The sequence below is a fragment of the Oncorhynchus gorbuscha genome, linkage group LG13, assembly GCF_021184085.1.
Source record: "Oncorhynchus gorbuscha isolate QuinsamMale2020 ecotype Even-year linkage group LG13, OgorEven_v1.0, whole genome shotgun sequence".
NCBI lineage: Eukaryota > Metazoa > Chordata > Actinopteri > Salmoniformes > Salmonidae > Oncorhynchus > Oncorhynchus gorbuscha.
In genome coordinates, this window is record NC_060185.1 from 61,140,906 (window position 1) to 61,274,889 (window position 133,984).

Here is a 133,984-nt window from a genome sequence, read left to right on the forward strand (position 1 = left end):
ACAGGGCTTTAGTACATCTAATTTGACAATATAGATAGACGTCTCTCCTTCCCCCTCTCTCTGCTCATCTCTTCTTTCTTCCCATCCTTCCCCTTTTTGTCTGTCGCCCCGTCTCTCTCCCAGTCTCACGAGAATATCTCTCTCTCTCTCTCTCTCTCTCTCTCTCTCTCTCTCTCTCTCTCTCTCTCTCTCTCTCCCTCTCTCTCTCCCACTCTCACGAGAATACCTCTCTCTCTCTCTCTCTCTCTCTCTCTCTCTCTCTCTCTCTCTCTCTCTCTCTCTCTCTCTCTCTCTCTCTCTCTCTCTCTCTCTCTCTCTCTCTCTCTCCCAGTCTCACGAGAATATATCTCTCTCTCTCTCTCTCTCTCTCTCTCTCTCTCTCTCTCTCTCTCTCTCTCTCTCTCTCTCTCTCTCTCTCTCTCTCTCTCTCTCTCTCTCTCTCTCTCTCTCTCTCTCTCTCTCCTCTCACGAGAATACTCTCTCTCTCTCTCTCTCTCTCTCTCTCTCTCTCTCTCTCTCTCTCTCTCTCTCTCTCTCTCTCTCTCTCTCTCTCTCTCGCTCACTCTCTCTGTCTCTCTCTCTCTCTCTCTCTCTCTCTCTCTCCCTCTCTGTCTCTCTCTCTCTCTCTCTCCCACTCTCACGAGAATACCTCTCTCTCTCTCGCTCACTCTCTGTCTCTCTCCCACTCTCACGAGAATACCTCTCTCTCTCTCTCTCTCTCTCTCTCTCTCTCCCTCCCTCAGACGCCCTCCATCTCTCAGAGTAAATCCCTTTAACAGAGTGGAAACCTTTTCCTCTCCTCCTTTCCTCCTCCAGGCATCCATTTGGTCAACTTAATGGAAAGATGAAAAATGACTTTGGGGCGGGGCGGGAGGAGGAGGGATGAGCAGGGAGCGACGGGAGAGGGGAGGTTCCATCGTTGGTTGTAAAATAAGATGAATTGTGAGACAGAGGAAATCAAATCAGAGTTATTTAGAAATGATGTGGCTCGCCACATTTTGATATTCTCACATATTCTCATGCTGGGATATGTGGTGGATGTATCCGTCTGAATATGGGTTAATCGGTGTATATGAAAGATATTAATCTAAATGTAAATATGACATCATAGTTAAGCCTGCTGCCTTACCCTTTGAGATAGCAAGGATGCAAATAACATAGCCTTCCCTAAAATGACAGGAACCTTTGGTGACAGATGTGGTCCAAATGCATGTACAGTCTCTCTCTCTCTCCCTCTCCCCCTCTCTCTCTCTCTCTCTCTCTCTCTCTCTCTCTCTCTCTCTCTCTCTCTCTCTCTCTCTCTCTCTCTCTCTCTCTCTCTCTCTCTCTCTCTCTCTGTCTCTCTCTCTGTCTCTCTGTCTGTCTGTCTCTCTCTCTCTCTCTCTCTCTCTCTCTCTCTCTCTCTCTCTCTCTCTCTCTCTGTCTCTGTCTCTGTCTCTGTCTCTGTCTGTCTCTCTCTCTCTCTCTGTGTGTGTGTCTCTGTGTGTGTGTCTGTGGATTGTAGTCTAATGGTTAGATAATGAATAATGACAACCCTGCTCCTTTAACTGCTGAGAGTCTCTTCTAATCTCTTCCAAGTCTCTTCTATTTGATTTCCTGGATACGGCGTAGCAACGCAGGCCTAAAAAGATCCGGGGGAATAGTCATTATGGGGCTTGGTTCACTTAAATGGGTGTTGCCTCACCCTCTTACAAGGGCCTCGATTAAAGGGGTGGAGGAGAGAGAGAGTGAGAGTGAGAGTGAGAGAGAGTGAGAGTGAGAGAGAGAGAGAGAATTACATTCAAGGAAACAAAAATACCTCCACCGATCGGTTAAAACAAGCCTCCCGACAGATGATGCTATCGTTGAAGTGAGGAGTGTATGGGGATTGAGACTGGATGAGTCCGAATGAGGAAAGGTTTATGTAGAGTAATACCCAAAGGGTTTGAAGAGAATTCACAGTTTGTGCCTTCACACGTTTCTAATGATTATGAGTTAGCCCCTGTGGAAACCAGAGAGCTTAAAGTCTATTAAAGGAAAGACGTGGTCGTGGCTTAGTAAAGTATTACAATGTGCTTTAAAGAAAGTGTTGTGAATGTGGCCCTACGGACACCCCCGTTGAATGAATCTCAGTGGAATGCGAGCAAAGGGTTGTCTTAGTATCGGTAGGTTATTCTAATGTGCAGAGCAAAATGTGAACGTAGAGTCGAAATCATTGTATAGAACAGATGTGAATTGGAACGCACTTTAAGTGTTCCATTTCTCCTGTCACTACACCATTTTATGGAACAATGCCTCTCAGGGAAAAAAAACGAGGACACACAAAACTAAAAATAGATTAAAGATGTCTATCAATCTCTGTTCAGTCTCTCCCTTATGACAGAGAAGGGTCACAAATCTGAGAGATTCTAATACGTTCCTCCAACTAATCTTGGAACTGGAACTTTCAACTGATCTTACTCGTATGTTCTTCTTCGTCGTATTCATGTAGAATTGATACTGCTTCATGTTTCAATTGTAATATCTGACAGATTCTCCAATGGAAATTAAATGTCTACAACTTCAAACAGCCCTCTCAGAGAATCAAAGGAAAGTGAAAAAAGAGGGGGAGAGAGAGAGAGATTTTTTTTAAGGGCGATATACAATTGAGCGGAAATACAGTATTAAATGTGTGTCTGTGTGTGTGTCTTACAGCCAATCTCCCTGTCTTTGTTTGAGTGAATAGAGCTGGTTCTCAGATCGTCAGAGGAAGATTCCTCTCAGCCACTACAGAGCCAGCTAGCGTGGGAAGAAAGGACACTGTCAAACACTTTTCAAATGGCTTCCTCTACTTGTCCCCTCTACTTTCGAACCACTAATGAGAGTAAGGACTGAATGGGTTTCCAGCATGTTGCTTCCACTTACCGAATCATGCCTGATCAGTTTGAATGAAAGGGGAAGGTGGAAAGGAGACCTTGGATGACGACTGGAACATGCAAATGATAAAATGGCAGATTGGAAATATCTTTAGATGTGCCTTGCTCCTATCTCTTTATCTTCCCCTATATTCTGTATATGCAAATGCCATCCTCCAGACTGGTCAGAGTAGGGTATCTCTGAGTTAGAAATCAACTGTGGATCTTTGCTTAGGCCCATGGATATAGTAGCTCTGGGCCTGCAGCTTAAATAAAAAGGTGTGGAATAATATTGAGGAGAGGTTCAGCATCTCATTGCCAAAAAGACGCGCGTAAGAGAGAGAGAGAGAGACTGAGACAGAGAGACTGAGAGAGAGAGAGAGAGAGAGAGAGAGAGAGAGAGAGAGAGAGAGAGAGAGAGAGAGAGAGAGAGAGAGAGAGAGAGAGAGAGAGAGAGAGAGAGAGAGAGAGAGAGAGAGAGAGAGAGAGAGAGAGAGAGAGAGACAGAGACAGAGACAGAGACAGAGACAGAGACAGAGACAGAGAGAGACAGAGAGAGAGAGAGAGAGAGAGAGAGAGAGAGACAGACAGACAGACAGAGAGAGACAGAGAGAGAGAGAGAGAGAGAGAGAGAGAGAGAGAGAGAGAGAGAGAGAGAGAGAGAGAGAGAGAGAGAGAGAGAGAGAGAGAGAGTTCATGTGTGTGTGAGTGTTAACTCACAGACACACAGCGAACTGCAGCCTCTGCTGCCTCGAGCCAGTCTTCCCTTTACCTTTCTATCCCCCATCTTTTCCCTCGTCTTTTTCTTGTTCTCGCCGTCTTTCAAAGTGAGTCAGCGTCAGTGGGAGGGCGAGATACAAACTGAACACATCCCACCAGGAATCACAACCGGCATTCAAAGCATACATGAATGCCACATTACGTAACGTGCCAGTGGAAGAAAACACATCTTATCTGGTGGTATGAAAGTAAACATTTGAATTTGCATTCAGAGGAGTTGAGATCCTTATGCACTGACACTAAATGCTTTGGCCACTCTGGGAAGAGATCTAGGTTGATTAGTATGCTTCTCAGGTTCTCAAAATCACCAAATTGAGGCTGCTTCCCCCTCCAGCTACAGTGCTGCAAACACGTTTGATAAAGTGGGTTCTGAGGCATAATAAGGATGGAAGCATTCTGCTATTTCTGGGCTCTGCTTGTGTGAAGAGAGGGGATGGGAGGAGAAGGGAGGCATAAGGTCTCACCGTTTGTTACCATCGACCTCCTGGGCGTAAAGTGTTGCTGTCTACAATGTGTTCACATCTCTGTGTATAACAGCAGTTTACATGGAAGCTGAGCTAAAGCCAGAGGCATCGCAGTGAGAAGCAACATCTACACTGCAGCAGACGTAACTCTACAGTGCAACAATATCCCACCTCTACCTTCAAAAGTACGGAACTCATTTACAATATATTGCACACACCAATGCCCGAAATACTGTAAACGGGTGTTAAACATTCTGTACTCTGTACTGGAAAGTGTGTAATCATTTAGTGAACCCGAGGGCTGTTTGACTTGTGTCATGGCCATGCAAACTATAGGTTAATCACACTGTAGGTGATCATTATTCTCAGCATATATTTTTTTCTGGCTGACAGTGGTGTTACCAAACCAACAAACTATAGAAAACGTTCAAATACTCTCCGGCTTGCACACTGACTCAGACACAGATAGCGGGATGGGCGCACAGTCAATCCCACCTACGGGTGTGGTGTGCACCACGCTCCTCTCTAGTGTGTGTGGGCAGGCCAAGCCCACATTGCCGCGATTGGAACAGGTACAGAGGCTAATCCCAAACAGCCCACAAAGCGTTGTTGTGATTTCTGTAAAAGGGAAGGGCATACCGTCAGGTGCTATTAGAACCTTGGCAGAGGCAACCCTCCTGCACATTTCAGGCAGCCTGACGGCCCACAGAGTAGGACCAGCTATCCAGTTAAATGTGGAGCTTTCTGCTGAAAACATAAGTAACTATTTCTTGACTTTACAACTAAATGGTTGCTATAGCCATTCGTGATAGCTATGTTACATTTGTGAATGTGTGTACTTTGTATACAGATTTCTAGACAAATGACTCCTGTTGCACCAAGAATAATTTGTTTTCCTATGTGTACTCCACAAGGCTAAGTCCATCTGAATGTATAGATGTGGGTGTGCTATGAGTAAAGTAATTGCCTCATTTCTTACAAAATGCCATTAGAGACTTCACCATTGGTCTGCTACTGTTGGGTGCTGTAAACTGGAATGTTAATACAACTCATTTTCAAATGGCTTGAAACCACTCTTAGCCTACATTGAGTAACTTTCACACAGAGGGTAGGAGTAGAAAATGTGTGGCTATTCAACGTGTTTCTTCAACATTTCTTTTGTAGCTTGAAACTTGCTTATGATTTATCTTCAAGCATTTTTCTTTTGATTATTTCAAAAATGTTTGTGTTTGTTTTTTGGAGGGGGGGGGTGAATCCATTGTCTCTCAAAGGGAGGAGAGCTTTATTTAAAATATACAGTACTGTATTTTATGACGCATTGATCTTTTCTGTATTCATCTGACCCACATAATAAAACCACATCTGTTGCTATTGACCAATCAGTTCAACAGATTATTTTGTGTTCAGTGAAATGTTGAAGTAATCTGTGATGTTGTCATTTCCTTCAATCTCTGTGTTTTGCTCTTACAAAGGAGAACGGAGCGTTCCTTTCTGTCTTGCTCGCAGAAAGGTGTTACCTAAGGACATTTGCATGTCTAAAGCAGAATTACAATGCTACCCCCCGAAAGGACGCTCCTGGAGGTGATGCTGCTGGGACCATGAACTGCTGGTCTGAAGATGCCGACAGTGTCGAGAGTGCTGGCTGTCCAGTCCGGTTTTGAACACTCCTGTCTAATACAGTTTGCATCATAAAAAGGGAGGATTATGTAGGCCGGCCCAAGCCCCAGTGTCACTTTTGTTAAATGCTCAATGCAAAAGGTTTTATTGTCTTCTCAGGAATGCAACCTTCTCTGTGTTGTTCTCACCACCCCCTTTCTGTCACATCTGTGACGCCGTAGCTGCTGTTGTGATGACATCCTGTAGGTATGATGATGTGATTAGAAGTTCATTTTTACACTATTCTATTGGTTAACAACTCAGATTTTGAATCCAAACAGTCAGATGTTAGACAAGGGTCTCCGAGTCATTTTGTCTTCCTCTTTTGGTCCTGCCCTGCTCTAGTTCGATACCGACACTCTCTCTGTCTCTTTCCCTCCACTCCCAAGAGTTTTGGGACATGGCTAGAAACGTCTCTCTCTCTCTCCCCCTCTGATCATGCCTAGATTATGAATGCTTTGTTAATAGAAGTATTGCCCTGTAATGTAAACCTTGTATGATGTGAAGCGTTCATTTTACAAAGAGATGGAATCTATTTGCTTTTAGTATTCCACTCGTTAGACCTTTCTTGTTTTGTTCCTGTAACTCAACAATAGTCCTGATTGCACACTGCTAAATCATCGTTATGGATTCAGATAAACATTTGAATAGATTTTATTCATGTTAATTGCATAGTCTTATTAACGGCCGCATGTGTGGTATTAAATGATAAATATGACCTCTCTCTCTGTCAAGCCCTGACCTTAGAGATCCTTTTTATTCTCTATGTTTGGTTAGGTCAGGGTGTGACTCGGGTGGGAAAGTCTATGTTTTCTATTTCTTTGTTTTTGCCGTGTGTGTGTGTGTGTGTGTGTGGTTCCCAATAAGAGGCAGCTGTCTATCGTGTCTCTGATTGGGGATCACATACAAGTTGTCATTTTCCTTTTGGGGTTCGTGGGATCTTATTTTCTGTTTAGTGTCTGTGCCTGATGGAACTGTTCGCGGTCGGATTTGTTATTTTTGTTAGAGTGTTTCTTGTAATAATATCATGAACACTTTCCACGCTGCGCTTTGGTCCACTCTTCCTTCCACCGAAGACGAGCGCTACACTCTCCCTCTCCCTCTCCCTCTCCCTCTCCCTCTCCCTCTCCCTCTCCCTCTCCTCTCCCTCTCCCTCTCCCTCTCCCTCTCCCTCTCCCTCTCCTTCTCCCTCTCCCCTCCCTCTCCCTCTCCCTCTCCCTCTCCCTCTCCCTCTGCCTCTCCCTCTCCCTCTCCCTCTGCCCTCCCTCCCTCTCCCTCTCCCTCTCCCTCTCCCTCTCCCTCTCCCTCTCCCTCTCCCTCTCCCTCTCCCTCTCCCTCTCCCTCTCCCTCTCCCTCTCCCTCTCCCTCTCCCTCTTTGCAGGTTTGTTTTGTGCTGACGTGGCCTTGCTCACCTCCCAGATAGTGGGCCTACACTATCTCTCTTACACACACACACGCACACACACACACACACGCCCCTCCCACTCTCACTCTTGTTCTCTCCCTCACTCATTTACTCTCTCTTTCACTTTCTTTCCTACTATCCACCTATTCCTCCTTCTCACATTCTCTAGCATATTTGTCTCTCTGTGAGAGAAGATTTGGGTCTGTGTGTTGGATGTGTGAGATCATCCGAGTTCTCTGTCCCTGTGTCAATACTGACATATAGATTGTGGTCTGGTTCTGTGTACAGTGTAAACACAGAGTAATGTCCTGACCTACTGTCTCTCACTGGGAGATGGGATTAGTCTACTCTGGGGACAATATATACACAACTGCACAATAGCACATTCAGCAGCACCACTCTCATTGTCCCCAAATCCCCCTTTATCCTCTTCCTGTCCAAGGCCTGAAATACAATGTAAATATATCATACACACAGTTCCATTATCACTCTGTGAGATACGCTAAAGTCTCTACCTTCCATAAAAACCCGCCATTTCCTCTTATCTCTCTTTATAATACACACACAAACAACCTTACATCCTCATCGATACACACATCTTAGTTTATTCCTTTAAAATGCATAGAGCCCAGTGTCTCAATGGATATCTACAGTATAAATAAATATGAGCTCCAGATTTCTCCTTGTCTATAATGTTCTACATACATATAATGACTCAATTATAAGTACAGTAGCTACACACACGCACACACACTGCTGTCGGCCAGGGACAGAGTTGGGGGAGGACATGACTACTTGCTGATGGTGTTTTCATTTATGCGTGTGTGTGTGGAGCTGTGGAGATTGGGGAAGGCGATACATCTCAGATATGTAATACACACAGCTGACCCCTAACCTGAGCAGTGGCCAATCGCATCGTTTATCACAGCACTGTGTTTACTTTCCCAGAGCCAATCAACAATCCCGGGTCTGTCTCGGTCGGCAACCACAGCTCAGAGAGTACAGTTATGGGCAAATAAAATTGGCCAGGTTTAAAATATGCTTAACCACACACACTGACAGTATGGGAGACTGAATTCAAAATACAGATCCAAAATACAGTTTCCTTCCTTCCATTTTCCTTCTTTGTTTATTGTTATTTCGTTCTTCTGTTTCATTCTTTTTTCCTTCCTTCCTTTTATCCGCCCAGAGTGATAGATCAGTGATAGCCCAAAGTAACTAGAGTTGATAGTGTCTTTGTGCTCTGGCTCTTACTGTTGAGTGCTGCCGAGTGTGCTGTGAAGTAAAGGGGAGTCTGTATGTCAGCTCCACTTCTCCTTCCCTTCAGATGGCAGAGCAGTGCAGATCAGAGCAAAACAGAGCAGAACAGAGAAGAACACAGAAGAACAGTGCAAAGTAGAGCAGACTAGAACAGACTAAACAGAGCAGACTAGAACAGAACAGAGCAGACTAGAACAGACTAAACAGAGCAGACTAGAACAGAACAGAGCAGGCTAGAACAGAGCAGACTAGAACAGAACAGAGCAGACTAGAACAGACTAAACAGAGCAGACTAGAACAGAACAGAGCAGGCTAGAACAGACTAAACAGAGCAGACTAGAACAGAACAGAGCAGGCTAGAACAGACTAAACAGAGCAGACTAGAACAGAACAGAGCAGGCTAGAACAGACTAAACAGAGCAGACTAGAACAGAACAGAGCAGGCTAGAACAGACTAAACAAAGCCGACTAGAACAGAGCCGACTAAAACAGACCAGACTAGAGCTGAGCAGATTAGAACAGAGCAGACTAGAAAATAACAGAGCAGTCAACTACAGACCAGTATCCCTTCTTTCTTTTCTCTCCAAAACTCTTGAACGTGCCGTCCTTGGCCAGCTCTCCCGCTATCTCTCTCAGAATGACCTTCTTGATCCAAATCAGTCAGGTTTCAAGACTAGTCATTCAACTGAGACAGCTCTTCTCTGTATCACGGAGGCGCTCCGCACTGAACAAAGCAGACTCTCCTCTGCTCTCATCCTTCTAGACCTAGGCAGACTAGATACTGTGAACCATCAGATCCTCCTCTCCACCCTCTCCGAGTTGGGCATCTCCGGCAGGCCCACGCTAAACAGATTGACTAGAACAGAGCAGACTACCAGGTGGCGTGGCGAGAATCTGTCTCCTCACCACAGCGTTCTCACCACTGATGTCCCCCAGGTCTCTGTTCTAGGCCCTCTCCTATTCAGCTATACACCAAGTCACTTGGCTCTGTCATAACCTCACATGGTCTCTCCTATCATTGCTATGCAGACGACACACAATTAATCTTCTCCTTTCCCCCTTCATGACCAGGACTAGAATCTCATCTCTGCATGTCTAGCAGACATATCAGTGTGGATGACGGATCACCACCTCAAGCTGAACCTCGGCAGACGGAGCTGCTCTTCCTCCCGGGGAAGGACTGCCCGTTCCATGATCTCGCCATCACGGTTGACAACTCCATTGTGTCCTCCTCCCAGAGCGCTAAGAACCTTGGCGTGATCCTGGACAACACCCTGTCGTTCTCAACTAACATCAAGGCAGACTGGCCCGTTCCTGTAGGTTCATGCTCTACAACAGCAGACTAGACCCAGCCTCACACAGGAAGCTAGCGCAGGTCCTAATCCAGGCACTTGTCATCTCCCGTCTGGATTACTGCAACTCGCTGTTGGCTGGGCTCCCTGCCAGTGCCATTAAACCCCTACAACTCATCCAGAACGCCTCAGCCGTCTGGTGTTCAACCTTCCCAAGTTCTCTAGAACACATCACCAGACTCCTCCGACTCTCCACTGGCTTCCACTTGAAGCTCGCATCCGCTACAAGATCATGGTGCTTGCCTACGGAGCTGTGAGGGGAACGAGCAGACAGTACCTCCAGGCTCTGATCAGGCCCTACACCCAAACAAGGGCACTGCGTTCATCCACCTCTGGCCTGCTCGCCTCCCTACCACTAAGGAAGACAGTTCAGAGCAGCCCAGTCAAAACTGTTTGCTGCTCTGGCCCCCAATGGTGGAACAAACTCCCTCACGACGCCAGGTCAGCGGAGTCAATCACCACCTTCCGGAGACACCTGAAACCCCACCTCTTTAGGAATACCTAGGATAGGATAAGTAGTCCTTCTCACCCCCCTTTAAGATTTAGATGCACTATTGTAAAGTGACTGTTCTACTGGATGTCATAAGGTGAATGCACCAATTTGTAAGTCGCTCTGGATAAGAGCGTCTGCTAAATGACTTAAATGTTAAATGTAGCAGACTAGAACGGAGCAGAACAGAGCCGACTAGAAAATACAGAGCAGATTGGAACAGAGCAGAGCAGCCTGGAGCAGATTAGAACAGAACAGAGTAGACTAGAACAGAGCAGAGCAGACTAGAACAGAGCAGTCTAGAGCAGAGCAGACTAGAACAGAGCAGTCTAGAGCAGAGCAGTCTAGAATAGAGCAGTCTAGAGCAGAGCAGTCTAGAATAGAGCAGTCTAGAGCAGAGCAGTCTAGAATAGAGCAGTCTAGAGCAGAGCAGACTAGAATAGAGCAGTCTAGAGCAGAGCAGTCTAGAATAGAGCAGTCTAGAGCAGAGCAGACTAGAATAGAGCAGTCTAGAGCAGAGCAGACTAGAACAGAGCAGAGCAGATTAGAACAGAACAGAGTAGACTAGAACAGAGCAGAGCAGAGCAGAGCAGAGCAGTCTAGAATAGAGCAGTCTAGAGCAGAGCAGACTAGAATAGAGCAGTCTAGAGCAGAGCAGACTAGAACAGAGCAGACTACATCAGAACAGAGCATACTACATCAGAACAGAGCAGACTACATCAGAACAGAGCATACTACATCAGAACAGAGCAGACTACATCAGAGCAGATCAGACTACATCAGAGCAGACTAGAAAAGAACAGAGCCGACTAGAAAAGAACAGAGCCGACTAGAAAAGAACAGAGCCGACTAGAACAGAGCAGAGCCGACTAGAGTAGAGCAGAGTTGACTAGAGCAGAGCAGAGTTGACTAGAGCAGAGCAGAGCCGACTAGAGCAGAGCAGAGCCGACTAGAGCAGAGCAGAGCAAACTAGAAAAGAATAGAGCAGACTAATAAAGAATAGAGCAAACTAGAATAGAGCAGACTAGAATAGAACAGAGAAGACTAGAATAGAACAGAGCAGACTAGAATATAGCAGAGCAGACTAGAATAGAGCAGACTAGAACAGAGCAGAACAGCAGACAGCACCTCGAATTCAAACACAGCCTGTTTCAAAGAGAGAACGGGAGAGAGAGCACTTGGCTTTTTACTTCGCTGGCTCGGTCCTTGTGCATCCCCACTTCCCACTTTCTCTATCTAATAATAATTCATAATCATTTGATGGGTGTTTATACAGTTGAAGTTGGAAGTTTACATACACCTTAGCCAAATACATTTAACCTCAGTTGTTCACAATTCACGATTCAACAACGGAGACATAAACTGAACAAGTTCCACAGACATGTGACTAACAGAAATTGAATAATGTGTCCCTGAACAAAGGGACGTCAAAATCAAAAGTAACAGTCAGTATCTGGTGTGGCCACCAGCTGCATTAAGTACTGCAGTGCATCTCCTCCTCATGGACTGCACCAGATTTGGCAGTTTTTGCTGTGAGATGTTACCCCACTCTTCCACCAAGGCACCTGCAAGTTTCCAGACATTTCTGGGGGGAATGACCCTAGCCCCCACCCTCTGATCCAACAGGTAACAGATGTGCTCAATGGGATTGAGATCCGGGCCCTTCGCTGGCCATGGCAGAACACTGACATTCCTCTCTTGCCAGAAATCACGCACAGAATGAGCAGTATAGCTGGTGGCATTGTCATGCTGGAGGGTCATGTCAGGATGAGCCTGCAGGAAGGGTACCACATGAGGGAGGAGGATGTCTTCCCTGTAACGCACAGTGTTGAGATTGCAGGCAATGACAACAAGCTCAGTCCGATATGATGCTGTGACACACTGCCCCAGACCATGACGGACCCTCAACCTCCAAATTGATCCCGCTCCAGAGTACAGGCCTCAGTGTAACGCTCATTCCTTCGACGATAAACGCGAATCCGACCATCACCCCTGGTGAGACAAAACCACAACTCGCCAGTGAAGAGCACTTTTTGCCAGTCCTGTCTGGTCCAGAGATGGTGGATTTCCACCAATAGGCAACGTTTCTGCCAGTGATGTCTGGTGAGGACCTGCCTTACAACAGGCCTACAAGCCCTCAGCCCAGCCTCTCTCAGCCTATTGTGGACAGTCTGAGCACTGATGGAAGGATTGTGCGTTCCTGGTGTAACTCGGGCAGTTGTGGTTGACGTCCGGTACCTGTCCCGCAGGTGTGATGTTCGGTAGTACTGATCCTGTGCAGGTGTTACACATGGTCTGCCACTGCGAGGACGATCAGCTGTCCGTCCTGTCCTAGCACTGTCTTAGGCATCTCGCTGTACGGACATTGCAATTTATTGCCCTGGCCACATCTGCAGTCCTAATGCCTCCTTGCAGCATGCCTAAGGCACGTTCGCTCAGATGAGCAGGGACCCTGGGCATCTTTCTTTTGGTTTCTTTCAGAGTCAGTAGAAATGCCTCTTTAGTGTTCTAGGTTTTCATAACTGTGACCTAAATTGCCCACCGTCTGTAAGCAGTTAGTGTCTTAATGACCGTTCCACATGTGCATGTTCATTAATTGTTTATGGTTCATAAACAAGTTTGGGAAACAATGTTTAAACCCTTTACAATGAAGATCTGTGAAGTCATTTGGATTCTTTCTAATTCTCTTAGAAAGACAGGGTCCTGAAAAAGGGACATTTCTTTTTATGCTGAGTTTATATATAATGGTTTCAACGGTGTTGTTATTCTCTCACATTTGTTTAAGAAATCTGTATTAAGAATATTGGTAGCAGTAATAGTTTATCATAAATTATTTATTGTGTCTGGATTTCCTGAATCACAAATGCCCTAAGCTAAACTGTCTTTCTGGTCTCTCCTCTCTCTATGGCGAAAGTGACCACAGATGGTGTCTAGATTCATGGAAGGGATAATTTGACCAAGAACAGTGTGAACTTCATCCCCACTAACTAGCTGAAGCAATAGTGTTCAGTTTGGTCCTTCACCACTTCTACCGTGAGACCGGAGTCCTAGCCAGCATGTACACAGCATCCAGTCGAAGCTATCAACTGCCTTTTACTCTCAGGAGTGAGACACGGGTCCACTTGGAGTGAGCATGGAGAAATATCTTGTCCAAACTTGCTGGTGTACTTGTAGGAAAATGGACAAAACATAATGGACTGTAAAGGACAGTGGCGGCTCAGGTGAGAGACATTATCAAGGGCCATCCACTTTGAACATGTGCCATTGGAAGGACAGTTATTTGGATTTTTAGGAATTATCTTTGAAAGACAGGGTCCTGAAAAAGGGACGTATCTTTTTTTTGCTGAGTTTGATACTTTTATACCTGTTACCTCCAGCATCTTCACCAGGTCCTTTGCTGTTGTTCTGGGATTGATTTGCACTTTTCGCACCAAAGTACGTTCATCTCTAGGAGACAGAACGCGTCTCCTTCCTGAGTGGTATAGTGGCTGCGTGGTCCCATGGTGTTCATACTTGCATACTATTGTTTGGACAGATGAACGTGGTAACTTCAGGCATTTGGAAATTGCTCCCAAGGATGACACGGGTCTACATTTTTTCCCGAGGTCTTGGCTGATTTCCCATGATGTCAAGCAAAGAGGCACTGAGTTTGAAGGTAGGCCTTGAAATACATCCATAGGTACAACTCCAAATGACTAAAATGTAAATTAGCATAACAGATGTTTCAAAATCCATGACATAATTTTCTGTAATCTGCCAAATACTAAAGGCACAGTCAACTTAGTGTAAGTTAACTTCTGACCCACTGGAAGTGTTATACAGTGAATTATAAGTGAAATAAACAATTGTTGGAAAAATGACTTGTGTCATGCACAAAGTAGATGTCCTAACTGGCTTGCCAAAACTATAGTTTGTTAATTAACAAGAAATTTGTGGAGTGGTTGAAAAACAAGTTTTAATGACTCCAGCCTAAGTGTATGTAAACTTCTGACTTCAACTGTATGTCCTATTTCACACATGTACAAGTGTGTATTGTACACATGAATTGGAAATGTGTTTTTTGCAAATCACAACTCTCCCCGAGGCACCCTCGGAAAGTGGGGCACGGCCAGGGTCTAACTCTTTCTCTCTCTCTCTCTTTTTCTATCTCTCTACCTTGTTGTTTCTCATGCTCCTTCTTTCAACCCTTCTCTCACTTCTCTCTGTCCAGGGTATGTGTTATAATTGGTAATTGTCTCCTAGAGTTCTTCATCTGGAACATTCCCTGGTCTCATTGGGAAGTTATTCTCCCGATTGCTGGACACACCAATAACAGAGGAAGTAGGGGCACATTTGGGTAACTGTGGGGGGCTGTCTTGTTTGGGTAATTGATTAATAAAAAATAAAAAATAAACTGCACAATAAATAAATGTGACTGGTCAATTGTGTGAGTCAGGTGCTCAGCCCTTTTTTATACACCCATAGGAGACAGATCTCAATGTTCAAAATACACCAGAAAGCATCATCTAGCCACAGATCAATCATTTCAAAAAAATAACTGTGGACGACATTTTATCACAAGTATACAGGTAACTGCCAAAATAAATGAATCCTTTCCTGCACTGGCAGTCAAATGCCCAAAGCACCCTCTAGTGGCCTCATGGGTGGAACGTTATGAATCTTTTTCACAATTTCATAATCCGTAAACATTATTATTTTAAAAAGCAGAAAATCTGGTGTTTCTCTGTCAATTGTTTTGTTTTATTTCCGTCTTCTGTGATGTATATAAAGTGTAAAATTGGAGTGCAAACTCAAAATTGAATATATTTCAACTCTATATCTGACATGGTACATGTCTTCTTTTTTTGTACGCTCATAACCATGTGCGTGAGGTGTATACTTTTTTTCAAAGTAGATTTGTTTAAGACTACCAATAAAACTGTAGTTTGACCCTGGTTTACCCAACTGCAGTAAAAGGTTTGAAAAGAGTGTTTGGCCACCACAAGCTGTCAGAACAGCTTCAATGCACCTTGGCATAGATTCTACAAGTGGACCATAACCAAGCCAGGAAAATGCACCCTACACCATAACCTTTTATTTGTTTCCCCATTTACTCAAGTGTTTCCTTTCATTTGCCGGGTGTTGGCAGTTGTTGAAAAAGTACCCAACTATCATACTTGAATAAGAGTAAAGGTACGTTAACAGAAAAGACACCCAGTAAAATTCTACTTGAGTAGAAGTCTAAAAGTATTTGGTTTAAAACTTAAGTATTAAAAGTTGAAAAAAAAAAAAAATCAAATTCCTCATATTAAGCAAACCAGATGGCACCATTTTCTAGTTATTTATTTATTTAGGGAAAGCCACAGACACACTCCAACATTCAGACATCATTTACAAACGAAGCATGTGTGTTTAGTGAGTCCGCCAGATCAGAGGCAGTGAATTGGACTATTTCCCTGTCCTGCTAAGCATTCAACATGTGACCAGTACTTTTGGGTGTCAAGGAAAATGTATGGAGTAAAAAAGTACAATATTTTCTTAAGGAATATAGTGAAGTAAAAGTAGTCAAAAATATAAATAGTAAAGTAAAGTACAGATACCCCAAAAAACGACTTAAGTGGTATTTTAAAGTATTTTTACTTAAGTACTTTAAACCACTGACAGTTGGTAAGGCCGAAATTTGGCCAACATGCACGCCAAACATACAGCTTGTTGAACTGTGGCCGTAGACATATCCATAGAAGGGTTATGAAACATCTTACCCCGACGACTCCCAATTTTTTGTGAACAGCAGCACTGTTTTTCAAAGGGGCTCATCTTGAGGTAGTCTATTGCCAAGACACGTGCATCAGCCAACACGGTGTGCCTTGCCCATGGATTCATCTTCATTATTAGGTGAGTCAGTGTGCCACTGGAAATATTATTTAGTAGTCTGCTGTTTCCTATAATACACAGTACCAGACAAACGTTGAGTGTTTTCAAGGGGTTTTCTTTATTTGTACTATTTTACTATTTTTACATCAAAACAATGAAATAACACAAATGGAAAACTTTAGTAACGCAAAAAGTGTTAAACAAATCTAAATATATCTTATATTTGAGCTTCTTCAAAGTAGCCACCCTTTGCCTTGATTACAGCTATGCACACTCTTGGCATTCTCTAAACCAGCTTCATGAGGCAGTCACTTGGAATGCATTTAAATTAACAGTGTGCCTTGTTAAAAGTTCATTTGTGGAATTTCTTTCTTTCTTAATGCATTTGAGCCAATCAGTTGTGTTGTGACAAGGTAGGGGTAGTACACAGAATATAGCCCTATTTGGTAAAAGACCAAGTCCATATTATGGCAAGAACAGCTCAAATAAGCAGAGAGAAATGGCCTTCATGGTCAATTTGATGTAAAGAAACCACTACTAAAAGGACACCATTTAGAAGAAGAGACTTGTTTGGGCCAAGAAACACGAGCAATGGACATTGGAAATCTGTCCTTTGGTCTGATGAGTCCAAATGTAGAGGGACACTTAGCCAGCATGGCTACCACAGCATTCTGCAGCGATACACAATCTAATCTGGTTTGTGCTTAGTGGGAGTATCATTTGTTTGTCAACAGGACAATGACCCAACACACCTCCAGGCTGTGTAAGGGCTATTTGACCAAGAAGGAGAGTGATGGAGTACTGCATCAGATGACCTGGCCTCCACAATCACCCAACCTCAACCCAATTGAGATGGTTTGGGATGAGTTGGACCGCAGAGTGAAGGAAAAGCAGCCAACAAGTGCTCAGCATATGTGGGAACTCCTTCAAGACAGTTGGAAAAGCAACAGTCTTGAGGTAAAGCTGGTTGAAAGAAGGCCAAGAGTGTGCAAAGCTGTCATCAAGGCAAAGGGTGACTACTACATATTTTGATTTGTTGAACACTTTTTTGGTGACTACATGATTCCGTATGTATTATTTCATAGTTTTAATCTCTTCACTATTATTGTACATTGTAGAAAATTCTAAAAAATAAAGACCCTCGAATGAGTAGGTGTGTCCAAACCTCTCTCACTGCATTGATCGCCTTCTTCTCACTCACTCTCTCTTTCTGCATTTCTCTCTCTCTATCCTGTGGAAGGAGCTGCAGCTGCGGTAAATCACTTCATATGGTTTTCCTAGCTACAGTATGGTTCTTCTCTATATGCTATTCAGTAGAAAGATGCCCAGACAGCTCTTACAGAATATGGAAACACGATGCACCTGAGCTCAATTTTGAGTTGTCAAGCAAAGGGTCTGAATGCTTATTTAAATAAGATAATTCTGTTATTATTTTCAAAAATCTTATGTAAATAAGTATTCAGACCCTTTGCTTTGAGACTCAAAATTGAGCTCAGGTGCATCCTGTTTCCACTGATCATCCTTGAGATGGACTCCAATTAAGTCCACCTGTGGTAAATTCAATTGATTGGACATGATTTGGAAAGGCACACACCTGTATATACAGTGGGGCAAAAAAGTATTTAGTCAGCCACCAATTGTGCAAGTTCTCCCACTTAAAAAGATGAAAGAGGCCTGTAATTTTCATCATAGGTACACTTAAACTATGACAGACAAAATGAGAAAAACAATCCAGAAAATCACATTGTAGGATTTTTAATTAATTTATTTGCAAATTATGGTGGAAAATAAGTATTTGGTCACCTACAAACAAGCAAGATTTCTGGCTCTCACAGACCTGTAAATTCTTCTTTAAGAGGCTCCTCTGTCCTTCACTCGTTACCCATATTAATGGCACCTGTTTGAACTTGTTATCAATATAAAAGACACCTGTTCACAACCTCAAACAGTCACACTCCAAACTCCACTATGGCCAAGACCAAAGAGCTGTCAAAGGACACCAGAAACAAAATTGTAGACCTGCACCAGGCTGGGAAGAATGAATCTGCAATAGGTAAGCAGCTTGGTTTGAAGAAATCAACTGTGGGAGCAATTATTAGGAAATGGAAGACATACAAGACCACTGATAATCTCCCTTGATCTGGGGCTCCACGCAAGATCTCACCCCGTGGGGTCAAAATTATCACAAGAACGGTGAGCAAAAATCCCAGAACCACACGGGGGGACCTAGTGAATGACCTGCAGAGAGCTGGGACCAAAGTAACAAAGCCTACCATCAGTAACACACTATGCCGCCAGGGACTCAAATCCTGCAGTGCCAGACGTGTCCCCCTGCTTAAGCAAGTACATGTCCAGGCCCATCTGAAGGTTGCTAGAGAGCATTTGGATGATCCAGAAGAAGATTGGGAGAATGTCATATGGTCAGATGAAACCAAAATATAACTTTTTGGTAAAAACGCAACTCGTCGTGTTTGGAGGACAAAGAATGCTGAGTTGCATCCAAAGAACACCATACCTACTGTGAAGCATGGGGGTGGAAACATCATGCTTTGGGGCTGTTTTTCTGCAAAGAGACCAGGACGACTGATCCGTGTAAAGGAAAGAATGAATGGGGCCATGTATCGTGAGATTTTGAGTGAAAACCTCCTTCCATCAGCAAGGGTATTGAAGATGAAACATGGCTGTGTCTTTCAGCATGACAATGATCCCAAACACACCGCCCGGGCAAACGAAGGAGTGGTTTCGTAAGAAGCATTTCAAGGTCCTGGAGTGGCCTAGCCAGTCTCCAGATCTCAACCCCATAGAAAATCTTTGGAGGGAGTTGAAAGTCTGTGTTGCCCAGCAACAGCCCCAAAACATCACTGCTCTAGAGGAGATCTGCATTGAGGAATGGGCCAAAATACCAGCAACAGTGTGTGAAAACCTTGTGAAGACTTACAGAAAACGTTTGACCTCTGTCATTGCCAACAAAGGGTATATAACAAAGTATTGAGATAAACTTTTGTTATTGACCAAATACTTATTTTCCACCATCATTTGCAAATAAATTAATAAAAAAATCCTACTATGTGATTTTCTGGATTTATTTCTCATTTTGTCTGTCATAGTTGAAGTGTACCTATGATGAAAATTACAGGCCCCTCTCATATTTTTAAGTGGGAGAACTTGCACAATTGGTGGCTGACTAAATACTTTTTTGCCCCACTGTATATGGTCCCCAAACATGTGTGTCAAGCTTATAGCGTCATACCCAGAAGACGAGGCTGTCATCACTTCCAAAGGTGTACTGAGTCAAGTACTGAGTCAATTTTCTGAATACTTATGTAAATGTGATATCTCAGTTGTTTATTTTTAATACATTTCCAAAAATGGCCAAAAACCTGTTTTTGCCTTTTCATTCTGTGATATTGTGTGTAGATTGGTGGGAGGAAAAAGGCTATTTAATCCATTTTAGAATAAGGCTGTAATGTAACAAAGTGTGGAAGAAGTAAAGAGGTCTGAATACATTCAGAATGAACTGTTCACAGGTGAAGTCGGAAGTTTACATACACTTAGGTTGGAGTCATTCAAACTCATTTTTCAACCACTCCACAAACTATAGTTTTTGTAAGTCATTTAGGGCATCTTCTTTGCACATGACACAAGTCATTTTTCCAACAATTGTTTACAGACAGATTAGTTCACTTATTATTCACTGTATCACAATTCCAGTGGGTCAGAAGTTTACATACACTATGTTGACTGTGCCTTTAAACAGCTTGGAAAATTCCAGAAAATTATGTCATGGCTTTAGAAGCTTCTGATAGGCTAATTGACATCATTTGAGTCAATTGGAGGTGCACCTGTGGATGTATTTCAAGGCCTACCTTCAAACTCAGTGCCTCTTTGCTTGACATCATGGGAAAATCAAAAGAAATCAGCCAAGACCTCAGAAAAACAATTGTAGACCTCCACAAGTCTGGTTCATCCTCGGGAGCGATTTCCAAACGCCGGAAGGTACCATGTTCATCTGTACAAACAAGAGTACGCAAGTATGAACACCATGGGACCACGTAGCCATCATACTGCTCAGGAAGGAGACGTGTTCTGTCTCCTAGAGATGAACGTACTTTGGTGTGAAAAGTGAAAATCAAATCACAGACACCTGAAACCCACCTCTTTAAGGAATACCTAGGATAGGATAAGTAATCCTTCTCACCCCCCTTTAAGATTTAGATGCACTATTGTAAAGTGACTGTTCCACTGGATGTCATAAGGTGAATGCACCAATTTGTAAGTCGCTCTGGATAAGAGCGTCTGCTAAATGACTTAAATGTAAATGTAAATGTAAACAACAGCAAAGGACCTTGTGAAGATGCTGGAGGAAACAGGTACAAAGGTATCTGTATCCACAGTAAAAACAAGTCCTATATCGATATAATCTGAAGGGCCGCTCAGCAAGGAAGAAGCCACTGCTCCAAAATCGCCATAAAAAGCCAGACTACGGTTTGCAACTGCACATGGGGACAAAGATCGTACTTTTTGGAGAAATGTTCTCTGGTCTGATGAAACAAACATAGAACAGTTTGGCCATAAATACCATTGTTATGTTTGGAGGAAAAAGGGGGATGCTTGCAAGCCAAAGAACACCATCCCAACCGTGAAGCACGGGGGTGGCAGCATTATGTTGTGGGGGTGCTTTGCTGCAGGAGGGACTGTTGCACTTCGAAAAATAGATCCAATCATGAGGGAGGAAAATTATGTGGATATATTGATGCAACATCTCAAGACATTAGTCAGGAATTTAAAGCTTGGTTGCAAATGGGTCTTCCAAATGGACAATGACCACAAGCATACTTCCAAAGTTGTAGCAAAAGGGCTTAAGGACAACAAAGTTAAGGTATTGGAGTGGCCATCACAAATCCCTGACCTCAATCCTATAGAAAATTTGTGGGCAGAACTGAAAGTGTTTGCGAGCAAGGAGGCCTACAAACCTAACTCAGTTACACCAGCTCTGTCAGGAGGAATGGGCCAAAATTCACTCAAGTTATTGTGGGAAGCTTGTGGAAGGATACCCAAAATATTTGACCCAAGTTAAACAATTTAAAGGCAATACACTCAACTAGTATTTGCTAGTATGTAAACTTCTGACCCACTGGGAATGTGATGAAAGAAACAAAAGCTGAAATAAATCCCTCTCTCTACCATTATTCTGACATTTCACATTCTTAAAATAAAGTGGTGATCCTAACTGACCTAAGACAAGGAATTATTACTAGGATTAAATGTCAGGAATTGTGAAAAAGTGAGTTTAAATGTATTTGGCTGAGGTGTATGTAAACTTCCAACTTCAACAGTATATATATTGCCTCCTAATATAATACATTCTGTGTGTCACTTCATTGGCCTGCGCTATTGTTTGTTTGAATTCAAGAGAACATTGATCTCAGTATGTCAGTGTCAGTAGCCACTCAATTCTGTCATTTGTGTGGTATTAAAAGAGATTCAGCTAATGCCTTCTATCATGTAAATTATGTAGAATTGCATGAAATGCATTTTTTATATAAAAAGAATAATAATAATAATCCGGCACTGGGAATTCCAGCTATAGGAATTCCATTTAATCCCCTCTCTTTCTTATATAAGATGAACGTCTCATTCAGTCATGTTCAGTGATGTGCTAATTTGAGTAAGATGTCAAACCTGTCAGGAATACATATTACATTCGCTTAAAGCACCAGGTCGGAATTTCTCTATTCCCCAGTCGCCAATCATATTCTTTCTAAAAGATGTTCCCATGGTAACACAGCCGGATCTGTCACTATACTGTCAGATGCATGTTTTATAACTTAAAACGTAACTAAAATATATTTTAAAAAAGACTATTTTTACATTAGGACAAAGGAACGCTATAATCTCAAGAGACAATAATGAAATACTGATCAAATCTAAATGCAAATCGACACAGAAATATGTGGTTTATTTATATCATACTGGAGAGACACCTACGGATGCATCTATAAGCAGTGTTGAATCTAGCTGCTAATCTAATTACGGCGTGATAATAAGCAGCTACCCACACATGGGGATGCATAACTCATATCTTCTACAATGTATATACCACATCCCGTGTGTGTGCGTGCCTGTTTGTGTGTATGTGTGTGCATTCATGCCAACGCTCTGACAGGGGATGTCTTGTTCTGAGGGATAATCCTGTGTGAAGAGTGAAGGATGATCTTTTTTTGTTTTCCGACAATAAACACTCTAGATAAGGTTTGGATGACAGTCAACAGAAACCCAGCAGATAAGGTTTGGCACAGCGGCATATGGCACAACAGTGACAACTAACACTTCCCATACTGTGGATGGTATTACCGGTTGACGCTTTATGTCTGACTGACATTGGTGATAGGCCTCTCTACCTAGAACTCTAAAAGCCTTGTGAATAGAAAGCCACATTTCTGACGTCAAAGGATGCAGCCTGAAAACCCCGTTGAGCTTTCATTTCCAGGATGAGAAGTATTCAGAGGAATCTTCAAACGGACAGAAAGGCTTAATAAAACATGAGTAAACAGAACTGGGGGGGGGGTGAATGAAATCTGCTGCTACAATACAGAACAGCACATCGGGGTACACAGGCTAAAGAGGAAACAGCAGAAGAGGTGTGGGGGGGGGGTGTATTCTCTCAGAAATGTAACCGTGCATAGACATACATATCATAATCACACACAAACCTCTCTCACTGCGTTTGATCGCCTTCTCTTCTCACTCACCCTCTCTTTCTGCCTTTCTCTCACTCTATCCTGTGGAAGGAGCTGCAGCTGCGGTAAATCACCTCATATGGTTCTTCTCTATATACTACTCAGTAGAAAGATGCACAAACAGCTCTTACAGAATACGTCTCCTCTCTCCCTCCAAGGCCTCTTGCGTTAACAGGGCCTGCTCCCATGCTAATAAGAGCCCTCCTCAATCACACTCCATCAAGCAACAGTCTGCACTAACCACTGAGCTCTCCCCTCATCCCCACCCTGACGCTTTATTATTTAAAACACAAGGATCCGAGTTGCCATAGAGGCCCCTTAGTCGTCATGGCTACAAACAACTGCGTAGATGTAAGGAGCAGGAGGACGGGTTGAGGAGGTGCTCGAGGGCCTCGGAGAGAGGTTAACCTCTGCAGGGCTGAACTTTCCATCTTCATAAAGACGTCACTGGCCTCTGAACAAGAGGTTAAAGAAGAGAGGTCAGCTTTAAATATTGTTTAAAAGACATGTCAGAAGCAGTGATAAGGGTTAAGATGAACATTTCTGTCATTCTATCTGCACGTTTCCTTCCAAAGTCGCTAGTCTCTAAGAGACAGGCCAGTTCAGAACCTTGGACAGGGCTATGTGCTTTGCTGGACTCAGCTGAGCCACCAAGACCAGAATGTATCCCCTCTGTTTTTCTACAGTAATTGAAGTGACTGAAGACTATGCTTCGAAGTGCAGGCCAAAGGGTAATTTACATAGGATAGATAAGTCTACAGTTCTACCAAGGAACAACACAAGTTGACTAAATTAATGTATGTACACATGACTGTAAGTCGCTTTGGATAAAAGCGTCTGCTAAATGGCATATATTATTATTATTATTATATTACTGAGGAGACTCCAAAGTAGATCCCATCTATCCCATAGCCACATCGATAGAATCTTGCAGATCTATTCCAAAGTCCTAATTCTATAAAGCATTCTAGTCAACCCATGATTCCTCTCACTACTGCACTGCACTGCAAATTATCTGATCATTACAGCTGACCTGACCTAAGTTGAGCTGAGGTGAGTTAAGGGAAAATATAGATCCATTATATGGCTGTTTCCTGTGATCTAGGATCAGTGTCCCCGATAAAGACTGGGTTGTTCCTGCCCTGCAGCTGAAGCAGAGGAGGATCTAACACTGGATCACTGATCAATACTGGATCGATAGCTGTGATCTGATGCTGGAAACCGTGTTTTAACCCTAAATCGGAGGGAAGGGAGAAGCTGGTGGTTAAAGAGAGAATGTGTCCTGATAGCTCTTTGTCCTTCATTGGACAAGTAGGGTCCTATCAACCATTCATGGATTTTAAACAAACCGAGCATCTACATTTCATGTACAGTGCTAGAAAAAGGATACTATGATTTAGATAAGGTTTGGAAGATGATGGAAGCAATTCCTGCCGGTTACATTTTTGCTGATGACAAGGTGCACCACCCATTGAAAACACACTTACCATATAAAATAGCTAATAGCCCCATCTGGTGGTCAAATGTTCCATAGCAACATCTGTGTGTGTGTGTGTGTGTGTGTGTGTGTGTGTGTGTGTGTGTGTGTGTGTGTGTGTGTGTGTGTGTGTGTGTGTGTGTGTGTGTGTGTGTGTGTGTGTGTGTGTGTGTGTGTGTGTGTGTGTGTGTGTGGCTATGGCTTACCTCCAGAACTCAGCTCTCTAGCCTGCAGTGTGTAAGGTGCATAAACACAAACTGTACTAAAAGCTTTCAGTTCTAATGAAATGTTTATCTTTGCCCATGTTTAAGTGACTCACAATAGGGAAGCTGTATCTCCCTGCCTCTGTCTCCAACCTCATCTCTCTCTGTGGTTAAACAAACTGTAAAATAAGAAGAGGTTATCACATTTTCACTATACAGTAAGCCAACCTCTCAGTCTAAATCCCCCCTCTCCCACTGTGTACTCAGGGTAAAAGCTATAGTCTAGGAGTTGTGAGACTATGATTTGTTTCCTGTAAGGTAGGTTGGTAGCTGCCCACTGGTTCTGAGTATGCTCTGTGTGAGTGTGCGTGCGTGCGTGCGTGCGAGTACTCTCCATAGATCAGCTGAATGGCCTGGGCTAAACTTTGGGGTGACTGACCACCATCACTCTTCTCACACTGTTAAATGCGACTGACACTTGGTTCACTACATCCCACAGCATTAGCATGGACAGGTGCCATAAACCAAGAGAGTGTGGGAGAGAGAAAGGGGGAGGGGAAAGAGATAAACAAACAGAAGTAGAAACAGATTGACTGAGATAGAGAAACTACCACATCTATTGGGTGAAATACCACAGTGTGCAACCACAGCAGCAAGATTTTTGACCTGTTGCCACATGAAAAGGGGAACTGAGTGTCAATTGACACGGTGGTCTAAGTCAGGCCAGAAGTTTGCCAGCATTTGTGCCATTGTACCCCGGTAAAGGGGAGTGTCTAACCCTGTATGCTCCAATCAGGAAGCATTGCCTGGCAACCACTTTCATTCCTCTCCGGTGTCGGGGGGTTTATTGCAGTGTGTGTGCCCGCATACAGTATCTATTTTTGTGGTTGTAGCTAGTTCTGAATGTGTGTGTCTTCAGGAATGAGCCAGGCTGAGTTACACTCTGGTCAGTCCCTCAGGAGCTGTTATGGTGCAACAGCTGAAGTCAGGGCTGCTTAAAGACACAAACATGCACGCTCACACACACACGCTCTCTCTCACACACACACACACACACACACACACACACACACACACACACACACACACACACACACACACACACACACACACACACACACAGCTGCTGAGTGAGAGTAGCAGTCCTTTCCTCAGACGGCCACAGTACTCCTGCTACCTGCCGCCCACCAGCCGCGTCAAGGACACCGAGGAGAACCAGGCAGGGGGTCCTACACACACTTCCCTCCCGAGGACTCGGCACTCCTTCCAGGGGACAGCCAGCAGGGACCCTCCCTTGCACCTCCAGACAGACTTACAACCAGACTTCAGACCTCTCCTTGACTAAACTGACAGCAGAGGAAGGTGTCACTACTGCACCCCTCGAACCCTCAGCACCCCCCGAGGGTGAGGTAGTGACATGGAGCTGCCCTGCCTGCCCCCCGAAACCCCCACCACAGCCAGCTCCTGCTCCACCGACCCCTTGTACGACAACTGTCTACCCCATGCCGGGAGAGGGAGGGATAGAGGGTTTAGGGAGATGGAGAAGGAGAGAAAAAGGGAAAGTGGGGGACTTTGCAACCCTGCTGTAACTGGAATCCTTCACCCCTCCTCCCCCCCTGGCCTGGTCCCAGCTGCAGCTGTGGTTCCCACACTGGGAAGGGGGAGAGATGGAAGAGGAGGGGAGAGAGGGGCTGGCGTGCAGCCAGCTCACAGTCACTGCAGCTGGGGAGGCCTGGGAAGGCAGGGCTGGGACATGGGGACAAACAGAGGAGAGAGAGGAGGAGGGAATACGGGAGTGCAGGAGGTGGAGAGCGTTCGGCATCAGCAGAGCCCCAGCCCGAGCGACGGAGACACACACGAGAGCGCTCTTTCCGTCTACGACAACCTCCACGCCGTGACCCCCACCGAGGACGCTGCCATGGAAACCACTGTGACCTTCCCCACGCCCCAGCGTTTCCTGAGAATCCCAGTGCCGGTCTCGGTGTTGATGGAGGATGGAGGGGTCAGCGGGGAGAGTAGCTCCTGGTCTTCCTGTGAAATCCTCCTTGCAGGGAGCAGTGCCAGCAATGGACCAGACCAGTACCAAGACCTGGACCCAGAACCGGACTTCAACCAGGACGAGCCCATGTTCCAACTCCAGCCATTGATCCAACCACAACCCCATCGACCAGATAACTTCTCCCATCTCCAGCCCCTTGTCCCACCTCTACAGACTTCTGCCACCCATCCAGTCGAGCCTCTCCAGCCTTCTGGTCCGATCCCTGTACCTGTCCGCCGGGTTCCCCCTCCCCTGCCCTTGGCAGACCCCTCAGCCAGCGCCCTCCGCAGCCTCCTCACCAGCCTCCAGCAGCAGATAGCCAGGCAGAGAGAGGAGTACGAGGAACGCATACACAGGTAAGAACTTCATATCATGATCTAATGTGCACACACATATAATGAAAAACATGGTGACATGGTTTCTCTGTGTACTTTCAGTGATAAGGAGTTGCAAAGGTTTTCTATCCAGATGTGTGTGTCCACTCTGCTGTTTCCCATGACCGCCCCTCCCCCCTACCCCCCACATCCTGTTTACTGACAGATATCAGTCATGGAATATTCCACAAACACTTTTCCTGCCTTTTCTTCTATATTTATTTGACATGTCATTAGTACGCACACAAGGAATGAATGCCACGAATGGCATATTAAAAAACACCGGAATTAAAAACCGACAATTACACACTTCATGAAATTGTTTTCTTCGGGTGGAGTAATATTATGCTTAAAAACCCAATGCTGCCATGACTGTCTTTTTGAAATAGAGGCTGTTTGTGGGGTGGATGGGAAAAAAGGAGCTATATCAAAGGGTATGTGCTAACCTAGACACTAACACATACCTCACTACTGCTGATATAGACAGACAGTGGATGCCTGGTCGGATTGAGACTAAACAGGCCATACAACTAAAATTAGGAGCATACAGCACACAGGGACGATGACGTCTGACTGTCACATAGGCTAATTCACCATCCTTAGCCCTAACCCCACTCAATCGAGGTGTTGGCTCAGGATCCCTCTCTCTTCCTTACCCTTTTCACTCTGTCCCCCTTACCCACTCTCTCCTTCGAACACTTAAGGAAATGCAATTGAGATTCTTCCATGATTCCTCACGTCTTCGCCTCGCCATTTTAAGAGGCGAGAGGATGCAATGAAACAAGGAAATGCAATTGAGATTCTCACCAAAAGTCTGGAACAGAGGAGCGAGGTGCTTCAGGGAGAGGTGTTTGACCTGATGGCTAACCTGGCTCAGCAGAGTTAATGTGCCACCCCCATTTTTCCTAATCTTCTCTCTCCACCCCCCACCCTTTGTCCCCCCCTTCCCAGTCTGGAAGAGAGGAACGAGGCTCTCCAGGTAGAGGTGTTTGACCTCAGGGCCAACCTGGCTCAGCAGAGGCGGTGGTACTCTGTGGTCCAGGCTAAGATCTTGGAGTCAGAGAGGGGCCGGGCTGAAGCAGACCTCCGAAACACAGCCCTGCAGAGGGAGATGGAACAGTTCTTTGACACCTTCGGAGAGCTCAACAACGAGGCCAAGAAGACGGAGAAAATCGTCAGGAGTTTCTGAGACTGACCTTTGGCTGAGGGGTGTGTGCTGTGTGTGCTGAGGAAGTGAAGTATGTATGATGAGATTGGAAGTGGTAAGACAACTGTCTTTAAACTAAGACTATTTACACAATCTTTAAGGCCAGCTGGAGATGAAACATTTGAGTATGAAGCGCTGCCTTCAGGAATTGTAATGGATTATGGAATGGTTCATGATCAGAAATGTGCATATTCATAAGCTACAGTATATTGTCCATGGATTCAGACCACGGGCTCATACACCTTTATCTTGCGTCATGTTTGGCTCATCTTTGATGATTATATCACACCTCTCTATTAGCATTTTCTAGTGCTGGGTCGGGATCTGGAAAAGCTGATTCGCCAGTTCGGTGGGGGAAAGCGCAAAAGGCGCTCGCACACATCTAGAAGGTTCTGAACTGGTATCGATGTACAGTACCTCTGCATTTACAGCAATTAAACAGCACATTCTTTGAGTTGTCCACTTTTAATTGATGGGGAAGGACAACATGAAGGCAAAGTGGTATTGTGAAACAGCATGTCATTGCAGACGGTACATTATGAAAATGAACAAAATAAAAGAAAATGAACAAGATAAAAACATGAGATGTACAGTTTGTACACAGTGAATAGTTTAAACATGGTACACACACACACACACACACACACACACACACACCTCAGTCCTTAACAAATAGGATGTAAAGAGTGAGACGGACACTCCTCTGGTCATTTAAGGCATGATGAATGAATAAGGCTGTCATGGAAAACAAATATGGGGCACAGTCCTCATCTGACTACATCATGTCTGTTTGTGCATATCCATCATCCAACAGAGTTACTTTTCGCCAAAAATCTGTTTAGTTCTATCTATGCCGAGTTCCGCTCCAGAACTTCAAGGTTCAGAATCACAACTAGGTATTGTACAGTTATGTGACATGTCCACATTCCAAACCAACAGCTGTGCTCCACCACTGTGTGACTGTCCTTCCGTCCATAGGCATTAATCTACTGATGGTGGTTGTCCTTGTCTTGAAGAAGCAAAATCCATTTGAGGAACGATGAGGGGACAGCATGGTACCGATATATAGCATACACACAAGAGAAGTACAGTGAATGGGACACCATGCAAGTTGAACAACAATTGTTAAGTTGCTACATCTCTAGATACTGACTTTCAATATAATGTTTTATGTCATGATTTCTCCCAATGGATTTCCAGTACTGATGGAATGGTTTAGAATAAGAGGCCCCATGCATTTGACCCCATGCATTTGATCATCAATAAGACGTTTCACAAGGGTCTTGTTGTGTATGGGTAAAACATCATCAGTGGTGTGCAACATTTAGCCAAGAACACAAACTAAATACAAAACACATGGACCTTTTTTTGTACTCTCAAAATGTACAGGATAATGATATTTCAATATACACATTGTACCTTACGGCATATGGGTTGATTGTACTATAGGAAGATGTTTCTATGGGTACATTGAATGTCTAACAAACAAATATGCCTAGCTATATATCTACGTGCATTATCAGAGCTTCAGCTGGATACGATGACATACATTACACTTATAAGGAACTAAAACCTTAACATTGCAACCACAGCCGCCCCTGGAGGTCAGGAGGAGTAACAGCTCCAAACCACATCACTCACGACAATTAAAACACTATACTCAACGCCGGCACCACTCTCACTTGTTCTCAACACTGCTACCTAACTAAAACAAATCTAAAAACGTGATTAGTGGTTGATAGGCAGATGAACATTTGATGGTTTGATAATGTGATCAATGCTTTGTTTGTGTATCTGTAGCATGCAGAAAGCAGCTGTTCAAATGTAATGATACTCCTGTCTTTAGGTTAAAATCTTTATAACCTTAATTGAAAACAAAAACAATAAAACATTTTTTTTAAAGGGTAGGCAAAGTAAATATCAAGTCCCTTGCCAAGAATTCTAAAGACAGATATTCAAAATGGAAGAATATATTACAGAAAACTTCAAATATTAATATTTTAACTTGCGCCTCTTACACACAGTCAGAAAAATAAGGCTTAGGATAGAAGTGAAACACTGCCCTGGGGTTACAGCTAAACTATACCTGTCCAAGGTCACACAATTTTTCCTTTAGAAAAATAGACCTATGCATGGAAGTTAGAGAGAGAGAAAAGGATACGGAAAGAAATATGAAGTAAGTGAGACAAAGCAAGCTAGAATAGAGAGAAAAATATACACTTCCTGGTGTGATCTCATTGGCTCTCGTCCAGGTGTCCAGTGAGTGTGTCAATGCTGCTGCTGTCAGTGTCGGAGGCCAGGGTTTGCTCTGTTGACATGGACGAGATGTCATTGGCCGAGGACGACTGGGAAGCCAACCCCCTCACTGCATCTATCACAAAGACAGACAGACAGCGAGAGAGAAAATATAATAGGGTTTATACTGTATGTCTAATATAGTTGTCACCAACCTTTTCCGAGTCAAGATCACTTTCGCAGTCAAAAAGGAAGCCGAGATCTAGTGTTCAGCTAAAATAAATGACTTAAATGGCTTACATTTGTTTTTAACTACCTAATAAAAACAATTCTGTAGGAAGAGTAGGCCTAATCACAACATATTGGCTAAATGCTTAGCAATATTGTTCTTCTCAGACCATATTATACACTGCTCAAAAAAATAAAAGGGAACACTTAAACACCACAATGTAACTTCAAGTCAATCACACTTCTGTGAAATCAAACTGTCCACTTAGGAAGCAACACTGATTGACAATACATTTCACATGCTGTTGTGCAAATGGAATAGATAACAGGTGGAAATTATAGGCAATTAGCAAGACCCCCCAATAAAGAAGTGGTTCTGCAGGTGGTGACCACAGACCACTTCTCAGTTCCTATGCTTCCTGGCTGATGTTTTGGTCACTTTTGAATGCTGGCGGTGCTTTCACTCTAGTGGTAGCATGAGACGGAGTCTACAACCCACACAAGTGGCTCAGGTAGTGCAGCTCATCCAGGATGGCACATCAATGCGAGCTGTGGCGAGAAGGTTTGCTGTGTCTGTCAGCGTATCCAGAGCATGGAGGCGCTACCAGGAGACAGGCCAGTACATCAGGAGACGTGGAGGAGGCCGTAGGAGGGCAACAACCCAGCAGCAGGACCGCAACCTCCACCTTTGTGCAAGGAGGAGCACAGCCAGAGCCCTGCAAAATGACCTCCAGCAGTCCACAAATGTGCATGTGTCTACTCAAACGGTCAGAAACAGACTCCATGAGTGTGGTATGAGGGCCCGACGTCCACAGGTGGGGGGGTTGTGCTTACACCCAAACATCGTGCAGGACGTTTGGCATTTGCCAGAGAACACCAAGATTGGCAAATTCGCCACTGGCGCCCTGTGCTCTTAACAGATGAAAGCAGGTTCACACTGAGCACGTGACAGAGTCTGGAGACGCCGTGGAGAACGTTCTGCTGCCTGCAACATCCTCCAGCATGACCGGTTTGGCAGTGGGTCAGTCATGGTGTGGGGTGGCATTTCTTTGGGGGGCCGCACAGCCCTCTATGTGCTCGCCAGAGGTAGCCTGACTGCCATTAGGTACCGAGATGAGCTCCTCAGACCCCTTGTGAGACCATATGCTGGTGCGGTTGGCCCTGGGTTCCTCCTAATGCAAGACAATGCTAGACCTCATGTGGCTGGAGTGTGTCAGCAGTTCCTGCAAGAGGAATACTACGAAATTGGGGAGGAAAAAAATAATAAGATAACTCAAACAAAATAATTTTATGCATCCTCAGAACTGTAGGCTACATTTACGGTTTGCAACTGTAAACAATTTACTTTCAAAACCGTCTGAAGCAGCAGTAGCTCAATGCATGTACGTACATAAATACTACATTTTAAAATGTGTGTTTATACTTAATGAAGAATTTCAAATGTCATTGTATATCCTTTTTCATTGTTAAAATAGGCCCAATTCTTTTGTTGTTTTGAATACTTACATCATTTTGGATATTAGAATATGAGAATAACCGTGTCCATCCCTAATACCTGGCAGGATCCACCAGGGGTCAATTCCATTTTAATTAGACATTTCAATTCATTTCTTGAAATGGAGAAGTTACGTTGAATTCAATTTGAATTTCAACAACCTTCAAGTTACGGAATTGGACTGCTAGAATTTTTTGATCTTGGAATTCAATATTTGTACATTTCCCAGTTGATGGAATCAATGCACTTAAGTATCAAAAATGGACAGCAGAATTGGTTTAAAAACATTTCTACTTTAATTTCCATTATAAGCTAGGCTGTCTGAACAGTGACATGATCAGTCTGAAAGCCTGAGGGATTTGAATTCTAATTTGGAATTATTGGGGATCATATTGAATTGGGAATGAATGACTTAAATGTAAATGTAAATTAGAACTGAGAGGAACTGAAGTCAAAGAACGAACTGGAAATTTAATTGAATTTGTGCAATTAACCCCAACCCTGGGGCCTGGTCCACTAACATTCACCACTGTGTCACAGACACAACAGACCTAGAGGACTTGTTATATAGTACAACCTGTACATTAAAGATGTGATCTTGTATCTCTGTATTGTGTAAACAATTACCTGACTCTTCTTTCGTCACGCCATTCTTGTTCCTCTCCTCCCAGTCTATCAATTCTTCATAAATGAGCTCTGAGGAGAAAGAGGGATTTGTTTCATCCCTGTACAGTCATCTACACTGTGCGTGCGTGAACGTAACATATCAGAACAGGTGAGAGAGTGCAGTCCCAAGAGGGAGCCACTACCTACCTTTCCACTGTTCGATGCTGTGTTCTCTCTCCTCTAGCTGCTTGTCACAGATCTGTGGGGGAGGCTATTAGATACAACATAGACAACACAGTGACACACATATCAGACCAAACAAATGTATTCCCCATATACAGTGCCTTGCGAAAGTATTCAGCCCCCTTGAACTTTGCGACCTTTTGCCACATTTCAGGCTTCAAACAAGGATATAAAACTGTATTTTTTGTGACGAATCAACAACAAGTGGGACACAATCATGAAGTGTAACGACATTTATTGGATATTTCAAACTTTAACCAATCAAAAACTGAAAAATTGGGCGTGCAAAATTATTCAGCCCCTTTTACTTTCAGTGCAGCAAACTCTCTCCAGAAGTTCAGTGAGGATCTCTGAATGATCCAATGTTGACCTAAATTACTAATGATGATAAATACAATCCACCTGTGTAATCAAGTCTCCGTATAAATGCACCTGCACTGTGATAGTCTCAGAGGTCCGTGAAAAGCGCAGAGAGCATCATGAAGAACAAGGAACACACCAGGCAGGTCCGAGATACTGTTGTGAAGAAGTTTAAAGCCGGATTTGGATACAAAAATATTTCCCAAGCTTTAAACATCCCAAGGAGCACTGTGCAAGCGATAATATTGAAATGGAAGGAGTATCAGACCACTGCAAATCTACCAAGACCTGGCCGTCCCTCTAAACTTTCAGCTCATACAAGACTGATCAGAGATGCAGCCAAGAGGCCCATGGTCACTCTGGATGAACTGCAGAGATCTACAGCTGAGGTGGGAGACTCTGTCCATAGGACAACAATCAGTTGTATATTGCACAAATCTGGCCTTTATGGAAGAGTGGCAAGAAGAAAGCCATTTCATAAAGATATCCATAAAAAGTGTCATTTAAAGTTTGCCACAAGCCACCTGGGAGACACACCAAACATGTGGAAGAAGGTGCTCTGGTCAGATGAAACCAAAATTGAACTTTTTGGCAACAATGCAAAACGTTATGTTTGGCGTAAAAGCAACACAGCTCATCAACCTGAACACACCATCCCCACTGTCAAACATGGTGGTGGCAGCATCATGGTTTGGGCCTGCTTTTCTTCAGCAGGGACAGGGAAGATGGTTAAAATTGATGGGAAGATGGATGGAGCCAAATACAGGACCATTCTGGAAGAAAACCTGATGGAGTCTGCAGAAGAGCTGAGACGGAGATTTGTCTTCCAACAAGACAATGATCCAAAACATAAAGCAAAATCTACAATGGAATGGTCAAAAAAATAAACATATCCAGGTGTTAGAATGGCCAAGTCAAAGTCCAGACCTGAATCCAATCGAGAATCTGTGGAAAGAACTGAAAACTGCTGTTCACAAATGCTCTCCATCCAACTTCACTGAGCTCGAGCTGTTTTGCAAGGAGGAATGTGAAAAAATGTCAGTCTCTCGATGTGCAAAACTGATAGAGACATACCCCAAGCGACTTACAGCTGTAATCGCAGCAAAAGGTGGCGCTACAAAGTATTAACTTAAGGGGGCTGAATAATTTTGCACGCCCAATTTCAGTTTTTGATTTGTTAAAAAAAGTATTAAAAAAGAAATATCCAATAAATGTCGTTCCACTTCATGATTGTGTCCCACATGTTTTCATTCTTCACAAAAAAATACAGTTTTATATCTTTATGTTTGAAGCCTGAAATGTGGCAAAAGGTTGCAAAGTTCAAGGGGGCCGAATACCTTCAGAAGGCACTGTATATATATATATATATATACACACACATACATACACAGTTGAAGGTGTGGTTTACATACACCATAGCCAAATACATTGAAAATCAGTTGATCACAACTCCAGACATTTAATCCTAGTAAACATTTCCTGTCTTAGGATCACCACTTTATTTTAAGAATGTGAAATGCCAGAATAGAGATAATTATTTATTTCAGCTTTTGTTTCTTTCATCACATTCCCAGTGGGTCAGAAGTTTACCCACACTCAATTAGTATTTGGAAGTATGCTTGGGGTCATTGTCCATTTGGAAGAACCATTTGCGACCAAGCTTTAACTTCCTGACTGATGTCTTGAGATGTTGCTTCAATGTATCCAAATAATTTTCCTCCCTCATGAAGCCATCTATTGTGTGAAGTGCACCAGTCCCTCCTGCAGCAAAGCACCACAAACAACATGATACTGCCACCCCCCGTGCTGCACGGTTGGGATGGTGTTATTCGGCTTGCAAGCCTCTCCCTTTTTCCTCCAAACATACTGGTCATTATGGCCAAACAGTTCTATTTTTGTTTCATCAGACCAGAGGACATTTCTCCCAAAATTACGATCTTCATCCCCATGTGCAGTTGCAAACCGTAGCCTGGCTTTTTTTTTGCCGGTTTTGGAGCAGTGGCCTCTTCCTTGCTGAGCGGCCTTTCAGGTTCTGTCGATATAGGACTCGTTTAACTGTGGATATAGATACTTTTGTACCCGTTTCCTCGAGCATCTTCACCAGGTCATTTGCTGTTGTTCTGGGATAGATTTGCACTTTTCACACCAAAGTACGTTCATCTCTGGGAGACCGAACACATCTCCTTCGTGAGCGGTATGACGGCTTTGTGGTCCCATGGGGTTTATACTTGCGTACTATTGTTTGTACAGATGAACGTGGTACCTTCAGGCATTTGGAAATTGCTCCACAGGACGAACCAGACTTGGAGGTCTACACATTTTTTTTCCTGAGGTCTTAGCAGATTTCTTTTGATTTTCCCACAATGTCAAGCAAAAAGGCACTGAGTTTGAAGGTAGGCCTTGAAATACAGCCACAGGTACACCCCCAATTAACTCAAATTATATAAATTAGCCTATCAGAAGCTTCTAAAGCCATGACATTGTTTTCGGGAATTTTCCGAACTGTTTAAAGGCACAGTCAACGTAGTGTATGTAAACTTCTGACCCACTGGAATTGTGATACCGTGAATTAAATCAGTCTGTAAACAATTGTTGGAAAAATTAATTGCGTCATGCACAAAGTAGATGTCCTAACCGACTTGCCAAAACTATTGTCTGTTAACAAGAAATTTGTGGAGTGGTTGAAAAACAAGTAAATGACTCCAACCTAAGTGTATGTAAATTTCCGACTTCGACTATATACATCCCCTCTCAAAAATGTGTGACAGTCCACTCACCGCATCTGCCTCTCCTGGATCGTACCACACGTGGATATACGGGTGATTCAGGGCCTCTTCCACTGAGATGCGGCTCTCGGGATCGATCACTAGCATTTTGGACAGCAGGTCCCGAGCTTGACCCGCTGTCATGGAAATGAGAGAATGGCACATTCACTGCACTGTTTCTACAGCAACCAAGGCTAACATAGACCCCGTGGTCTCTATGCGACCGCTTAAGCCCACACAAGGTGTTATCTAAGAATACTGATCCAGCAACACACATATTGCTGGATAGTGTTCTTCACTCCTGCTCTTGGAGGGCTACAATGTGAGCGAGATTTTGTTCCAGCCCATCAATAACACAACAGTTTCAGCTGATCTATTCATCACTAAGGCCTTGGTCAGCTGAATCTGGTGACGTAGTAATGGGCTGGAGCAAAAGCCTGCGATACTAGAGCCTTCCAGGACCAAGAACTAAAAGAAAAGTAAAAAATATATATTTTTTAAAGATACAAAAATCAGAGGGGAGATATCTTACTCTTGAGTCTGTCGTGTTCGGAATCAGAGGGGAAGGCCCAGTCAGGAAATAGTTCAGCGAAGTTGACCCCTGGGTATTGAGGCTTGTTCATCACATAGTTCCTCACAGTCTCCATCAGCCGGTTCATGAACTCCATGGAGGGAGTACCCAGCACCTCAATCACCTTGTTCCACTGGTCTATGTCTGGACAGGCACCACAGTTAAGGAGAACATGGGTGTATGTGTGTGTATTACATCAACTAAAAATGAGAGCGAGAGCCCATTCCCATTAGAAAAGGTGAAACAGGCAGCCAGTATAAAATGCTAAATCGGAGGCATCCCAGTTATTTTTTTCATTATCAATGGAGGTGACGTCTACTGGTTGAGGAAAAACACAATGGAAGTGGTCTCAATCATCCATGTGGATCTAACCAAGTATAAATACTTATGGAGACAATGGAAGAATCAAGTGCCAGAGAGGAGTGGAGACAGAGGGATGAGGAAAGGGATGAAGAGGAGTGAGATATTGAAAGAAAAAGGCAGTGGGAGAGAGGTGGATGAAGGATACGGTCGGTGCCCTGGAAGATAACGTTGCCCTTCACCATTTCACCCATGATGCACCCCACTGACCAGATGTCCACTGGGAACAGGAAGAAAATGAAAAACAAATCATGTTCAAACATATGGTTGGTTGTCTTTATAAACACAAATCACCAAAATCATAGGAAGACTTGCGGCAGTGGTTAAATGATTATATGTTAAATGGAAGAATAATGCTTTAGTTACGAAATGGTTCAAAAATGCAGGTTTAGGGACATAGTCCAGGCTATTTCCATTCAGAGAGCACTCTCATCAGGATGGGAAGGACAGACTAACTCACTTAACACACAGCCTTTCAGGCTCCTCTCGCATGCTTAGGAGCACTGCTCATCAGTTTACACAGCCGTTTCGCTTTCTCGATTTGCAAGTCGGGGATGAAATAACGTGCGTCCTTGCTGGACACTTTGAAGATGTCAGAAGAACTGTCCACGTGTACTTTTCCTCAGCCAACAAGACGAGTAACGAACAGCAAAATCGCCAGCCAATGCATAGGCGGCGTTTGAGTTTCACCACAGTTTTTACCATAAAAATGCACCTTTATAATAATGCATCATCCCATTTCCAGACTTATGTAAGATAGCCTACTATGCATAATGTGAGGAGTAGATTGGAAAATCATGATTTAGGCTAATAATATAACTATGTCACAGCTCGCAAAGAAAAAAAAGACCATGTGTATATTGGCGAGTCCTGGGTTACAGGCTATATCAGATACGTTTATTCTTTCTTTGCACGGGAGAAACACATTTCATGCAATTCTACTACACTTTATATGACTGGAGACATGAGCAGAATCTTTTTTTTATTTTTATTTTTTAAATACGACTAATTACAGGGTAGCCTACTCTGCTGACATTGAAACGGATAAATCAAAACAACGTTGTCCATTTAATAGGCCTATGAGAAGGGGAGACGCAAATAGAATATGACGTCTATCTAAACTGGAGGAAAATGTCCAAAAACAAACTTAAGTGGCACTGACTGAACAACGATAAAGAGTGAACATGCGCAGGTGCTAATAAGATAAGCTATAGGCCTACTGTTCAATTAGGTTGAGAATTTGGTTACTAAAAGACAGATTTTCATTGTCTTCTCTTTACAGCAAGAGCCTTTTGTTTTCCAAACTAATGTTTTATTTCTGTATAGGAGTAGGCTAATTAGGCTATATAATTTTGGCAATTTAATTTAAGTTACTTAGGGAAAGCTTAGATTCCCCTAGCCTTATGGATGCGTCACCTATGAGCCTATGGCAATCTACTATTCCCCATAGTAAAAAAAGTTTACTATTCTATTGGCCAGCTTGTTGAGAAATAAATAGCCCAAACAGTCTCTGGGACAGTTGTGGGAAGATGGATCCCAAATTCATACAACCACTAGGCCTAGGCAACAAAAATAATATTGAATAGCAATGAATAGATGGAACAGATCATAACATTAATTTAAAATGTAAAGTCTTATTTCTTAACATAATTAGCGCAGTAATGTGCACAAGGCATTTGGCTACCGGACAATGGAAGGAAATTGAAAACCAATAGAATATGAGATAAATAGGCTTTTGGTTTTAATGGCATATGCCCAGGCTACTTTGAAGCAAGGTAAAACATGCCTCATAATATGTAGCAAAATGTTCCGTTTTTAAACAATTAACTTCTCTAGGATAGGGGGCAGCATTTGGAATTCAACTGCCTGCTACTCATCCCCAGAAGACAAGATATGCATATTATTAGTAAAACACTGAAGTTTCTAAAACTGTTTGAATCATGACTGTGAGTATAACAGAACTTATGTAGCAGGCGAAACCCAGAGGACAAACCATTTAGATTTTTTGTTTCGTTTGAGGTCACTCTTTTCAATGGGTTTTCATTGGGAATCCAGATTTCTAAGGGACTTGGTGCAGTTCCTACCACTTCCACTGGATGTCACCAGTCTTTAGAAATTGGTTGAGGTTTTTCCTTTGTGTAATGAAGAAGTAGCCCTGTTCAAAACGAGGGTCACTTCATGTGTACTGTTTGATAGAGGCACGTGACCAGAAATATATATAAAGCTAGCATCAGTTTGTTTTCTTCCTGTATTGAACACAGATCATCCCATATTCAAGTTGATCTATTATTTACTTTAAAAAATACTAAAAGTTGTATTACAAAAGTAGTTTGAAATGTTTTGGCAAAGTTTACAGGTAACGTTTGAGATATTTTGGAGTCACGTTGCGCAAGTTGGAACCAGTGTTTTTCTGGATCAAACGCGACAAATAAATGGACATTTTGGATATATATGGACGGAATTAATCGAACAAAAGGAAAATTTGTGATGTTTGAGACATATTGGAGTGCCAACAGTAGAAGCTTGTGAAAGGCATGACTTATAATGGCATGATTTTATTTCTGCGTTTTGTGTCACGCCTGCAGGGTTGAAATATGTTCTCTCATTGTTTACGGAGGTGCTATCCTCAGATAATAGCATCGTTTGCTTTCGCCGAAAATCCTTTTTGAAATCTGACACGTTGGCTGGATTCACAACACGTGTAGCTTTAATTTGGTATCTTACGTGTGATTTCACGAAAGTTAGATTTTTATAGGAATTTATTTGAATTTGGCATTTTCTCTGGCTTTTGGCCAAGTGGGACGCTACCGTCCCACATATTCCAGAAAGGTTTTAAGTAGGTATACGTTTTCAAAAGGCATACTGCTTCCAGCTCATTGCTAAGTGGTGTGTGACGCGCTGATGAAGCCTGACTTCCGTTGCCAATGCATTTAAATAGTGAATGGGAAGCGCGCTTCAATTACCAGTTGAGAAATATAAAGTTATTTTTAAATCGTGGCCACAGAACTATTTAACACGTGATTGCATTTAGAATTGTTGGCAAAAAGTGGACTTATAAAAGCACTGTCTGACAGATTTTCCACTCAAAAGGCCCTGTAGTATCACGTGTGATAAATAAGTTGCATAACGAATATACACACGTACCAATTAAATTCCAATAGAATTATGCAAATTGCCCCATAGACCGATAAGCATGACTGGTCAAATGTATTTACATCAACAAACAGGCAGTGGCGTAAGTACTTAAGTAGTACTTTAAAGTATTTTTAGTTAAGTCGTTTTTGGGGGAGGGGGGTATCTGTACTTTACTATTTATATTTTTGACAACTTACATTATTTTTTTTAGTAATGTACTTTTCACTCCACATTTTCCCTGGCACCCAAAATTACTCTTTACATTATGAATACAGCAAAATGGTGCAATTCACACACATCAAGAGAACATCCCTGGTCATCCCTACTGCATCTTAGCTGGCATACTCACTAAACACAAATGCTTCGTTTGTAAATTATGTCTGAGTGTTGGAGTGTGCCCCTAGCTATCTGTAAATTAATATTTTTGGTTTGCTTAATATAAGGAATGTAAAATGATTTATACTTTTGATACTTAAGTATATTTAAAACCAAATACTTTTACTCAAGTACATTTTATATTAAGGCATCTTTACTTTTACTCAAGTATGACAATTGTGTACTTTGTCCACCACTGCGAATAGGCAACAAAAAAAGCATTATTTCGCAAATTGATTTTTTTTCTCCCAGCCTGGCGCCAATTGTGCTTACTAACTTTTAATTTTTTTACATTTTTATAAAAAGAAGGTCAAAAGCTGGATATTTCTGGCTAAAGCAAACCCTGAGTTCTGGCTAAAGCAAACCCTGAGTGTGTGTGTGTGTGTAGCTGGTACAATAGGATGTGATCAGGGCGTGGATAGTATTTGCTTTGGACTGTGCCCTTAACAAATGTTCATAAACCCCTCCCCTGTATTTCTGCCCTGATGAAGACTTAGAGGTATTTTCCTTTGATAAAAGGTCAATTGGAATCTAATGCACTGGAAAAATGTGCCTTAACTTCCTACATCGATAAAACAAAAACATAAATGGAATACCATTCACTATGCAACACTGCTACATACAAATTCTCATGTATATATATGTATATGCCATTTAGCAGACGCTTTTATCCAAAGCGACTTACAGTCATGTGTGCATACATTCTACGTATGGGTGGTCCCGGGGATCGAACCCACTACCCTGGCGTTACAAGCGCCATGCTCTACCAACTGAGCTACAGAAGGACCACATAATCAGAGTAATGTGTCAAAAGTGGAACGAACACGCACGCTCTCACACGCACAAAGGATACAGTCTTTTCCAGGGAAGAGGATTTTGTGTGCAATCATCTCAGCCATGATGCAGCCAACGGACCACAGGTCAACTGCAGAGCAGCACAGAACCATCATCAATGGAAACATGATCAAGCGGTATGATCAGAACAGCATGATCAGTCACTGTTCGTTCTCTAACCATGATCAGCCACCACAATAGTTTCGTAGAATCACTAACTATGATCAATAAAAAGATTTATCCAACCCTTCAAAGGTCCTTGGACACACCAAACATGACCATCAGCACTCCATTTTAAAACCAACCCACTGTGATGGACATTGTTTTTTTTTTACTAATAACCAATTTCTGTGTTCATGCAAGTGACTGATTGAACAAATCCTCACTATCAGTATCTGCAATTTGGCAGTACGCCCAGAACCTTGTTTAGAGAAAGGGATATATCAGTTTCAAGGTCTCAGCTTAGAGAAAAGAAGCCTTTTGAGGTATTGGTCTGTCACATGCATGATCCAGTATTGGTCGTCACATGAATGAAGCAAACATGAATTATGAATAAGCTAAATCATGCAAATATAACTTGTCAGTATATAAAGGGAACTAAACGGGACTGCCCAGTTAGAGCTCCTAATCGACATGTGTACTTGGTGCATTAAGTTTGTTGGAACCACTCCAGCGCGCTGATAATAAACAATGATTCATTTAAAGATTGACTTAGTGTCCCGGTGTAAGAATTTCGATTGGGGGTCTGCGAAGAAAACCTGTGGCACATGTTATGAAGCCCGAGGGTAAATTTCCATTTTGACCAAAAGATGAGACCCGCCCAGACCCTTACTGTGAGCTGCACAGGAGGAGACATCATCCGCAAACAAATGAGGCAACTGATTTCAGTAAGTCCATTTAAAGGAATCTGAATAAAAATATATGATGAAAAATAAAATCAAGGTGAGTAACGCATAAAAAGGTACCCATAGTCTTAGAGAGAGAAGGCTATTCACACGTTTTATGAGAAAACTAGCGCAAGGGCATAACGGTACCATGGAAAGCCCCACTGACAGCTGTCTAAGCATTTGTAAGAAATGTCTACGTGGTCTGCAGCCACTGATACTAAATATGTACAGAAGATACATATGGTGCAAAGCAAGTAAAAAGAGAATATATATATGTTGGTAATGGTTGACAGTTAAATCCAAATGGATTGAGGTTTCCCCACATCAAGTGATGTGTATTGCGGTTGTCTTCTCATTGTTCTTGTCTTGCTTCAATAACACATATCACCAGACTGGGTCTGTTGGATGGTTGGGATTTCTCCCTTAGCCCTGTGCTGCCATCGTGTTAGAAGGTAACAGATGGGGCCTCCCGGGTGGCGCAGTGGTCTAGGGCACTGCATCGCAGCGCTAGCTGTGCCTCCAGAGACTCTGGGTTCGCGCCCAGGGCCTGTCGTGCCGGCCACGACCGGGAGGTCCGTGGTGCGACGCACAATTGGCCTAGCGTTGTCCGGGTTAGGGAGGGTTTGGCCGGTAGGGATATCCTTGTCTCCGACAAGGGATATCTTTGTCTCCGTGTTTTCGCCGACACATTGGTGCGGCTGGCTTCTGGGTTGGAGGCGTGCTGTGTTAAGAAGCAGTGCGGCTTGGTTGGGTTGTGTTTCGGAGGACGCATGGCTTTTGACCTTCGTCTCTCCCGTGCCCGTATGGGAGTTGTAGCGATGAGACAAGATAGTAATTACTAACAATTGGATACCACAAAATTGGGGAGAAAAGGGGGTGAAACATTTTTTTTTTTAAGAAAAAAAAAAGGTAAATATTTTTAATACAATAGTTAAGATGGATTTTCATTGTATTCCATGGTGTTATTCACCCCTAGTGGAGCTTTCTGGTACTTAGAAAGACTGTACGCAAACAGGAAGTAGAGAATTCGTTCTGCACGCATAGAAGCAGCTAAAAACAACGATACGGTGCAGGTCTTTCAGTGTAGTTATTCTTGTCACGCTTCAGCCTCTGAAAATATTTGTTTGTAAATTCAATTCAAGCATTTAGCTAGTGATGACAGTCTTGTTATTGATAGAGTTGCTTACATATCAATGTTGGTTGGTTGCATTTACTCACACAAATTGCCTTGCCTTTCACGTATGTCGTCAGCTGTATTACTTAGCTCGTGCGTCATGCAAACTAATTGTAAAATAGACAATACTGTAGTTTTGTTACTGTTTCTAGCGTAATATGCTTTGTTATTAGGGTAATGAAAGGAGTTAGTCAATTACCATATGAGTAACAATTAGCTATATGGTTTGGCGTCATGCCAGATGCATGGTACCTTGGCACGTGCTTTGTATTTTCATGCAACTTCAACTTGAAAGGTATAATGTACAGCTACAATATGTCGATTTGAATTGAATACAAAAATATATTATTTTCTGTATTCTGCAGTTTCACATCATAAACGTTTTCAAAAATTTAATTCAAGAAAAGTCACGCCTTGGGAGTTTTATTGACGATTTAGTTGTTAGCTATCTGTCTAGTTTTGCATGGGAAGGCAATTCAAGGGCAGAACAAGCCCTCTGACTCCCTGACCTGTAACTCTGTAGTGAGTTCGCCAAGATGATAGGGGAGTATAAGCCAATTTGAAATATATATATCTAACTCAGCAAAAAAAGAAAACGTTCTCTCACTGTGAACTGCGTTTATTTTCAGCAAACAAAAAACATATTTGTATGAACACAACATTCAAGAACTGAGACAAACTGCACAAGTTCCACAGATATGCGACTAACAGAATTGGAATAATGTGGGGGGGTCAAAATCAAAAGTAACAGTCAGTATCTGGTGTGGCCACCAGCTGCATTAAGTGCATCTCCTCCTCATGGACTGCACCAGATTTGCTGTGAGATGTTACCGCGCTCTTCCACCAAGGCACCTGCAAGGTCCCGGACATTTCTGGGGGGGGGGGGGGGCCTGATCCAACAGGTCCCAGACGTGCTAAATGGGATTGAGATCCGGGCTCTTCGTTGGCCATGGCAGAACACTGACACATTCAGCGTCTTGCAGGAAATCAGCCATACGGCTCGTTCTGTGCGTGGTGGCATTGTCATGCTGGAGGGTCATGTCGGGATGAGCCTGCAGGAAGGGTAACACATGAGGGAGGTCGTCTTCCCTGTAAAGCATAGCAGTGAGATTGCAGGCAATGGCAACCAGCTCAGTCAGATGATGCTGTGGCACACCGCCCCAGACCATGACGGACCCACCACCTCCAAATCGATCCCACTCCAGAGTACAGGCCTTGGTGTAACGCTCATTCCACGAGACAAAACCGCAACTAGTCAGTGAAGAGCACTTTTTGCCAGTCCTGTCTGATCCAGCGACGGTGGGTTTGTGCCCATAGACGATGTTGTTGCCGGTGATGTCGGGTGAGGACCTGCCTTACAACAGGCCTACAAGCCCTTAGTCCAGCCTATTGCGGACAGTCTGAGCACTGATGGAGGGATTGTGCATTCCTAGTGTAACTCGGACAGTTGTTGTTGCCATCCTGTACCTGTCCCTCAGGTGTGATGTTCGGATGTACCGATCCTGTGCAGGTGTTGTCAACTGTGTTCTGCCACTGTGAGGACGATCAGCTGTCCGCCCTGTAGCACTGTCTTAGGCGTCTCATAGTACGGACATTGCAATTTATTGACAGTCCTCATGCCTCCTTGCAGCATGCCTAAGGCATGTTCACGCAGATGAGCAGGAACCATAGGCATCTTTCTTTTGGTGTTTTTCAGAGTCAGTAGAAAGGTATCTTTAGTGTCCTAAGTTTTCATAGCCGTGACCTTAATTGCCTACCGTCTTTAAGCTGTTAGTGTCTTAATGAACATGCACATGTGGAACGGTCGTTAATTATGGTTCATTGAACAAGCGTGGGAAACAGTGCTTAAACCCTTTACAATGAAGATCTGTGAAGTTGTTTGGATTTTTAACGAATTATCTTTGAAAGACAGGGTCGTTTCTTTTTTTGCTGAGTATATTATAATATATATATATAAAATGGTTTAAGCTGTGTTGTTATTCTCTGACATTTGTTTTAGAAATCTGTATTAAGAATATTGGTAGCAGTAATAGTTTGTCATACAATAAATAATTTGTCTGAATTTTCTTGGATCAGAAATGCCCTAAAAAAAAGAAGAAAAAAAAACTGTTGTTCTGGTCTCTCCTTTATGGCGAAAGTGACCACAGATGGTGTCTAGATTCATGGAAGGGATAATTTGACCAAGAACAGTGTGAACCTCATCCCCACTAACCAGCTGAAGCAATGGTGTTCAGTTTGGTCCTTCACCACTTCTACCGTGAGACCGGAGTCCGAGCCAGCATGTACACAGCATCCAGTCGAAGCTATCAACTGCCTTTTACTCTCAGGAGTGAGACACGGGTCCACTTGGAGTGAGAATGGAGAAATATCTTGTCCAAACTTGCTGGTGTACTTGTAGGAAAATGGACAAAACATAATGGACTGTAAAGGACAGTGGCGGCTCAGGTGGGAGACATTATCAAGGGCCATCCACTTTGAACATGTGCCATTGGGAGGACAAACTGAAACACATGAAGAAAACGCCAGAAGGATGAGTGTCGGGAGGGAGGGAGGGGGGGGTAAACTGTGTCCGTAATTGATTTAGGCTTATCCAAAATTGTATATTTGAAGTATCAGGTTGATTGTGGAGGTCTGCACACTGAGATATTTGACTAAGAATGAATTGAGATACCACATCTGTCATTACCACAAGGGATGAGAATAGTTGCTACTGGAAATATAAGAATATACTGTATGGCAATGTACATTCTGCCAGTATCGGTGTGTGCTAAGTTGAGGGTCTTACATTAAAGTGATAGTGCTTCAAGTTAGTTCTAAGGACTACCATTCTAAACTTGGGTTCGACAATTTATCAATAGTTATAATTATGGTTTGGAAAGGCGAGGCTTCTAGAGACAGAGCTATACAACTAAAATGTGAGGAGAGCCACTAGATTGGGGCAAGGTTAGCCCAAGCTGCAATCTCATTCTTATCAAGGTTGGTGTGAAACTGTTTAACATGTGTTCTCTCTTCCCTGTGAAAGTCAATATGCATGTACCCTAGACCAAATTCGGGAGATCTCTAGAGAAAATTGGCAATGCCTAAAGAATTGCGTAAATTGGCTCTACAAACAGAGAGGCTCTTGACTATCTTTTGGCAGTTCAAAGGGGCACTTGTGCAATCAGTTTATTATGGATCCATATTAGCTGCTGTTACTCTTCCTGGAGTCCAGCAAAATTAAGGCAGTTTAAACAATTATAGAAACATCACAATACATTTGCAACACACCGTGTGCCCTCAGGCCCCTATCGTACTAAATCCATGTGGATGTATAGTGCATATATGTGTGTGTGTGTGTGTGTGTGTGTGTGTGTGTGTGTGTGTGTGTGTGTGTGTGTGTGTGTGTGTGTGTGTGTGTGTGTGTGTGTGTGTGTGTGTGTGTGTGTGTGTATATCGGCGATGAATGTTGTACTTTTGCCCCAGATCACTCCTCTCATATGACTGATCTCACCAAACACATTGCCACTGTTGAAGAATAATTCCCCACAACCAGAGGGGACGCCTGCAACTTGGTTGGAATCCCTGTTTGGAAGTTCGGGGATCCCAAATTGCCAAAATGGGCTACAGCAAGTTTTTTTCCTTTTTCTTAGTTTGTTCAAATTGTGTCATTGAACATGCTGTATATGTTTGATAAATGAATTGCCGTTAAGTAGTATAACCTTTCCTATGATGATAGTGTTACCATACTAATTAGATTGTATAATACAGAACGAAGGGTTTGAAGTGTCTGGTTTCATGTGTTGATTTCCCTTACTTTAAAATTCAAAAAGGCATTTGCACATCTGAGCAAACTTTTTGCAGGTGCATTGCAACAGTTGAATAAGACGAATGAAAAAGGAAACCGCACACTGCTCTTGATAGTGTCACGGATCTTTAATAAGCTTAACGTATCGGCCTCCATCAGAGTTTTCCCCTTACTTTAAAAGAAATATGATAGAGAAGAAAATAACTAAATGCTTACATTTAAATGCAATGATTATCATCACACACGACGTGATAAGTTAAATATGATGGACATTATTACATTTGTATTTTCTAATAACCAATTTCTGTGTGTTCTGTTGCTGCTTTTCTCAAAACCAATTTCTGTGTTCATGCAAGTGACTGATTGAACGAATCCTCACTATCAGTATCTGCAATTTTGCAGGACGACCAGAACCTTGTTTAGAGAAAGGGATATCTTAGTTTCAAGGTCTCAGCTTAGAGAAAAGAAGCCTTTTGAGGTATTGGTCTGTCACATGCATGGTCCAGTATTGGTCATCACATGAATTAAGCAAACATGAATTATGAATAAGCTAAATCATGCAAATATAACTTGTCAGTATATAAAGGGAACTAAACGGGACTGCCCAGTTAGAGCTCCTAATCGACATGTGTACTTGGTGCATTAAGTTTGTTGGAACCACTCCAGCGCGCTGATTATAAACCATTATTTATTTAAGATGGAATTCAAGTGTCACTGTGTAAGAATTTCCACGACACCCCTTTCATAATTATTCTGCAATTTGTTTTTGTAGGTTGTAACCAGGCACTATGAGGAATTCCAATCACTAACACATCAGCACCTTTTGGAATGGAACGACTCTGTTCAGTGGTACACAATACACACAGGACCCAGGACTTGTTAGTGGGTTAGTCAGATTAGTAGCAATTAGGCTGTGTCCGAATTGACACTATTTCCCAAGTTCAATACTATTAACCAATGCCAGAGGGTCAAGGGTAGTGCACTACAGGGGAAATAGGGTGTGGTTTGAGACACAGCCATAGCGTTCTTCCCACTTACCGTTCTCCTTGTACTTCATGCCCAGGATGACCTCTGGGGCCCTGTAGTACCTAGTCACCACATAAGGGGTCATCATGAAGTTGGTGCAGGCCGTTCTGGCCAATCCAAAGTCCAGGATCTTCAGAGTACAGTCTGACTTGACCACTATGTTACTGGGCTTCAGATCCTATAGGGAGAGAGGGATAGAGCATACAGCGTATCCGGAAAGTATCACATGTTAATGGTCATATACACATGGTTAGCAGATGTTAATGCGAGTGTAGCGGAATGTGACTTATTCCACATGGTTACGTTACAACCTTATTCTAAAATTGATTCAATTGCCCCCCCCCCCCAAACAATACCCCATAATGACAAAGTAAAAACAAGTATGCATTTTTTGCAAATGTATTCAAAATAAAATATCACATTTACTTAAGTATTCAGAACCTTTACTCAGTACTTTGGTGAAGCACCATTGGCAGTGATTACACCCTCACGTCTTCTTGGGTATGACGCTACAAGCTTGGCACGCCTGTATTTGGGGAGATTCTCTTCATTCTTCTCTGCAGATCCTCTCAAGCTCTGTCACGTTGGATGGGGAAAATAGCTGCACAGCTATTTTCAGGTCTCTCCAGAAATGTTCGATCGGGTTCAAGTCCAGGCTATGGCTGGGCCACTCAAGGACATTCAGAGACTTGTCCCGAAGGCACTCCTGTGTTGACTTGGCTGTGTGCTTAGGGCCATTGTCCTGTTGGAAGGTGAACCCTCACCCCAGTCTGAGTTCCTGAGCAGGTTTTCATCAAGGATCTCTGTACTTTGCTCCGTACACCTTTTCCTCAATCCTGACTAGTCTCCCAGTCCCTGCCGCTGAAAAACATCCCCACAGCACGATGCTGCCCAGACCATGTTTCACCGTAGGGATGGTGCCAGGTTTCCTCCAGACATGACGCTTGGCATTCAGGCCAAAGAATTCAATCTTGGTTTCATCAGACCAGATAATCTTGTTTCTTAAGGTCTGAGAATCCTTTAGGTGCCTTTTGGCAAACTCCAGGCGGGCTGTCATGTGCCTTTTACTGAGGAGTGGCTTCCGTCTGACCACTAACATAAAGGCCTGATTGGTGGAGTGCTGCAGAGATGGTTGTCCTTCTGGAAGGTTCTTCCATCTCCACAGAGGAACTCTATAGCTTTGTCAGAGTGACCATCAGGTTCTTGGTTACCTCCCTAACCAAGAACCTTCTCCCCCGATTGCTCAGTTTGGCCGGGTGGCCCGCTCTAGGAAGAGTCTTGGTGGTTCCACATTTCTTCCATTTAAGAATGGAGGATTCTGTACTTTTGGGGACCTTCAATACTGCAGAAATGTTTTGGTACCCTTCCCCAGATCTGTGCCTCGGAGCTCTACGGACAACTCCTTCGACCTCATGGCTTGGTTTTTTCTCTGACATGGCACTGTCAACTGTAGAACCTTATATAGACAGGTGTGTGCCTTTTCAAATCATGTCCAATCAATTGAATTTACCACAAGTGGACTCCGATCAAGTTGCAGAAACATCTCGAGGATGATAAATGGAAACAGGATGCACCGGATATCAATTTTGAGTCTCATAGCAAAGGGTCTGAAAATGTAAATAAGGTATTTCGTTTTTTCTTTTTGTTATAAATTAGCAAACATTTCAAAAAACCTGTTTTCGCTTTGTCATTATGGGGTATTGTGTTTAGTTTGCTGAGACTTAAAAAAGTATTTAATCCATTTTAGAAATGAGCTGTAAACGTAGTAACATGTGGAAAACGTCAAGGGGCCTGAATAATATCTGAAGGCACTGTATGTAGTCAAGGTGTGTATGCTGGTGTGTATGCTGCATTCATGCAAGTATGTGAGCGTGTGCAGGCGTGTGTGTTCCTCACCCTGTGGATGATGCCAGCGGAGTGCAGGTGTCTGATGCCACAGAGGATCTGGTAGAGCAGGTAGGACATCCTCTCATGGTCCAGGTCCATGTGGATCACCTGGCACAGACTGGCATCCATTAGCTCCATCACTAGGTAGCTGGCACAGGGACCGGGAGAGGAGAGGGATGGAGAAGAGCACAGAAGAACAAGCAGAGATTGTAAATCATAGAAGATTGGCGAGAACGTCTATCAGCAAACCTATGGGTATTACTGTATCAAACTGGATTTGAGTAGAAGACTAGGGCTCTATTTCAATGTCCACACTTGTATAGTACGCGTAGAATTACGCCATGCATTGGAATGTAGCGCAGAACTACTCAACAGTAAAAGAAAGACCACAGGTACAAGAAGACTTACAGGTCCTGAAACTCCTCCAGTGACTTCTGAGGCGTGAACACATTGATCAACCTGATAATCTGAGGACAGACAAAACGCCACTCATCAGCTGAATAGATTATTAAAGGAATATGGGTTATTAACAGGTAATGAAACGTAATATCATGGTATTACTGATGGTTACTATATTGTATCTATTAGGTCATTATTTTTAGCATCATACGGCATGTGTCAGCTTCAAATAGACAATCCGCTCAATAGACAGGGCAGAGGGCTTTCAAACAGTAGCTTGTTAAGAATCGGGTGCCATACGTTTTTGTGGTTGACACATTTGAGCAGCACCAGTTCCCTGTAGGCCCGCTTGGCATGAGTCTGGTTTTGGAATGGCCGACACAGCTTCTTTACTGCCACGGGAAAACCTAACACTGAGTCCAGAGCAGAGCTGGAGAGAGGGTTGGGGGGGAAGAGTGGTGGGGGTATAGGGAGGATGGAGAGAAAAATATGTGCCATGACTCATGACAGCGCAAGGCTAAGAGACATACTCATGGAACCTTTCATTCTTGTAGAATAGAGAACAGTAAAACAGTAGCTAGCCTAGTTCTAGGACTACCCAACCTATGGCCCAATCCCAAATGGAATGCACTTGTGGAGATATGAGAGGATTTGACTGGTATAAACAAGTAAGTGAAACTTTCACTTATTAGAGGGCATATTGTTTGTCTACATAACGGTTGTCTTACCAGACAATGCCCTGTGCCCCGGAGCCGATGGCCCTGAGCTCCTGGTAGCGCTTCAGAACAGTGAAGGTGGAGTCTCCCACCTGCACACTGTAGAACTGGCCCTCATCCACACTCATACTGCTGCCGTCTCAGTCAGGGGCCTCTGTGCTGCCTCAGGGGCCGGAACCAGTCTAGGAGACACAGAGATCGATATAGTAGGACTGGTCTTAATATAATTCATAATATATGTCTGAAATTTGCAAAGCATCCTTCCAGCCATCCAAGTCCTGTTAATCTAAGCAGAGTGTGTGAGGGTCTGTGGGTGTGTGTTTAAATGCAGTATAAGAGGACAGAAGCAGTGAGAGGCTAGCTGACAGATTGAGAGCGCCTAGGGCCGTAGTCTAAACAACACTGCTGTGCCTGCTCTAACCCAGTTACACAACATTACTCCCTTACAACAACCTCTGGCAAAACACATGCAGCTTGACACATACATTTTTGGGGCGACCTGACCAAATTCACATAGAAATGAGAGTAATTCGCATTGAAAGCATGTGCGCTATTTCTATGCTTCGTTTTTGCGTCTTTTACTTTTGAACACCGGTATCAAGCAGCTGAAAAAACTATATTTTTGCTTATGGGAAATATATTTCACAATGGTTTAGATGGTACAATGATTCTCTCTATTATACTTGCTTGTTGTGTCAAACTGAAATTTTAGCAACCAGGAAATGGCGGATCAATTTCTGCATAGTGCATCTTTAAAAATGTATTTTATTTTTAAATTTTTTAAAACACGTATACACAAACTGACAAAACAGTTAATCTATGCTGATGAAGATCCATGTCTGCCTGTTAAGCGTGGTGTGTGTTTCAGGACCTCAGAGATAATGTGTGGGCATGCTATAGCTGATGCTTATGGCAGGAAGAAAGAGGAATGTTATTATTGGCTGTGTATGTGGGGGAGGCATGTTTGTGTCAGTGTGTGTGTGATTGCAGATGCCCACACTGTTGAAGCAGTGTGTGGGCACCATGACAAATCCCCACAGGTGAATTGGACTCTGCTACATTACAGGCTTTCAGTCAGGCAAATTGCCAAAAGCAAGAAGGCAAGGTACAGGGGAACTCGTATCCCTTTATAATTTTTTTAACACAATAAAAACACTCACAGACAATGACACTAAACACAGAGGTACACATGGAAAAGACATGCACTCATGTCATGAATCTACAATCGCATGTGAAACCACAGGAGTTGTGCCTGCGCACATACAAGGTTTGGGAGAAACGGATTTACGTGTAATCCATTACATGTAACAGATTATATATATGTATTTTTTTTAACTAGTTACGTTACCAGCTAAAATATTGTAATCAGATGACAGATACTTTTGAAAAAACAGATTACTTTTGAATAAAATAAAAAAATAAAAATCTTTGACACCGTTGACGTGTCGGTCCCATGTTTCAGGAGTTGAATTTAAGATCACAGAAAATGTCCATATACACAAGAAGCTTATTTCTCTCAAATTGTGTGCCCTAATTTGTTTACGTGAGCATTTCTCCTTTGCCAAGATAATCCATCCACCTGACAGGTATGGCATGTCAAGAAGCTGATTAAACAGCATGATCGATACACAAGTGCACCTTGTGATGGGGGACACCAAAAAGCCACTAAACTGTGCAGTTCTCACACAACACAATGCCACAGATGTCTCAAGTTGAGGGAGAGTTTAAATTGGCATGCTGAATGGAGGAATGTCAACAAGAGCTGTTGCCAGAGAATTTAATGTTAATTTCACTACCAATGTCGGTTTAGAGAATTTGGCCGTACGTCCAATCGGCCGGATTGACTGACCTTCATGTTTTAACTTCTTGGATATAGGGGGCGCTCTTAATTTTTGGATAAAAAAATGTTCCCGTTTTAAACAAGATATTTTGTCACGAAAAGATGCTCGACTATGCATATAATTGACAGCTTTGGAAAGAAAACACTGACTTTTCCAAAACTGCAAAGATATTGTCTGTGAGTGCCACAGAACTGATGCTACAGATGAAATTTCAAACAGGAAGTGCCCCAGATTTTGAAGTCGCTGTGTTCCAATGTCTCCTTATATGGCTGTGAATGGGCCAGGAATGAGCTTACACTTTCTGTCGTTTCCCCAAGGTGTCTGCAGCATTGTGACGTATTTGTAGGCATATCATTGGGAGATTGACCATTTTACACTACATCTACCAGGTGCTCGCTTGGTGTCCTCCGTCGCAATTATTGCGTAATCTCCAGCTACGTATATTTTTCCATTTGCTTCCCGAGGAGAAACCCAACTGCCACGAATTATTTATCATCGAATAGATATGTGAAAAACACCTTGAGGATTGATTCTAAACAACGTTTGCCATGTTTCTGTCGATATTATGGAGTTAATTTGGGAAAAGGTTTGGCGTCGTAATGACTGAATTTTCGGGGTTTTTTCTTAGCCAAACGTGATGAACAAAACAGAGTATTTCTCCTACACAAACAATATTTTTGGAAAAAATGAACATTTGCTATCTAACAGTCTCCTCATTGAAAACATCTGAAGTTCTTCAAAGGTAAATTATTTTTATTTGAATGCTTTTCTTGTTTTTGTGAAAATGTTGCCTGCTGAATGCTAGGCTTAATGCTATGCTAGCTATCAATACTCTTACACAAATGCTTGTGTAGCTATGGTTGAAAAGCATATTTTGAAAATCTGAGATGACAGTGTTGTTATCAAAACGCTAAGCTTGTGAGTGAATATATTGCTTTCATTTCATTTGCGATTTTCATGAATAGTTAACATTGCGTTATGGTAATGAGCTTGAGGCTATGATTACGCTCCCGGATACGGGATTGCTCGACGCAAGAAGTTAAAGTAATGATGGACTGCCATTTCTCTTTAATTATTTGAGCTGTTCTTGACGTAATATGGACTTGGTGTTATACCAAATAGCGCTACCTTCTGTATACCAAAACTGGATTGGCTGAAATGCATTGAGGAAAGAAATTCCACGATTTATCTTTTAACAAGGCACACCTGTTAACCTCTCTGGCGCAGGCGTTCCACTAGTGACCCACCTCGACAACTTCTGGTGAAATTGCAGAGCGCCAAATTCAAAATACAGAAATAGTCATAATAAACGTTTATAAAAATACAAGTGTTATACATTTTAAAGATTAACTTCTTGTTAATCCAGCCGCTTTGTCAGATTTAAAAAAGGCTTTACTGTGAAAGCATCCCATGCGATTATCTGAGGACAACGTCCCAAAAACAATGACCCAACACACACTCCCAGGCTGTGTAAGGACTATTTGACCAAGAAGGAGAGTGATGGAGTACTGCATCATATCACCCGACCTCAACCCAATTTAGATGGTTTGAGATGAGTTGGACCGCAGAGTGAATGAAAAGCAGCCAACAAGTGGTCAGCATACAGTATGTGGGAACTCCTTCAAGACTGTTGGAAAAGCATCCCAGGGGAAGCTGGTTGAGCGAATGCCAAGAGTGTGCAAAGCTGTCAAGGCAAAGGGTGGCTAATTAAACAAATCAAAACTTATTTTAGATTCTTCTAAGTAGCTATCCTTTGCCTTGACAGCTTTGCACACTCTTGGAAATCTCTCAACCTGGAGGTGTGTGTTGGGTCCTGTTGACAAACAAATTATAGTCCCACTAAGTGCAAACCAGATGGTATGGCGTATCGCTGCAGAATGCTGTGGTAGCCATGCTGGTTAAGTGTGCCTTGAATTCTAAATAACTCACTGACAGTGTCACCAGCAAAGCACCCCCACAACTCCATGCTTCACAGTGGGAACCAAACCTGCGTAGATCATACGTGACACTGTCAGTACTCTGCGTCTCACAAAGACATGGTGGTTGGAACCAAACATCTTAAATTTGGACTCATCAGACCAAAGGATAGTGCTCGTGTTCCTTGGCCCAAGCAAGTCTCTTCTTATTGGTGTCCTTAAGTAGCCATGTCTTTGCTGCAATTCAATCATTCATTTGAGCTGTTCTTGACATATATGGACGTGGTCTATCTTCTTTATACCTCCCCGACCTCGTCAAAACACAACTGATTGTCTCAAACGCATTAAGGAAATGAAGACATTTCAAACTAACAAGGCACACCTGTTAATTGAAATGCATTCCAGTTGACTACTTCATGAAGCTGGTTGAGAGAATGCCAAGAGTGTGCAAAACTGTCTTCAAGGAAAACGATGGCTACTTTGAAGAATATCAAATATATTTTAATTACTACATGATTACTACTGTGCTATCTAACCTCCAAAAGAGCTTCAATGCCATACAACACTCCTTCCATGGCCTCCAACTGCTCTTAAACGCTAGTAAAACCAAATGCATGCTTTTCAACCGTTCGCTGCCTGCACCCGCACGCCTGACTAGCATCACCACCCTGGATGGTTCCGACCTAGAATATGTGGACATCTATAAGTACCTAGGCGTCTGGCTAGACTGCAAACTCACCTTCCAGACTCATATCAAACATCTCCAATCCAAAATCAAATCTAGAGTCGGCTTTATATTTCGCAACAAAGCCTCCTTCACTCACGCGGGAAATATTACCCTAGTAAAACTGACTATCCTACCGATCCTCGACTTTGGTGATGTCATTTACAAAATAGCTTCCAATACTCTACTCAACAAACTGGATGCAGTTTATCACAGTGCCATCCGTTTTGTTACTAAAGCACCTTATACCACCCACCACTGCGACCTGTATGCTCTAGTCAGATGGCCTTTGCTACATGTTCGTCGCCAGACCCACTGGCTCCAGGTCATCTACAAGTCTATGCTAGGTAAAGCTCCGCCTTATCTCAGTTCACTGGTCACGATGGCAACACCCACCCGTAGCACGCAATCCAGCAGGTGTCTCACTGATCATCCCTAAACCCAAAACCTAATTTGGCTGCCTTCCTTTCCAGTTCTCTGCTGCCTGCGACTGGAATGAATTGCAAAAATCTCTGAAGTTGGAGTCTTTTATCTCCCTCACCAACTTTAAACATCTGCTATCTGAGCAGTTAACCGATCGCTGCAGCTGTACATAGTCCATCGGTATATAGCCCACCCAATTTACCTACCTCATCCCCACACTGTTTTAATTTTACTTACTTTTCTGCTCTTTTGCACACCAGTATCTCTACCTGCACATGTTCATCTGATCATTTATCACTCCAGTGTTAATTTGCTAAATTGTAATTATTCACTCCTATGGCCTATTTATTGCCTACCTCCTCATGCCTTTTGCACACAATATATATAGATTATTTTTTCCCCTACTATGTTATTGTTTACTCCATGTGTAACTCTGTGTTGTTGTCTGTTCACACAGCTATGCTTTATCTTGGCCAGGTCACAGTTGCAAATGAGAACCTGTTCTCAACTAGCCTACCTGGTTAAATAAAGGTTAAATAAAAAATAAAAATAAAAATTCCATGTGTCATTTCATAGTTGATGTCTACGATGTAGAACATTTTCAAAATATAGAAAAAATACCTGGAACGAGTAGGTCTGTGCCCCCCATCCCCGGCTTACTTTTATGGGTTAATGTAAAGATAATATGATTAGGTTATCTATAGAAAGCAATGGGTTGGAAGAAGCCTAACATAACCAACCCATAAAGGAAATGCAACATCAATTTCTGGCCCGCTATGTAAACTCTAACATAGTTTTATCCTGCAATAGATGTTGGTAAATTGGCTATATTAATTTGTCTTCTAATGTCTCTTATAAGGGAAAGTAATTTGAAAGCAACAAAGACTACTAAAAAGGTATCAGTCGCATTAAAATCATACTTCAATTAAGGGGTTGGCACTGATTTACTATAGACTAGACCACGCACTAAACTATTATGTGAACAGAGTTAGTTTTAGACAGAATATAAACACATATCCTGTGTGAGCATGAGCATCTTCACAGCTAGCCCTGTGTGACACACAGGGACCCCTGGGGCAGGATGTGATGCGGCTCCCTGGAGCCAACTGACTGGAATATCAGATTATAATACAGCAACACACAAAAAGGCAGTGCTTATCTGTATGGAGGGAGAGTCTTATAAAAAGGAGTAGAGTTCGGACGATTATGATTTTTCAACGCCGATACTGATTATTATTATTTTTACCATACATTTGTAATAATGACAATTACAACAATACTGAATGAACACTTATTCTAACTTAATATAATACATCAATAAAATCAATTTAGACTCAAGTAAATAATGAAAGATGTTCAATATGGGTTAAATAATGCAAAAACAAAGTGTTGGAGAAGAAAGTAAAAGTGCAATATGTGCTATGTAAGAAAGCTAACGTTTAAGTTCCTTGCTCAGAACATGAGAACATATAAAAGCTGGTGGTTCCTTTTAACTTGAGTCTTCAATATTCCTAGGTAAGTTGTTTTAGGTTGTAGTTATTATAGGAATTATAGGACTATTTCATATACCTTTGACTATTGGATGTTCTTATAAGTACTTTAGTATTACCAGTGTAATAGTATAGCTTCCGTCCCTCTTCACTCCTCCCTGGGCTCGAACAAGGAACACATCGACAACAGCCAACCTCGAAGCAGCGTTACCCATGCAGAGCAAGGGGAACAACAGCTCCAAGTCTCAGAGCGAGTAACGTTTGAAACGCTATTAGCGCGCACCCTGCTAACTATTTAGCCATTTCACATCACATCGTTACATCAGCCTAATCTCTGGAGTTGACAGGCTTGAAGTCATAAACAGCAGAGCTGCTGGCAAAACGCACAAGAGTACTGTTTGAATGAATGCTTATGAGCCTGCTGGTGCCTACCATCGCTCAGTCAGACTGCTCTATCAAATCATAGACTTAATTATAACATAATAACACACAGAAATGTGAGCCTTTGGTCATTAATATGGTCGAATCTGGAAACTATCATCTCGAAAACAAGATGTTTATTCTGTCAGTGATATACAAAACCGTTACGCATTTTATCTAACGGGTGGCATCCATCAGTCTAAATATTCCTGTTACATTGCACAACCTTCAATGTCGTCATAATTACATACAATTCTGGCAAATTAGCACAATGAGCCAGGCGGCCCAAACTGTTGCATATACCCTGACTCTGCGTACAATGAACGCAAGAGAAGTGACACAATTTCACCTTGTTAATATTGCCTGCTAACCTGGATTTCTTTTCGGTAAATAAGCAGGTTTAAAAATATGTACTTCTGTGTATTGATTTTAAGAAAGTCATTGGTGTTTATGGTTAGGTACACATTGGAGCAACGACAGTCCTTTTTCGCGAATGCGCACTGCATCGATTATATGCAACGCAGGACACGCTAGATAAACTAGTAATATCATCAACCATGTGTAGTTATAACTAGTGATTATGATTGATTAAGTTTAATGCTAGCTAGCAACTTACCTTGGCTTCTTACTGCATTCGCGTAACAGGTGGGCTCCTCGTGAGGCATGTGGTTAGAGCATTGGACTCGTTAACCGTAAGGTTGCAAGATTGAACCCCTGAGCTGACAAGGTAAAAATCTGTCGTTCTGCCCCTGAACAAGGCAGTTAACCCACTGTTCCTAAGCAGTCATTGAAAATAAGAATGTGTTCTTAACTGACCTGCCTAGTTAAATTAAGACTAAATAAAGGTGTTAAAAAATATATATAAAAATAAGAATCTGCAAAATCGGCGTCCAAAAATACAGATTTCCGATTGTTATGAAAACTTGAAATCGGCCCTAATTAATCGTCCATTACGATTAATTGGTCGACCTCTTAAAAAAAGGAGTCACAAGACAAAGAAAGAATGGACACTCGTGTCATGGTTTGGTGGACTGAAATAAGGCCCGGCACCCACCTAGCCTAACTCATACCCTAAAAGGTGAGTGGGTTCAGATAAAAAAACTGGATTAGGCAAAGAATGTGGTAGTGAAGCATCTAAAACAGTGCACGTTAGGCTAGACTAAATACACACACCAAACAAATGTTTTATTTTTTTTTAAACGCAGCATGCAACAATTTAAAAGATTTTACTGATTTGCAGTTCATAAGGAAATCCCAAACATAGGTAGTGAAATGTCTGGTGAGTATGCAGGCAATGGAAGAAATGGGACATTTTGAGCTTCCAGGAATTGTGTACAGATCCTTGCGACATGGGCCGTGCATTATCATGCTGAAACATGAGGTGATGGCGGCAGATGAATTTCACGACTATTGGCCTCAGGAGCTCGTCACGGTATTTCTATGCATTCAAATAGCCATTGATAAAATGCAATTGTGTATGTTGTCCGTAGCTTACGCCTGCCCATACCATAACCCCACCATGGGGCACTCTGTTCACAACATTGATATCAACAAACCGCTTGCACACATGACGCCATGCACACTGTCTGTCATCTGCCCAGTACAGTTGAAACCGGGATTCATCTGTGAAAAGCATTTTCCAAATTAGGTCGGTTACGACACCGAATTGCAGTCAGGGTAAGAATGGGGGTCGACCGATTAATCAGAATGGACGATTAATTAGGGCAGATTTCAAGTTTTCATAACAATCGAAAATCGGTATTTTTGGACACCGATTTTTTACACCTTTATTTAATCTTGATTTAACTAGGCAGGTCAGTTAAGAACGCATTCTTATTTTCAATGACGGCCTAGGAACGGTGGGTAAACTGCCTTGTTCAGGGGCAGAATGACAGATTTTTTCATTGTCAGCTCAGGGATTCAATCTTGCAACCTTACAGTTAATTAGTCCAACGCTCTAACCACCTGCCTCTCTTTGCACTCCACGAGGAGCCTGCCTGTTATGCGAATGCAGTAAGCCAAGGTAAGTTGCTAGCTAGCATTAAACTTATCTTATAAAAAACAATCAATCATAATCACTAGTTAACTACACATGGTTGATGATATTACTAGTTTATCTAGCGTGTCCTGCGTTGCATATAATCGATGCGGTGCGTATCGTTGCTCCAATGTGTACCTAACCATAAACACCAATGCCTTTCTTAAAATCAATTACACAGAAGTATATATTTTTAAACCTGCATATTTAGCTAAAAGAAATCCAGGTTAGCAGGCAATATTAACCAGGTGAAATTGTGTCACTTCTCTTGCGTTCATTTCACGCAGTCAGTGTATATGCAACAGTTTGGGCCGCTTAATTTGCCAGAATTTTCCCGTAATTATGAAATAACATTGAAGGATACGCAATGTAACAGCAATATTTGGACTTATGGATGCCACCCGTTAGATAAAATACGGAACGGTTCCGTATTTCACTGAAAGAATAAATGTCTTGTTTTAGAGATGATAGTTTCCGGATTCGACCATATTAATGACCAAAGGCTCGTATTTCTGTGTGTTATCATGTTATAACTAAGTCTACGATTTGATAGAGCAGTCTGACTGAGCGATGGTAGGCACCAGCAGGCTCGTAATCATTCATTCAAACAGCGCTTGTGTGCGTTTGCTAGCAGCTGTTTATGACTTCAAGCCTGTCAACTCCCGAGATTAGGCTGGTGTAAGCAATGTGAAATGGCTAGCTAGTTAGTGGGGTGCGCGCTAATAGCGTTTCAAACGTCACTCGCTCTGAGATTTTGAGTGGTTGTTCCCCTTGCTCTGCATGGGTAACGCTGCTTCGAGGGTGGCTGTTGTCGATGTGTTCCTGGTTTGAGCCCAGGTAGGAGCGAGGAGAGGGATGGAAGCTACTGTTACACTGGCAATACTAAAGTGCCTATAAGAACATCCAATAGTCAAAGGTTAATGAAATACAAATGGTCTTGAGAAATAGTCCTATAATAACTACAAACCTAAAACGTCTTACCTGGGAATATTGAAGATGTTAAATGTTAGTCATGTTAAAAAGAACGACCAGCTTTTATATTTTCTCATTTTCTTAGCAAGGAACTTAAAACGTTAGCTTTCTTACATGGCACATATTGCACTTTTACTTTCTTCTCCAACACTTTGTTTCTGCATTATTTAAACCAAATTGAACATGTTTCATTATGTATTTGAGGCTAAATTGATTTTATTGATGTATTATATTAAGTTAAATTCATTCAGTATTGTTGTAATTGTCATTATTACAAATAAATAAAACACTATTTTTTTATTTTTTTTAATCGTCCGATTAATCGGTATCGGCTTTTTGTGGTCCTTCAATAAATCGGTATCGGCGTTGAAAAACCATAATCGGGCAACCTCTCGTCAAGACCCTGGTGAGGACGCCGAGCATGCATATTAGCTTCCCTGAGACGGTTTCTGCTGTACTTCTTCAGTTGTGCAAACACACAGTTTTGTCAGTAAGTCTAAGCCAGAGTATCCTGGGCTGGCGTGGTTACATGTGGCCTGCAGTTCTGAGGCCGGTTGGACTTACTGACAAATTCGCTAAAAACGACATTGGAGGAGGCTAATGGTAGAGAAATGAACATTAAATGATTTGGCAACAGCTCTGGTGGACATTCCTCCAGTCAGTATGCCAATTGCACTCTCCCTAGTGTTAAGCAAGACAACTGCACATTTTAAAAGGGACCTTTTATTGTCCCCAGCACAAGGTGCACCTGTGTAACAATCATGCTGTTTAATCAGCTTCTTGACGTGCCAGACCTGTAAGGTGGATGGATTAATTTGGCAAAGGTGAAATGCTCACTAAGAGTGATGTAAACAAGGTAGTGCATTTTTTTTAATAGAGAAATAAGCTTTTCATGCCTATGGAACATTTCTGGGATCTTTTATTTCAGCTAATGAAACATGGGACCAACACTTCACATGTTACTTTTATATTTTTGTTCAGTCTATGATACTCTCCTGAGAGAAGAAATTAAAGCTATGGCTTCTCTCAATAATAAATACATTAAAAAACCACACACACACACACGATATTGCATAATTCAGAACCTAAAGCAAGTGGAAAACGACAATCTTTTAAAAAGTACAAATGAATGAACCTCAAATGCAGTCATTGATTTGGCTCAAGAAAGCGTGAATAACGTAATCTCATTCCATGTAGGTTACTAAATTGACTTCAGACAAAAAAATAAGCGATAGAATAAGAGATCGTCCGGAAACACTGAAACGCCCTATAGCATAGCCTACTTCCCCCAAGCGTTAACCCCGCTATTTCGTTCCCATTCAATTCCTTGCTGGTAAACTGGCACAACCCGGTTGATTGAAAGATGAAGTCATCGCCCATCTTCTCATCGACCCCCGGTGTATGACACCGCATACCATCGGCAATCCACTATACCCTACCCTAATGTCAATCGTCAGAGTTTTGATAAAACTCACGTTTTCTGGTGTGCCACTTATTATTCGCCAAGGCCCTGGCTCTTCCGTTTCTATCACTCCGAGCAGACAATGCAGTAGCAGGAATGGAAAAAGGACGGACAGCGGGCAGAATCATACGACACCTACCTTCTCCCTTCGCTTCTCCTATGTCACTCCCATGCATGGAAATGACGAGATACCAGCTCCTCTCCCTCGTTGGGAATATCGGGTATTAAGTAAAGTTGTGAAGACCAGTTTTCCTAATTGCCAATAGAAATGTGAAAATGCTTCCCGAGTTTGAAACCAAAATGACAAACTCCTGCACTATCAGAGGCGGAGGAGGGTATGTCGGGGTTCAAGTGCTTGTTGAAACGAAGATACTCGGAAATGTCCGACTTGCTAATTGGTTGTAGTTAAACACGTGCCGCAAGTCGGAAATGTCTGTGTATCCTAGTTCCGACTAGAACGTGAACGCGGCAGTAGTCTCAATACAACAAGTGAATGACGTAATCACGTTGTTTCACGTTGGACTCCTGAAAGTTTGTGGCAAACTTTTTTTATTGTCGAAAGAAACATTACATATGTTTCCATTAAACTGGCGACATATTTTAAGCAAATATTCTAAATCCGCATAAAGAAAATATTTTCCCGCCAGCAACCACGTTTCCATCCACAGTTTTTATGAGAGTAAAGTCATACCGTATTAAAAAAATGGAAACAGGAAGTTTTGGTACAATTTAATAAATGCAGACAAGATCATTTGCTCGTTCTACATGTCTACATGATGGCATCTTTTTGTATCGGTAAAATGTATTATGCGAGAAATGGCGATGGAAACGCCTTAATACGCAAGTATTGATATAACAACCATCATATCGAAGTAAACTTGGAGTCACGTGATGCTATGTCTCGGGAAACCATGCAGTTTAAATTAGGCTACAGGAAATACATTAAGATGAACTTCACAGGGTGGTGAAAGTGCATGGTATGAGCTTGGTGCTCCTTTCCAATATATATCGAGGATCTTATTCTGGTGACATGATCATCGATGCTTGACTGACGTTTTGACAAATACAAACATTCTCGCTCTTATACATAGTCTCATCATGTAAACTTGCCTACCCACACTGTATCTGCAAACTGTTGGCTAGAGTAAATGTGCCAAGACCAGAGTAGGCACATTTTTTATTTAACAGTTGTGACAAAACTATCGGTAGATTCGTAGCGAATTACGGAGGAATGAGACCTTAGATGCAACAAAAGTGTGTAAATAATGCTAACCATTCTCGTCTTTCTTTAAAATGTAATGGTAAATATGTTTTACAGTGGTAAATATGAAAATAAAAGCTTCCAAATGAAAATAACACCCCATCTCTCTGTTATGGTTTAATCCATTTATTTCTACGTGGCAGTGCTGTCCACTCAGTAGTGCTGAATTTCGGCCTCAGCCAAAGCTCCTTTATGCATAAGATTTTACTTTCTACTTCCTCATTTCCTCTCATTTCCGCCATTTGTTTTCCATACATTCTTGATTCAAAAAATGTTCCAATGCCTTTATTCTAATGCATTAGATTTATCTATTGATTTATCATTGTTTGCTTTTGTCAGTCAGCTGTTTAGAGCTCTCATTGCTTTGTTTTTCAAGTGCACAGCTGGTTCTCCCTGACAAACGGTACCCCAAACGGTACCCCAAATGCCATGGGTTAAGAGAAACGCCAGAAAAGGTATGATTACACTACACTCTGTAGAAGGATTGACCGTTGCCTCTAATTGGGGATCATACTTAGTGTGTCCTTTTTCCCACCTGCTATGTGGGAATATTGTTTTGTGTGAGTGCCTATGTATTTCACGAACGTTATATCTTTATTGTTTTGGAAGTTTCACTATCATTCAAATGTGGAACTCTACTCACGCTGCGCCTTGGTCCAATTATTCATACGATGGTCGTGACAGTTTCCATACCAAGCGGTGATGCAACCAGGATGCTTTCGATGGTGCAGCAATATAACCTTTTGAGGATCTCAGGTCCCATGCCAAATCTGTTCAGCCTCCCGAGGGGGAATATGCATCTTCACGACTGTCTTGGTGTGTTTGGACCATGATAGGTCCTTAGTGATTTGGACACCAAGGAACTTTAAGCTCTCGACCGGCTCCACTACAGCCCCGTAAGCGGAAAAGTACATGTTGTGTGCACTAAGTCATCACACACTGATTTGTATCTGCAACAAGTCAGTTTGTTTGGTGGAAACCCACCACCAGTGGGGATATTTGCATATTTTCTTTATGCAGATCTTTTAATATTCACATGAAAATCTGTCTCCAATTGAATGGAAACCTAGCTAGTGGTGTGTTTCCTATAGAGTTGAATACAGTTTATTCCCGGTATTTTACTAAATGTTCCATCACGAGAATACATCTCTTTGTCTGGATTTGATTAAAAGTTCTGAACCTGATTAAATACATTTTATGAGTCTCACATTAAAGACATTTCTGGCTTGATTCAGGAAACTGGCCGTATGTCACACGTCACTACTTCACAGGGGAGCTATTTGAATGTAAACTTCTTCTTTAAAAAACCTAAATGCCTTTTTTTTCAGCAGAAATGCCTTCTGGAACATGTGAACTTTCATGTGCCTTAATAACAAACTTGTATGGCATCTGTAAATATGAATACAATTGTTAAATTACAATTCTAGTTGGTTTAGCCACGGACAAAGACAGGAACCTTCCCGCTAGCCATGATTGGCCGGAGACAATGGATGGGCTGGACATGTGGAGAGATGAGTTCACGCTTATGTTTGTAACATGAGCAGGTCAGTATTGTAGGTAATCCTTACTAAAGCATCTTCAAAAAATATATATATCACGGAGTAGAACTGCATAAGTGTTGCTCTCCACTTTCTGGAGGACTGAGTTTTGAAATCATGCATGGTGGAATTAGAGTATGATAACTAAGGAGATGGAGAAAATTCAGGCGTTTGATGCAAATATGCAGAAGGTTTCGAAAAGAGAACACACAGAAGAAGGCTGTTGTATAAAACACCCATCTCTGGATTACATCTTCAAATGAAGGACAACCATGGCATCCGTGACAGAGGGAGAAGTGTCCATCCATGTATATGGGTAAGATAGTCTAGCTAGCTACATTTTCAGATATTATACATTTCTAATTTAGCCAGAAAGTCGTTTATTTAAATTAAAGCTTACTGTTAGCTAGCTAGCTAATGTTAGCTGGCTGGCTCGCTAGCTAACGTTACGTGTATGATCTGTGTTGTATTATTATTGATATCTCAGAGCCATTTGCATTGCTAGTTATAGCCTAATGTTAGCTATCTAGCTAACAATTAACCTGATTGGTTAGCTACCTGCAGATTCATGCAGGGTAGTAACGTTGTAAGTTAGAATTGTGGTTAATTGTTTAGCAAGCTAGCTAGCTACATGTCTAAATAAAATACTCTACTATGCAAGTAACCACTTCACTACACCTGTGTCCTGTGCATGTGACACATAAATGTAGACTTTATTTGATATAATATGTGTTTACCAGAGACGGTAATGTGAAGAACATGACCTGCACCAAAGTCAAATTAGGATATAAAGTTAGGCCAACGAGACAGTGTCCAAGTTCTAAAATCCTTCAGTAGAATGCCCTGCTATTCGTCACACTCACAACCGTAAGCTATTTTCTGTAATTGGCTTGCCATTAACTTGTAAATAATATTATTGTTGTGAGTTTATTTTCCTGTAATAATGAAGACAAATTAGCTAAATTGAAGAAGTTGTAACCTATATGATTTGGTCATTATTTGAACTGGCTAGCCAGCCAACTTAACATTAGCTGCCTAGATAACTAAATAGAAACTAATCAAAACATTGTTTAGAAAGTTGCTTTTAGTTGCCTGGTTTACTCGATTGACATATACTAAATCAATTTTTAAATGTTTGGGTTTATTGGTGTTAAAATACACTAGTTATGCTATTTTGGACCCACAAAACACCAGTCTCAACACCAACAGTATAGAGGCAACTCAGGGATGGTGGCCTTCTAGGCAGAGTTCCTCTGTCCAGTGCCTGTGTTCTTTTGCCCATCTTAATCTTTTATTTTTATTGGCCAGTCTGAGAGATATGACTTTTTCTTTGCAAGTCTGCCTAGAATGCCAGCATCCCTGTGTTGCCTCTTCACTGTTGACATTGAGACTGGTATTTTGCGGGCACTATTTAATGAAGCTGCCAGTTGAGTACTTGTGAGGCGTCTGTTTCTCAAACTAGACACTCTAATGTACTTGTCCTCTTGCTCAGTTGCACACCGGGGCCTTCCACTGCTCTTTCTATTCTGGTTAGGGCCAACTTGCGCTGTTCTGTGAAGTGAGTAGTACACAGCGTTGTACGAGATCTTCAGTTTCTTGGCGATTTCTTGCATGGAATAGCCTTAATTTCTCAGAACAAGAATAGTCTGAAGAGTTTCAGAAGAAAGCTCTTTGTTTCTTGCCATTTTGAGCCTGTAATCGAACTCAAAAATGCAGATGCTCCAGATACTCAACTAGTCCAAAGAAGGCCAGTTTATTGCTTCTTTAATCAGAACAACAGTTTTCAGCTGTGCTAACATAATTGCAAAAGGGTTTTCTAATGATCAATTAGTCTTTTAAAATTAAATTAAAATTATAAACTTGGATTAGTTAACACAATGTGCCATTGGAACACAGGAGTGATGGTTGCTGATAATGGGCCTCTACGCCTACGTAAATATTCCATATTCCATTAACAATCAGCTAAAATAGTCATTTGCAACATTAACAATGTCTACACTGTATTTCCGATCAATTTGATGTTATTTTAATGGACAATTTTTTCTTTCTTTCAAAAACAAGGACATTTCTAAGTGACCCCAAACTTTTGAACGGTAGTGTATATTATAAAATACAATCATAGTTTGTGATAAACCAGCCCAACTTTCTTTAACCCCCATAAAAAAACAGATAAATACATTAACTACAGTACATCTCAATGTAACATGTTTTACCCTTTACAGTACAAAACTACAATCCATATCACTTTATGCATATCAGTCTTATATTGAGATGTGAAGGGAAATGCCTCACATTTTCGAGAACAAGAGTTAGGGCATGTCAATATGGCCGTTGTGGATTACACTCTGGGAGATTAAATCCACTATAAAAGTAAGTGCAACCAATTGGTCTTCATCCATAAATAAGCCAATGGAACCCAAACAGTCTTCATAGAATAGGGCAGAGATGTCGCTCACAATGCTGCATGACAGACAACATAATATGATTGCAATGGTGAACGCCATACAATGACTAAACAGGGAATTATGATTCATGAAAGGGTAGTGAATGAAAGGAAGTATAATTCTTATAGTATCTTACAAAACTGTAGCAGTATCACCCGGGCTCTTTTCAACAGATTGGAGTGTAGATTATGAACAGTAATCCTCTCATGATTAAAACCATATTAGATTCACTCTAACAAAGGAGTGATAAAAAAGTGCCCCTTGATTATGGGACTACAAGGAATGCATTTTTGTGTACAGTACACCAAAGCAATGTGTATAGGCCCTACCTCACAAGTGTTATGTCCCAATAGCCTACATAGAGCTTTTCAGAATAGTTCCCTACAATATGCTAGCTATTGGCTCTGCTAAATAACAGAATGCTATGGAATAGCCTACACTCCCCAAGATGCAAAGCTAATAAACTTCCACGGGACAGAGAACCCATTTAACAACGATAATATTATTGGAAACATTCACAATGCCTCCCATATTGCACAATTGTAAGCGCTTCAATACACCAACTAAATGCATTACTCCTACAATATGTATTTTTGGCTCAACTGTTTGTGGACAAGGCACACATTTGGTACAAGGCACAGTGTGCACAGGACTGTATAGTGAAAGGATCTTGCTTTGGAGGCATTATCGGAGATAATGCTGATTTGACATATGGTCAAAGTTTTGATCTCTCTCTCTACAAGGTCCAAAAGGTCAATGGCACCGCCTCAACAGTGTGTCAATAGGACTTCACATTTCTCTGCTTTAAAAATGTCACATCCCACTATTCACACACATGCACACGCACACAAACACACACATTTGTTTTAATATCCTTGTGGGTACCATAAAATTGATTTCCATTCAAAATGATATTTTCCCTAACCCCTAACCTTAATTCTAACTCTAACCCTAAACATAACCCCTAAGCCTAAAATAGCCTTTTTCCTTGTGTTGATCGGCGAAATGTCCCCCCTTATCCCAAATTGCCTTGTTTTACTATCCTTGTTTAACTTCTTGTCCCCACAAGGATGGTCAAACCAAAAACACACACAAACACCATCTACACACAGAATCGCACTTTGATGGCTTCGCCTCCTCTGTCTCTCTCCTCAGCAGAGCAGTGATGTGGCCTCTACAGCCTTCTGCCTGTCTGTCCGGTTCTACTCCACTGTGACAGACTTGGCCAGGCTCCTGGGACAGTCCACCTACAACCAGAGGAACGAGAGACAGCCATTAAACCAGCTCAAAACTGAGGAGTAAAGGAAACAACACAAGACTAGATAAACATACAGCATAGTTGATTTTGTGAGGAACTGTAGATTTGAATGCTTGTTGCAATGAAATCGAAATAAAATCAAGAGTAAATACTGGGAATGAAAAGGTACAGTAGTGGAGGTCTGTGAGCAAAGGAATAGATTGCATTAAGAAAAGGTAGGTTGCAGTGGTAGACTCACGTCGTATCCTCGCAGCACGGCCAGGTGAAAGGACAAGAGTTGCAGAGGGATGACACTGAGGATGCCCTGGAGACAGTCCACTGTCTGAGGCAGCTCAATGGTCTTATAAGCATTCTTAGACACCTCTGGGTCATCCTGGCAACACAAGATAATCGGCCGCCCCTGAGGGTGAAAGAGATTATTCAAGGCTTTTGATAGTCAGGCTGTGTGTGTATGTATGTTTGTCTTGGTGCAATTCCATGGTAACAGAATGATGCTGAGACTCCGATGTTTCACTTTAAAAGTATGATAAACAAAAAAGCATTGATTGCAAAGTTAAACAAACCATAATTCTATGCACAATGACTACTTTTAAAAATTTCCACAGACAATTTGACAAAAACACATTTACTCGAAGAACAGTGCAGATGTAACGTTTGGTAACAGAATGAAGGTCAAATCTCCCTCAGTTCTTTATGTGACCACATTTTCCAAAAACCTTGTGTTGTGAAAAAATATATTTTGGTGGTTGAACTACAGTAAGTGAAGAATATTAACACATGGTAACATAATGATGGTAACAGAATGACATCTTTGGGTCCCTGATGTGTTCTATAATAATGAATGTCCCAATGTTTTTCTAGAAAGGTAGAACATTTCCTATCCTCTTTTGCATGTTTGGGTATTTTTCTACACACTGGCTATTATTCAAATGAGCTCCAGACCGGAACAAATCTGCACCAATCATAGACGTCTATGTTTCACAAGTTTGGACATCACAGTACAGCAAAGCACAACAAAGTAGAGTACTGCACTTACTATACAGTATAGTTCAATACAGTAGAGTACAGTAGAGTATAGTTCAATACAGTAAAGTACAGTGCAATAGTCAATTATTGTCATCTACTCCAGTGTGCTGTACTGTACTAAACTTTATAATCTACAGTAGAGTACTGTATTGTACTGATCTACAATCTAATCAACTTTTCTTTACCGATTTGGTAACAGAATGAAGAGTTTTAATCACTTAATAAATCATAAACAAATTGTTAGCAGTAAAAACACTATAACTAATTGGCAAGATAACCTTCACTTGTTACTTCTGTGAACTTTCATTATCCTCCGTCATGAGAGAAATTGGAAAAGATCTTCAAGATATGTGGGTTTTTGTAAAATAATTAAGACACGAGGCAATATTTCTTAAACTTACAGAAGGCAAATCATTTCAACAAAATATAAATGCTGATATTAGTTGGCTGGGGTCTTCAGGATTATTGTCTTTTGATGTATTTCTAATACCTTTTTAAGACATTTTCTAAGGCCCCTTTTCCATCTGTTTCACCAGAAATCAAAGCCTTTGCCTTTCCCACATTTTTATGATGGAAAAAGGTTGAAAACAATGTACCTACAGTGTGGAGAACAAGTATTCGATCCACTGCCGATTTTGCAGGTTTTCCTACTTACAAAGCATGTAGAGGTCTGTAATTTTTTATCATATGTACACTTCAACTGTGAGAGACGGAATCTAAAACAAAAATCCAGAAAATCACATTGTATGATTTTAAAGTAATTCATTTGCATTTTATTGCATGACATAAGTATTTGATACATCTGAAAAGCAGAACTTAATATTTGGTACAGAATCCTTTGTTTGCAATTACAGAGATCATACGATTCCTGTAGTTCTTGACCAGGTTTGCACACACTGCAGCAGAGATTTTGGCCCACTCCTCCATACAGACCTTCTCCAGATCCTTCAGGTTTTGGGGCTGTCGCTGGGCAATATGGACTTTCAGCTCCCTCCAAAGATGTTCTATTGGGTTCAGGTCTGGAGACTGGCTAGGCCACTCCAGGACCTTGAGATGCTTCTTACGGAGCCACTCCTTAGTTGCCCTGGCTGTGTGTTTCGGGTCATTGTCAAGCTGGAAGACCCAGCCACGACCTATCTTCAATGCTCTTACTGAGGGAAAGAGGTTGTTGGCCAAGATCTCGTGATACATGGGCCCCATCCAGCCTCCCCTCAATACGGTGCAGTCGTCCTGTCCCCTTTGCAGAAAAGCATCTCCAATGAATGATGCTTTCACCTCTATGCTTCACGGTTGGGATGGTGTTCTTGGGGTTGTACTCATCCTTCTTCTTCCTCCAAACACGGGGAGTGGAGTTTAGACCAAAAAGCTCAATTTTTGTCTCATCAGACCACATGACCTTCTCCTATTCCTCCTCTGGATCATCCAGATGGTCATTTGCAAACTTCAGGCGGGCCTGGACATGCGCTGGTTTGAGCAGGGGGACCTTGCGTGCACTGCAGGATTTTAATCCATGGCGGCGTAGTGTGTGGTTTTCTTTGAGACTGTGGTCCCAGCTCTCTTCAGGTCATTGACCAGGTCCTGCCGTGTAGTTCTGGGCTGATTCCTCACCTTCCTCATGATCATTGATGCCCCACGAGGTGAGATCTCGCATGGAGCCCCAGACCGAGGTAGATTGACCGTCATCTTGAACTTCTTCAATTTTCTAATAATTGCGCCAACAGTTGTTACCTTCTCACCAAGCTGCTTGCCTATTGTCCTGTAACCCATCCCAGCCTTGTGCAGGTCTACAATTGTATCCCTGATGTCCTTACACAGCTCTCTGGTCTTGGCCATTGTGGAGAGGTTGGAGTCTGTTTGATTGAGTGTGTGGACGGGTGTCTTTTATAGGTAATGAGTTCAAACAGGTGCAGTTAATACAGGTAATGAGTGGAGAACAGGAGGGATTCTTAAAGAAAAACTAACAGGTCTGTGAGAGAAGGAATTCTTACTGGTCGGTAGGTTATCAAATACTTATGTCATGCAATAAAATGCAAATTAATTACTTAAAAATCATACAATGTGATTTTCTGGATTTTTGTTTTAGATTCCGTCTCTCACGGTTGAAGTGTACCTATGATAAAAATTACAGACATCTACATACTTTGTAAGTAGGAAAACCTGCAAAATCAGCAGGGTATCAAATACTTGTTCTCCCCACTGTATGCCTTAATTATTGGGGGTGGCAGGTAGCCTAGTGGTTAGACAGTTGGGCCAGTAACTGAAAGGTTGCTAGATCAAATCCCCGAGCTGACAAGGGTAAAAATATGTTGTTCTGCCCCTGAACAGTTAACCCACTGTTCCTAGCTGTCATTGAAAATAAGAATTTGTTCTTAACTGACTTGCCTAGTTAAATAAAGGTTAAATAAATAAAAAAATCAGGAATAAAAAAAAATAGATCCTTAGCTTAAATTTGACACCAAATGTAATATGCTCCTATGAACTTTACATGTTAGTACTCATGGGACATTTTACATAAAAATGCCCCTACTGAGCAAGTTTTAGTTGTGTGTGTGTGTATTTAGTTGTGTGTATCTGAATATGTGAATAAGGTTGCGTTGATTGACAGGCAGCCAAATTCGGATAATTGGTCTCCAGCGCTGAAATAAATCTGATGTAAAAAGATCTGATGTGATTGGTCAAAAGATCAATTAATTTGGCTGTCTTTCTAAATGCAGCCTGTGTGAGTGAGTAATGTAACGTACCGATCTGGCTGTGACTTGCTGCAGTGCGTTCTGACACTTGGTGTAGCAGGCGTCTCTCATGATGATCATGATGACCGGCATGTGCTTGTCAATCAGAGCCAGAGGACCGTGCTTCAGCTCCCCAGCCAGGATGCCCTCTGAATGCATGTAGGGGATTTCCTTGATTTTCTGTATGGGAAGAATCAATCAGTTAAATGACATAATAATCAGTATTATCATGTCAGAGTGTGCATATATTGTGTGTATATATAGAGGTTTAATGGTATATAAAGAAGCGGAAAAGAGGAGAAAATGCCAAACATTGCACCCAGATGAAAAACTGACCTCGGGTCAGCGTCCATGGTTCCTATAACGGATGACGGTTAGTATTTGGGGTGGGTGAGCTAATGCTAGATCTGTTCTCACCAGTGCCCCCTCTAGACAGGTAGCGTAGTTGAAGCCTCGGCCCATGACCAGCAAGGACCTCTGCTCATATAGCTCATCTGCTATTGACTTGATGTTCTTATCCAGAGTCAACACCTTCTTGATCAACTCTGAGAGAGGGAGGGGAGGAGAGGAATAGGGGGTGAAACAGTTTAGTAAGGTTTAGTAAAAACAACAGTGGTGTTTTTGCTGGTGAGATCAGGCAGTATATTGGTTAAAGTGTGTTAGTCATAGTGATATCATGTTGGTTACAGTGAGAAGGTGATAATGGGTTAAACACTATCATAGTGGGTGTTGTGGTTTACAGACTCACCTGGGAGTATCCTGAGTCCATTGATGATCTCCAGCCTCCTTGTCTGCAGGGAGATCCTGTCCTCACTCATCATCAGACCAAACATGATGAGAGCCACAAACTGGCTGGTGTAGGCCTTGGTACTGGCCACACCGATCTCTGGACCAGCATTGATGTGCACCCCGCAGTCTGTGTCTCTGGAGATGGAGGAGCCCACTGTGTTGGTGACCCCCACCGTCAGAGCACCTCTATCCTTACAGTACCTCAGAGCCATCAGGGTGTCTGCTGTCTCACCTGAGGGGAGGAAGGTGCAGAGGACAGAGGCAACTTAGCATTCATACAAACACTAGAATTCTCCCCAATCCAACAGATTATAGTCTCTGTACTAGCATTCTCTTGTATCGGAGTCTCCACAGTCTCCACCATAGAGAGTGAAATAACAAAAACACTAGCGTTTTATGAAACACTAGCAATAAAATATAAACAGCAGTCTACCCACCAACACAGTATGGCATTACCTGATTGGCTGATGTAGAAGCAGACGTCGTCTCTGAAGACGGGCGTGTTGCGGTCTAGGAAGTCGCTAGCCAGCTCCACCATGACAGGAAGCTCAGTCAGCTCCTCCAGAGCTTGTCTGGTCTGAGAGGTGAAGGGGAGAGGGGAAGAGAGGTCATCACCATCATCTTTCCTTTCTCCTTCTCAATCGCACTTCTGGTTGGTTCACTTACAGCCACGGCAGCATGGAAGCTGGTTCCACAGCCAATCATGATGAGGCGTCTGCAGCGTTTGATCTCCTTCAGGTGGTCCTTCAATCCCCCCAGGATCACTGAGGACAAGACAGGACAGAGGAGAGGAGCCCATCAGCATTAGCATATAGAGCCAAGAGGTGAGAGGGATATTGTTCAGATATTTAGGGGTTTTATGTGAATATGTTGGGATTGCGTTGACAATGTTTTTATTTGTCCAAAGCTGTTTATTCTACCTTTTTTCTTTAACATATAATAATCATAATTTTAAAAATATGATTAAAATATATATATATAGGGGTTTTGATATCTGAGGCTCGGGAATAGGGGGTCACATAGTAAGTGGGTGTTTGTATTGGTTTATAAATATATGTGTTGCAGTTGTGGCACGTCTCCAGTCTTACAGCACAGTAGGCCTATACTTCCACATAGTAACTGTTAATTATTGTCGCGTAGGCTTCGGTTGAAGCTCAATGTTAAATTCAAATGTCCCTATCATCATATCTAATCCAACATGATACCAAAGTCAATGAAAATGGCGAAGGGGAGAGCGCAAACCACCTTGATTGTGCAAACCACCTTGATTGTGCAAATCACCTTGATTGTGCAAATCACCTTGATTGTGCAAACCACCTTGATTGTGCAAACCACCTTGATTGTGCAAATCACCTTGATTGGCGGCACACAACACATTCCCTGCCTCTCGTCATGAACCGTCAGGCCGTTACCGAGAACCGCATACCGGATTTTGAACAGGGTTGATAGCATTAGGAAACAATATGATTTGCTGCCCCAACCTAGCTCAATGTCTAGGCGTCGGATAAGAACAAGACCACACGTCCATAACGTGACCATTACACTTGCTACATTTCTGACTGAATAAGTTTGTAAGGGCAACCGTTTGGATGACATTTAGAAGTTATCGCTCTCACGTGCCAAAAGAGAACAAACGAGGTGCTACCTTTTTGGCTGTGCTAAGACCTTCAAAAGTCAACCGGAGTTAAAACATTGATCTGAATGGGAAGTCATTTTAAAATGTAAGACTGTCCCAATCTAGTTAGTTCAAAACTCATTTTAGAGGGCAACAGTCAGCAGACCAGGGTTTAAACCAGCAACCCTTGCAGTTATGCAAGCACACCACCTATGCCACTAAGGTCCAGACATTTTGCCAGAGGCCGCATTACAGGTTAGAACAGCATTGCCAATGACAGCCTTTTGGTTGCTAAAAAAATCTGCCTTTGTCTCTGGAAATGTTGTATAATTCACCATTCACATAAAATCACCTTCCAGTGACTATGTTTTAAGTGAGAAGTTGGATTGGCCTGAAGCCAAAAAATAGAGGAAATTTGTGAGCACCACAATGCCTAGGTCATCCATGCTCTACTAAGGTTTTCCAGCACAAAGCTTTGACCTACTAGAGTAACTATTTTGGTTTATTGTACTAAAAACAATGTATAGGCAAGTTGCTTGGGATTCAAACCTTCTCAAACAGCCTAATTTAATATTCAGTGGGATTATGGACTTTACAGTGACCTGCTACTAAAATAATGTGTGCATACGTACATAAATACACTGTGTGTATGTACAGTGTGTGTGTGTGTATATATATACATATACATACACACACACTGTACATACACACAGTGTATTTATACACATACTTCTCAAAAAAATAAAGGGAACACTAAAATAACACATCCTAGATCTGAATGAATGAAATATTCTTATCAAATACTTTTTTCTTTACATAGTTGAATGTGCTGACAACAAAATCACACAAAATTGGAGTCACACTCAAAATTAAAGTGGAAAACCACACTACAGGCTGATCCAACTTTGATGTAATGTCCTTAAAACAAGTCAAAATTAGGCTCAGTAGTGTGTGTGGCCTCCACGTGCCTGTATGACCTCCCTACAACGCCTGGGAATGCTCCTGATGAGGTGGCGGATGGTCTCCTGAGGGATCTCCTCCCAGACCTGGACTAAAGCATCCGCCAACTCCTGGACAGTCTGTGGTGCACATAGAGGGCTGTGCGGCCCCCCAAAGAAATGCCACCGCACACCATGACTGACCCACCGCCAAACCGGTCATGCTGGAGGATGTTGCAGGCAGAAGAACGTTCTCCACGGCGTCTCCAGACTCTGTCACGTCTGTCACATGTCCTCAGTGTGAACCTGCTTTCATCTGTGAAGAGCACAGGGCGCCAGTGGCGAATTTGCCAATCTTGGTGTTCTCTGGCAAATGCCAAACATCCTGCACGATGTTGGGGTGTAAGCACAACCCCCACCTGTGGACGTCGGGCCCTCATACCACCCTCATGGAGTCTGTTTCTGACCGTTTGAGCAGACACATGCAAATTTGTGGCCTGCTGGAGGTCATTTTGCAGGGCTCTGGCAGTCCTCCTCCTGCTCCTCCTTGCACAAAGGAGGAGGTAGTGGTCCTGCTGTTGGGTTGTTGCCGTGCTATGGCCTCCTCCATGTCTCCTGATGTACTGGCCTGTCTCCTGGTAGCGCCTCCATGCTCTGGACACTACACTGACAGACAGACCTGAAAATAGCTGTGCAGCGACGCTCCCCATCCAATCTGACAGAGCTTGAGAGAATCTGCAGAGAAGAATGGGAAAAATTCCCCAAATATAGGTGTGCCAAGCTTGTAGCGTCATACCCAAGAAGACTCGATGCTGTAATCCCTGCCAAAGGTGCTTCAATAAAGTACTGAGTAAAGGGTATGAATACATTTGTAAATGTCATATTTCTATTTTTTATTTGTAATAAATTTGTAAACATTTCTAAAAACCTGTTTTTGCTTTGTCATATTGATGATTGATGAGGAAAAAAACAAATAATCAATTTTAAAATAAGGCTACTCATTCAAGGGGTTTTCTTAATTATACAATGTAGAAATAAAGAAAGCCGGGAATGAGTAGGTGTGTCCAAACTGTTGACTAGTACTGCATGTACTATATATATATATATATATTTATCATTAGGCTGAATGTATTTTTTGATATAGGCCTGTAAATGTCTATTGTAGCATCACCATCATTGCAAAAATAAATACAAACATAACTTTGGACTACATATTCACTGCCCATTGATCAGCACAGTCATTGGTATAACAGGACCAACAACAAGTGGTTATGAGCATATGACAACATTACACGGGTAAACAGTTACAGAAATAATTAATGCAAACAGGCTCTATAGACCTCTATATCTACAGTATATGAGTGACATGTTGTTATGTAAGAATATGCAAAATCATACTAAATATTTTGCTAAAAAAAATATTTTATGAAATCCCAGTAGGCACCACATTACTACAAGACAAAACCGCTCACTCAATAAAGCCTGATGCTCATTTAAGTATAACATCTTGTTGTCATATAAACAAATAAACCTTGAAAAGGTAGTGGAATGGGATAATGTCTTGTGTGAAGAATCCAATAACTTACTTACCTTGTATGCAGTACAAATCACATTATTGTGGGTGCACCTCATCTTAAGACTGTGAATTAGGCTGTTTGAGAAGGTTTGAATCCTAAGCCCCCTGCCTACACATTGTTTGAAGTACAATAGACCAACATAGCTACAGTAGTAGGTCAAAGCTGTGTGCTGGAAAACCTTGGTAGACGTTGAAGTAGGCATTGTGGTGCTCATGTGAATTTCCTTTCTTTCACGGCTTCAGACCAATGCCTACTTCTCACATAAAACAGTTTTAGTTTTTAATAACGTATGCTTCTGTGAATTGCTGTGCTAATATTGATTGAGCCTAGGGCACTGTGCCATCAGCATCCTGGAACAATAGGGAGGGACCGGATCAGGATATGACATCGTCATGGTAAGCTACCTTTGTTGGTGTCGAAGCAGATCCGTCCCCTCATGGTGTTGAACACAGACTCTGGCTGTTCAAAGATCTCCTTTTGCATGAATGCCTCAAAGTTACCTGCACAGAAAAGATAAGGACACAATAGGGCCTATGGTTAGGTCATAGGTGTAGTTACTCACTAACGTCAGCAGGGGGAGATCTCATTCTAGTGTTCTTAGAGCTATAGCAGCTTCAATACAGTATGTGTGGCCAAATGGGTATGTGTTCTCTGTGTAATATCAGACTACATTTCACTAGTATGACATTAGACCTTATCTTTGACATGTCTTTGTGAATGGGAAGGTATCGATACTGACCGGCTCTAGGTTTAAGGTCCCTTTAGGTACATATTGAGAATCAGCTTTCCCTCGTCAAATCCTAAATATTGCACCTTAACCTTGCACAGAACTGACCCTCGGTCAGTGTGTAGGGCCTGGGACACTCTATCTTACTCCTAATTAACCTTTCAGTTTCCATGGCGATGAGCCCTCTGACCTCTGACCTTTCATGATCTCCTGCAATTCCATCTGGAGGGTCTGGATGGCCCGGACAGGAACCTCCCCTGCCAGGCGGTTCAGCCTATGGAGGGACAGCTTCCCCCCTACAACCGCTGCTATATCATCATCCTCCAGGTAGATCACCTTGTTGGTGTGCTCTATGATGGCACTGGGCAGGGAGAGCGAGGAGGAGAAAGAAAAAAAGGATCACGAGACAAGCACAAATGCATGCGCCACACACACACCGTGCACGTGTTCACACACACACACACACACACACACACACACACACACACACACACACACACACACACACACACACACACACACACACACACACACACACACACACACACACACCTAGGGCTTTCAGCTCACCTAGCGTCAGAAGCAAAGTAGTACTCCACAGCCTTGCCGTCTTCAGCAGAATTCACAGCACTGGCGATATCTGGCCGGTTATGGCTGTTCTTTTCCTGGACCCCCTCTTTGAACATAGCTACTCGACAGAGGGCAGGGGGTATAGGGCATGGGTTATGGTTCATGGTTCAAACTGAGCACTGGAACAACCAGAGATGGATCACTGAAATCAACACTTCTGCTTTAGTTGAACTCTCCACCTAAAACATTTTGTAATTTTTCATAAACTGGTAAACAGCTGTTTTAACCCGATGATTGCAAACCAAAACAAGTTCATGATTGTGATTGACAAACAACAGAGGAAAGAGAGGAGCCATCTGAGCCAAGGCTCCTTTGACCATAAATGAACATGCTAATCATCTGGTTACATTGCTTCAGAAGATTCTGGAATTAATAATCAGGTGGAGGTTCAAACTGCCATCTGTATTGATTTGTCACACATTATTTATAAGGTGACTGAAAGCAGTTGAGGGACGTTTGCCCTTAAGCACAGTTACAGTAGAGCACTGCAGTCATGATGGGGCCAGGAGTATTAGTCCCCAATAAGCGATAAATGACCTTGTTCTCTCCTCGTCTCTTTCCCTACATCTGTACTCCACAGGTGAATTTACAGTAGGCATCCACTATGTTGCTTTCACCTAATCCTGTGTTTTAAAAGAGACGAGGGAAAGGAGCAGAGAGAAGGAAGCCACTTTATGGTACCGAGAGAAGAAAACCCATTATGTACTTCCCTTCCTCATTCCTTTCTCATTGGACTTTAGACTGGACCCCAGTCTCCATCTAGAAACTGCAATAATAAATCTGAGCGTAGTTAAGTAAACAGATGAAGACACAGTCAACATCCCTACAGGGTGTTCTGTCTCCAAATTGTTGACACACACAAAGAGAACACACCACACCCATGACTGTTATAAACTGAATGAGTAGGTAAGGGGCAGATTTATTGTGACACACTTTTCAAGAAGCATATTTTAAATGTATATTTTGGAGAGGGCTATGATATCTCATAGAGGTTCAACACCGTATTGGCATTTCCACAAGAAGCAAGAGTGATTTCTTTAACACATACAGTACCAGTCAAAGGTTTGGACACACCTACTCATTCCAGGGTTTTTCGTTTATTTTTACTATTTTATACATTGTAGAATAATAGTGAAGACATCAAAACTATGAAATAACACATATGGAATCATGAGGTAACCAAAAAAGTGTTAAACAATGTAAAATATATTTTATATCATCAAGGCAAAGGGTGGCTACTTTGAATAATCTAAAATATATGTTTAACACTTTTTATTTGGTTACTACATGATTCCATATGTGTTATGTAATAGTTTTGATGTCTTTAAAATTATTCTACCTTTTAATGGCATCAGACCGAGGCTCTGCATCTGTCCTCGTGCTCCTAGACCTTAGTGCTGCTTTTGATCATCGATCACCACATTTTTTTGGAGAGATTGGAAACCCAAATTGGTCTACACGGACAAGTTCTGGCCTGGTTTAGATCTTATCTGTTGGATATCAGTTTGTCTGTGAATGGTTTGTCCTCTGACAAATCAAATGTAAATTTCGGTGTTCCTCAAGGTTCCGTTTTAGGACCACTATTGTTTTCACTATATATTTTACCTCTGGGCATGTCATTCGAAAACATAATGTTAACTTTCACTGCTATGCGGATGACACACAGCTGTACATTTCAATGAATCGTGGTGAAGCCCCAATATGGCCATCGCTAGAAGCCTGTGTTTCAGACATAAGGAAGTGGAAGGCTGCAAACTTTCTACTTTTAAACTCAGACAAAACAGAGATGCTTGTTCTAGGTCCCAAGAAACAAAGAGATCTTCTGTTGAATATGAAAATGAATCTTGATGGTTGTACAGTCGTCTGAAATAAAACTGTGAAGGACCTCAGCATTACTCTGGACCCTGATCTCTCTTTTGACGAACACATCAAGACTGTTTCAAGGACAGCTTTTGTCCATCTACGTAACATTGCATAAATCAGAAACTTTCTGTCCAAAAATTATGCAGAAAAATGAATCCATGCTTTTGTTACTTCTAGGTTTGACTACTGCAATGCTCTACTTTCCGGCTACTTGGATAAAGCACTAAATAAACTTCAGTTAGCGCTAAATACGGCTGCTAGAATCCTGACTAGAACCAAAATGTTTTATCATATTACTCCAGTGCTAGCCTCCCTACACTGGCTTCCTGTTAAGGCAAGGGCTGATTTCAAGGTTTTACTGCTAACCTACAAAACATTGCTCCTACCTATCTTTCCGATTTGGTCCTGCCGTACATACCTACACGTACGCTATGGTCACAAGACCAAGGCCTCCTAATTGTCCCTAGAATTTCTAAGCAAACAGCTGGGGGCAGGGCTTTCTCCTATAGAGCTCCATTTTTATGGAATGGTCTGCCTTCCCATCTGAGAGACGCAGACTCGGTCTCAACCTTTAAGTCTTTACTGAAGACTCATCTCTTCAGTAGGTCATATGATTTAGTGTAGTCTGGCCCAGGAGTGTGAAGGTGAACAGAAAGGCACTGGAGCAACGAACCGCCCTTGCTGTCTCTGCCTGGCCGGTTCCCCTCTCTCCACTGGGATTCTCTGCCTCTAACCCTATCACAGGGGCTGAGTTACCGGCTTACTGGTGCTCTTCCATGCCATCCCTAGGAGTGGTGCGTCACTTAAGTGGGTTGATGTCAGTGACGTGATCTTCCTGTCTGGGTTGGCGCCCCCCTTTGGGTTGTGCCCTGGCGGAGATCTTTATGGGCCATACTCGGCCTTGTCTCAGGATGGTAAGTTGGTGGTTGAAGATAACCCTCTAGTGGTGTGGGTGGGGTTATAGTGGTGTGGGTGGGGTTATATCCTGCATGTTTGGCCCTGTCCGGGGGTATCATCGGATGGGGCCACAGTGTCTCCTGACCTCTCCTGTCTCAGCCTCCAGTATTTATGCTGCAGCAATTTATGTGTCGGGGGGCTAGGGTCAGTCTGTTATATCTGGAGTACTTCTCCTGTCTTATCCCGTGTCCTGTGTGAATTTAAGTGTGCTCTCTCTAATTCCCTCTTTCTTTCTTTCTTTCTTTCTCCCGGAGGACCTGAGCCCTAGGACCATGCCTCAGGTCTACCAGGTCTCATGATGTCCCCTTGCTGTCCCCAGTCCACTTGTCCGTGCTGCTGCTCCAGTTTGAACTGTTCTGGCTGCGGCTATGGAACCCTGACCTGTTCACCGGACGTGCTACCTGTCCCAGACCTGCTGTTTTCAACTCTCTAGAGACAGCAGGAGCGGTAGAGATACTATCAATGATCGGCTATGAAAACCTGCATTGCTTGCTGTTTGAGGTTTTAGGCTGGGTTTCTGTACAGCACTTTGAGATATCAGCTGATGTAAGAAGGGCTATATAAATACATTTGATTTGATTTAGAAAATAGTAAAAACAAAGAAAAAACCCTGAATGAGTACATGTGTCCAAACCTTTGACTGGTACTGTATATATATATTTTTAAATATGAATCTTGTCATTTTTGCACTTGACTCTTTGTAGAGTAGATTCATGCAATCATACAACAGTTGATTCATTGGAGACAGTCTGATTTAAGGGTATCTGATTGTTGTGAGTCATGCAATTCTTAATAGGTGGTTCAATCAAATGTTATTAGTAAAGTACACATATTTTGCAGATGTTATCAGGTGCAGCGAAATGCTTATGTTTTTAGCTCCAACAGTGCAGTAATCTGAACACCAAATCAGAGATCAAGCCACAACACCCAAGTGTTTATTGGGTAGTAGGCTCACATATGGGCTCAGCGGCCCTCTGACCCTCTGGGACCACTGGATTAACTGCACAGTCCCTCAGGACAGAGTAGTACGGAGCTACGGACGAAACGGGATTAGGTTTAGATTATGACATGTTATAACAACACAGGAGAACAGGCTTTCATAACCATTAGTCTGGATCAGATGGTAAGTACTGCAACTGTTAGTGTTAGGACACAGATACAGATACTGCTCACAAACACAGATAGCTTTGAACAACTGCATTACGTTAGCTGACTGGTTGGTTGGTTAGCTTATGAGTTGGTTAGTTAATTAGTTCATTTTTGGGTGTTTCATATTGACCTGAATCGGGACTTGAACTACAGACATATAACCAAACGTTTCATGCAAATCTCATGTGCAATATTTATGCGTCAGTTCGAGTTACGCCCTTGTGTCTCAAATGAAGAGATCGGTGCGTAAAGATAATGTAACCGAATGTGTTGAGATGTGGTTTGATTGAAATCCGATGTGTTTTAGGTTGATAACACAGTCAAGTTTCTGTGGGAACACTGACTGAGAGGTTTAAGAACACTGTAACTGGGAGGTTTAAGAACACTGTAACTGAGAGGTTTAAGAACACTGTAACTGAGAGGTTTAAGAACACTGTAACTAAGAGGTTTAAGAACACTGTAACTGAGAGGTTTAAGAACACTGTAACTGAGAGGTTTAAGAACACTGTAACTGGGAGGTTTAAGAACACTGTAACTGAGAGGTTTAAGAACACTGTAACTGGGAGGTTTAAGAACACTGTAACTGAGAGGTTTAAGAACACTGTAACTGAGAGGTTTAAGAACACTGTAACTGAGAGGTTTAAGAACACTGTAACTGAGAGGTTTAAGAACACTGTAACTGAGAGGTTTAAGAACACTGTAACTGGGAGGTTTAAGAACACTGTAACTGAGAGGTTTAAGAACACTGTAACTGAGCGGTTTAAGAACACTGTAACTGAGAGGTTTAAGAACACTGTAACTGGGAGGTTTAAGAACACTGTAACTGAGAGGTTTAAGAACACTGTAACTGAGAGGTTTAAGAACACTGTAACTGGGAGGTTTAAGAACACTGTAACTGAGAGGTTTAAGAACACTGTAACTGGGAGGTTTAAGAACACTGTAACTGAGAGGTTTAAGAACACTGTAACTGAGAGGTTTAAGAACACTGTAACTGAGAGGTTTAAGAACACTGTAACTGAGAGGTTTAAGAACACTGTAACTGAGAGGTTTAAGAACACTGTAACTGGGAGGTTTAAGAACACTGTAACTGAGAGGTTTAAGAACACTGTAACTGAGCGGTTTAAGAACACTGTAACTGAGCGGTTTAAGAACACTGTAACTGAGAGGTTTAAGAACACTGTAACTGGGAGGTTTAAGAACACTGTAACTGAGAGGTTTAAGAACACTGTAACTGAGAGGTTTAAGAACACTGTAACTGGGAGGTTTAAGAACACTGTAACTGAGAGGTTTAAGAACACTGTAACTGGGAGGTTTAAGAACACTGTAACTGGGAGGTTTAAGAACACTGTAACTGGGAGGTTTAAGAACACTGTAACTGAGAGGTTTAAGAACACTGTAACTGGGAGGTTTAAGAACACTGTAACTGGGAGGTTTAAGAACACTGTAACTGAGAGGTTTAAGAACACTGTAACTGAGAGGTTTAAGAACACTGTAACTGGGAGGTTTAAGAACACTGTAACTGAGAGGTTTAAGAACACTGTAACTGGGAGGTTTAAGAACACTGTAACTGAGAGGTTTAAGAACACTGTAACTGGGAGGTTTAAGAACACTGTAACTGAGAGGTTTAAGAACACTGTAACTGGGAGGTTTAAGAACACTGTAACTGGGAGGTTTAAGAACACTGTAACTGAGAGGTTTAAGAACACTGTAACTGGGAGGTTTAAGAACACTGTAACTGAGAGGTTTAAGAACACTGTAACTGAGAGGTTTAAGAACACTATAACTGAGAGGTTTAAGAACACTGTAACTGAGAGGTTTAAGAACACTGTAACTGAGAGGTTTAAGAACACTGTAAAGTGATCATGTCTGATAGAGGGGAACAGAGCTCACCAGTGTTGTACTGGATTGGAATGTGCTCTGCAGACAGCTCATACTTGCTCCGCACACCAATGAGCAGAGGACTTCCTCTCCTGAAGGATATAGACAGAGAAAGGGGATGGATAGAGGGATAGGGAGAAAGGGGAAAAGAGAGGGTGAGCATGAGAAAGACAGAGGGGTCAGGAGATAAATTGTTAGATTTGTGTGAGAGAACAAACACAAATGCACGAGCACATGCACACACACACACCAACACACACACACTGTGGAACGCCTTTAGGTCTTTATGTATCAAAAACATACATGTTAAATACATGCTCCCAAGTGGAGCAGTGGTCTAAGGCACTGCATCTCAGTGCAAGAGACGTCACTACAGTACCTGATTCGAATCCAAACTGTATCACATCCGGCTGTGATTGAGTAGGCCACCATTGTAAATAAGAATTTGTTCTTAACTGACTTGCCTAGTTAAATCAATAAAAAAATAACACCATTTGACTCGTGAAATAAGCTTGTTGACCAAGCAGTACCTGAATATAACTGCAAGTCACATAATAATTGAACACGTTCATACATTTTTTACGTAGTTATTACACATTGATTACACTATCACTCGTATTTCATTTGACACAACGATTCACCGATCGGTATGCTATGATGCTGGTAAAGTTTTGTCTCGCGCACTTGCCGCTGCGTATGAGCGCAGACACTTCCCCATGCTCTAGACAGTGCTGGTCATAATAGAAAGCTAGCTAGCTGATGGATGCAAACAATGTTCTTCCCAAAAAATATACCAAAACGACATAATCTGTTTCAGTAGCTACAGTTAGCTAGCTAACTATCTAGCTAGGTGTCATCATCTAAAATACCCCTCATTTATAAGACAGATCTTATTTGATTAATGGTCGACCCACCTATGTGAAGATCAGCCACAATAGTGGAACGTGCGGTTCGCCATCAAAATAAAGGTCTGTCATTGACAGTGATGCAAATGAATACGCATAGTGGAATTATGCCATAATTGAGTAGATCATGCCAAACTAGGTTGGAATGTTATAGAAATTCAACAAAAGACAATAATTTGACAAGAATCTGTTGTAATCACAATGTCTGTATTAGACTTTAGAATTGCATATGGATTGTGGATCAATGACATGGGGTATCAGTCCACTCAGTGACACCCAGAAAACATTAGCATCATAGCTCTTATTGCGGGACTATGAAACCACTGAATTGAGCCACATTTATAGTACCAGTCAACCTACTATGTGTATTGAACACTACTCCAGAGGAAAAACAATACAACTTGGATGTTTTGGAGTCTGAGAACTCTGAGGAGGACGTTGGGAAACAAGCACTAGGGTAATGAGTAGACCGATAGACCATTTAATTCATCCCCAATCCTTAAATAAGGCTGTACAGTGGAATATGATTGTCAGTGCGCACAATAGGCTGACTTGGGAGGTGATTTCCCTCAAAGTCCCTGATAAGAGCTATGATGCTAATATTTACACACACTCTTCACAGTTGTGTTCTGTGGGTGTCACTGAGTAGACTGATACCCAATTTCAAATTACAACACTCCAACCTTGTTTTAACATTATGTTGTCTAAATATTGCGTCTTTCAAATAGGGACTTTTATTTTGAAGGCCAGACGCCATTTCCACTATTGTGGCTATTTTCACAATACATATAACCCAGTCCCGTCAAACCTCACTGCTTATTTTAGTCAATCAAGAACACATTCTTATTTACAATGAGGGCCTACCCCGGCCTAACCATAACCCGGAAGACGCTGGGCCAATTGTGCACCGCCCTATGGGACTCCCAATTACGGCCGTTTGTGATACAGCCTGGAATCGAACCAGGGTCTGTAGTGACACCTCTAACACTGAAATGCAGTGCCTTAGACCGATGCGCCACTCGGGAGCCTTATGACATTAGCTTTGGGCAACAAATGCTAGCTATCTTTTGATTATTCATATATTCATTTTAAAATATTTTTATTAATTGATTCGGCTCCTCTGATGTGCGAGCCGGTTCCCAACGTTCACCTACAAGAGCCTTAGAGCCGACTCGTTCGCGAACGACCCATCACTACTGGACGCTCTGGCGGAGGAGTAGAGGTGATCCGAGCGTTCAACAGCAGTCAAGCACCCAAGCTAACTGGCGAACGTTGGCTAGCTACTTCCAGACATACATTAGAGAACACCTCACTGACCATTTCTCTCGCCCTAGCATAGCTGGTTAGGCTGTTTTAATGTGATCCAGAGTATTGGTGAATGTAACTGTGCTGCTGGCAACAATTTAATTACGGTTTTTGTGCCGACGTATACCGACACTGACCATATTCAACGGGTGTTGAGCTTTCGTAAATGCATCCGTTATTCGGCGCTCTGGCACTCAGATGAGTGCTATTAACTCAGTTGAAACGCACACGACTATACCACTTAGCCAAGCATGATATGAACAATCAAGTCAATAAACGTTGGGTAGTTAGTTAGATAGCAGATAGTTAATATACTGCCTGGAAAGTTCGATGTATTAGTAGCCGACTACGTTAGGTAACTAGCTAAAATCAGGTACATACTGCTGTAATGCTACGCGGTTCGTAAGGCTAGCGTAGCAAATTGTCAGCCAACATAGTGTAACTTATTTGAAAAGTCATTACTTTATTACACTTCTTAACATTTGTCGAAATTGGTTTAAGAAATTAATTTGTATCCGCTCTCGTTGGACCTCGGCCGCATATTTCCGCCATTTTCTTAAACTCTGAAAAGGTTGTGAAGCCACGCACACTTTCTGAAGAATTGCATTACGGGCCTTGAAAGTAGGGAAATAGTGTCCACTGCAGGTGGGGGGAGAGGGTGTGGCAAAAAGAACCTGAATATAGCTCAAGCCTTTATTCCTATTGTGTCAAATAGGACCTATGACAGTGTGTACACAAAGCATCTGATAAAAGTAACTCAGACATACATACCACTCCCATCAAAAAAATGACAATCGTAAATCTCTAAGTCATTGTGTTTGACAGCTTACATCTGGCTGGGGTAATTCCCACCTGAGGCTTAAAGAAAACAGGCACGTTTCTCAATTACGCTCTTTTCTTTCCCTCTGTTTACTGTATCCTTCTCTGACAGTTCTTTACCCTGGGCAGGGAGCTGTAGCTAGGGAAGAGTGATGTCATCATACATGACACATTATTTAGATGGAATAGAAGCTTGGCAGAGACACAGTCTGAAGAACAATATAGGGCTACATAGAGTCAAGCTGTTATTGCTTTATTGTGGCGATAGCTGAGACGACTAGTCAATGCCAATGGGTGTCGATCCTTTCAAATCAAATTTTGCACACAAACTTCGCAGATGTTATCGCGGGTGTAGCAAATGCTTATGTTCCCAACCGTGCATTAATACCTAACAATACAAAACGATACACGCAAAATCAATACAAATAAATGAATGAAGAAATATAGAAATATTAGAATGCGCCATATAAATATACACTGTACGTATATATAGACAGACTTATGTGAGGTCATGGCATAGGCCAGACAGACGGAGACATGTGAGTGGACATGGATACTGACCTGGTGGCTACCGCCTCTCTGGGGAAATGACTGCTTTTAAACATCAGAGCGAAGGCCCCCTCCTAAGACAGGATGACAAAGTGGAGAGAATACAAACATGTCTGTTAGGGTCCATGATGATGATGATGACGAGGAAGAGGAGAAGGTTGAAAATGAGAAGGAATTGTAAAAAGAAAAAACACAGCGACGGAAAATGTAGAGGACAGTTTCAGTCGAACAGACCAACAGTGACATTACAAAACAACATTCACATTTCCTATTTCTTTTTGGAGACAGTCTTTCCATCTGTTTCCCCTCGTGGGGGTAGTAGTGGGGATGTGTGGAAGGGATGGGGGGGGGGGGGTCGATGTTCAGGGAAGTTAGGAGGAATAAGACCTCTATTGTATAAAACCAGCTCTGTTTCCAACACACTGCCAGCACTCTCACCAAGGGTGGGAGAGAGATGGAGGAGAGGAGGGGGAGGAGCAGTGGTCATTAGGATGTAAGGGGTCTGTTCTGGTCTGGTTCCTATTAGCCCAAACCCACTGAAGTTGTACATTTTATCCTCTGTGTTCTTCTCAGACCTTTTACAGTGAGCCAATGAGAGGGGAGATGTGGCTGAGATAGGACTGGCTCCAATAAGACCAAACTCAACAACAAGAGTGTGTGAAGAACTGAGCGAGACAGAGAAAAATAGAGAAAATGACTGAGCAATCTAGTTGGTGCAAAAGGGATTGAAAAAGTGTCTCGCTCCTGTTCACCAGATACAGATTGCGATGTCACTAAAGATGTTGTTGGGGTGGTTGCCATGGTGACCGTTTTGGTGATGACGTAACACTATTAATGGGACGGCCAAATTTGAGGCCAGACTGGACAGTGTGATGATGACATCATCAAGGGGAACTGGGGGAGATTGTTGCTCTGTTGTTGAAAACACTCCCTTACAATGCTGTTTCAGAGATGGAATTCATCATAGGGCCAGATGGGATGTGAGGGGATGTTTTGTCATTTTTGTTAAGCAGTTCGTTTTTGTTTCGTAGTAGTAGCAAAAGCAGCCGCAGTAGTCGTCGTCATCATAGTCGTTTTTGAAGAATACTTTAAATAAATCTCACGTCGCCTCCGACACCCCTCCCCCAAACAGAAAATAAAACGTATTTTCCCACTAGCACTGACTTTTTTGATAAATACTTTGTTGAGGGAAAATGTACTTAAAACGATTGTGAAGTGTTGTCCCGCCCAGCTATCTTAATATGTATGCACTAACTGTCAGTCGCTCTGGATAAGAGTTTCTATTAAATTACTAAAATAAAAAAATGTAGTAGTAGTAGCAGCAGCAGTACTATAGTAATAACATAATAGTAGAGTAGGTGTTGGTGTAACAGTATAATTTTAGACCGTCCCCTCGCACGAACCAGGGACCCTCTGCACACATCAACAACAGTCACCCACGAAGCATCGTTACCCATCGCTCCACAAAAGCCGCGGCCCTTGCAAAGCAAGGGGAACAACTACTTCAAGGTCTCAGAGCAAGTGACGTCACCGTTTGGAACGCTATTTAGCACGCACCACCGCTAACTAAGCCAGCTGTTTCACATCCGCTACATTGGCAAAGTGGGTGGGGTTATATCCTGCATGGTTGGCCCTGTCCAGGGGTATCATTGGGCGGGGCCGCAGTGAGCCCCTACTCCCCCGTCTCAGCTTCCAGTATCTATGCTGCAATAGTCTATGTGCCGGGGGGCTAGGGTCAGACTGTCCTATTTGGTGTATTTCTCGTGTCTTATCTGGTGTCCTGTGCGAACTTAAGTATGCTCCCTCTAATTCTCGTATCTCTCTCTCTATCTCTCTACTCCCGGAGAACCTGAGCCATAGGACAATGCCTCAGGACTACCTGGCCTGATGACTCCTGGCTATCCCCGTCCCTAGTCCACCTGGTCGTGCTGCTGATCCAGTTTCTGCTGTTTTGCCTGTGGCAGTGGAACCCTAACCTGCATTGCTTGCTGTTTGGGGTTTAAGGCATGGTTTCTGAATAAGCACTTTGTGACATCTGCTGATGTAAAAAGGGCTTCATAAATAAATTGTATTGACTGATTGAGGTGTCCCAGTACTCACCAGCTGTTGAATGACCCTCTCCACCAGGGTAGAGAAGGACAGGTCTTCTCTCTCTCGGTTGTCGTAAACGTATTTGATCAGTTTAGGGATGACCTCTGTGTCCGTCTCTGACTCAAACTCATAGCCCTTGGAGTTCTGAAAGAGGGTGGAGATCAGAATGAATGTTACAAGCTTACTGAAAGCAGCACTCCCGGATATGCCTCTAACTTTTATCGTGTAATTGATGGGCTTTTCATGCAAGGCTCCCTTGGCCTCAATTGGACTCCCTGCCAAAATAAAGGTTAAATGTGCATTAGCTAGCATAGTAATAACTCTGCTAGCATAACACCAATAGTCAGATGAGTTGGCTTCAGCACAAATGGATCTAAGGGGAGGTAAGTACAGTCAGCATGGTTCACAAAACATGATTTATTGTAACTTTTTTTTACTGTCTGCTAGGATATAATTGCCTTGGGATGGATATCTGCTAGGATGGGTAAGAACAACATTTTATACCCTAAGAATTATGAGTGATAACTAGCAAAACCAGTAGAGGTAGCTATCAGTTACTATTCAGTGTCTCCTGCTTGCATGAATTTATACCCATTATAGCTGAGGAGAAGGTACCCAGCTAGCACATTTGGTTCCTTGGAAGTTGTGGGAACTAATGTTTTTGGTTTCACTTTGGTTGTGGGATCAAAGCCATACGTTTCCTGACCAGTAAAACAGAACGTTTTTTAAACGTTCTAAGAACAAAAGTGAACAATTTGCCAGTTCTGGGAAAGTTCATTTTTAAGTTGCAGGGAGGTTCAGAGAACATTTTACTCTGGTTCCTTTCAAAGTTTTCCTGGGAGGATTGATTAATGCTTTGAGAATGGAAATGATAGGTTATTTGGAAGATTTTGAAAAACTTAAGTCTTTTACTAACACTGCTAGCTTATTTGGGGTAAACTTTTTGTAACACGCACAGATAGGATACATTCATTTCCTTATGCAATAATCATGTGAACACATTTATTTTTTAATGTGACACGGCATCAGTAAGATTCAAACCTATGATCTTCTGTTCTCTACCCATGGAAGTCCACTGCACCACCAGGATGGAGATAGCATATACCATGTTCTTTTATGCATACGAAGCTGTTTATTTTTGTCTACTCAAACACACCCCCTTTCAAAGGAAACAAGAACTCATTAAGATCAGGTGTGACTAAATAGTTGGTGCGCCGACAAACCTAAACACACTTAAGATGATTGAGGATAGAGAGATTTTGTTTGATGCTGAGAACCAAATGTATATGTTTTTAAATAACATTTTTAGACCGTTCTCTGAATGTTACAACATTTTTCATGTGTTTTTTTAATGGAAAGTCTTCTTAATGTTCTGAGAAAATAATGTAGAGTTTATTGATGTTAATGTGTACAATTTCCTTTTTTTTTACATTCCCAGAATATTGCCAAAAGAGAACCATACGTTATCTGAACGTTCTAAGGACATCGCTAAAGTCACACCATTTTTATAACTTTCCCAGAATATAGTAAAATAGGACATGAAATAGAACCACACGGGAACTTGTGTGAAATGTTCTGTGGAAGTACTGAAATTCACACAGAAATCAAATCAAATTGTATTGGTCACACACATTTAGCAGATGTTATTGCGGGTGTAGTTAAAAGTTTGTGTTCCTAGCTCCAACAGTGCAGTAATATCTAACAATTCACAATACACACAAATCTAAAAGTTAAATAATAGAATTAAGAAATATATAAATATTAGGACGAGCAATGTCAGAATAGCATTGACTAAAATACAGTAGAATAGGGAGTACAGTATATACACTTCCATTCAAAAGTTTGGGGTCACTTAGAAATGTCCTTGTTTTTGAAAGAAAAGCTATTTTATTGTCCATTAAAATAACATAAAAATTGATCTGAAATAAAGAGAAGACATTGTTAATGTTGTAAATGACTATTGTAGCTGGAAACGGCTGATTCTTTATGGAATATCTACATAGGCATACAGAGGCCCATTATCAGCAACCATCACTCCTGTGTTCCAATGGCACGTTGTGTTAGCTTATCCTAGTTTATCATTTTAAAAGGCTAATTGATTATTAGAAAACCATTTTGCAATTATGTTTGCACAGCTGAAAACTGTTGTCCTGATTAAAGAAGCAATTAACACTGGCCTTCTTTAGACTAGTTGAGTATCTGGAGCATCAGCATTTGTGGGTTTGATTACAGGCTCAAAATGGCCGGAAACAAAGAACTTTCTTCTGAAACTCATCAGTCTATTATTGTTCTGAGAAATGAAAGCTATTCCATGCGAGAAATTGCCAAGAAAATGAAGATCTTGTTCAATGCTGGGTACTACTCCCTTCACAGAACAGCACAAACTGGCTCTAGCCAGAATAGAGAGTAGTGGAAGGCCCTGGTGCACAACTGAACAAGAGGACAAGTACATTAGAGTGTCTAGTTTGAGAAACAGACGCCTCACAAGTCTTCAACTGTCAACTTCGTTAAATAGTCCCCGCAAAATCCCAGTCTCAACGTCAACAGTGAAGAGGCGAAGAGTTCCTCTGCCTATTGTCCGTGTTCTTTTGCCCATTTTAATCTTTTATTTTAATTAGCCAGTCTGAGATATGTATTTTTCCTTGCAACTCTGCCTAGAAGGCCAGGTTTCTGTACGTTATCATTTATTGTCCAGAGACCGAACATTAGCGAGTAATATACTCAGAAGCGGTGGATGGTGTGCCCGCCTCCTGAGTCGGATTAGAAGTCCACTCCGAATACCTTTTCTCCGCTGGCGGCATCTTGAAGCAGCCTCTGGGATAAGTTAAATTGCCTTGGGGGGTGCGAACAAAGGATCCAATTCGGGAAAGTCGTATTCCTGGTCGTAGTGCTGGTGAGTTAACGTTGCTCTGATATCCAAAAGTTATTTCCGGCTGAATGTAATAACACTAAAAAATGTTCTGGGCTAATAGTGTTAGAAATAACACACAAAAAAACAAATACTGCAAAGTTGCTTAGGAGCTAGAATCAGAGCTGCCATGTCTGTCGGTGCCATCTTGCTGTAAACGTTGTTTACAATTTGAGAACAAAATTTTAAATAGCACATGAGGAAATGTGTAGGAAACATTATGCTGAAGTACTGAAATTCCCACAGAATAATGTTGTTTCTTAACAGTCTCTGAAATATTTTAGATCATTCCTAATGTCAAACCAGTTGGAGAACATTCCTAAAACATTACCAAAATTGAAATTTGAACTTTTAGAAAATCTTCTATTAAAATAATGAAATACCAAGAAAATAGAATGTTCCAAAGCCAAGCGACTATCATGCACCATTCCCAGAAAGTTGTGGCAAGGTTGTATGCAAAATAACCATAGGACAACCACACTCTCACCAAGCTCTAAAAAACGTATGGTTCTCAGAATATTATTCATTATGTGCTGGCTGGGCAGAACCAGCAAAACTGGACTGACAAAACAAGACAGACAAAAGGCAAGCTGACTCAGAAGATAAAAGATACACTGTATGGTTTCCATGTTAGCCTAAGCCAACATTGATCATTGCTACTTTGTTAATGCCATTTCAATTCACTTGCATTTGTGTAGAACAGTGCAAGAGTCATCGGTCAAAAAGTCCTAAACAAAGGACCCAGAACGAAGATCGTCAAAGGCAATAGATGACAGAGGACTTGAAATCCTGTAACCCTTCTGATCATATCTCGGTCCATTACCAAGGGTGTGACCCAAAATAAGCTGAACTTTACTGTGGAGTAATTTATACTTAAATAGAGTAGAACTATAGAAATACAGACAGCGGAGTGGAGGGGTAGAGTAGGACTTGTTCTTACCAGGTACTTCTTTAACTCTTTGTAGTTGGTGATGATGCCATTGTGGATGACAACAAACTCTGAGGGAAAATAGAGACAGCAAGAAATCAGTCAGGAACTCCTCTTATCATACACTACATGGGCAAAAGCATGTGGACACCCCTTCAAATGAGTGGAATAAGCGCTGATATTATGAAGTGGAAATGTTTAGGAGCAAAATGTTTAAGAGCAACAGCGGCTCAGCTGAAGCACTTAGCGTGTAAAAATCGTCTGTCCTTGGTTGAAACACCCACTACCGAGTTTCAAACTGCCTCTGGAAGCAACGTCAGCACAAGAACTGTTAGTCGGGAGCTTCATGAAATGGGTTTTCATGGCCGAGCAGCCGCACATAAGCCTAAAATCACCATGCACAATGCCAGGCGTCGGCTGGAGTGGTGTAAAGCTCGCCGCCATTGGATCTGGAGCAGTGGAAATGCCTTCTCTGGAGTGATGAATCATGCCTCACCATGTGGCAGCCCAACAGATGAATCCGGGTTTGGCGGATCCTAGGAGTACCCTACCTGCCCAAATGCATAGTGTCAACTTTAAAGTTTGCGAAGGAGGAATAATGGTCTGGGCATGTTTTTCATGGTTCGGGCTAGGCCCCTTAGTTCCAGTAAAGGGAAATCTTAACACTACAGCATACAATGACATTCTAGACGATTCTGTGGTTCCAACTTTATGGCAGTTTGGGGAAGGCCCTTTCCTGTTTCAGCATGACAATGCCCCTGTGCACAAAAAGAGGTCCATACACAAATGGTTTGACGAGATCGGCGAGGAAGGACTTGACTGGCTTGCACAGAGCCCTGACCTCAACCTAATCGGACACCTTTGGGATGAATTGGAACACTGCGAGCCAGGCCAAATCGCCCAACATCAGCGCCTGACATCACTAATGCTCTTGTGGCTGAATGGAAGCAAGTCCCCGCAGCAATGTTCCAACATCTAGTGGAAAGCCTTCCCAGAAGAGTGGAAGCTATTTTTGAAGCAAATGGGGGACCAACTCCATATTAATGCCCATGATTTTGGAATGAGATGTTCGACAAGCAGGTGTCCACATACACTACATGACCAAAGCAATTCCTGTAATTCCTGCCTGACTGCATAGTTAAGGAGTGTATCCTGAGTGCTGACATATGCACACACACCTTTGCATGTGGCGGTCAGAACTAGAACTAAAATGACACAGAACATAGTTATTTTTAGCACAAAGAACACATATGAAAGGTGTGCCTGAGGAAGGATATGGCTGTTTTTAAAGTCAACTGAACAAGACCCTCCCTGTCTGTCTGGCTGGCCTCTGTGAAAGGCTGATTCTCTCTGTCCATCTCATGTTCTACATTTGGAAGTGTGTAAATACTCCTTTCACTGAGGCCTCCCACACTCCCCTAGAACTCTCCATATAAGAGAGAGCTGCGGGGAGGTAAGGGCTGATCACAGTATGTAAGGTGTGTTTTACATATTGATATCTCTGGCCAATCAGTAACCAGAAAAAAACTAGCTCGCCTGACTGACTGACACCGCCGTTCCAGAGAACTTTGTCAAAGCCATGACAGAGCAGTGGGTTGGTGTGTATGTCTGCACTGTATGTTGTGTGTAGATATGAACTGTGTGTTGGTGTGTATGTGTACACAGGTGAGTGTGTGTTACCATTGTTCTTGTCGGAGCGGTGGGGGTGGCTGTTGAGGGCGCTGGGTTCTCCGTGTGTGGCCCAGCGTGTGTGAGCCATGCCAAAGTGTGTGTCCAACTCCACCTCCAGATCCATGCAGTCTTTCTCTGATCACAAAACACATCAAGCCCCGATCAACAATACGAACCAAGGTATTCTATCAATGATTGACCAGTAACATGATACAACTTAACGTCAATCAATAATGGGTACATTGATAGGGTGAAGCTGACAGAGGACTGACTACGTTCGTCTGGTAATTCAGCCGAGCTCAATGTCTTACCATAACCCTACACTGTACCCTCTTTCATTAAAGAGGTATTTGGTTAGGACAGAGCAGAAGGGAAAGTGTGAGGAGAGATAGAAGAGGGAGAGAAATGCACTAGAAGGGTCGTGAGGCAGAAAATAAGTTACCATGAAGAAAGAGGTACAGGCCATAGGAGTCTTTGGAATCATATATGTGAGGCCAGAGGAGAGGAATGTGATGAGGGAATGAGAGAAATGTATCCATAAGACCTACTGTAGAGCTCTTCATCCAGGGCCTTGACTTTGCCATTCTTCTTAATGAGAACGATGTTGTTGTTGTTGATGCCATCTGTCGTCGTGTTTTTGTCACCATCCACAGCGATGCCTGAGACACGAGAGAAAAACTACTGAGGCAAATGTAGAGCAATACCAACCCTAAGCCAATCATGGTCAATGAAGACTAAACCTGCTGGCTAGTTGGCTGCAAGGCTAGTCAATGAATCAGTTCAACTTCAACTGAGGCAGTGTTCATGTCCGATTTGAAAACTTGTTTGAAAGAGTTTGAACAAGATCTGAAGAACAACAAATTCATAACATTTTGTACAAATTGGATTTGCAACAATATCATACGAATTGCTAAATATATATTAACATTTTTTTTGCAGGATGTCACATATCATACAAAATGGATGTCATAGTACACCATTTCCGGGGACCTGTTGTGGCTCGTTAGCACTACTTTCAAAACTACTGCCTGAAATAATACAAAACCTTTATAACGGACCTATCTGAGGAAAGAGCTGATTATTGTGGAATCTCTTGTGAATATCAACCAGCGCACTTAGATTACACGTTTGTGTGTGTGTGTGTGTGTGTGTGTGTGTGTGTGTGTGTGTGTGTGTGTGTGTGTGTGTGTGTGTGTGTGTGTGTGTGTGTGTGTGTGTGTGTGTGTGTGTGTGTGTGTGTGTGTGTGTGTGTGTGTGTGTGTGTGTGTGTGTGTGTGTGTGTGTGCGTGTGTGCGTGTGTGTGTGTGTGTGTGTCAACGAGCACGTTAGAATCACCTTTGGCAGCGATTTCAGCTGTGAGTCTTTCTCGGTAAGTCTCTAACAGCTTTGCACACCTGGACTGTACAATGTTTGCCCATTCTTTTAAAAAATGTCAAGCTCTGTCAAGTTGGTTTTTGATCATTGCTAGACAGTCATTTACAAGTTTTTCCATACATTTTCCAAGCCGATTTAAGTCAAAACTGTAACGAGGAACATTCAATGTGGTATTGCTAAGCAACTCCAGTGTATATTTTGCCTTATGTTTTTGGTTATTGTCCTGCTGAAAGGTGAATTTGTCTCCCAGTGTTGGAAAGCAGACAGAACCGGGTTTTCCTCTAGGATTTTGCCTGTGCTTAGCTCTATTCCGTTTATTTTTATCCTAAAAAAAGTCCCTAATCCTTGCAGATGACAAACTATGAAGACATGAAGACTGGTACTCAGTGATGTGTTGTGTTGGATTTGCACCAAACATAACACTTTTTATTCAGGACAAAAAGTTACTTTCTTTGCCAAATATTACTTTAGTACCTTATTTTTATTATGTTGCTTCTTTTCATTCTGTAATTTAAGTTAGTATTGTGGAGTAACTACAATGTTGTTGATCCATCCTCAGTTATCTTGTATCACAGCCTTTAAACTCTGTAACTGTTTTAAAATCCCCATTGGCCTCATGCTGAAATCCCTGTACGGTTTCCTTCCTCGCCGGCAACTGATTCAGGAAGGGCACCTGTACCTCTGTCATGACTGGGTGTATTGATACACCATCCACAGTGTAAAATGTATAACTGCACAATGCTCAAAGGATGTCAGCTTTTAAATGTCAGCTTTTAAATTTTTGTTTTACCCTTCTACCAATAGGTGCCATTTAAAAACCTGTTAGGGATGATGCAAATTTTCGCAGCATTTTGTAAAAAATCACGCAACATTTCAACGTCCTGCTACTCATGCCAGGAATATAGTATATGCATATGATAAGTGTGTGTGTATAGAAAAGACTCTGAAGTCTCTAAAACTGGTTAAATCGTGTCGGTGGCTATAACAGAACGTGTTTAGGAGTAAATATCCCAGGGAAAACTGTTCACCAAAAACACAAAAATATTAATCCGCCAGTCAATGAATTGTCTAAGGCGACAGACAAAAAACGAGGATTCCATTAAAATGCCTACAGCTTCCACACGATGTCGCAAGTACTGGCATTTTATGGCTGCTTTATCCTTGGTTAGATGACGTATAGGCACTTCCTGTCTTGGGGCTCACCGTAGGATGTTATGAAAGTGAAAACATGGAGGTTGATTTCAAGACTTGCTGCTATCGAATACAGATCGCCCCGTGATCAATTTGATAGATTATTAACATTTATTAATACCTAAAGTTGGTTTAGAAAAGTAGTTTGAAGTGATTTGTAAAAGTTTATAGGCAACTTATGTAATTTTAAAAAGTGACATTGCGTCTTGTAAAGCGGAATTTTCCTGGATCAGACCGGTCTTCATGAAATGACATTTTGGGTATACAATGACGGATTTAATCGGGAAAAATACCCAATTGTGATGTTTATGGGACATATAGGAGTGCCAACAGAGAAGCTCGTCAAAGGTAATGAATGTTTTATATTCTATTTCTGCGTTTTGTGTAGCGCCGGCTACCACAAAATCTGTTGTTTAGGTGACTTCTGGTATTTTGGGGAGTGCATGCTATCAGATAATAGCTTCTCATGCTTTCGCCGAAAAGCATTTTACAAATCTGACTTGGTGGCGAGATTCAGTACCTTGCATGTGTGTTTTAATGAAAGTTTGAGTTTTATAGAAAACTATAGGTGCCGCTCTGAAATATTCGCTGATTGATGTTCCTGCACTGGGATTACATTCTGCGTCATCCCTAACAAGTTTTAACAAACATCTTTGTGGTTGGATCTGTGCTTGAAAGTCAATGTTTGACTTAGGGACCTTACAGAAAATTATTTGTGTAGGGTACAGAGATGCGGTAGTCATTTAAAAATCATGTTAAACATGTGCCAAAGCAATAGTAAATATCAGTGAGGCAGATTTCATTGGTGTATGGTGAGGCTCAGAACAGGAATAGGGGCAACAGATTCTCTCCTCACATGTTTAGGACTCTCTACCACTGCATTCTTTGCTTTCTGGGTTCACCTCATCTCATTTATCTGAACACTGTTGACCAATGCCCTGTCCCAAAATCAACCCCTACAGTGGTTCCTCCTTTAAAAGTTGTGTCATACTGCGGGACACCTTGCGGGCTGCTGCAGCATTCTGTGGCACGTTATCTAAACTCAGCAACAACAAAAAAGTCCCTTTTCAGGACCCTGTCGTTCAAAGATAATTTGTAAAAATAAAAAAACTCACAGATCTTCATTGTAAAGGGTTTAAACACTGTTTCCCATGCTCGTTCAATGAACCATAAATAATTCATGAACATACACCTGTGGAACAGTCGTTAAGACACTAACAGCTTATAGATGGTAGGCAATTAAGGTCACAGTTCTTAAAACTTAGGTTCTTAAATCCGAAATTCCTTTTTGATACTGTGGCAAAGCTAACTAAAAAGCAGCATTCCCCAAGAGAGGATGACTTGCACTTTAGCAGTGATAAATTCATGAACTTCTTTGAGGAAAAGATTATGATTATTAGAAAGCAAATTACGGACTCCTCTTTAAACCTGCGTATTCCTCCAAACCTCAGTTGTCCTGAGTCTGCACAACTCTGCCAGGACCTAGGATCAAGAGAGACGCTCAAGTGTTTTAGTACTATATCTCTTGACACAATGATGAAAATAATCATGGCCTCTAAACCTTCAAGCTGTATACTGGACCCTATTCCAACTAAACTACTGAAAGAGCTGCTTCCTGTGCTTGGCCCTCCTATGTTGAACATAATAAACGGCTCTCTATCCACTGGATGTGTACCAAACTCACTAAAAGTGGCAGTAATAAAGCCTCTCTTGAAAAAGCCAAACCTTGACCCAGAAAATATAAAAAACTATCGGCCTATATCGAATCTTCCATTCCTCTCAAAGATTTTAGAGAAGGCTGTTGCGCAGCAACTCACTGCCTTCCTGAAGACAAACAATGTATACGAAATGCTTCAGTCTGGTTTTAGACCCCATCATAGCACTGAGACGGCACTTGTGAAGGTGGTAAATGACATTTTGATGGCATCGGACCGAGGCTCTGCATCTGTCCTCGTGCTCCTAGACCTTAGTGCTGCTTTTGATACCATCGATCACCACATTCTTTTGGAGAGATTGGAAACCCAAATTGGTCTACACGGACATGTTCTGGCCTGGTTTAGGTCTTATCTGTCGGAAAGATATCAGTTTGTCTCTGTGAATGGTTTGTCCTCTGACAAATCAACTGTACATTTCGGTGTTCCTCAAGGTTCTGTTTTAGGACCACTATTGTTTTCACTATATATTTTACCTCTTGGGGATGTTATTCGAAAACATAATGTAAACTTTCACTGCTATGCGGATGACACACAGCTGTACATTTCAATGAAACATGGTGAAGCACCAAAATTGCCCTCGCTAGAAGCATGTGTTTCAGACATAAGGAAGTGGATGGCTGCAAACTTTCTACTATTAAACTCGGACAAAACAGAGATGCTTGTTCTAGGTCCCAAGAAACAAAGAGATCTTCTGTTGAATCTGACAATTAATCTTAATGGTTGTACAGTCGTCTCAAATAAAACTGTGAAGGACCTCGGCGTTACTCTGGACCCTGATCTCTCTTTTGAAGAACATATCAAGACCATTTCGAGGACAGCTTTTTTCCATCTACGTAACATTGCAAAAATCAGAAACTTTCTGTCCAAAAATGATGCAGAAAAATTAATCCATGCTTTTGTCACTTCTAGGTTAGACTACTGCAATGCTCTATTTTCCGGCTACCCGGATAAAGCACTAAATAAACTTCAGTTAGTGCTAAATACGGCTGCTAGAATCCTGACTAGAACCAAAAAATTTGATCATATTACTCCAGTGCTAGCCTCTCTACACTGGCTTCCTGTCAAAGCAAGGGCTGATTTCAAGGTTTTACTGCTAACCTACAAAGCATTACATGGGCTTGCTCCTACCTACCTCTCTGATTTGGTCCTGCCGTACATACCTATACGTACGCTACGGTCACAAGACGCAGGCCTCCTAATTGTCCCTAGAATTTCTAAGCAAACAGCTGGAGGCAGGGCTTTCTCCTATAGAGCTCCATTTTTATGGAACGGTCTGCCTACCCATGTCAGAGACGCAAACTCGGTCTCAACCTTTAAGTCTTTACTGAAGACTCATCTCTTCAGTGGGTCATATGATTGAGTGTAGTCTGGCCCAGGAGTGGGAAGGTGAACGGAAAGGCTCTGGAGCAACGAACCGCCCTTGCTGTCTCTGCCTGGCCGGTTCCCCGTTTTCCACTGGGATTCTCTGCCTCTAACCCTGTTACGGGGCTGAGTCACTGGCTTGCTGGGGCTCTCTCGTGCCGTCCCTGGGGGGGATGCGTCACCTGGGTGGGTTGATTCACTGTTGTGGTCGGCCTGTCTGGGTTCCCCCCCACCCCTTGGGTTGTACCGTGTCGGAGATCTTTGTGGGCTATACTCGGCCTTGTCTCAGGATGGTAAGTTGGTGGTTGAAGATTTCCCTCTAGTGGTGTGGGGGCTGTGCTTTGGCAAAGTGGGTGGGGTTATATCCTTCCTGTTTGGCCCTGTCCGGGGTGTCCTCGGATGGGGCCACAGTGTCTCCTGACCCCTCCTGTCTCAGCCTCCAGTATTTATGCTGCAGTAGTTTATGTGTCGGGGGGCTAGGGTCAGTTTGTTTATCTGGAGTACTTCTCCTGTCCTATTCGGTGTCCTGTGTAAATCTAAGTGTGCGTTCTCTAATTCTCTCCTTCTCTCTTTCTTTCTCTCTCTCGGAGGACCTGAGCCCTAGAACCATGCCCCAGGACTACCTGACATGATGACTCCTTGCTGTCCCCAGTCCACCTGGCCATGCTGCTGCTCCAGTTTCAACTGTTCTGCCTTACTATTATTCAACCATGCTGGTCATTTATGAACATTTGAACATCTTGGCCACGTTCTGTTATAATCTCCACCTGGCACAGCCAGAAGAGGACTGGCCACCCCACATATGCTCTCTCTAATTCTCTCTTTCTTTCTCTCTCTCGGAGGACCTGAGCCCTAGGACCGTGCCCCAGGACTACCTGACATGATGGCTCCTTGCTGTCCCCAGTCCATCTGACTGTGCTGCTGCTCCAGTTTCAACTGTTCTGCCTTATTATTATTTGACCATGCTGGTCATTTATGAACATTTGAACATCTTGGTCATGTTCTGTTATAATCTCTACCCGGCACAGCCAGAAGAGGACTGGCCACCCCACATAGCCCGGTTCCTCTCTAGGTTTCTTCCTAGGTTTTGGCCTTTCTAGGGAGTTTTTCCTAGCCACCGTGCTTTTACACCTGCATTGTTTGCTGTTTGGGGTTTTAGGCTGGGTTTCTGTACAGCACTTTGAGATATCAGCTGATGTACGAAGGGCTATATAAATAAATTTGATTTGATTTGATTTGAATTTGTTGTCATTGCAGGCAATCTCAACGCTGTGCGTTACAGGGAAGACCTCTTTCTCCCTCATGTGGTACCCTTCCTGCAGGCTCATCCTGACATGACCCTCCTGCATGACAATGCCACCAGCCACACTGCTCGTTCTGTTGAATCTTGTTATGTTCATACAAATATTTACATATGTTAAGTTTCCTGAAAATAAACGCAGTTGAAAGTGAGAGGACGTTTCTTCTTTTGCTGAGTTTATTTGTCAGACATTTTTTCTGTTAGTGCAAGTTATTGCTAGTTTGACCACCAGAGGGCATCTTTGAGAAGCATTTGATAGTCTTCCGTATTGGCATTAACAGATCATTTAAAACCTTTTTGTAATAACATAGTATATGGATTGATTTGAAGAAATTTGGCTTAATTAATTAGATTAATATTATGGTGTTTCTATTAAGAGAAAAAATGAAACCCTCAGGGTTTCCATTAGGATGGATTGGAAAATATGGAGCTGTACAACGGGAGGAAGGAGTAGGCTGTCATTGTAAATAAGAATTTGTTCTTAACTGACTCGCCTAGTTAAATAAAGGTTACACTAAGATCATAACATTTCGGCACCTTAATTTTCTAAATCTTGTCTAACAAATACACAAATGGAGATGAAGTGGAAATAATAATATCATTGACTTATCAAGACCAGTCCCCATGCTTCCCTAAAATAGTTGTAGACTTTTGCTTCTAACTTCAATATGCACTTGAAATATATAAGACCTACACCATTTTTAACAACACATTACTCAACACTAGTGACTCATTTCGCCTCTGGTAGGCCTACAGTATATCAAAACATATTTTTTTGCAATGACGTGACTCTCCACCGATAATTACATTTAGAGGATTGGAGGACTCTAAATTTTCTGTTAGGATCTGTGAGAATATCTGAGAATATCTATGGGGCTTTTAAATAATTCTAAATTAATTTTTAATAATAATAATAAATCGCTTTGTTTCAAAAGTAACAATATTTTAACCAGTGTGTTATTTCAAATTATTTATTTCTGGTGAAACTTGCTTATATTCATGAAGATGATGAGCAATCGGCAAAGGCAATCTCTAATCGGCTGCATCACTACATGACATCAACATCGCTCTAATTACTGTCAGAAGACAGTTGAAGAAACGTGCATGTTTTAATGACTCCAACCTAAGTGTATGTAAACCTCCGACTTCAACTGTGTACAGTTCATTCTGAAATTATTCAGACCTCTTTAGTTTTTTTTCCACATTTTTGGCCTTATTCTAAAATGGATTAAATTGCTTTTTTTCCCTCTCATCAATCGATACACAATACCCCAGAATGAAAAAGCAAAAACAGGTTTAAACATTTTTGGAAATGATTAAAAATAAAAACCTGAAATATCACAACTGTATATATACACAGACTTAGGTTGGAGTCATTAAAACTTGTTTTTCAACCACTCCAGAAATTTCTTGTTAACAAACTATAGTTTTGGCTAGTTAGGACATTTGTTTTCAGTCAGATTATTTCACTTACAATTCACTGTATCACAATTCCGTTGGGTCAGAAGTTTACATACACTATGTTTACTGTGCCTTTAAACAGCTTGGAATATTCCAGAAAAATATGTCTTGGCTTTAGAAGCTTCTGATAGGCTAATTGACATCATTCGGGTCAATTGGAGGTGCACCTGTGGATGTATTTCAAGGCCTACCTTCAAACTCAGTACATCTTTGCTTGACATCATGGGAAAAGAAATCAGCCAAGACCTCAGAATTTTTTCGTAGACCTCTACATTCACTAACATATTTCTCTCAAGTGTACATTTTTCCATAACTCGTTATGACGTAATAATTACTTAAATTACCTTCCACCGTAATGTTTTGTCAGCCATCTTTGCTGGAGAAAGTCACCAGAGTCAGGTGGCTCGTGTCAAATTCGTCATTGGAACCACGCAATATGATTGGTCATATAAAAACCTTGGAAACCAAATGCATAACGAGTGCTCTAACTCCCCCTTGCAGTGGTCCGGAACAATGTAGCCGTGACGCTGGGTACCTCTGAGACCCGCGGTGTAAGCTAGCAACTTTTAAAAGAGGAACTACTGTAGCTATAGCCGAGATCCTACTACCCAATGGATCAGATGGGTGGAAGTAATACGGTATTAGAGCTACCTTTTGCCCACTGGTACGCCAGCTAGATGGCATGTCCACACCCAGTTTCAAATGGACCATGTGATCACATGTGTACACCTGTGTCACGGACTCCACCGAATGTGGCTCCTCTCACTGTTCGAGCGGTGCTCGGCGTCGCCGGCCTACTTGCTGCCACCGATCAATTTTCCTTTTCGTTTGTGTCTTTCTTTATCTTTCTTGGTGTTTACACCTGTGTCTTATTTGTTGATTTCGGTGGGTATATGTACCTCCACTGCCTGCTAGTCTTTGTGTGGGATTGTTTTCTGTGATTAACGTTGTTAGGGGTGCGTGTCTGCACCACAGGGTTTTCTTTTCTCACGGCAGTTGTGCCGTTTGGTATGACTTTAGGAGTAGAGGTTTCTCCTCCGTGTGTAGCGTTTATTTCCCTGTGTGAGTGTCGACTTCGTTTGGGCGTGTTTCAGTCCCATGTTGTAGTTGAGTTGGGACTGCTCAATAAACTATTGTGCCACTGGGACTTCCTTGCTCTCCTGCTCCTGATTCCTGGACCTCCCTCATTTAGGAGGCACGTAACAACCTGCTTCAACAGTACCCTGCATGTCAACATAGGAGGACAATGCACTCATCGGCATGATAACTGACAGTAACCGGCAGCACTCAACTGTAAGTGATTAGATATCATACCTTCAGTACCACCACAGAGTCTCTGTATCAATATTCTCACTGCTTAACCGCCCTGAAGCACATAGTGAAGGAATAACTTGTTTTGGGGGTTTTACAGTGTAATGACAGTGGTTTTACTAATGTTTGTCATAACTGTGCTTGAAGCCATATACCCGCTATGCAGTTCCAAAGTAAAACTGGATAAAACATAGTGAGATGCAGTTGTGGGAGTGGTGCTCTGTGGGCTTTAGTGCGAAGGAGCTGTTGTGTGTGTTCAGGGTGATACTCAGGGCCTTACCTACTGAATCGTAGCCTCTGTACTCCAACCTCTGCAGTCCCTTCACCAATGTCTCAAATATTTCCTTTCTGGTGCGAGGCACACAGTAATTCAGGTAGGCAAAGATCCCTGCAATGAGGTCAAAAAGAGGGGATAAAGGGGTGAGGGAGGGGAGAGAGAACGAGAGAAAGACTATTTACTTATTTCACCCTCTCTTTCGGTCTATCGTTACAGTCAACTCAAGCTGTTTTATGAGTACTTCCACTGAAAGACTTGAGCAGGGTGTAGTTTTAATGTAGACTATCCATCCAGTACTAGACTATGGTTTAGAAAACAGTTGAGGCGGCCAGTACTGTACTGCTGTAAGGGATCTCGTCCTCCTCTTCTGAGGAGGAGAAGCGAGAAGGATCGGAGGACCAAAACGCAGCGTGGTAAGTGTCCATAATGTTAATTTAAAAAAATAAACTGAACACTACGAAATACAAAATGATAAACGTGAAATGAACTAAACAGTCCCGTGTGGCGACAAACACTGACACGGAAGACAAACACCCACAACCCAAAACTGAAACCCAGGCTACCTAAGTATGATTCTCAATCAGAGACAACTAACGACACATGCCTCTGATTGAGAACCATACTAGGCCGAACACAGAAACCAAACATAGAAAAACAAACAGACTGCCCACCCCAACGCATTATCTACCAAGGGAATTCTCTTCGATTATAATCACAGCCGTATATATTCCCCCCCAAGCAGACACATCGATGGCTCTGAACAAACTTTATTTGACTCTTTGCAAACTGGAATCCATATATCCTGATGCTGCATTCATTGTAGCTGGGGATTTTAACAAGGCTAATCTGAAAACAAGATTCCCTAAATTGTATCAGCATATCGATTGCGCAACCAGGGCTGGAAAAACCTTGGATCGTTGCTATTCTAACTTCCGCGACGCATTTAAGGCCCTGCCCCGCTCTCCTGTCGGAAAAGCTGACCACGACTCCATTTTGTTGACCCCTGCCTACAGACAGAAACTAAAACAAGAAGCTCCCTCTCTGATTCCACACTCCAAGACTGCTTCCATCACGTGGACTGGGATATGTTTCGTATTGCATCAAACAACAACATTGGCGAATACGCTGATTCGGTGAGCGAGTTCATTAGAACGTGCATTGAAGATGTCGTTCCCATAGCAACGATTAAAACATTCCCAAACCAGAAACTGTGGATTGATGGCAGCATTCGCGTGAAACTGAAAGCGCGAACCACTGCTTTTAATCAGGGCAAGGTGACTGGAAACATGACGGAATACAAACATTGTAGCTATTCCCTCCGCAAGGCAATCAAACAAGCTAAGCGTCAGTATAGAGACAAAGTAGAATCTCAATTCAACGGCTCAGACACAAGAGGTATGTGGCAGGGTCTACAGTCAATCACGGATTACAAAAAGAAAACCAGCCCCGTCACGGACCAGGAAGTCTTGCTCCCAGGCAGACTAAATCACTTTTTTGCCTGCTTTGAGGACAATACAGTGCCACTGACACGGCCCGCAACCAAAACATGCGGACTCTCCTTCACTGCAGCCGACGTGAGGAAAACATTTAAACGTGTCAACCCTCGCAAGGCTGCAGGCCCAGACGGCATCCCCAGCCGCGCCCTCAGAGTATGCGCAGACCAGCTGGCTGGTGTGTTTACGGACATATTCAATCAATCCCTATCCCAACATAGCTACAGTATCCCAGTCTGTTAAGGCTAAGGTAACTGAGCTAAATGACTACCGCCCCGTAGCACTCACTTCCGTCATCATGAAGTGCTTTGAGAGACTAGTCAAGGACCATATCACCTCCACCCTACCTGACACCCTAGACCCACTCCAATTTGCTTACCGCCCAAATAGGTCCACAGACGATGCAATCTCAACCACACTGCACACTGCCCTAACCCATCTGGACAAGAGCAATACCTATGTGAGAATGGTGTTCATCGACTACAGCTCAGCATTTAACACCATAGTGCCCTCCAAGCTCGTCATCAAGCTCGAGACCCTGGGTCTCGACCCCGCCCTGTGCAATTGGGTACTGGACTTCCTGACGGGCCGCCCCCAGGTGGTGAGGGTAGGCAACAACATCTCCACCCCGCTGATCCTCAACACTGGGGCCCCACAAGGGTGCGTTCTGAACCCTCTCCTGTACTCCCTGTTCACCCACGACTGCGTGGCCACGCACGCCTCCAACTCAATCATCAAGTTTGCAGACGACACAACAGTGGTAGGCTTGATTACCAACAACGACAAGACGGCCTACAGGGAGGAGGTGAGGGCCCTCGGAGTGTGGTGTCAGGAAAATAACCTCACACTCAACGTCAACAAAACTAAGGAGATGATTGTGGACTTCAGGAAACAGCAGAGGGAACACCCCCCTATCCACATCGATGGAACAGTAGTGGAGAGGGTAGTAAGTTTTAAGTTCCTCGGCGTACACATCACAGACAAACTGAATTGGTCCACCCACACAGACAGCATCGTGAAGAAGGTGCAACATTGCCTCTTCAACCTCAGGAGGCTGAAGAAATTCGGCTTGTCACCAAAAGCACTCAAAAACTTCTACAGATGCACAATCGAGAGCATCCTGGCAGGCTGTATCACCGCCTGGTACGGCAACTGCTCCGCCCACAACCGTAAGGCTCTCCAGAGGGTAGTGAGGTCTGCACAACGCATCAACGGGGGAAAACTACCTGCCCTCCAGGACACCTACACCACCCGATGTCACAGGAAGGCCATTAAGATCATCAAGGACAACAACCACCCGAGCCACTGCCTGTTCACCCCGCTATCATCCAGAAGGCAAGGTCAGTACAGGTGCATCAAAGCTGGGACCGAGAGACTGAAAAACAGCTTCTATCTCAAGGCCATCAGACTGTTAAACAGCCACCACTAACATTGAGTGGCTGCTGCCAACACACTGACTCAACTCCAGCCACTTTAATAATGGGAATTGATGGGAAATTATGTAAAATATATCACTAGCCACTTTAAACAATGCTACCTAATATAATGTTTACATACCCTACATTATTAATCTCATATGTATACGTATATACTGTACTCTATATCATCTACTGCATCTTTATGTAATACATGTATCACTAGCCACTTTAACTATGCCACTTTGTTTACATACTCATCTCATATGTATATACTGTACTCAATACCATCTACTGTATCTTGCCTATGCCGTTCTGTACCATCACTCATTCATATATCTTTATGTACATATTCTTTATCCCCTTACACTTGTGTCTATAAGGTAGTCGTTTTGGAATTGTTAGCTAGATTACTTGTTGGTTATTACTGCATTGTCGGAACTAGAAGCACAAGCATTTCGCTCCACTCGCATTAACATCTGCTAACCATGTGTATGTGACAAATAAAATGTGATTTGATTTGATTTGAACTCACACCCTGACCATATAAACAAAGACAAAACAAATTAACTAAGGTTAGAACGTAACAACACAGTCAGTATCCCAACATTTTTCTGTTGTTCATAATTCTCTAATCCTGTGTTTGGGAATATGATCCTCTATTATGTGTGGTGAACATGGAGACAGTGGCCTACGCATATAAATTACTGACATGGCCAACTGAGACAGCTAAGACATGAATGGAAATCAAAATATATCATTAAAAGTGTATATCAACAAACTAATCCCTGTCCAACTGGAGAAGTAATGGAATCATATAATCGCAGCTTTGGAAATAAAAAAGCCACTTCATGGGAGATTTATAGTGGTGCAAATTAATAATCCGTGTTGATGATGCATGAGTGTGATGCTGAAAATAGGTTTTGTGTTTTTCGACACAATGTTTAGCATATTTCAGTTTTTGTGGCACTCAAGGTGTGGGTTGATGGTCAATAAACTTGTAATTAGTTATTCTCACATCAAATGATAGTGATTGATGCCAAAGGACACACTGATTATTCACTGTTGTATTGTATGAAGGACATTCTGTGAACACTGACTCTGTAGCAGCTGACAAAGTCACTGCCTTTTTGTTTTGATTTCCTACCCGCATCTCCCGCTGTTGTTTACAGAACATTTGCGGCTGTCTGATTGGGATATAAAGGGCCTGTCTCAATGAGCAACCTTACCGAGGATTTAATTAAATATCCAATACAGTGTAGCCTACATAGGTTTCTGATCAAACGCGAATGACACATAATGCTCTGGAGCGCCTCAAATGGTCGTGACGTCTGCAATTGAAGGTCCCAGTATGTGCACCACGCTGGAGGGAGTTTGGATTCAGAGCAACACAGGTGGCCATTGAGAGGAGCACATTGCGCGCAGTGTTCGCCTCAACCAGGTAGGCTAACTTTAGGCCAAATCCCGGGGGAGTTTCCGGGAGGAAACTAACGGACCTAGATTTACAGTGGGAGATGCCAGGAAGAAACTGGACGACTTACATTTACAGTTGGCTGCAAAGCTTTGCTTGGATTGCTTCACTTCGGGGCAAATAGTTACTATTAGAACCCTAAAGCATTTAAATAGCATACAATCATATATTTTTTGATAATGCAAAATCATATTTAAGCAACATAAATGTGCATAGTGCATAGGCCTAGAGTCCAACGACTCGGATGAGAGTACATATCTTTAAGCATAGCCTACATTTCGTTAAATTTAACATTTGAGAATGACGCTCCTGGGCTGATGGTATCCTATTGATGTGGTCCATCATCATATTCTGAACATAATACAATGTTGCCCGACCTGTCATAGCCTACAATGTTGCCCGACCTGTCATAGCCTACAACGTTGCCCGACCTGTCATAGACTACAATGTTGCCAGACCTGTCATTAATACCCCAAGGAGCTACATTGACACGTAGCAGCTCAGAACATGCCATGAGACTGGCATGTTAATTGTCTAAAGCGGAAGGATGGTCGTCCAACCAATATATGGACTGCTGCTGAACACTGATAGCCTATTTTGTTATTACTATAAATAATACAAGTTATATTTATATATAATCTAGGGTTATATTTAAGTAGTTGGCCAACGGTGGCATGTAAATTGCCTACAAGGATGGCACCTCATTGACATAGTGTCAGAGACACACACACACAAAAACTGTTTGCCTTGGTACGGCTCCCAACGGACTGGTTTTAAATTACAATAACAACATAGCTAATACTATTGTACTATTCCAATAGTCTCCACTAGACGAGCCTACTGTAGGCTATTGCTTGTTATGCGTAATGCGTAATTTGTCTCCCGATTATCTAGATTAGATGTAGGCTATCCGTTCTTACCACACATAGTTCTGATTGTCTTGTCCTAACTGGATAGTGTTCAGGGCGACGGTCGGTACCTGGTTGTTTTCCCTGGTACTATACTATGTAGCCTAGTTCAGTGTAAAATCCAAATGAGACTGTGTAAAACCTCTCACTCCAACGACATATCTAAAGGCAGTTTCCGCGAGCAGCTGCCCCACCCCCGTCTCCAAGGCAACTAAAGAAACCACCCCTTCACTGTCTTTAACCTACACCAACTTTATAGCCTATTGTTGATATGAAACTACTTCCTTGAACTCTAGTTTTACTGTTAACCTGTCCTTACATATTTCTGGGACTACCATCACAATAATAATGTGCATTGTATGGAACTAATAATAATTATCAAAAAGAGCCAAAGGCCTTTTTTCCTGGAAGCATATTTTACATCATCAGTGATGGTTATGAAGAATCAGGAAATGTAACTTGTGAAGAACTGTGAAATTAATTTCATATGGAAAGTCTTCAAACATCCTTATCACCCTCATCATCATCAGCATCATCATTTTTCAATGTCCTTGCATATAGACTGGTTTAGCTCAACTGCCTGACTTACTTACTTACTCTCCTTGCATTAGCGTAGCCTCTTCTGTAGCCTGTCAACTATGTGTCTGTCTATCCCTGTTCTCTCCTCTCTGCACAGACCATACAAACGCTCCACACCGCGTGGCCGCTGCCACCCTAATCTGGTGGTCCCAGCGCGCACGACCCACGTGGAGTTCCAGGTCTCCGGTAGCCTCTGGAACTGCCGATCTGCAGCCAACAAGGCAGAGTTCATCTCAGCCTATGCCTCCCTCCAGTCCCTCGACTTCTTGGCACTGACAGAAACATGGATCACCACAGATAACACTGCTACTCCTACTGCTCTCTCTTCGTCCGCCCACGTGTTCTCGCACACCCCGAGAGCTTCTGGTCAGCGGGGTGGTGGCATAGGGATCCTTATCTCTCCCATGTGGTCATTCTCTCTTTCTCCCTTACCCATCTGTCTATCGCCTCCTTTGAATTTCATGCTGTCACAGTTACCAGCCCTTTCAAGCTTAACATCCTTATCATTTATCGCCCTCCAGGTCCCTCGGAGAGTTCATCAATGAGCTTGATGCCTTGATAAGCTCCTTTCCTGAGGACGGCTCACCTCTCACAGTTCTGGGCGACTTTAACCTCCCCACGTCTACCTTTGACTCATTCCTCTCTGCCTCCTTCTTTCCACTCCTCTCCTCTTTTGACCTCACCCTCTCACCTTCCCCCCTACTCACAAGGCAGGCAATACGCTGACCTCATCTTTACTAGATGCTGTTCTTCCACTAACCTCATTGCAACTCCCCTCCAAGTCTCCGACCACTACCTTGTATCCTTTTCCCTCTCGCTCTCATCCAACACTTCCCACACTGCCCCTACTCGGATGGTATCGCGCCGTCCCAACCTTCGCTCTCTCTCCCCCGCTACTCTCTCCTCTTCCATCCTATCATCTCTTCCCTCTGCTCAAACCTTCTTCAACCTATCTCCTGATTCTGCCTCCTCAACCCTCCTCTCCTCCCTTTCTGCATCCTTTGACTCTCTATGTCCCCTATCTTCCAGGCCGGCTCGGTCCTCCCCTCCCGCTCCGTGGCTTGACGACTCAATGCGAGCTCACAGAACAGGGCTCCGGAAGGCCGAGCGGAAATGGAGGAAAACTCGCCTCCCTGCGGACCTGGCATCCTTTCACTCCCTCCTCTCTACATTTTCCTCCTCTGTCTCTGCTGCTAAAGCCACTTTCTACCACTCTAAATTCCAAGCATCTGCCTCTAACCCTAGGAAGCTCTTTGCCACATTCTCCTCCCTCCTGAATCCTCCTCCCCCTCCCCCTCCTCCCTCTCTGCAGATGACTTCGTCAACCATTTTGAAAAGAAGATCGACGACATCCGATCCTCGTTTGCTAAGTCAAACAACACCGCTGGTTCTGCTCACACTGCCCTACCCTGTGCTCTGACCTAACCTGCCCGCTCGACCCTATCCCCTCCTCTCTTCTCCAGACCATTTCCGGAGACCTTCTCCCTTACCTCACCTCGCTCATCAACTTATCCCTGACCGCTGGCTACGTCCCTTCCGTCTTCAAGAGAGCGAGAGTTGCACCCCTTCTGAAAAAACCTACACTCGATCCCTCCGATGTCAACAACTACAGACCAGTATCCCTTCTTTCTTTTCTCTCCAAAACTCTTGAACGTGCCGTCCTTGGTCAGCTCTCCCGCTATCTCTCTCAGAATGACCTTCTTGATCCAAATCAGTCAGGTTTCAAGACTAGTCATTCAACTGAGACTGCTCTTCTCTGTATCACGGAGGCGCTCCGCACCGCTAAAGCTAACTCTCTCCTCTGCTCTCATCCTTCTAGACCTATCGGCTGCCTTCGATACTGTGAACCATCAGATCCTCCTCTCCACCCTCTCCGAATCTCCGGCGCGGCCCACGCTTGATTGCGTCCTACCTGACAGGTCGCTCCTACCAGGTGGCGTGGCGAGAATCTGTCTCCTCACCACGCGCTCTCACCACTGGTGTCCCCCAGGGCTCTGTTCTAGGCCCTCTCCTATTCTCGCTATACACCAAGTCACTTGGCTCTGTCATAACCTCACATGGTCTCTCCTATCATTGCTATGCAGACGACACACAATTAATCTTCTCCTTTCCCCCTTCTGATGACCAGGTGGCGAATCGCATCTCTGCATGTCTGGCAGACATATCAGTGTGGATGACGGATCACCACCTCAAGCTGAACTTCGGCAAGACGGAGCTGCTCTTCCTCCCGGGGAAGGACTGCCCGTTCCATGATCTCGCCATCACGGTTGACAACTCCATTGTGTCCTCCTCCCAGAGCGCTAAGAACCTTGGCGTGATCCTGGACAACAAACTGTCGTTCTCAACTAACATCAAGGCGGTGGCCCGTTCCTGTAGGTTCATGCTCTACAACATCCGCAGAGTACGACCCTGCCTCACACAGGAAGCGGCGCAGGTCCTAATCCAGGCACTTGTCATCTCCCGTCTGGATTACTGCAACTCGCTGTTGGCTGGGCTCCCTGCCTGTGCCATTAAACCCCTACAACTCATCCAGAACGCCGCAGCCCATCTAGTGTTCAACCTTCCCAAGTTCTCTCACGTCACCCCGCTCCTCCGCTCTCTCCACTGGCTTCCAGTTGAAGCTCGCATCCGCTACAAGACCATGGTGCTTGCCTACGGAGCTGTGAGGGGAACGGCACCTCAGTACCTCCAGGCTCTGATCAGGCCCTACACCAAATAAGGGCACTGCGTTCATCCACCTCTGGCCTGCTCGCCTCCCTACCACTGAGGAAGTACAGTTCCCGCTCAGCTCAGTCAAAACTGTTCGCTGCTCTGGCTCCCCAATGGTGGAACAAACTCCCTCACACGCCAGGACAGCGGAGTCAATCACCACCTTCCGGAGACACCTGAAACCCCACCTCTTTAAGGAATACCTAGGATAGGATAAAGTAATCCTTCTCACCCCCCCTTAAAATACTTAGATGCACTATTGTAAAGTGGTTGTTCCACTGGATGTCATAAGGTGAATGCACCAATTTGTAAGTCGCTCTGGATAAGAGCGTCTGCTAAATGACTTAAATGTAAATGTACTTGGCAACCCTAGCAGTCTGGAAGACCACCTGGGAGTCAAACCTGGGTTGTCAATACACCTCAAGACCATGTTAGTCCATGGAGCTAAAGGCTCGGGTCTTCAGGTCTCAGGTCAGATCACTCACCATGCAAGCATAGTTTGGATCTGGATTTGGATTTTGCTTCCGAACAATCACATCACCAACGTCATTATTGACAACAAAACAACTTGCATTGTTGCATCTCGTTGTTGTTGTCCTCCGGTGGCTAGATAGCTAGCTAAAATCAGCCCTGTCCTAAATTAGCCATGGATGGAGATAGGGATTTGGACTTGTAGTTTTACTTAATTCTCAGTACTGGCCAATGATTATTACGGATCCAACCATAAATTCAGACATTGTGCCCCTGTCCTGAGAGGATGGAAGTTGAACATGTAGCTAGAAGTAGAATGCTAATGTTAAGTTGCCCATGAAAGGTAGTTAGGCTAGCGAAAAAAGCATTTTACCGGGGAGCATAGGATAACAAAAACTTAAAGTGTGTACTGCATGACAGCCATAGACCATTTAGGCAACATGAAGAGGAGGATAGCATGGGCGTGAGTCAACATGTTTTTTCTACTTGCACACACACACACGCACGCACGCACGCACACACACACACACACACACACACACACACACACACACACACACACACACACACACACACACACACACACACACACACACACACACACACACACACACACACACACACACACACACACACACACACACACACACACACACACAAATGTTGCTGGATTAGTGGAGGCAGCTCCTGTTCTCTCTATCGACTCTCCGTGGTTGTTAATCAATAGCTGTTTAGGAGTCCGAAAATGTCAGAAACATTACCTTGCTTGACCATGCTGTAGGTCATGTAACCGTTTGTTACATGCAATATGTTTTGTTGACTTCACCAGACAGATGTTGCTCTCCGGTTCTGTGATGATACAAAGGTGTGGTTAAATGTATTTTGCTACTCTGTCTTCTTATTGTCTTTGCTTTCGGTCTATATATCACGGTTTCAAGGGATATGAACTAAAAGGTTATAGAGCAAACAACACAATTATCACAACACATAGGTTGTAATATGTATTTTGGTCCGTCTTGGCAGAGGGGGGATAGCTGAGAGATGATACTGAGAGATGATACTGAGAGATGGTACTGAGAGATGGTACTATGTTGAGAGGCAGACCCTCTAATGCTCTCCCTCCACTGAGACTGATCATCAGATTGCAAGCATAATCAGTCCAGTAAAATAAAGAAACCATATTATTTGAATTTATGCTCTCTCAGCTGTGTCTCACAAGTAATACAACAAATGATGATTTATTACCAGTGTGATCATATACCTTAAGTTTTGAAATATAATTTTAAAATGGTCTCAGAAGAATAACATTGGCAGGGCAATTCAAGCTTAGCCAATATGCAGTGATAATGTTTTAGGCATATAGCCTACTACAAACATCATTGCTACATAATTGTTTTTAATAGGTTCATGTTGCATAAGCTTACGTCTTTTAAGTCCTGTTTATAAAATACTCTGAGTGGTAGATCTCTGCCTTAATTTTGACTCAGAAAGTGATCTGGACTCAGAAAAGTTCGAGGACCACTGATTTAGAGAGACAAAGAAAGAGAGAGTGGGCAGAGAGTGTAAGAATGAGAGAGACTGTAACAAACGGTCCTTCCTGTCAGCCAATAAGTGTGCCCAAATGGACATTTTGACTCTGGTCCCTCCCACTCCTGTTTAGAGGGGTTATCGTTGTTGGAAGATGAAGATGCAAGTTGGCAGACGGCCTGGTGTAGGATTGTTTAGGGACAAAGTTGTGGGATATGGTGATGGATTTTGGGGATAGTGTATAAGGTGCAGGGTTAGATGGTTGTGCAATCTAAAAAAATGACCTTTTCATTTTCACTTTTTTTTTATGACAAATTTGCAATAGACCTTACGAAAAGCAGTAATACGCAGCACAGCATCTAGTCTGCCTGGAAATTCACACAAACATTTTATGCATATCAATGTGCAGGTCCATTGTTCCTATGTTAGGATTCCACTTCCAAATGAGGTTCTAGTTCTTGTTGTACCTCCAGCAGAGGCCTCAGCCCGTCCTTTACTGCTGGGGATCTCCCCTCACCATCTGCTTCGTGTTAGGCCTGGAGGCTGGGGGCTGGAGGACCTGGCCTGGTGGACTCTGCTTCTCCGTGGGAGAGCCTTTCAACTGCAACCCTCCTCTAAAGACAGACCACAGAATCAGAGGTCCAGGCAGGGCTCTAAAGTAATCCTATGACTCTGGAGGTTGTGTGTTCAATTCCATTGGTGTACACTGTTTTTTATTTTATTTTTTATTTTAACACTATCCCAAACTTTAACCATTCGGAATGAGTGCCTAAACTTAACCCTTAACTTAGAAATGTGATGTTTGGAGCAACTTTGAAATGTTACATTTGGAGAACGTGGTTGAATGTCTAATTCTGCATTGAGACTGTGAGAGCTTGTTGCCTCATCATCCTGTCACATCCACCCCAAAGATCAAAGGTTTCCTAATCGCTATGGTGATGTGAAATGATGGGTGTCCGTTGTGCACTCACCCATATCAATGAGACAAGGAGGGTTTGCTTAAACATTCTTCTTCATCTTTCTTTTTAAGCCTTTTGTCAAGAACATATTTAGCTTTTATATTAGGATATGGTGTGTGTGTGTGTGTGTGTGTGTGTGTGTGTGTGTGTGTGTGTGTGTGTGTGTGTGTGTGTGTGTGTGTGTGTGTGTGTGTGTGTGTGTGTGTGTGTGTGTGTGTGTGTGTGTGTGTGTGTGTGTGTGTGTGTGTGTGTGTGTTTGTTTGTTTGTTTGTTTGTGTCTGTATGGATGAGCCATAAACTTGAACTCTGAACCTATTTTGTAGTTCCTCAAACATTGTTAACTATGTTAGCATTGTAAATGTGGATTAATAATTATTAATCAGGATGAGGTTGTCAGTTATAATCAAAACTCAACTCGCCTCAACAAAGTAGGTTTGTCTTTCTGACCATAATCTGACCATAATTTGTTCCTCACTCCTCACATATTTATTTTCCTCTCATCCTCTTCTAACTCTCTCTCTCTTATCTCAAAGGTCCCATAGATAGTGACATATCATAACCCCACCTCTACAGCTCTACACTTCAATAGCTCCAGGTCCATTGTGCCTATGTTATGATTCCACTTCCAAATGAGGTTCTAGTTCTTGTTGTACCTCCAGCAGAGGCCTCAGCCTGTCCTTTACTGCTGGGGATCTCCCCTCACCATCTGCTTCGTGTTTGGCCTGGAGGTTGGGGGCAGGAGGACCAGACCTGATGGACTCAGCTTCTCAGTGGGAGAGCTTCTCAACTGCACTTATCCCCTAAAGACAGACCACATAATCAGAGATCCAGGCAGGGCAGTCTGACCAAGGCTCTAAAGAGTGACAATTTTGGTGATATGCTCCTAGAAATTTTGCTGTTCGACCTGATATTTTATTTTGGGAGAACCAGTGCGACCAGGGAAAAAAATCACCCCAAAAATAATTGTATTGATAGGCTTCACTGTGCAGTTGTTTCCGAATGACCTAGTGAAAAACGTGAGCACAGATTTGTTCCATCCGCAGCTTACATGTAAAGAATATTAGTGAATGCATCAGCAATTTGTATTTCTTTCAACTTTCTGAAGACGTAACTGCATGGTAACTTTGCTACCACTTTGTGTAGCCAGTTAGCGATGCGAAACAGTCATTTTTAAAGACTTTCCATAAAACCAGGGCCGGCTCCAGGCATAAGTGACAAAATCAGTAGCTTAGGGCCACTAGGCCCCCCCCCCTCCCCCCGTCATGTGTAATGGAAACGGCAGCTACAATGCCTTGTAAAATTATTCACCCACTTTGGCATTTTTCCTATTTTGTTGCATTACAACTCATAATTAAAATTGATTTCATGTAATGTACATACACAAAATAACCCAAATTGGTAAAGTGAAATGAAAAAATACACCTGTTCTGAAGGCCCCAGAGTCTGCAACACCACTAAGCGGCACCATGAAGACGAAGGATCACTCCAAACAGGTCAGTGATAAAGTTGTAGAGAAGTACAGATCCGGGTTGGGTTATAAAAAAATATCAGAAACTTTGAACATCCCACGGAGCACCATTAAATCCATTATTGAAAAATGGAAAGATTATGGCACCACAACAAACCTGCCAAGAGAGGACCGCCCACCAAAACTCACAGACCAGGCGAGGAGGGAATTAATCATAGAGGCAACAAAGAGACCAAAGATAACCCTGAAGGAGATACAAAGCTCCACAGCGGAGATTGGTGTATCTGTCCATAGGATCACTTTAAGCCGTACACTCCACAGAGCTGGACTTTATGGAAGAGTGGCCAGAAAAATTAAGCAAACATGTTTGGTGTTTGCCAAAATACATGTGGGAGATTCCCCAAACATATGGAAGAAGGTACTCTGATTAGATGAGATTAAAACTGAGCTTTTTGGCCATCAAGGAAAACCCTATGTCTGACGCAAACCCAACACCTCTCATCACCCCGAGAACTCCATCCCTACAATGAAGCATGGCGGTGGCAGCATCATGCTGTGGGGATGTTTTTAATCTGCAGTTACTGGGAAACTGGTCAGAATTGAAGGAATAATGGATGGTGCTAAATACAGGGAAATTCTTGAAAGAAACCTGTTTCAGTCTTCCAAAGATTTGCGACTGGGACGAAGGTTCACCTTCCAGCAAGACGATGACCCTAAGCATACTGCTAAAGCAACACTTGAGTGGTTTAAGGGGAAACATTGAAATGTTTTGGAATGGCCTAGTCAAAGCCCAGACCTCAATCCAATTGAGAATCTGTGGTATGACTTAAAGATTGCTGTACACCAGCAGAACCCATCCAACTTGAAGGAGCTGGATAAGTTTTGCCTTGAAGAATGGGCAAAAATCCCAGTGGCTAGATGTGCCAAGCTGATAGAGACATACGCCAAGAGACTTGCAGCTGTAATTGCTGCAAAAGGTGGCTCTACAAAGCTTTGACTTTGGTTATGCATGCTCAAGTTTTCTGTTTTTGTCTTATTTCATGTTTGTTTCACAATAAAAACTATTTTGTATCTTCAAAGTGGTAGGCATGTTGTGTAGATTAAATGATACAAATCCCCCAAATTCCATTATAATTCCAGGTTGTAAGGCAACAAAATAGGAAAAAATGCCAAGGGGGGTGAATACTTTCGCAAGCCACTGTATGGGAGAAATTTTCTAAAGATTGACAGTGTTTTTATCCGTTCGACATTGGTGAATTTTTCTTTTGTTGAACTTTATTGTGACAAATGGTAATGGAAACACTGTTTTTTTTTTTTACAGTAAATGATGATTGCTGAATAATTTACGCGGGGCAAAAGATGTCATCACATAACTATAAAGCACCACTCCACATTTAATTCTACATTTCTTCTGCTTACTAAATATATTTTTAAACTATAAAAATAATGTTTCATAGAGGTCCTGGTTCGAGTCCTGCGACAGGGAAACCCATGGGGCGACCCTTAGGGCGGCGTTCAATTGGCCCAGCGTCGTTCGGGTTAGGGGGAGAGTTTGGCCGGCAGGGATGTTCTTGTCCCATCGCGCACTAGCGACTCCTGTGGCGGGCCGGGCACAATGCATGCTGACATGGTCGCCAGGTGTACGGTGCTTCCTCCAACACATTGGTGCGGCTGGCTTCCAGGTTAAGCGAGCAGTGTGTCAAGAAGCAGTGCGGCTTGGCTGGGTTGTGTTTCGGAGGACGCACGGCTCTCGACCTTCGCCTCTCCCAAGTCTGTACGGGAGTTGCAGCGATTGAACAAGACTGTAACTACCAATTGGATACCACCGATTGGGGAGAAAAAGGGGTAAAAAAATTATAAAAATACAAATAATGTTTAATTGCAGTACTGGGATTGTCTTGAATTTCAAGAAGGCCTGAATTGCTTCGCCTCACTTTTCTGGTTGGCTGGATGCAAATTTCACCATCCAACTTTTTCAGATCTACAGGAGTGCAAGTCTCACCATGGTATGGACCGTGGCCATATGTTGGCACATGAGAATGATTAGAATGTGGCATAATTGGCCAATTCTTTCATTCTATCCATGCTGGCTTTTGTGGGCTACCTGAAACATGAACCAGATAGGTGGAAAGGTATAATTATCCTGGATGATGCGCAACCCATATGACGACACAGCAAGCTGTGACTCACTAGTCTGGAAACTCCAGCTTGTAAATTCTGAGCAACTTTGAACAACTTTTTGATTCGTTGTTATATGCATGTGCAACGCCACCCACACTTCCTCATCAAACCAAGCTAAAGTTAGGCTAGCTGCCTAAGACTGTGGGGAGAAAATTCAGTGATGGAGCTTTCTGAAAAGGAGATAAAGCAACAACACTGCCACATAGTAATGACCAACTTATGGATCAAATTAAAATAGTAGCAACTTGAAGCTTTTCAAGTCTTTGATTGAGGGAAGGCGGTATTGGCGGTCTTGCCAATGGGCTTTGGAGAAAAACCTAATATACCTGTTATCTAGCTAGTTCTAAGAGGTGAGATCTTGCATGGAGCCCCAGGCCGAGGGAGATTGACAGTTATTTTGTGTTTCTTCCATTTGCGAATAATCGCACCAACTGTTGTCACTTTCTCACCAAGCTGCTTGGCGATGGTCTTGTAGCCCATTCCAGCCTTGTGTAGGTCTACAATCTTGTCACTGACATCCTTGGAGAGCTCTTTGGTCTTGGCCATGGTGAAGAGTTTGGAATGAAAACCTGCCTTTCGGGAGAGTTTCAGCGAACTTGGAGAACTGAATTATTTGGTGAAAGAAAATGAGATAACTATATATGAGCATATGATGTTCAAAAGTAGTATCAGGCAACATTATTTGAGTGACAGTTAGAGAGAGAGAGAGAGAGAGAGAGAGAGAGAGAGAGAGAGAGAGAGAGAGAGAGAGAGAGAGAGAGAGAGAGAGAGAGAGAGAGAGAGAGAGAGGGGAAAATAAGATGAAGAAGGTAATACCTGCAAAAGGGTGTTGTGGATGAAAACAGACAAAAGAAAAGCTCAGAGAATCAAGTCAGCGGTCCGCCACTGACATACGAGGTGTGCCTCAAATAACCTGCCTGGCTAGGCTACCTAGACATTTTCATTCTGAACTATTGACTGAAATGAACCGATCAATATATTGATGACAAACACTGTGTGAATAACTTTTTAATTACTGGTGCTTGCGAGACAATGCACCCTGAATAGAACAAGCTCAGCCCTATTTATTCTATTGTCCAATTGCAGTTGTTCAAATCAAATTGTGTTTGTCAGAGGCCCCAAATACATACTTACAAGCCCTTAAGAAACAATGCAGTTTTAAGAAAAATGCCTACAAAAAAAGAAACAAATGTAACAAATAATTAAAGAGCAGCAGTAAAATAACAATAGCAAGGCTATTTACAGGGGGTACTGGTACAGAGTCAGTGTGCGGGGGCACTGGTTAGTCGAGGTAATTGAGGTAATATGTACATGTAGGTAGAGTTATTAAAGTGACTATGCATAGATAATAACCAGAGAGTTGCAGCAGCGTGAAAGGGGGGGCAATGCAAATAGTCTGGGTAGCCATTTGATTAGATGGTCAGGAGTCTTATGGCGTGGGGGTAGAAGCTGTTTAGAAGCCTCTTGGACCTAGACTTGGCGCTCTGGTACCGCTTGCCATGCGGTAGCAGAGAGAAAAGTCTATGACTAGGGTGGCTGGAGTCTTTGACAATTTATATGGCCTTCCTCTGACACCGGCTGGTATAGAGGCCCTGGATGGCTTGCGATCGGAGGTCGAGCAGTTGCCATACCAGGCAGTGATGCCTGGTGCAGCTGTATAACCTTTTGAGGATCTGAGGACCCATGCGAAATCTTTTCAGTCTCCGGCGGGGGAATAGGTTTTGTCGTACCCTCTACATGACTGTCTTGGTGTGTTTGGACCATGTTAGTGTGTTGATGATGTGGACACCAAGGAACTTGAAACTCTCAACCTGCTCAACTACAGCCCCATCTATGAGAATGGGGGCGTGCTCGGTCCTCCTTTTCCTGTAGTCCACAATCATGTCCTTTGTCTTGATCACTTGGAGGGAGAGGTTGGCCCCACACGGCTAGGTCTCTGATCCCCTCCCTATAGGCTGTCTCGTCATGCCTACCACTGTTGTGTCATCAGTAAACGTAATGATGGTGTGTCTGGCCATGCAGTGATGAGTGAACAGGGAGTCCAGGAGGGGACTGAGCATGCACCACTGAGGGGCCCCCGTGTTGAGGATCAGCCTGGCGGATGTGTTGTAAACTACCCTTACCACCTGGAGGCGGCCCGTCAGGTAGTCCAGGATCCAGTTACAGAGGGAGGTGTAATCAATGAATAGCATTCTCACATAGGTGTTCCCTTTGTCCAGGTGTGAAAGGGCAGTATGGAGTGCAATAGAGATTGCATCATCTGTGGATCTTTTGGGTCAGAATGCAAATTGGAGTTGGTCTAGGGTTTCTGGGATAATGGTGGTGATGTGAGCCATGACAGCTTTTCAATGCACTTCATGGCTACAGAGGTGAGTGCTATGGGTCGGTAGTCATTTTGGCAGGTTACCTTAGTGTTCTTGGGCACAGGGACTATGGTGGTCTGCTTGAAACATGTTGGTATTACAGACTCAGACAGGGAGAGGTTGAACATCTCAGTGAAGACACTTGCCAGTTGGTCAGCTCATGCTCGGAGTACACGTCATGGTAATCTGTCTGGCCTTGCTGCCTTGTGAATGTTGACCTGTTTAAAGGTCTTACTCACATCGTCTACGAAGAGCATGATCACACAGTCGTCCGGAACAGCTGGTACTTTCATGCATGTTTCAGTGTTACTTGCGTCAAAGCGAGCATATATGTAATCTAGCTTGTCTGGTAGGCTTGTGTCACTGGACAGTTCGTGGCTGTGCTTCCCTTTGTAGTCTATAATAGTCTATAATAGTAGTCTATAACAGTTTGTAAGCCCTGACGAGCGTTGGAGCTGGTGTAGCACGACTCGATCTTAGTCCTGCATTGACACTTTGCCTGTTTGATGGTTTGTCGGAGGGCATAGCAGGATTTCTTTTTAGCTTCCGGGTTAGAGTGCCGTCCTTGAAAGCGGAAGCTCTAACCTTTAGCTCAGTGTCGATGTTGCCTGTAATCCATGGCTTTTGGCTGGGGTATGTATGTACAGTCACTGTGGGGACGACATCATCAATGTACTTATTGATGAAGCCAGTGACTGATGTGATGTACTCCTCAATGCCATCGGAAGAATCCCTGAACATATTCCAGTCTGTGCTAGAAAAACAGTCCTGTAGTTTAGCATCTGCTTCATCTGACCACTTTTTTATTGAGTTGTTGTCTCTGTGTCTGTGCGTTTTAGTCTCAAACAAGTATAAGATTGCTGTAGTTTGACAGATCATTCATCCTCCCCTGGGTCTCAAGTTGGAAAAACACATAGGCCACTGTGAAAAAATATATTTTATATTTGAGATTCTTCAAAGTAGCAGCCCTTTGCCTTGATGACAGCTTTGCACACTCTTGGCATTCTCTCCACCACCTTCACCTGGAATGCTTTTCTGCCCATATCAGATATGTATATGTTCTGGGAAATGTTCTTGTTACTTACAAACTCATGCTAATCACATTAGCCTATGTTAGTAAAAAAAAAATTATTGTATATTTTTTTAATAGTAATAATTAACTTTTTTTGTTTAAGTAACACAGTAAAATAACAATAAAGAGGCACTATACAGGGGGTACCAGTACCGAGTCAATGTGTGGGGGTACAGGTTAGTCAAGCTAATATGTACATGTAGGTAGGGGTAAAGTGACTATTCATACAGTGCACATGAGGTTGGTGGCACCTTAATTGTGGAGGACAGGCTAATGGTAATGGCTGGAAACACATGGTTTGATGCCATTCCATTTGCTCTGTTCCAGCCATTATTATGAGCCCTCCTCCATTTTGCAGCCTCCACTGATACAGTGCAAACGGAAAGTATTCAGACCCCTTGACTTTTTCTCATCAATCTACACACAGTACCCCATAATGACAAAGCGAAAACAGGTTTTTAGACAGTTTTGCAAATGTATTAAAAGAACAGACATAGCTTATTTACATAAGTATTCAGACCCTTTGCTATGAGACCCCAAAATTGAGCAAACGTGCATCCTGTTGCCATTGATCATCCTTGAGATGTTTATACAACTTGATTGGCATCCACCTATGATAAATTCAATTGATTGGACATGATTTGGAAAGGCAGGTCCCACAAATGAGAGTGCATGTCAGAGCAAAAACCAAGCCACGAGGTTGAAGGAATTGTAGAGCTCTGAGACAGGATTGTGTCGAGGCACAGATCTGGGGAAGGTTACCGAAACATGTCTGCAGCAGTGAAGGTCCCCAAGAACACAGTGGCCTCCATTATTCTTAAATGGAAGATGTTTGGAACCACCAAGACTCTTCCTATAGCTGGCCAAACTGAGAAATTGGGGGAGAAGGATCTTGGTCAGGGAGGTGACCAAGAACCCAATGGTCACTCTGACAGAGCTCCAGAGTTCCTCTGTGGAGATGGGAGAACCTTCCAGAAAGACAACCATCTCTGCAGCACTCCACCAATCAGGCCCTATGGTAGAGTGGGCAGATGGAAAACACTCCTCAGTAAAAGGCACATGACAGCCCACTTGGAGTTTGCCAAAAGGCACCTAAAGGACTCTCTGACCATGAGAAACAAGATGCTTTGGTCTGATGAAACCAAGATTGAACTCTTTGGCCTAAATTCCAAGCATCCCGTCTAGAGGAAACCTGGCACCATCCCTACAGTGAAGCATGGAGGTGGCAGCATCATGCTGTGGGGATGGTTTTCAGTGGCAAGGACTGGAAGACTAGTTAGGATCTAGACATAGATTAACAGAGGAAACTAGAGAGAACCTTGATGAAAACCTGCTCCAGAGCACTCAGAACCTCAGACTGGGGCAAAAGTTCACCTTCCAACAGAACATGACCCAAAGCAACCATCCAAGACAATGCAGGGGTGGCTTCGGGACAAGTCTCTGAATGTCCTTGAGTGGGCCAGCCTGAGCCTGGACTTGAACCTGATCAAACATCTCTGGAGAGAACTAAAAATAACCTGACAGAGCTTGAGAGGATCTGCAGACAAGAATGGGAGAAAATCCCCAAATACAGGTGTGCCAAGCTTGTAGCGTTATACCCAGGAAGACTCAAAGGTGCTTCAACAAAGTACTGAGTAAAGGGTTTGAATTCTCATATGAATGTGATATTTACTTTTTAAATAATTTTAAGACATTTGTTAAAATTAGTAAAAACATTTTTTTTATGCTTTGTCATTATGGGGTATTGTGTATAGATTGATGAGGAAAAAACAATTGAATCAATTATAGAACAAGGCTGTAACGTATCAAAATGTGACAATAGTCAAGGTGTTTGAACATTTTCAGAATGCACTGTCGATAATTAACAATGAGTAGAAGCTGCCTAAAAAACAGAGTAAATGCAAATAGTCCGGGTAGCCATTTCAGTGACTTTTTAGCAGTCTTATGGCTTAGGGGTAGAAGCTTTTAAGTAACCTTTTGAACCCAGACTTGGCACTCCGCTATCGCTTGCCATAAGGTAGCAGTTACAAGAGTCTATGACTTGGATGGCTGGAGTCTTTGACAATTTGATGTCATTCCTCTGGGCCTTTCTCTGACACCGCCTCGTATAGCTATTTCAATAATATTGAAATAAATGTAATTGTTGTGACTTGACTTTAACATTAATTTGAAGACTTATGTATCTAATTAACAAACTAGGTTTAATTCTTTCCCGATTTAAATTAATTATGTAACAATTAACTCATTAGGATCTGGGGCACCACGAGCAGTTCTTTAAAGAGTTACCATCTCCCGAAGAAAAGTGTAAAAGTTATTGTCCTATCACATCTATAAACAGCCACCTTATTAATCGTAACCTCGTATCATATCATCATTCTGTAACCTCCTTGCATCTGCAAAAACCCAAGCCTTACTTATGATTCAGTAGTACACAAATTGGTTTAATTATTTATATACTAGCTAATTAAATGGGAACACAGGAAAACATACACACTGCACCGGTTATTGACTGGAAAACTAATATGCTGAAAACAGGTCCCTAGCGGAATGATAACAACATGGATGCTTGATAAAGAAGAGATGGAGAGGGAGCGCGAGAGAGAGAGACAGAGACACTTAACATTGCAACATTCAGAAACTACTATCACCTACAGTAACCATATACTTTGCACACAAACCGCCGCTCACTGTGTGAAAAGAATCATGGATGTATTTGCGTGAAATGCCTGGGTTCACCGGGGGTCTTTCGGTGAAGTGGACAGCATTGGAAAGGGGTTTGGGCCTTTTGTCCGGCATCCCGTGACTTGTCGTGTAGTCCTGAACAGAACTACAGAGTTGAGTTTCCTTCCATTCGCTCTTGAAGATGTTTCTTTGAAGATAGGCTAGCCAGCCATATTGAAGATCCCCAGTGGGGTGATGAGAGTAGCGTAATACAATAGTTTGAGCAGAGTAACAGAATGGTTCTATTTAAATTTGCTTCCGAAGGAACTTTACTTAGAACAGCTTATCAGGCGCACCAATTGTCCTCATGCTGAGATTCAAAGTTCAAACCATTTTAATCGCGCAGCTGCAGTTTCACGTTTTTCTGGTCTAATGTGTTAACTTCTTAACCCATCCTTTATACTGTTTGCTCAAAAGGGGCGGTTTCGGCAGGCCGGGACGCTACCTGACCTTACTGTGCAAAGTTATGGAAAACAATTAGCTTTTATAACTTCTCAAATCACATCCCTCTCTTAACAAAAACACTTTGATAATTTTTCAAAGTTTATGCATTTATTAAATGCAAAACACATAGTTTGGAAACGTCATATATATGTAGTGGGTATATTTTCCAAGTTGCAGTATTTCCTTTCTAACATTTTTAATGACATCACAAAATAACAAACAAAATTACATTAGTGTCCTACAGATCGCCTCTGACCATTCCCCGAGTTCTACGTTGGAAAAATGGTTCCAGTATTCGCATTTGAACATGTTAGTTTCAGCGGGAAAAAGGTTTGTTGAGATAAAGCACATTCCTTTAGTGAATTTGGAGAGTGCAGGCTTGGATCTTCTCCCTTGATTTTCAACAGGACGTGAGTTGTTAATCCACACTAGTTCTTTCCTTCCCCCACTATGGGTGAGAGGGGGTCTGATTGAAGTTAATCATTGCAAACCTGATCTGACCTGTTTGGATTCTCGTGGACAGTCATGACATAATGTTTAAAAATTGTTGTTCTAATTTGAGACTAGGCTACTGTCTGTCATTTTTTGCCTCAATGTGTTTCATGATGTGTGACAACATGTGTACAATGATGTGCCCGATTTAGTGCATTATTATTGGGTAAGCATAATAAGCCGCCTCAATAGCCTATTTGCAACCATAGGTGGTACTATCTCTCTAGGAGCTGATCCGTTGTCAGTATTGTAGAATAATTATGGTAAGGTAATATTTTAATGGAGAAAGCTGATCTGAGAGCAGGGCTGTTTTATTTTGATCCTATCAGTATTGACACATGTTCTAACAACGCACTTAGTGAACGTTCTCTCTACGTGCTTGTTTGGGAAATACTAAAAAAGTTGGCTCGTAAATACCGATGGATCTAGTACTATCATCGTAATGCGTACGTTACATTGCAATTGGGAAACGAGGCCCAGACATGACCTATGGCACAATCTCTAGTCTCATCGTAGCTGACATACCATCAGGTACCTGAAAGTCAGAGCAGTTAAATAAATACTGTTTGCAAGTCAGTTCCACATCACTGTTCCATTGTTTTCACGTCAGCTAGCAATCCTGACTGAGCCACCTGGCATCAATGAAGTTAATCAAAGAGCTTTATTTCCATGTCATCTGACCAAAGCATTGGTTCCAATCCAAGTGCCAATGCCGTTTAGCAAATTCCAGGGATTTACATTTCTTGGATGACATGAAAATAGAGTTCTTTGACCACACAGACCAGTGGTGGGTTTTGCGTCGAAATGAGAATGCGTAAGTAGAAAAGAACCCCATACTTACAGTAAAATATGGTGGTGGATCTTTGATGTTATGGGGCTATTTTGCTTCCACTGGCCTTTGTTAACAGCATCATGGACTTTACCCAGCTTATTTTTTTATATATATATATTTTTTAACCTTTATTTAACTAGTACCAGGGCATTTTAGCCAAAAACATGTTTGCTTCTGCAAGGAGGCTGAAACCTGGCCGCAAGTGGATCTTCCAGCAAGACAATAGCCCCAAGCACAATCTACAAGAAATGGATAATTGGCTTAAAACCCCATTGAAACCCTGTGGTTTGAATTGAAGAGGGCAGTCCATAAGTGCAGATGAAGGATATTTTTTATTTTACCTTTAAAGGAACTGGAAGGATTCTGTATGGAGAAATGGTTTAACATCCCTCCCAATGTGTTCTCCAACTCATAAAACATTTTAGAAAAAGGCTCAGTGCCATTATCCTCGCAAGGTGAGGTATTGAAAGTTACTCAGTAAATTTGGTTTGAAATATACGTAAGTATCAAAAGTAAACATGTAATTGCTAAATTATACTTAAGTATCAAAAGTAAAAGTATAAATCATTTCAAATTCCTTATATTAAGCAAACCAGAGGGCACCATTTATTAAAACATGTTTATATTTAAGGATAGCCAGGGGCACACTAACACTCAGACATAATTTACAAATGAAGCATTTGTGTTTAGTGAGTCCACCAGATCAGAGGCAGTAGGGATGTGTATTGGACCATTTTCCTTTCCTGCTAAGCATTCATAATGTAACGAGTATCTGTAACGGCCGTTGGTGGAAGACGGTGAGGACCAAGGTGCGGCGTTGTACGTGTTCATATTATTTATTCGAAACTGAACACTAAAATGCAAAAGAACAACTGAAACAGCTCCGTCAGGTGCAAAACACATTAAACAGAAAACAACTACCCACAAAACTCAGGTGGGAAAAGGCTACCTAAGTATGGTTCTCAATCAGAGACAACGATAGACAGCTGCCTCAGATTGAGAACCACACCCGGCCAAACAACAAAGAAAAACAAAACATAGAAAATGAACATAGAATGCCCACCCTAGTCACACCCTGGCCTAACCAAAATAGAGAATAAAAGCCTCTCTATGGCCAGGGCGTGACAGTACCTGTGGGAGTCAGGGAAAGTGTATGGAGTAAAAAGCACATCATTTTCTTCAGGAATGTAGTGAAGTAACAGTGAAAGTTGCCAAAAATATGAATAGTAAAGCAGAGTACAGATACCCCACAAATTGTATTTTTACACAAGTACTTTACAACACTGCGTAAAAGGCACTCTTTTCGTGGAACGACCCTAGTATTGATGCCTGGTTTATGTAGTTTATGTCCTATCTGTTTATCACCAAATCCTGGAGTGAAGACACTAATCACAGGCTACTGGACTAGGACAAAGACTACTGGTTATTGACCTAAACCCATCTCCACCTGCCTGGGTAACCAGGTAACACCTCCAGCCCTCTCCTATACGGCATGGATACCCATAGAGACATTACTCTTTAGCTCCTTGAGCACACACATTTGGTTTGACAAATTATTCCATCTATTAAATGGTGCATAGCTGAGAGGTGTCATCCATGTAGTGTTGTCTGAGTTTGGCTGCCTTATGGTGCTGGCCTGGGTGGTGCTGGCCTTCATACATCTGTGAATGATCTAAACATCTCGTGTGGACCCAGATGTGTGTGATAGGCAGAACGTAATGTTAGAGGGTAAAAAAGGGTATTATGTAATGGTTGTCCTGGACTGGGACTCCACCCTTTTCTCTCTCTGTCTCTCTGTCTGTCTCTGTTTGTCTCCCTCCATCTCTTTTCTGCTTGTTTCTTTGCCTTAGCGTGCTGAAAGTGTGTGTTTAATGTTAGACAGAGTCAAGTTTGCACCCCACTTGACTGGGCTGACGTAACTAGGGGAATCCAGCTGTGGTTATGGGCTGAGGCCACAGCTAATTCACAGCTGGATGGATTTTGTTTTCCTCCAGTGTTGTGGCATCCGCCTGTTCCCCACAATAACCTGACGAGTGACAGGATAGGCCTAAAGCTTCCAACTTTCAGCTCCACCACATACCCTATGGTATGGGACATACAATGTGTGTGTGCTTGTAAGTATACTGAGTATACAAAACATTAAGAAGACCTGATCTTTCCTTGACATAGATGACCTGGATTTCACCAGATGAATCCAGGTGAAAGCTATGATCCCTTATTGATGTCACTTGTTAAATCCACTTCAATCCGTGTAGATGAAGGTTGGAGAGTTAATTAAAGAATGATTTTGAAGCCGTGAGACAATTGAGACATGGATTGTGTATGTGTGCCATTCAGAAGTTGAATGGGCAAGACCAAAGATTTAAGTGGGTATGTCAAGAACGCCAATGCTGCTGGGTTTTTCACGCTCAACAGTGTCCCGTGTGTATCAAGAATGGTCCACCATCCAAAGGACATCCAGCCAACTTGACACAACTGTGGGAAGCATTGGAGCCAACATGGGCCAGCATCCCTGTGGAACGCTTTCGACACCTTGTAGAGTCCATGCCCCGACGGATTCAGGCTGTTCTGAGGGCAAAAGAGGGGTCGCAACTTAATATAAGGAAGGTGTTCCTAATGTTTGGTATACTCAGTGTATGTGCGTGTGAAAATGTGTATGCATGTGTGCGTGCAGTCGTCTACTTGGCCACATAACACCAACATTAGATCCCCTTCGCCTGCTGCTCTCCTCGAGCCACATATTACCAAACTGATTACCGCTGCGAATGCGCATAGCGAAACAGAATGAAAGCTTGCGAAGTTTACGGATGGCTCTCTCTCAGTTTCTCTACCATCTCTCCTGGTCCTCAATTTATGCCCTTCGCTAAACTCGGCAAAATCTGGACCTAAGCTTGTAACTCATGCTTGTACATGCCTGTTCTCTATCTCTGCACCACCTAAAAAAACAGAGGTGGTAAGTGGAGGGGGTTGGGAAACTACATCCAAGCCAATGGCATCGGCCACTTTCAAACCAGCAAGGGACATAGGCAATGTTCCCTCAAATTTATTTGGCACTGAGCAAATTTCAGGTCTGCTGAGCGCAAACCTTTGTGCAACTTCCAATACGCATTTACTGTGAACACTGACACTGTACCCACTTTAAGTTACATTTTTAACTATTTCATCACAATGTAGGCCTACCGGAGTGACCTGCCATCAAACACATTGGAGAACATGCACTGCTCAAAAAAATAAAGGGAACACTTAAACAACACAATGTAACTCCAAGTCAATCACACTTCTGTGAAATCAAACTGTCCACTTAGGAAGCAACACTGATTGACAATAAATTTCACATGCTATTGTGCAGACGACACACAATTAATCTTCTCCTTTCCCCCTTCTGATGACCAGGTGGCGAATCGCATCTCTGCATGTCTGGCAGACATATCAGTGTGGATGACGGATCACCACCTCAAGCTGAACCTCGGCAAGACGGAGCTGCTCTTCCTCCCGGGGGGAAGGACTGCCCGTTCCATGATCTCGCCATCACGGTTGACAACTCCATTGTGTCCTCCTCCCAGAGCGCCAAGAACCTTGGCGTGATCCTGGACAACACCCTGTCGTTCTCAACTAACATCAAGTTGGTGGCCCGTTCCTGTAGGTTCATGCTCTACAACATCCGCAGAGTACGACCCTGCCTCACACAGGAAGCGGCGCAGGTCCTAATCCAGGCACTTGTCATCTCCCGTCTGGATTACTGCAACTCGCTGTTGGCTGGGCTCCCTGCCTGTGCCATTAAACCCCTTCAACTCATCCAGAACGCCGCAGCCCGTCTGGTGTTCAACCTTCCCAAGTTCTCTCACGTCACCCCGCTCCTCCGTTCTCTCCACTGGCTTCCAGTTGAAGCTCGCATCCGCTACAAGACCATGGTGCTTGCCTACGGAGCTGTGAGGGGAACGGCACCTCAGTACCTCCAGGCTCTGATCAGGCCCTACACCCAAACAAGGGCACTGCGTTCATCCACCTCTGGCCTGCTCGCCTCCCTACCACTGAGGAAGTACAGCTCCCGCTCAGCCCAGTCAAAACTGTTCGCTGCCCTGGCCCCCCCAATGGTGGAACAAACTCCCTCACGACGCCAGGACAGCGGAGTCAATCACCACCTTCCGGAGACACCTGAAACCCCACCTCTTTAAGGAATACCTAGGATAGGTTAAGTAATCCCTCTCACCCCACCCCCCCCCTAAGTTTTAGATGCACTATTGTTAAGTGACTGTCCCACTGGATGTCATAAGGTGAATGCACCAATTTGTAAGTCGCTCTGGATAAGAGCGTCTGCTAAATGACTTAAATGTAAATGTAAATGTAAATGGAATAGACAACAGGTGGAAATTATAGGCAATTAGCAAGACACCCCCAATAAAGGAGTGGTTCTGCAGGTGGTGACCACAGACCACTTCTCAGTTCCTATGCTTCCTGGCTGATGTTTTGGTCACCTTTGAATGCTGGCAGTGCTTTCACACTAGTGGTAGCATGAGACGGAGTCTTACAACCCACACAAGTGGCTCAGGTAGTGCAGCTCATCCAGGATGGCACATCAATGCGAGCTGTGGTAAGAAGGTTTCGTGTGTCTGTCAGCGTAGTGTCCAGAGCATGGAGGCGCTACCAGGAGACAGACCAGTACATCAGGAGACGTGGAGGAGGCCGTAGGAGGGCAACAACCCAGCAGCAGGACCGCTACCTCCGCCTTTGTGGAGGAGCAGGAGGATCACTGCCAGAGCCCTGCAAAATGATCTCCAGCAGGCCACAAATGTGC

General features: G+C 42.7%; 3 protein-coding genes across 9 annotated transcripts; 1 reads left to right on the plus strand and 2 right to left on the minus strand.

The window, feature by feature from the left end:
- Positions 1-25,639: 25,639 nt before the first annotated feature.
- LOC123993248 (rho GTPase-activating protein 24-like) lies at positions 25,640-28,751 on the plus strand. The gene is made up of 2 exons (XM_046295178.1): positions 25,640-26,947; positions 27,917-28,751. Exons 1-2 carry the CDS (start codon positions 25,971-25,973, stop codon positions 28,152-28,154), a joined length of 1,215 nt encoding a protein of 404 aa, XP_046151134.1. The 5' UTR covers positions 25,640-25,970; the 3' UTR covers positions 28,155-28,751.
- A 1,262-nt stretch (positions 28,752-30,013) lies between these two features.
- LOC123993247 (mitogen-activated protein kinase 9-like) lies at positions 30,014-62,892 on the minus strand. Of its 5 annotated transcripts, none has more exons than XM_046295174.1 (12): positions 62,678-62,892; positions 51,265-51,434; positions 50,837-50,966; positions 50,546-50,604; positions 50,147-50,285; positions 48,263-48,428; positions 41,399-41,470; positions 36,637-36,819; positions 36,117-36,241; positions 32,944-33,007; positions 32,758-32,826; positions 30,014-30,543 (listed from the first exon to the last, which is right to left on the minus strand). In XM_046295174.1, the coding sequence occupies exons 2-12, from the start codon at positions 51,378-51,380 to the stop codon at positions 30,407-30,409; spliced, it is 1,260 nt and encodes a 419-aa protein (XP_046151130.1). In that variant the 5' UTR covers positions 51,381-51,434; positions 62,678-62,892; the 3' UTR covers positions 30,014-30,406. The 5 variants fall into 5 exon arrangements, with proteins under 5 accessions (XP_046151130.1, XP_046151132.1, XP_046151128.1 ...); XM_046295176.1 differs by lacking the exon at positions 41,399-41,470 and adding an exon at positions 37,184-37,255 and having other exon boundaries at positions 32,944-32,995; positions 62,678-62,891; XM_046295172.1 differs by lacking the exon at positions 41,399-41,470 and adding an exon at positions 37,184-37,255 and having other exon boundaries at positions 62,678-62,891.
- A 4,448-nt stretch (positions 62,893-67,340) lies between these two features.
- LOC123993249 (glutamine--fructose-6-phosphate aminotransferase [isomerizing] 2-like) lies at positions 67,341-111,546 on the minus strand. 3 transcript variants are annotated; one of them, XM_046295179.1, is made up of 19 exons: positions 111,384-111,544; positions 106,088-106,195; positions 96,642-96,752; positions 96,103-96,228; positions 94,435-94,493; positions 90,596-90,730; positions 88,508-88,569; positions 84,930-85,009; positions 82,846-82,923; positions 79,011-79,128; positions 78,638-78,801; positions 78,118-78,213; positions 74,250-74,347; positions 74,040-74,160; positions 73,543-73,815; positions 73,212-73,339; positions 72,807-72,974; positions 69,278-69,439; positions 67,341-69,028 (listed from the first exon to the last, which is right to left on the minus strand). In XM_046295179.1, the coding sequence occupies exons 1-19, from the start codon at positions 111,388-111,390 to the stop codon at positions 68,984-68,986; spliced, it is 2,139 nt and encodes a 712-aa protein (XP_046151135.1). In that variant the 5' UTR covers positions 111,391-111,544; the 3' UTR covers positions 67,341-68,983. The 3 variants fall into 3 exon arrangements, with proteins under 3 accessions (XP_046151135.1, XP_046151136.1, XP_046151137.1); XM_046295180.1 differs by lacking the exon at positions 82,846-82,923 and having other exon boundaries at positions 111,384-111,543; XM_046295181.1 differs by lacking the exons at positions 67,341-69,028; positions 69,278-69,439 and having other exon boundaries at positions 72,832-72,974; positions 73,131-73,339; positions 111,384-111,546.
- Between the last annotated feature and the right edge of the window lie 22,438 nt (positions 111,547-133,984).

Excerpts from the sequence above, each read along its gene's own strand:
- LOC123993248 (XM_046295178.1), top strand. The coding sequence starts at position 25,971 with ATGGAGCTGCCCTGCCTGCCCCCCGAAACCCCCACCACAGCCAGCTCC. Across the intron at positions 26,948-27,916 it reads TACGAGGAACGCATACACAG|TCTGGAAGAGAGGAACGAGG; the intron begins GTAAGAACTTCA and ends CCCCCTTCCCAG.
- LOC123993249 (XM_046295179.1), bottom strand. Across the intron at positions 88,570-90,595 it reads AGAGGGTCATTCAACAGCTG|GAGGGGGCCTTCGCTCTGAT; the intron begins GTGAGTACTGGG and ends ATCCTGTCTTAG. Across the intron at positions 73,340-73,542 it reads TGGACTCAGGATACTCCCAG|AGTTGATCAAGAAGGTGTTG; the intron begins GTGAGTCTGTAA and ends TCCCTCTCTCAG.
- LOC123993247 (XM_046295174.1), bottom strand. The coding sequence starts at position 51,380 with ATGAGTGTGGATGAGGGCCAGTTCTACAGTGTGCAGGTGGGAGACTCC. Across the intron at positions 48,429-50,146 it reads CCGCTGGCATCATCCACAGG|GATCTGAAGCCCAGTAACAT; the intron begins GTGAGGAACACA and ends CTCTCCCTATAG. Across the intron at positions 36,820-41,398 it reads CCTCTTCCCTGGAAAAGACT|ACATAGACCAGTGGAACAAG; the intron begins GTATCCTTTGTG and ends GTGCCTGTCCAG.